This window comes from Camellia sinensis, chromosome 2 (genome assembly GCF_055761805.1).
Source record: "Camellia sinensis isolate YWXY chromosome 2, ASM5576180v1, whole genome shotgun sequence".
Classification (NCBI taxonomy): Eukaryota; Viridiplantae; Streptophyta; class Magnoliopsida; order Ericales; family Theaceae; genus Camellia; species Camellia sinensis.
The window spans coordinates 175861565-176005743 of NC_138962.1; the positions used below are offsets into that span (position 1 = coordinate 175861565).

The 144179-nt window shown below is 39.2% G+C and overlaps 2 protein-coding genes across 24 annotated transcripts; both read right to left on the minus strand.

Moving 5' to 3' along the window:
• Positions 1 to 34895: 34895 nt before the first annotated feature.
• Positions 34896 to 36429, minus strand: LOC114264267 (uncharacterized). Its single transcript, XM_082913217.1, has 2 exons — positions 36275 to 36429; positions 34896 to 35559 (listed from the first exon to the last, which is right to left on the minus strand). Exons 1-2 carry the CDS (start codon positions 36427 to 36429, stop codon positions 34896 to 34898), a joined length of 819 nt encoding a protein of 272 aa, XP_082769343.1.
• A 5457-nt stretch (positions 36430 to 41886) lies between these two features.
• Positions 41887 to 91245, minus strand: LOC114264259 (uncharacterized). Of its 23 annotated transcripts, XR_014362087.1 has the most exons (6): positions 90585 to 91245; positions 88147 to 88260; positions 87979 to 88020; positions 86966 to 86999; positions 45125 to 45277; positions 41905 to 44602 (listed from the first exon to the last, which is right to left on the minus strand). XR_014362087.1 is itself a non-coding variant. In XM_028204852.2 (5 exons), exons 1-5 carry the CDS (start codon positions 90706 to 90708, stop codon positions 45232 to 45234), a joined length of 360 nt encoding a protein of 119 aa, XP_028060653.2. In that variant the 5' UTR covers positions 90709 to 91245; the 3' UTR covers positions 41903 to 45231. The 23 variants fall into 23 exon arrangements, 11 of the variants coding, with proteins under 11 accessions (XP_028060653.2, XP_082772350.1, XP_082772345.1 ...); XR_014362088.1 differs by having other exon boundaries at positions 41903 to 45277; positions 86966 to 87024; positions 90585 to 91242; XM_028204852.2 differs by having other exon boundaries at positions 41903 to 45277.
• Between the last annotated feature and the right edge of the window lie 52934 nt (positions 91246 to 144179).

Here is a 144179-nt window from a genome sequence, read left to right on the forward strand (position 1 = left end):
TCTGATGCATGGCACAACACCTGATATACTGATCTCGCAGCATCTGATACACTGCATACACTGCATTCTGCACTGATAAACTGCTCACGGTATTCTCACACTGTACTCATACACTGCATTCTGCACTGATAAACTGCTCACGACATACACACACTGTACTCATACACTGCATTCTGCACTGATAAACTGTCTACAGTATACTGATGCATTTCCCTTTTATGCACTTTTTCAGCCTCCTTTCCAGATTCCTATGGCAGGAGGTGCTCCAGCTGGACCTTCTGTCCCTGCCCGAGGGAGAGATGAGGAGGGCAGAGCATTTCCCCGCACGAAGGCGGGGCGCACTCATATCGGGAGCAGCTCGCGAGCTCCAGTCCCGGATGATGATGATGACGAGGAGTCAGAGGCGGAGGCAGAGGCAGAGTCAGAGTCATCAGAGAAGGAGACCGGAGGCGGCACTAGCTCGAGCTCTGACGACGATGCTGATGATGCTCCTGGACCTTCGTCCAGGAAGAGGACTAGGACAGACTGACGGCCCTTGGAGTGCTCGACACAGATGCGGATTTTTGTTATTTTTCTTCTTTCTTGTACTTTTCCTTTTTGTTGGTAGTTAGATGCTTTGTACTGCCGCAGGCAGGTTTTTGTTTCCAAAACTTGTACATTTGAAAAGATTATGAAATGAACAAACTTTTTGCTTAAAATGCGTTACATTTACATATCTCATGTATTACATCATGTTTCATCATGTTACATCTCAATGTAAATGGAATTGACTAGTTGCCTGAAAATTGAACACTTGCACTGTAATAATCAGATAACTAAACAGCCAACAACAAAATAACCCAAGCAACCCACTACCTGATTCTGGATACACAGCCTTTACTCTGCCGGGGATTAATCTGCACGCAGCCCATAACACAGCATTCGGTTCATTCTGCACATAGCACATCCCGAACAAACAGCCCAATCTAACAAGACGGGCTACGGAGGTGAAACCAGCTGGAGTTGAAACACAATCGAATATAGAGAATGGCGCAACATTTTGAGCATAAATGATTAACTTTCGGAAAAGGGGCTTTCTTAACCGGGGCATTGAGCCTACAACCGGACACAGCGGGGAGGACTCAACCAAAGAGGTACGCGACCTAAACACAACGAGACACGCTCGGGAGAGACCTAAAACAAAGGTTGAGGTAAATAAAACAAGAGACACGTCATACAGACGCGTTAACAAACACGGGAACCTCAGATCACGAGGAGCCAGTTTCTCTGGGTATTGTTTCCCACCCTTTCTGATTTTGTGATTCTCACATCACTCGGCCCTCAGGCTCGGTTTTTCTCTCAAAACCCTTTTTCTTACTTTTTCCTCTCAACTTACACCTCTCTATTCTTTATTCTCTCATTTTTCGTCCCTTCCCAGGGTGATTAATGGATGAATAGGAAGTTGCGGGTTCACGCCCAATGCCGTTAGCTCACAGCTATTTCTTCTGGTGGGTAGAGTGCCCTCCTGGCGAGTATGTTGACGACGGGGGAAAGACAGAACACCTGACTCAACTGTGCCCCTAGCTCATCATTTTGACCATTTTTTGTTTTTGCTTTCTACTAAAACAGTTTTGATCAAGATGAGAGTCGGATTAACGTACTTGTTCGATTTTTGATTTGAAAGCCATGCAAGCCAGGCTGCAAGCACTGAAAATTTTCCTTTTCGGGCCCAAGAAAATGGTCCAGTTTTGGAAAATGGAATAGTTTTCGAGAAAATAGTCAACTTTAGTAAAAATTTTCAAAAACTATTTTTGCAAACGGCTGATGCTCAACAAGCATGGAACTTACTCTTTGAGATGCGCAACCTCGGATCGGAGGCAATGGAAAATTGCCCCTAGTTTGAAGAACACCGCACGGCAACGGAAAGTTGCCCCTGGTTTGAATGGCGGCTCGCGACGACTGGTGGCAACGGAAAGTTGCCCCTTGTTTAGGTGGTGCCGCAGCAGTCCGCAGACAGTCTTCATTGGTGGTGGCCAAACTCTTGGACACAGAGATGACGAAGACGGTCATAACAGATATATGGACACAATCACCTTGGAAGGCATTGGCGACTAGACTTTGGGATGAAGTCGAAACCATTGCATGGGCTGAGACGCTATGAAAGCGTTAGGGGCTAGACTTCAGGATGAAGTTGCCTACGTATCCCAAACATGGGAATCAAGCCTTATGTAGTTCCGGTTAAGGTACACTCGGGTATTTTAACCTTCACTTTTCAGGCTCTAGCTTTTGCCAAGGTGCCCGATGCGGGTTTTCGACCTTGCGAGCTTCTTTTTTTTTATCATCATCATTCATCATTTTTTTTGTTCATTTCTTTTCTTCTCTTTTTCGCATTTTTTTTCCTTTTTTTTTTATTTTTTTCTTCTTTTTTTTTTGTATTTTTCTCTTGCTCTAACTTTTGCCTGGGTCGCCCTTCCGGGTTTTCGGCCCAGCGAGCCTCTCAAAGGGTAAAAGTGTAGCAAGTCCATGCCAAATGGTTTATGAAGTTGAAGCCTCTCTGTATCTAAGAGAACGGCTGTTGCACTGATTTGCAGAAGAATCCATCCCGATCGCTCCACGAGCTTCTTCCGGCGAGATCTACTCTTTCTGATTCGGCTTTGGTGCCTCTTGCTCGAGGGCTGCTTCAAAACTGGCCATATAGACCTTGCATGGCGTTTGACCGTTGAACTTTCTGAATGGGTTCAAGGTTTGAAACGGATGGGTTGAATCTTGAGGCTGAGAGCGATCCTAGGCTGCACAATCTCAAGAGCGGTTCCACACAGGTCTTCACAGGGTCGTGTAAAACATTTGTTTTTGAAAGTTTTTAAGAAAGCGACGAATCGCTCGCGCCGAAGATAGTGTGGAACCAATCTGGATCAAGCCAGGGTTCTTCCCAGTACTCACGTTGACAAGCATAATTCCATTCATTAAGGGCTTAGCATGCTTCTCTTTCTCTCAAAATGATCAAAATTTTGCAAAACCCGAGGAATTCCTTCCTCTTCGTTTTTATCACTGCAGTGTTAAAAAGGGGTTTTTGAAAAACTTAGGCTAATGCAATGAGTTTGGCGCGCAGGAGAGCAGGCGAGATGTACTGTCAGTCCATTCAAGTCCTCTGGCACAATTAACTTACACTGGAAGCAAGCATGAAAATGAGATAGCCACGGCTGTTTTATTCAGATTTGTTGGTATAACTGGCCCCTCGGCAGAAACAGACTCAAAAAAACAAAACAGGTAATTACAAGACAAAACGGTGTTCGGGACAACAACCCCAGAATCACCTGGTATTCTATACAAAGGGGACTGACTCGATACAACAAGACAGACCCTTAAACAAAAAGACTGACTCAAAACAAAGAGACAGACTCAAAACAAAAGACTGACTCGATACCCAAGCCAGAATTTACAAAACTCGGTTTCACCGATGCTCAAAAACGCGTGCCAGACGCTACATCCAAAATATACCGAATGTCGCCCGCTGGCGGTTCACTTTACATGCTTGCAGCATCTGAGCCCTCAAAATCCAATAATCGGGTGGTAATGGACTCGGATGAGGTGGGCGGAAGGATAACCTCATTATCAATCAAATCTTGCACCTCATGGCGGAGGTGGGAACAATTGTCGGTTGGATGGCCTGTCTGCTGGTGGTACGCGCAGTACTGAGCAGCATCATGCGTGGCGGGGAGATTCTTCGGGAGTGGCCGAGGCTCCAAGGGTTTAAGGTGTCCCCTCTCGGCAAGGATCTGAAGTGCCTTGGATAAAGGCATGTAGAGAGCATGAAAGGCCCTGCGCCCTCGGGGCAGGTACTTTGGGGTCTGAGCGCTCTTACTAGCCGCAGAAGCGAAAGGATCGGCAGGTGCCACCTTAGCTTTTTGATCTTTCCCAGGTGCAGGGCTGGGAATAGGAGGAATTGTTCTGGCATGACGGGGCTTGTCCCGATTTTCTGACTGTCTTGAACTCCCCTCAGGTGGAGTGGGGAAAGCATCCTCCACAGTTTTTGCCACAACTGCGGATATCTGTTGCTTATTCATCCCCCCGGCTTTCAAAGCCTCGACTGCCCACAGCAGTTGTTCAATAGGATCGGCATCTGCCTTCATTTTGCCTTTTCCTCTGGCCTCAGCCTGATCGAGGGTTTGGGTTGATGTCGGCATGTCATTGCCATAGCTGGAGGCCATCTCCGGTTGACTGAGTTCGATCACAATTCGCCCCAACAGCGGGGGCTCCTGGGGTACAAAACTCCCGGCATATGGTGCGGCTGGAGGTGAAGCTGACATTCCGTAGGCGAGATCCGCCACAGACCTCTGGAGATCACTTATCATTCCCATTAGTTCAAAGGTGGTGGGCTCACGAGCCTGATACAACTGGGGGGCCCAGACCGGGTGCACAACAGGCGACCTGGGGGGATGTGGCATATCCATGTTGGTCTCACTTTGCAGAGTGATCCCTTGATCTAATGCAGTCGTCATAACCACAAACTCTTCTGAATTCTGCGTTGCCATAAGTCCTGCCTCGGCAAGGGGGAACATTGGCTTATTCTGTATCAACTCTCTGACCCTCTGAACTGAAAGGAAAAACAAACAGCATTTCAGCCCTAAACGGATCAAACACAGGTGTAGCCGAACAATTGTACTCCACTACTGATCACTGTTCCCCAGAAATCACTGTCCCCAAAACTGAACTGATACCCGTAGATAACTGATTCCCAACAACACTGATACTGGTGCCCTCGGGCTCGATACTCAAACTTGTAAACTGACATGTGCGTTCCTGTAGAGATACACTCTAAAAACACATAGCAAGTAAAGAGAGCCAAAACACCCCTATGTTGGGGTAGGGTTTCCCTGTCCTATTTTGTCAGGAGCTAGGGTTTCACTATGCACGCAGCAGTTTCAAAAAACCTAATATCGGGTAAGTAACATGTCCTAGCTTAGAATGGTCACTATGGATCCGAACATGTACTAGGTCGAATGGTCAAAAAGGGTGCCCCGGTAAAACCGAGGTTTGTGTTCCCATACTGTCAGAGCCCATAGCCGGTCAGCCTTATGGTCATGCCTTGACAAGACAAGCCTCCGGCAAACCGTTCAGGAATGGCAGATGGCAAACACTGTGTTCCTAGGCACACCAATGCACATGCAATGCAAAGAGACACATAAATGGAATCAAAATAGGATATCACGAGTTCGAGTCAAGCTCTCTAATTCCCCAGCAAAGTCGCTAGAAACTGTAGACGTCCCCGAACGCCCCGGGAGGGTGAGTCCCGTTCGGTTCATTTTTTTTGGGGTCACTACAGCTCGGACTCTCAAATCGTCACGGTTCTTAATCTTGAACCAAATAGTCCAAATCCGGCAAATCGTTTTGAGAAACAGATTTTTTGAAAAGAAATGCCAAACATGGACTGCTTTGCCAGATACAGAGTCGCCACCTAAATATTTTAAAATGGGAGAATTTAGGAAACCCTGACTCGGTGCCGAAGGCCACATGTCCGTCATCACCGGAGTTGTCTCGGCTGGGGAGCTTGGGTACGATCGGGGAAGGTCAGCTATGAGCACCCCCTCTCGCCCGATCCGAAGATCGGCCTCTACTAACCGTGATATCCGTTTTTGAAAACGTTATGTGTTCTTATTCCAGTTATTAGCCTAGAATTACTATGTTGTGCACACAGCATACAAGTATAGACTAGATCGCCTAATTTGGAAATAAGCATTGCATATCCGTTTGTCTTGAAAAACATTTTGGAATTTGCTACTCGCAAGTAGGCTAAAATACGAATTTCAACGAGTTTTTCCAACTCAGACAATCCAACCTTCACCCACAGGCATTCAAACAGTTTATCACATAAGCATCTAGCCACATGGTAATCATACTGTCATGATAGCTTTCACACGCATGCGATATGCTAAAGCAGGAAAATACTCACATAGTACTCCGCGCCAAAACAAAGAACCCGTTAGCAATCAATGCATGATCCAAGTCCATGTTTAAATGTCTAATGCAACACATGCAGGATGTAATCGAAGTAGGCTCAGCTAAGCCTAAACATGGCATGTGAAATGCGATTAATTGATGCACGTATTCAATTTGGAATTGAAGTACAAATGCAGTTAGCATGATGTACCGAGCCCGGTGCATGTGAGACAAATGAATGAATGCACACATGCATAGCATAAGGTATGCTAAATTAAACGTGCCCTATTACTAACCATCAAAGCAGGTAAGTAAAAGGGAAGGAAGAAGTGGGGATTGGAAGACATACACAAGACTCACACACACTTATTACAGATTTGCCCTCGCTCGGAGGGACCAAATAAATAATACAAATTAATTAACTACGCAAGCTAATTAAATATTACAAACTTCCTAATCAGCTAAGTAAATTAACTTAAGCTAAGAAAACAGATAAACCGCCCCGGGAGAAGAGCCCGATGCAATGCACGCTCGGTCTTGCTCGGAAATGCACCGCCATGCATAGGCTGCCTCTGTTTTCCTTCCTTTACTCCTCTGGAGGCTGTCAAAACCTCAGTACTGCTTCATTGGGCATTGGGGGACACCACCGGCTGAATGGGATTATCACCGGCAGTGTGGTGTAGTCACCGACACAAAATGAAGCTGTCGGCAGAGAAAGGATGGCCGGTCGGCACTTGACACTGCCGGTCGGCAGAGTGTTCCTGCAGAATCTGCAATTGACAGCAACAGAGGGCAAGGCAAAGCATGGCAGTACAATTCAAGGCATATATGCACCATTCATGTCCTTTATCATGTTTGTGACTCAAAAGGACATGTGCCTCGATTCTCGGACCACCAATCACGCATTTCCATGCATGATGGCCCAAAGAGTCAAGTATGCAATTTTCATGTCAAATGAAATGCAAACCAAACAAACAAGCCAAGGCCCAATTCCTATCACCAATTCAAGGAACAAGGCATGCGTGCAAGATGTAATGCAACCTAGGCATGCAAGCTAAAGATGCAACATGGCATGGCAAGGCACTTATGCAAGCATACAAGCACACATGAGGCAATGCAAATGGATGAAAAAGATAGACTTAAACATGATTTGGGCAGCTCTAAATAGGCCCAAAACAGTGGCCAAAGTGACCAAAATAAAGGACCAAAACACATACACACATGCACATGTTAAAGGGCCAATGCTAAGGCACAAACGAGGCAACTCTCAAACACAATTGAAAGAGGCATAATGTGGACTAATGGCATGCAAAGTAAGCATTGAAAATCATGTTAAGATGGTGTCAAACTAAGCAACAAGATAGGCTAAACATTAGCATGCAAATGGTCCAAGTACTTGAAGCAAGTCAAAGGGACTTGAACCATGGCTAAGCCAACCAAGCCTCACAAGGCTAAGAGGGCTTAAGATAGGTTCAAGACAGACCTAGACTATGCAAAGGGGGCCCCCTAGATGGCATCTAAGTGGCTCAATTCAAAGGCATGCACAAATGCCAAAACATGGAGCATGCTACACAAGCTTCCAAAGCATTAAAGATGCGTCCGAGGCAAACATATAGACATGCAAATGGGACTGAAATGACATGGTGGATGGTTCCAAATCACCAAATCAATGCAAAAATGTCATGCTATACATTCACATACTTGAAGCATACAAGCTTGAATACAAAGGGGCTATACTAATCATGCCAAATCCAACCCAAACAACTATGGACAGACCTAAAACATGGCAAAATATGCACAAAACCTTCACAAGACTAAGCCTAAAACATGCTTGAACAAAGGCTAACAACCTAAGGCATATTAAGGCAATAACAAGGCATTACATGGTAGGTATGCTAAGCATGCATGGTGTACCAAAACCAACAATAAACAGAGGTATATTATGACATACTAAGCATGGAAAACAGCCAAGACATGATCAATACACACTCTAACATGGTGCTCCCTCAAGAGGCCAAAAATGGTCCATTTTAAGGACAACAAGGAGAGGGGATGGCCCTCCCCTTTTGGAGACTTCAAGGCACCATCTTCACCACTGAAATCCCTCAAGATTTCAGTGGTGAAGAGGCCCAAACACCAAAGTCTCGAAACTTGCACAAAATAGCACAAAATGGGGCCTTTCAAGGCCTAAGAGGGGTCAAACACCTCCAAACCACAAAACACTCTTAATAAACAATCAAGAGGGTCTAAAAATAGAACTTTTTTGTATTATATACTAAGCTCAAAAACGATTTCAAGATAGGTAGAAATACAATGCAAAAATGGGGAATATATGGACTAGTTTCTTACCCTTGAAGACCCCTTCAACAATGATGCTCCAACAGCTCCTTCTAGGTTGAAAACAGCTCCAAAACTTCAAAACCAACCTCTTAGAACCTCAGTAGCTAAGTGAAGGTGAAACACTATGTGTTTGTGTACAATAGTAAGACACAAACACACTAAAACACACACAAGAGGGAGATATAGAGATAGAAAGTGTATGGTTTCTAACCCTAGAACTCAAGAACCCTAAAAATGGCTGTCTAAGCTCCCTAAAATATCTCAAGTGTCTAACCTCTCCAACCCTTGCAACAAGAGAGAAGACTCTCTCTTATAGAGCCTTTTGTCTTGTAAAGCTTACAAGACAAGCTTCCAAAGAGAGAGATCCCTCCATACACGTGTATGGAGGGGAGCCAAAAGCAAGACAGCTGTCTTAAAATATCTGTAAAAACAGATGCACAGTAGTCGGCCGGCCAAAGATGCCATTTTGGCAAAAAAGAGTGCCGACCGGCACTAAATAGTGCTGACCGGCAACAAATAGTGTCGGCCGGCAATATACATTGCCGGTGGCCGCAAAAACCAGTCGGTGGCCTTTGGCCATAGCCGGTGGTGTGTGGGGATGCCTTACAAGGCATTCCCTGCCCTTCCAAGGCAAAATGCAAGTGTTTGGTGCAAAACCAGACACTAAACGGTCGAGTTCGGAGATCCTGAGGCAAGGCGCGTAGCCGAGACCTCCGGGAACTCCAAACGAACACAAACAAGAATGATCACCGGGTGTTCAAACGGTGACGTCCAAGTCTTGAGGACGGTTGAAAATGGGGTGTCTACAGTTGCCCCTCTTTGACAAAACTCGAAAGTCATAACAATGACGGGAGTGAATGTCAAAGCCCAGAGACGACCCATTTTTGACAAGGCCGAAGACTTAGACAAACATGCAAGACAAACAAGGTATGCGCCCGAAGGCAGGGGCAAAATGCAAGACAATGCACGAAGCCGAGCATAACTTATGATCATGCAAAGAAAGCTGTAATGAAGCATACATGCGACAATTTTAAGCTAGCATACACCAAACTACACTACAATGCAGAAAGGATGTAAGAGAATTATGCAATTCTCAATACTTCTCACTCGAAGGATACAATACCTGTGCGGCTCGTCTGGTTGCACCAGCCTCAAATGAACCGTACATACAATATCGTGCCTGCAAAGAAAACAAACTTAACAGGTACAATATTGTTAGCAACATGCATAACGATGCAAAAATGGATGCAAAATGATATGCAATATATACAAAACAATGTATAAACAATGCAAATGAAGATGCAATGTAATTGAAACAATGCAAGCTATATGCAAGGCAATTGAATCATGATCCAATCACGAGTGGTTCAGAACCACACCTATGTCAAATAGATTGATGGAGGTAACAAGTCTGTCTACCATAGAACGGTCAACTGAACTATGAGCATCGTAGACAGACATAAGAACAAGTATTGGGTGGAATTGACACAAGTGGGGAAACGACCCGCTGGGGAAAAGACAACGATCCTAATGCCGGATGCAAAAATTACACTACAATGTAATATATATGGATATGCTAGGAAGATGGCAATGGATATGGCACGCGGGCCAAACCAAATCTTGCCTAGGAAAGGCATGTACGCATACAGGCCATGTTTAACATAGAACGGTCTACTGAACTATGCTTCGACATGAGAAGTATGGGCACATACCAAACCAAGCTCAACATGGAAAGGCGCAAGCCATAGATGGAAGATGATGCAATGAATGCATGCGATCTAAAATGCAATGGATATGGCACGCGGGCCAAACCGAATCTTGCCTAGGAAAGGCATGTACGCATACGAGCCATGTGTAACACAGAAAAGGTGCCGCAACCCTCAAACCAACATACCAGCGTGGAATAGGCGCGTACACATGCAGAACTGTGTTTTAACGTGAAAAGTAAGGGTACATACCAGACCAAGCTCAACCTGGAAAGGCGCAAGCCATAGGTGGAAGGTGATCCAATGAATGCATGCAAACTACAATGCAATATTTACAAATATGCAATGGAATGGATATTTACAAAAATGCATGACAATGCAGTATGATGCGATCTACTGGGGAAAATGCAATGAATGCATGACAGCTACAATGAAAATGCAACGACTATGATTGTAGCTTTCCCTATCTTACCAACAGGGCGATATACTAGGTTGGTTCAGTATCCAGAACTGAGGCGCAGACATGCCGCCTCAATCTATGGGGCTTCCATACAGATTTCAAGCCGAGGAGACACCTCTAGGTATTTAAACCAGACTTTAGTCTCGGAACTCCCGAACCTTTGCGTTCTAGGCATAAGCCATTCGAACTCTAGTTTTCACCGTCCCAGTTGGTCTTCTAGGAACTCACCGCAAGCATAGGCAGGTGGCTTTACCAGACTACCGAAAGTCGTTCGGGCATGACAAACACCGAAGGACTTGCACCTTCAGAGGATTTAAGGTCTCCTAGACCGGGATGCAAAATGTATGCATGACAATGCATGTTTTTTTGTTTTGAAATGAAAATGATGCATGAAATGCATGTTGCATGGAATGCGCGACAACACGCGGCTTAAAATGACGCAACTTATCAACAGTCGTTCGGGCACGACAAACACCGAAGGACTTGCACCTTCAGAGGATTTAGGGTCTCCTAGACCGTACGTGTTTAAGGTCTCGCCAGACCATGCGTGTTTAAGGTCTCGCCAGACCGTGCGTGTTTAAGGTCTCGCCAGACCGTGCAGTGCACAAGACAGTGCGATGCAGAGTGAATGCACAAAACAGTGCTCAAACGGATGCACAAAATAGTGCGATGCGCTAGACAACGCGAGTGCACAAGACAGTGCGATGGAATGCATGCGAAATGCAATGAGATGCGCAAAATAGCGCGATTGAAATGCACAAAACAGTGCGATGCGCAAAAGAGCGCGATTGAAATGCACAAAATAGTGCGATGCGCAAAACAGCGCGATTGAAATGCACAAAACAGTGCGATACGCAAAATAGCGCGATTGAAATGCACAAAACAGTGCGATGCGCAAAATAGCGCGATTGAAATGCACAAAACAGTGCGATACGCAAAATAGCGCGATTGATTTGAAATGCACAAAACAGTGCGATGCGCAAGAGACCGCGAGTGATTTGAAATGCACAAGATAGTGCGATGCGCAAAATAGCGCGAATGATAAACTGCACAAAACAGTGCGATGCGTAAAACAGCGCGATTGAAATGCACAAAACAGTGCGATTGATTTGAAATGCACAAAATAGTGCGATTGATTTGAAATGCACAAGACAGTGCGATTGAATGCATGTTCTATGCAAATGAGGTGCGCATGTTAATGCAAATGGGGCACGCATGCCGATGAAAATGTGACACGCATGTCGATGAAGAAGATGAGGCACACCTGCCAATGGAAATGAGACACGCATGCCGATGAAAGTGGGGCACGCATGCCGATGAGAATGAGGCACGCATGCTGGTGACAAATGAGGCACTCATACCGATGCAAATGAGGCACGCATGCCGATGGAAATGATACAAATGATACAAATGAGACACGCGTGCCTCATAAGATGCAAAATGAGACAAATGAGACACGTATGCCTCATAAGATGCAAAATGAAACAAATGAGACACGTATGCCTCATAAGATGCAAAATGAAACAAATGAGACACGCGTGCCTCATAAGATGCAAAATGAAACAAATGAGACACGTATGCCTCATAAGATGCAAAATGAAACAAATGAGACACGCGTGCCTCATAAGATGCAAAATGAAACAAATGAGACACGTATGCCTCATAAGATGCAAAATGAAACAAATGAGACGCGCGTGCCTCATAGGATGCAAAATGAAGCAAATGAGATACGCATGCCTCATAAGATGTAAGATGATACCCAGTGTGACACGTATGCCACACGGAATGTAAAACGATGCCAAGTGTGACACGCATGCCACACGGATTTAAATGCGTAACAACGCACGTGTTTCGGAATGCATGGCAATGCATGGTAAGGGAATGCACGACAACGCGAACGATGCGCGAGGCGACGTACGTGTTGAAATGCATGACAATGCTTGTAATAAAAATGCAATGACAATGCATGAGAGATGTGCATGACAATGCAAGGGGGTGCGTGTTACAACGCATGTAGTATGTGCATAACAATGCAACTGTGAGGCGCATGATGGCGCGATATAATGCACCGAAATAGTGCGATGAACGCGTGCAACGCACACGGGGCAACTTTTTGGATCTCGTAAGAGGCAAAAAGGATATCAAAGGATACAATCATTGCATGAGTTGGAGTGCTACGCACAGAAGACGTGGTCCGAGGTCAAAACGGAGGCCGGTTGAGCGTCGGAGATACACTTTCTTGCACTTTCTTGAGCTATGAAGACCAAAAACTATTCATATGGCCTGAACAAGGTTGTGGGAACACCACCGGCCGGGAGGGGAGGCCACCGGCTGTCCACCGGCTGCAAAATAACTCCATCGGCACAATATACTGCCGGCCGGCACAAAACTTGCCGACCGGCAAAAAGTTGCTGAGTTGGGGCAAATTCGACATTTCACCTCGGGTGTTTTAAAATAGGGTTTCCAAACCCTATTTCTCACTTTCCCTTCCGCCGAAAACTCACACTTTCTCTCTCTAGAGCGTTTTCCTCTCCTCTTTTGCTCGTTTCTTCGCGTTCTACGCCCGTTTCATCGTCGGATTCGCGATTTTCTTCGCGTTTCGGACATTTTCAACCGAACAAAACTTTGTTTCAGTGCCTCGTTTGGCGTTCCCGCCTTTTTGGGGTTTGCTCCCCTTGCTTTTCTCTTGATTTCCGTGCGTTTTCACATTCCGGCCTTCCCGGCCATTTTCGACCTTCTCTAGAGTTGACTTTTCGGTTGACTCTTCGTATTCTAGCTCGGTTGTCCTTCCTCCGGCTATTTTCTCATCATTCCTGACATGGTGGACGACATTCCACACGGCGGGACTCCCCCGGACCACGAGATGGATCCCGGGGTCGAGCTCCTACCTTTGAGCGAGCGCCCGTTCGACCCGGCGACCTACCGACCGGCGATCCATGTTCTGCCCCCTGACGGACTCCGCCAGTTTCAGAGCTTCGAGAGGCACGTGCCACCCGAGCTATTACTGCGCGAGCCTACCTCCCACCTGTCCTTCGGCGTTTTCGAGGTAACTCTCTTTTTTTTCTGCTTTACTTTCTGCAATGTAGGGCATAAAAACTGTCGTAGCTTATTTATGCTCTTTAACTACTTTAGCTGATATGCCGTATACCGTAGTTGACTGTAAACATACGTACAACTGATATCTGCTTGAAACTGACACATGCACACACACTGCACTAGCCCTGAATCACCCAAACACACTGTATTTCACTGCATACACACTGGTACCCAGCATTTGCTTGAATCTGTTAAACTTGCACGCATGCTACACTGTACTGAACCACCTGAACACGTTGACGCATCACACGTATTTCACTGTAAGCACACCGGCACCCGATATTTGTTCAAATCTGTCAAACTTGCACGCATGCCATATCTGCCCTGAACCACCCGAACATGCTAACGCATCACACGCTGTAGTTCACTATAAGCACACCGGCACTCGGTATTTATCTGAATTTGTTAAACTTGCACGCATGCTATATCTGTTCTGAACCACCCAAACACGCTGACACATCACACGTTGTAGTTCACTGTAAGCACACCGGTACCCGGTATTTATCTGAATCTGTTAAACTTGCACGCATGCTACATCTGTATGCTTCTTAGAACTGCATTTTGAATATTGTCTTGCAATTTTTATCTTCTGTCTACAGGGAGATTCCCATACCATCCGCGGGTATGGGAACACTGGCGCTCGGGAGTGGTACGACGAGCTTCCTGACGCGGTCCGTTGCATAGTGGACCAGGCGGGCTTCGGCGCCTTCTGCCGAGGACTCTCCAGGCTTGCCACATGCAGACCTCTCCTCGCCGCTCTGGCGGAGAGGTGGTGGGACACCACCGATTCATTTCATTTCTTCACAGCAGGGGACATGACGATGACCCCTTACGATTTCTCGATGCTCACAGGCATCGGGGTAGGGGGTGATCCGATCCCCTTTGATATCGACATGGATGAGTGGACTGCCGCTCAGGTCCATTTGCTGGGTGAGGCGCCACCTCTTGCTCGTCCGGGCTTTGTCCGGTATTCCTGGTTTGAGGTGCAGTTTAGGGTCCAGCCCACTCTCGTTGATGCAGCTCCGATGACTCCAGAGGCCGCGGAGAGGTACGCACGCGGCTTCCTCATGTTCTTATTCGGGACGACCATCTTCGCCGATCGGGCGAACACCGTGCCTCTCTGCCTTCTCAGCGCACTGGTGGACGTCCGAGACATCCTGCATTATGATTGGGGTGGCGCCGCTCTGGCCACTCTCTACGGGTACATGAGCTCGGCTTCCCGCGGCAGCGGCCAGTTGCTCGGAGGCTATTGGCGGGCTTGGGAGGTACATTTCTTCTCCGCTTTTCATTTCTGCCCTATATTTTCTGTACTCTGTACACTGCACACACTGTAGTCTGCTTTATACTTGCTGTATACTTGTACACACGGCACACACATACATTCTGCTTTACACTGACTATACACTGCTCACACTGTACACTGTACACTGTACACTGCACAACACACGGCTCTGCCATTTCTGCTTTATTTTGTATTCTGCTTTATCTGATAAATGCACTGGTATTTACCTTGCAGTTGTGGGTTTACGCCTATTTTCCTAGGCTTGCTCATGTACCAGTCACAGAGACTCCTCTGGTCGTCCCCTTTTCGCGACGCTTTGACGAGGGATGCACCCGGCGACTACGAGAGACATTCGGCTTTTTCCGCCGATACTTTGACACCATTACCCCTGCCGAGGTATGTTTTACTTGCAGTTTATTTAAGCTTCGCCTTTTCACTGCATATTTCAAAAATAGTAGATAACAAATTGTATGTCACTTTCAGATCACGTGGCAGCCTTGGGCTCCATTGCCGGCGACGATACGGGACCGGTTTGCCGGTGCTGAGGAGACCTCGCATTTCCGGATCTTGCTAGAGGGCCCGGTCTGTCGGGCTTGGTAACTGGGTGAGCGTTTCCTACGCCAGACCCTAGGGTTACCTGAGCAGATAGTCCCGGTTCACCCTCCTGCAGATATGAGGGAGACCGAGAGGCTCACCACTGAGCAGATGGCCGATTTCACTATCGGCTGGGAGGAGGCCCGCTTCAGAGGCATCGGCGACTACAGAGAGTACGTGCAGACGTACCTTATGCGACCTCTGAGCGGCGGCCGTCGAGCGGAAGGAGCTAGGCCCGTGGTGCCAGCGGCTAGGGCAGGAGCGGAAACTGGAGCAGGGGCTTCGAGGAGGGCCCGAGTTCGTGGCAGGGGCGGAGTTCAGGGAGGACGGGGGCCTGGCTGGCCCGCCCTGCCTACTGTACTGACTTTCCGAGGGCAGGGTGGGGCGACCTATCAGATCCCCTTCGCCCCTCCGCCGGCTGATCATGAGTTCGTCGGTGTCCCCGACTTGCCTCCGGTATGTATTACTGCATTTTTGTATAGTCATTTCATTTCAGTTTATTTGATATTCCACAGAATATTGATACATCTGATACTTTTGCAGGCTTCTTCTGGGTATACCCGGCAGTCATTGGAGATGAACGCCTCCATGATGGGGATGCTTCAGCGGACTTTTGATCTCCTGGCCCTCTACAGCATTCCGGTATGTTCTTCTGACACTGGCCTCAAACCATTCACAAGCTGATTCACGTAATCTGATGCATGGCACAACACCTGATATACTGATCTCGCAGCATCTGATACACTGCATACACTGCATTCTGCACTGTATTCTTACACTGCATTCTGCACTGATAAACTGCTCACGGCATTCTCACACTGTACTCATACACTGCATTCTGCACTGATAAACTGCTCACGACATACACACACTGTACTCATACACTGCATTCTGCACTGATAAACTGTCTACAGTATACTGATGCATTTCCCTTTTATGCACTTTTTCAGCCTCCTTTCCAGATTCCTATGGCAGGAGGTGCTCCAGCTGGACCTTCTGTCCCTGCCCGAGGGAGAGATGAGGAGGGCAGAGCATTTCCCCGCACGAAGGCGGGGCGCACTCATATCGGGAGCAGCTCGCGAGCTCCAGTCCCGGATGATGATGATGACGAGGAGTCAGAGGCGGAGGCAGAGGCAGAGTCAGAGTCATCAGAGAAGGAGACCGGAGGCGGCACTAGCTCGAGCTCTGACGACGATGCTGATGATGCTCCTGGACCTTCGTCCAGGAAGAGGACTAGGACAGACTGACGGCCCTTGGAGTGCTCGACACAGATGCGGATTTTTGTTATTTTTCTTCTTTCTTGTACTTTTCCTTTTTGTTGGTAGTTAGATGCTTTGTACTGCCGCAGGCAGGTTTTTGTTTCCAAAACTTGTACATTTGAAAAGATTATGAAATGAACAAACTTTTTGCTTAAAATGCGTTACATTTACATATCTCATGTATTACATCATGTTTCATCATGTTACATCTCAATGTAAATGGAATTGACTAGTTGCCTGAAAATTGAACACTTGCACTGTAATAATCAGATAACTAAACAGCCAACAACAAAATAACCCAAGCAACCCACTACCTGATTCTGGATACACAGCCTTTACTCTGCCGGGGATTAATCTGCACGCAGCCCATAACACAGCATTCGGTTCATTCTGCACATAGCACATCCCGAACAAACAGCCCAATCTAACAAGACGGGCTACGGAGGTGAAACCAGCTGGAGTTGAAACACAATCGAATATAGAGAATGGCGCAACATTTTGAGCATAAATGATTAACTTTCGGAAAAGGGGCTTTCTTAACCGGGGCATTGAGCCTACAACCGGACACAGCGGGGAGGACTCAACCAAAGAGGTACGCGACCTAAACACAACGAGACACGCTCGGGAGAGACCTAAAACAAAGGTTGAGGTAAATAAAACAAGAGACACGTCATACAGACGCGTTAACAAACACGGGAACCTCAGATCACGAGGAGCCAGTTTCTCTGGGTATTGTTTCCCACCCTTTCTGATTTTGTGATTCTCACATCACTCGGCCCTCAGGCTCGGTTTTTCTCTCAAAACCCTTTTTCTTACTTTTTCCTCTCAACTTACACCTCTCTATTCTTTATTCTCTCATTTTTCGTCCCTTCCCAGGGTGATTAATGGATGAATAGGAAGTTGCGGGTTCACGCCCAATGCCGTTAGCTCACAGCTATTTCTTCTGGTGGGTAGAGTGCCCTCCTGGCGAGTATGTTGACGACGGGGGAAAGACAGAACACCTGACTCAACTGTGCCCCTAGCTCATCATTTTGACCATTTTTTGTTTTTGCTTTCTACTAAAACAGTTTTGATCAAGATGAGAGTCGGATTAACGTACTTGTTCGATTTTTGATTTGAAAGCCATGCAAGCCAGGCTGCAAGCACTGAAAATTTTCCTTTTCGGGCCCAAGAAAATGGTCCAGTTTTGGAAAATGGAATAGTTTTCGAGAAAATAGTCAACTTTAGTAAAAATTTTCAAAAACTATTTTTGCAAACGGCTGATGCTCAACAAGCATGGAACTTACTCTTTGAGATGCGCAACCTCGGATCGGAGGCAATGGAAAATTGCCCCTAGTTTGAAGAACACCGCACGGCAACGGAAAGTTGCCCCTGGTTTGAATGGCGGCTCGCGACGACTGGTGGCAACGGAAAGTTGCCCCTTGTTTAGGTGGTGCCGCAGCAGTCCGCAGACAGTCTTCATTGGTGGTGGCCAAACTCTTGGACACAGAGATGACGAAGACGGTCATAACAGATATATGGACACAATCACCTTGGAAGGCATTGGCGACTAGACTTTGGGATGAAGTCGAAACCATTGCATGGACTGAGACGCTATGAAAGCGTTAGGGGCTAGACTTCAGGATGAAGTTGCCTACGTATCCCAAACATGGGAATCAAGCCTTATGTAGTTCCGGTTAAGGTACACTCGGGTATTTTAACCTTCACTTTTCAGGCTCTAGCTTTTGCCAAGGTGCCCGATGCGGGTTTTCGACCTTGCGAGCTTCTTTTTTTTTATCATCATCATTCATCATTTTTTTTGTTCATTTCTTTTCTTCTCTTTTTCGCATTTTTTTTCCTTTTTTTTTTATTTTTTTCTTCTTTTTTTTTTGTATTTTTCTCTTGCTCTAACTTTTGCCTGGGTCGCCCTTCCGGGTTTTCGGCCCAGCGAGCCTCTCAAAGGGTAAAAGTGTAGCAAGTCCATGCCAAATGGTTTATGAAGTTGAAGCCTCTCTGTATCTAAGAGAACGGCTGTTGCACTGATTTGCAGAAGAATCCATCCCGATCGCTCCACGAGCTTCTTCCGGCGAGATCTACTCTTTCTGATTCGGCTTTGGTGCCTCTTGCTCGAGGGCTGCTTCAAAACTGGCCATATAGACCTTGCATGGCGTTTGACCGTTGAACTTTCTGAATGGGTTCAAGGTTTGAAACGGATGGGTTGAATCTTGAGGCTGAGAGCGATCCTAGGCTGCACAATCTCAAGAGCGGTTCCACACAGGTCTTCACAGGGTCGTGTAAAACATTTGTTTTTGAAAGTTTTTAAGAAAGCGACGAATCGCTCGCGCCGAAGATAGTGTGGAACCAATCTGGATCAAGCCAGGGTTCTTCCCAGTACTCACGTTGACAAGCATAATTCCATTCATTAAGGGCTTAGCATGCTTCTCTTTCTCTCAAAATGATCAAAATTTTGCAAAACCCGAGGAATTCCTTCCTCTTCGTTTTTATCACTGCAGTGTTAAAAAGGGGTTTTTGAAAAACTTAGGCTAATGCAATGAGTTTGGCGCGCAGGAGAGCAGGCGAGATGTACTGTCAGTCCATTCAAGTCCTCTGGCACAATTAACTTACACTGGAAGCAAGCATGAAAATGAGATAGCCACGGCTGTTTTATTCAGATTTGTTGGTATAACTGGCCCCTCGGCAGAAACAGACTCAAAAAAACAAAACAGGTAATTACAAGACAAAACGGTGTTCGGGACAACAACCCCAGAATCACCTGGTATTCTATACAAAGGGGACTGACTCGATACAACAAGACAGACCCTTAAACAAAAAGACTGACTCAAAACAAAGAGACAGACTCAAAACAAAAGACTGACTCGATACCCAAGCCAGAATTTACAAAACTCGGTTTCACCGATGCTCAAAAACGCGTGCCAGACGCTACATCCAAAATATACCGAATGTCGCCCGCTGGCGGTTCACTTTACATGCTTGCAGCATCTGAGCCCTCAAAATCCAATAATCGGGTGGTAATGGACTCGGATGAGGTGGGCGGAAGGATAACCTCATTATCAATCAAATCTTGCACCTCATGGCGGAGGTGGGAACAATTGTCGGTTGGATGGCCTGTCTGCTGGTGGTACGCGCAGTACTGAGCAGCATCATGCGTGGCGGGGAGATTCTTCGGGAGTGGCCGAGGCTCCAAGGGTTTAAGGTGTCCCCTCTCGGCAAGGATCTGAAGTGCCTTGGATAAAGGCATGTAGAGAGCATGAAAGGCCCTGCGCCCTCGGGGCAGGTACTTTGGGGTCTGAGCGCTCTTACTAGCCGCAGAAGCGAAAGGATCGGCAGGTGCCACCTTAGCTTTTTGATCTTTCCCAGGTGCAGGGCTGGGAATAGGAGGAATTGTTCTGGCATGACGGGGCTTGTCCCGATTTTCTGACTGTCTTGAACTCCCCTCAGGTGGAGTGGGGAAAGCATCCTCCACAGTTTTTGCCACAACTGCGGATATCTGTTGCTTATTCATCCCCCCGGCTTTCAAAGCCTCGACTGCCCACAGCAGTTGTTCAATAGGATCGGCATCTGCCTTCATTTTGCCTTTTCCTCTGGCCTCAGCCTGATCGAGGGTTTGGGTTGATGTCGGCATGTCATTGCCATAGCTGGAGGCCATCTCCGGTTGACTGAGTTCGATCACAATTCGCCCCAACAGCGGGGGCTCCTGGGGTACAAAACTCCCGGCATATGGTGCGGCTGGAGGTGAAGCTGACATTCCGTAGGCGAGATCCGCCACAGACCTCTGGAGATCACTTATCATTCCCATTAGTTCAAAGGTGGTGGGCTCACGAGCCTGATACAACTGGGGGGCCCAGACCGGGTGCACAACAGGCGACCTGGGGGGATGTGGCATATCCATGTTGGTCTCACTTTGCAGAGTGATCCCTTGATCTAATGCAGTCGTCATAACCACAAACTCTTCTGAATTCTGCGTTGCCATAAGTCCTGCCTCGGCAAGGGGGAACATTGGCTTATTCTGTATCAACTCTCTGACCCTCTGAACTGAAAGGAAAAACAAACAGCATTTCAGCCCTAAACGGATCAAACACAGGTGTAGCCGAACAATTGTACTCCACTACTGATCACTGTTCCCCAGAAATCACTGTCCCCAAAACTGAACTGATACCCGTAGATAACTGATTCCCAACAACACTGATACTGGTGCCCTCGGGCTCGATACTCAAACTTGTAAACTGACATGTGCGTTCCTGTAGAGATACACTCTAAAAACACATAGCAAGTAAAGAGAGCCAAAACACCCCTATGTTGGGGTAGGGTTTCCCTGTCCTATTTTGTCAGGAGCTAGGGTTTCACTATGCACGCAGCAGTTTCAAAAAACCTAATATCGGGTAAGTAACATGTCCTAGCTTAGAATGGTCACTATGGATCCGAACATGTACTAGGTCGAATGGTCAAAAAGGGTGCCCCGGTAAAACCGAGGTTTGTGTTCCCATACTGTCAGAGCCCATAGCCGGTCAGCCTTATGGTCATGCCTTGACAAGACAAGCCTCCGGCAAACCGTTCAGGAATGGCAGATGGCAAACACTGTGTTCCTAGGCACACCAATGCACATGCAATGCAAAGAGACACATAAATGGAATCAAAATAGGATATCACGAGTTCGAGTCAAGCTCTCTAATTCCCCAGCAAAGTCGCTAGAAACTGTAGACGTCCCCGAACGCCCCGGGAGGGTGAGTCCCGTTCGGTTCATTTTTTTTGGGGTCACTACAGCTCGGACTCTCAAATCGTCACGGTTCTTAATCTTGAACCAAATAGTCCAAATCCGGCAAATCGTTTTGAGAAACAGATTTTTTGAAAAGAAATGCCAAACATGGACTGCTTTGCCAGATACAGAGTCGCCACCTAAATATTTTAAAATGGGAGAATTTAGGAAACCCTGACTCGGTGCCGAAGGCCACATGTCCGTCATCACCGGAGTTGTCTCGGCTGGGGAGCTTGGGTACGATCGGGGAAGGTCAGCTATGAGCACCCCCTCTCGCCCGATCCGAAGATCGGCCTCTACTAACCGTGATATCCGTTTTTGAAAACGTTATGTGTTCTTATTCCAGTTATTAGCCTAGAATTACTATGTTGTGCACACAGCATACAAGTATAGACTAGATCGCCTAATTTGGAAATAAGCATTGCATATCCGTTTGTCTTGAAAAACATTTTGGAATTTGCTACTCGCAAGTAGGCTAAAATACGAATTTCAACGAGTTTTTCCAACTCAGACAATCCAACCTTCACCCACAGGCATTCAAACAGTTTATCACATAAGCATCTAGCCACATGGTAATCATACTGTCATGATAGCTTTCACACGCATGCGATATGCTAAAGCAGGAAAATACTCACATAGTACTCCGCGCCAAAACAAAGAACCCGTTAGCAATCAATGCATGATCCAAGTCCATGTTTAAATGTCTAATGCAACACATGCAGGATGTAATCGAAGTAGGCTCAGCTAAGCCTAAACATGGCATGTGAAATGCGATTAATTGATGCACGTATTCAATTTGGAATTGAAGTACAAATGCAGTTAGCATGATGTACCGAGCCCGGTGCATGTGAGACAAATGAATGAATGCACACATGCATAGCATAAGGTATGCTAAATTAAACGTGCCCTATTACTAACCATCAAAGCAGGTAAGTAAAAGGGAAGGAAGAAGTGGGGATTGGAAGACATACACAAGACTCACACACACTTATTACAGATTTGCCCTCGCTCGGAGGGACCAAATAAATAATACAAATTAATTAACTACGCAAGCTAATTAAATATTACAAACTTCCTAATCAGCTAAGTAAATTAACTTAAGCTAAGAAAACAGATAAACCGCCCCGGGAGAAGAGCCCGATGCAATGCACGCTCGGTCTTGCTCGGAAATGCACCGCCATGCATAGGCTGCCTCTGTTTTCCTTCCTTTACTCCTCTGGAGGCTGTCAAAACCTCAGTACTGCTTCATTGGGCATTGGGGGACACCACCGGCTGAATGGGATTATCACCGGCAGTGTGGTGTAGTCACCGACACAAAATGAAGCTGTCGGCAGAGAAAGGATGGCCGGTCGGCACTTGACACTGCCGGTCGGCAGAGTGTTCCTGCAGAATCTGCAATTGACAGCAACAGAGGGCAAGGCAAAGCATGGCAGTACAATTCAAGGCATATATGCACCATTCATGTCCTTTATCATGTTTGTGACTCAAAAGGACATGTGCCTCGATTCTCGGACCACCAATCACGCATTTCCATGCATGATGGCCCAAAGAGTCAAGTATGCAATTTTCATGTCAAATGAAATGCAAACCAAACAAACAAGCCAAGGCCCAATTCCTATCACCAATTCAAGGAACAAGGCATGCGTGCAAGATGTAATGCAACCTAGGCATGCAAGCTAAAGATGCAACATGGCATGGCAAGGCACTTATGCAAGCATACAAGCACACATGAGGCAATGCAAATGGATGAAAAAGATAGACTTAAACATGATTTGGGCAGCTCTAAATAGGCCCAAAACAGTGGCCAAAGTGACCAAAATAAAGGACCAAAACACATACACACATGCACATGTTAAAGGGCCAATGCTAAGGCACAAACGAGGCAACTCTCAAACACAATTGAAAGAGGCATAATGTGGACTAATGGCATGCAAAGTAAGCATTGAAAATCATGTTAAGATGGTGTCAAACTAAGCAACAAGATAGGCTAAACATTAGCATGCAAATGGTCCAAGTACTTGAAGCAAGTCAAAGGGACTTGAACCATGGCTAAGCCAACCAAGCCTCACAAGGCTAAGAGGGCTTAAGATAGGTTCAAGACAGACCTAGACTATGCAAAGGGGGCCCCCTAGATGGCATCTAAGTGGCTCAATTCAAAGGCATGCACAAATGCCAAAACATGGAGCATGCTACACAAGCTTCCAAAGCATTAAAGATGCGTCCGAGGCAAACATATAGACATGCAAAGGGGACTGAAATGACATGGTGGATGGTTCCAAATCACCAAATCAATGCAAAAATGTCATGCTATACATTCACATACTTGAAGCATACAAGCTTGAATACAAAGGGGCTATACTAATCATGCCAAATCCAACCCAAACAACTATGGACAGACCTAAAACATGGCAAAATATGCACAAAACCTTCACAAGACTAAGCCTAAAACATGCTTGAACAAAGGCTAACAACCTAAGGCATATTAAGGCAATAACAAGGCATTACATGGTAGGTATGCTAAGCATGCATGGTGTACCAAAACCAACAATAAACAGAGGTATATTATGACATACTAAGCATGGAAAAAAGCCAAGACATGATCAATACACACTCTAACATGGTGCTCCCTCAAGAGGCCAAAAATGGTCCATTTTAAGGACAACAAGGAGAGGGGATGGCCCTTCCCTTTTGGAGACTTCAAGGCACCATATTCACCATTGAAATCCCTCAAGATTTCAGTGGTGACGAGGCCCAAACACCAAAGTCTCGAAACCTGCACAAAATAGCACAAAATGGGGCCTTTCAAGGCCTAAGAGGGGTCAAACACCTCCAAACCACAAAACACTCTTAATAAACAATCAAGAGGGTCTAAAAATAGAACTTTTTTGTATTATACACTAAGCTCAAAAACGATTTCAAGATAGGTAGAAATACAATGTAAAAATGGGGAATATATGGACTAGTTTCTTACCCTTGAAGACCCCTTCAACAATAATGCTCCAACAGCTCCTTCTAGGTTGAAAACAGCTCCAAAAATTCAAAACCAACCTCTTAGAACCTCATTAGCTAAGTGAAGGTGAAACACTATGTGTTTGTGTACAATAGTAAGACACAAACACACTAAAACACACACAATAGGGAGATATAGAGATAGAAAGTGTATGGTTTCTAACCCTAGAACTCAAGAACCCTAAAAATGGCTGTCTAAGCTCCCTAAAATATCTCAAGTGCCTAACCTCTCCAACCCTTGCAACAAGAGAGAAGACTCTCTCTTATAGAGCCTTTTGTCTTGTAAAGCTTACAAGACAAGCTTCCAAAGAGAGAGATCCCTCCATACACGTGTATGGAGGGGAGCCAAAAGCAAGACAACTATCTTAAAATATCTGCAAAAACAGATGCACAGTAGTCGGCCGGCCAAAGATGCCATTTTGGCAAAAAAGAGTGCCGACCGGCACTAAATAGTGCTGACCGGCAACAAATAGTGCCGGCCGGCAATATACATTGCCGATGGCAGCAAAAACCAGTCGGTGGCCTTTGGCCATAGCCAGTGGTGTGTGGGGATGCCTCACAAGGCATTCCCTGCCCTTCCAAGGCAAAATGCAAGTGTTTGGTGCAAAACCAGACACTAAACGGTCGAGTTCGGAGATCCTGAGGCAAGGCGCGTAGCCGAGACCTTCGGGAACTCCAAACGAACACAAACAAGAATGATCACCGGGTGTTCAAACGGTGACGTCCAAGTCTTGAGGACGGTCAAAAATGGGGTGTCTACACCTTGTCACCAATTATTGACCCTCGTAGTAGGAGCAAGCTTAGTGGCCTTCTTGCAACTCTCTTGGATAGTGATAGTGAGGAGGCTCGTGTTGAGTTACCAAGGGTAGTTTGTAAATACTCGGATGTCTTTCCAGAAGATCTTACTAATTTACCATCTCACTGAGAAATCGAGTTCTCCATTGAATTAGTGCCTGGCACGACACCGATTTCCATGTCACCGTATAGATTTGCACCCGCCGAATTGCATGAGTTGAAGATTCAACTCCAAGAACTTTTAGACAAGGGCTTCATTCGCCCTAGTACATCGCCTTGGGGAGCGCCGGCTCTCTTTGCGAAGACAAAGGATGGGTCATTGCGGTTGTGCATTGATTACCGCAAGTTGAATAGAGTTACAGTTAAGAACAAGTATCCTCTACCCAGAATAGATGATTTGTTTGACCAACTTAGAGGGTCTCGTTGGTTCTCAAAAATAGATTTGCGGTTGGGGTACCATTAGTTGAGAGTCCAGGAGGAAGACATCCAGAAAACGACCTTTCGTACACGTTATGGCCACTATGAATTCCTTGTAATGCCTTTTGGGTTAACCAATGCACCTGCTTCCTTTATGGATTTAATGAATAGAATTTTTCGAGAATACTTGGACCATTTTGTGGTCGTCTTTGTGGACGACATCTTGATTTATTTGACCTCCGAAGAGGAACACGAGGCTCACTTACGGATAGTGCTGGGTTTACTTAGTGAGCACTAATTATATGCCAAATTTGAGAAATGCGAGTTTTGGTTAACCGAGGTGAAGTTTTTGGGGCATGTAGTGTCTAGAGAGGGAGTAATTGTACACTCTTCAAAGATAGATGCCGTACAGGATTGGGAATAACCCAAGAATGTTTTTGAGATCCGAAGTTTCTTGGGATTAGCGGGGTATTATCAACGATTTGTAAGAGACTTCTCTAGGCTAGCCGCACTTTGACTAGATTGACTAGAAAGGGTATCAAATTTGTGTGGAGTGAGGCTTGTGAAAAGTCATTCCAAGAACTTAAGACTAGGTTGACTGCCGCACCGGTTTTGATAATTCCGGAAAGGGGTTTGAATTACACTGTCTATTGTGATGCGTCCGGGGATGGACTTGGTTGTGTCTTGATGCAAGAGGGAAAAGTTGTGGCCTATGGATCACGACAGTTGAAAACTCATGAGAAAAATTACCCCACCCATGATCTAGAATTAGCAGCGGTGATTTTTGTTTTGAAAATTTGGAGGCATTACTTGTATGGTGAGAAGTTTGAGGTTTTCTCCAATCATAAGAGTCTAAAGTATTTGTTTTTTCACAAAGATTTGAATTTGCGTCAACAGAGATGGATGGAATTTATGGAGGATTATGACTTTGAGTTACACTATCATCCGGGGAAAGCCAATGTGGTGGCCGATGCTTTGAGTAGAAAATCTGTGAGTAGTTTGGCAAGTGTGGCCATTCGGGAATGGGATATGCTAGATGTTATTGGCAAGTTTGATTTACACTTGGGTGAGTCCGGAGAGAGTGCTACCTTGTTTACTTTGAATGCTCAACCTACCTTGGTTAGTAAGGTCATAGAGGTACAACGAGGAGACCGTGATGCGGAATCAATCCATGTTAAGATTTTCAATGGAAAGGAAGAGAAAGGTTTGAATGTCCACCCGGATCTGAGTGTACGTTACCTAGACCGTTTGTTTGTACTAGAATCTTGTAGAGAGCAAGTACTTCAGGAGTTCCATCACTCACGCCTTGCGGCACACCCAGGAGACACTAAAATGTATCATGATCTTAGTCGTCAATTTTGGTGGAGGGGTATGAAACGGGATGTCGCTTTATTTGTATCAAAGTGCCTTACTTGTTAACAAGTGAAGGCCGAACACCAAAGACCAGCGGGTTTGTTACAACCCTTACCAATAGCCGAGTGGAAATGGGAGCGTGTTACCATGGATTTTGTAGTTGGGCTTCCTAGAACACAACGAGGTGTAGACACCCCATTTTTGACTGTCCTTAAGACTTGGACGTCATCGTTTGAACACTCGATGATCATCCATGCTCGTGTTTGTTTTGAGTTCCCGAAGGTCTCGGCTGCGTGCCTTGCCTTAGGATCTCTCAACTTGACTGTTTTGTGCATGGTTGTGGACCAAGGACTTGTAGTTTTTGCACCTAAGGGTAGGAAGTGGCTTTTTGGCCATCCCCTTAACCCACCGGCCATGGCCTGAAGCCACCGGCCTTGTTTTCTTGTTATCGGCTAAAAGTGTTGGCCGATCGGCACTGTATTTGGTCGGCCGGCCTTTGTTTTGGTCGAACAACCACATTTTCTGGCCGAGGCCTTTCCTTTGCCTTTTTCAGGCATTGTGCATGCCAGCTGTGCTAGCTGGTGAGCACAGACTCTGCCCTTTATACACGAGTATGGAGGGATTTGATCCAACACTTAACTTCTCTTAGAAGCTTTGAATTGGACTTCCTATAAAAGGAGAGCTCCCCTTCCCTTTCCAGAGGTTCAGCCAACTGATATAGAATATATATATCACTCTCTCTCTATATCTCCTCTCTCTCTCTCTCTCTATAGTTGTGTGTGTAATAATGTTCTAAAGGGTGTTCTTGTTCATATTTTTGCACTAAAGCACCTAGTGGTACACTATCCCTTAGTTACTGAGGTGCTAAGGAGTTGATTTTAGAGTTTTTGAGTTGGTTTTGATCAGAAGGAGGTGCTGGAGTTGGTATTCTTGAAGTGTTCTTCAAGGGTGAGAAACTACTCTTTTATTTCCCATTTTTGCTTTAGCTTTTAGCAATACTTGCATACTGTTTTAAACTTAGTCTCCAACTGAAAAAAAGTTTTATTTTCGTATGCTAAATATGTTTGTTTAAGGTTACTTTTGGGTTGGGGGTTGTCTACCCCCTCTTAGGCCTTGTTTGGCCTTATTTTGTGACTTTCCTTTTGAGGTTTGAAACCTTTTTGTTTTGACCTTCTCACCACTGAAATCCAAAGGATTTTCAGTGGTGGAGATGTGTTTTTGAAGTCTTGAATAGGGGAGGGACACCCCCCTCCCTTTGTGTCTCATTTGCTTGCATTGTTGGCTCACCATAGTAGCATGTTTGCTTAGCATGTTTTGGCCTCATTTCAGCAAGTATTTGGTGTTATCTTGGCATGATATACCTCTATTTTAAGCTGGTTTGTTGGTCTCTTGCATGCACCATGTACTTGCCTTGTAATCCCTTTTATTGCCTTAACATGTATCTTGCATTTGGACCATCATGTTTGTATATTTCGGGGCAACTCCAAGGAACTTTTAGTCATGTTTCACCATGTTTAAGCTCTGTTTGGTGTTGATTTGATCATATATGCATTGCTTCGTATAGCCTTAGTTCATCCTAGCTTGTTAAGCTTTGTGTACCGATGTGCTAGCATGCATTGTTTTGACTATTCTCATGATTTGGCATCATTTGAAATCATATTTCAGTCCATGTAGTGTAGCCACACACTTATGTTTGCCATCTTTCCAATGCTTTGAAGTGTTAATGTTTTGTGCCTTAAGATTGGGTCATCGTGTATGTCTCCATGATTAGGTCTTTGGGATGCCATCTCATTGGGTTTTGGGGCTTATTTGGACATATTATAACTCTGTTTTTCATTGCATAATTCATGCCATGTTTGGTTATGATAGGCGTAGTGTAATACTCCCTTTGTAGTCTTGCATGCCCCTTGTTTGTGCCCATCTTTTTAGTATGTTTTGGCCTCATTCCATGCATGTTCTAGCCTTGTTTTGGCCTGCCCTAGGACTGTCTTAGGTCACTTTGGCCCTTTGGGGCTTGGTTGATGTGGCCATGGTGAGAGCCCCTTGACTAGCTTTGGGCATTGAGCCCATTAGCATGCTATGCTTCACTTGTGTATATGATTTGGCATCATTCTTCACATGATTTCAGAGTTCATTGTATTGTCATGTTCTCATGTTTATCCCATTTTACTCTTGGTTGAGGATTGTGCATCGTTGCCTAGCTTGCGGATCCATGTATGTGCATGCATGTCTCCCTTTTTGGTACCTTGATTTGGGTGTTTTGGCTACTGTTTTTGGTATGGCTGAGGTCTATCCATCTTTAGTGTAAGTCCATGGATCATGCATTTGTGTATTGTTGTATGCTTATCGCATTACATGTTGTTGCATCCTTATGGTTGGTGTCATTGATGCATGCCTATCACTTTGTGTATTTCCATATCTAGGTTGCATTGTAATATTGCATACTTGTTGTATTGACATGCTGTTTGCATGTTAGGTTGCATCACATTGCACTTGGCATGCTCATATTACATTGCCTTACATTCCCATGTTGCATTATGCTTGGTTGCATGCATTGCATTGTGTTTGGTTTGGAGTGTCAAACCAAACATAAGGGCCGAGGGACGTTTCGTACTTGAAGTGAGGAAACGTGCCTCAACCCTCGGTTGCCGATGCTCTTGATCAAGCATGATAGAGTTCTAGGCATTCATATGTTTTGTTGCATTCATTCCACATTGATTTGCACACTTGGCACCATTGGCCATCATGCATTGAAATGCGTGATTGGTGGCCCGAGGGTCGAGAGCCATACTCCCTTGAGTTTATAGCATGATAGGGAGGGTGGTTGTGCACACATTATCTTGTAAATGCCTTGCCATGCACTGTCTGTCCTCTGCTGCAGCAAAGCATAATTCTGCAGGAATATATGGCCGGTTGGCCATCTTAAGTGTCGGCCGGCTACAAAAATCTGGTCGAGAGCCTTACAAATGGTCGATAACCATTTCCAATGGCCGGTGGTCCTATATCTTGGTCGGTGACATCCCACGATGCTTAGAGAGTGGTTCAGAAGCATCTTTGGGACTTGTGCAGTTTTTAGAGGAGCAAAACAGTGCAAACAGAGGCAACATGTGGCATGGCAACCGGTTTCCAAGGGAGGCAATCGAGCATGCATCATTCAATCATTCCGAGGTGGAGCTGCGGCGGCCTCCTTCTGTAATTAATTTGTTAATTAATTAAGGGTTTGTAATAATTAATTAGCTAGGATAGTTGATTAATCATTTGGTTTGTATTATTTATTCGGACCCTCCGTCGAGAGGGCGAATTTTGTAATAAGTGTGCGTGTGTGTGATGCATGTCTTCCAACCCCCATTTCTTTCTTCCTTTTATTTACCAGCTTACGATGGTTAGTTTTAGGGCATGTTTCAATTAGCATCCTTATGCTCGCATCTTTGCACCCATTCATCTGTCTTGCATGCACCGGGCTCGGCGTATCATACTAACTACATTGTATTTCAATTCTTGTTTGAATACATGTATCAAATTACATTTCACATGACATTTTATAATAGCCGAGCCTATCTTAGTTGCATTTTGTATGTGTTGCATTAGACATTCTTGACATAGCTAGGATCATGCATTGATTTCTAACATAGCTTTTGTTTTGGCTCGGAGTACTCGGTGAGTGTTTATGCTTTAGCATCCTTACATGTGTGTGAGTGACTGCCATGATAGCATGCTTACCATGAGGCTAACTGCTTATGTGATATAACTGCCTGAATGCCTGTGGGTAAAGGTTAGATTACTTGAGTTGGAACAATTCATCAAAATGTGTGTTTTAAGCCCACTTGATTGTGGCAAAATCATGTTTTCTTAAGCCCACTTGAGGGTGGCAAATCCACGTCTTAACCTACTTGCGAGTAGCACCTTCAAACCATTTTCAAACAAACGGATATGCAATGCTTTGTTCCAATTAGGTGATCTAGTCTATACTTGTGTGTTGTGCGCATCACATAGTAATTCTAGCTAATTAATCGGAATAAGAATGCATGTGTTTTCAAAAACAAGATATCATGTTTAGTACAGGCCGATCTTTGATCGGGCGAGCGGGGGTGCTCATAGATGACCTTCTCCAATCGTACCCAAGTTCCCAAGCCGAGGCAACTTTGGTGATGACAGACACGTGGCCTTAGGCAACGAGTCAGGGTTTCCTAAATTCTCCCCAAAATAAAATATTTAGGTGGCGACTCTGTATCTGGCAAAGCAGTCCATGTTTGGCATTTCTTTCTTAAAAATCAATTTTCCAAAACAATTTGCTGGATTTGGACTCTTTGGTGATTTATCAGTCTTGCATTGCACTTTACGAGATCAGATTAAGACCCGTGACATTTGAGTTCGAACTATAGTAAGCCCAAATAAACAAAACGGGATTTTTCCCGGGACGTTCGAGGACGTCTACACGAGACAATGACGCCGTTTGGGTGATTGTTGATAGGTTGACTAAGTCTACCCATTTCATTCCGATGTACACCAGCGACTCAGTTGAACGCTTGGCAGAATTGTACATTAGAGAGATAGTTCGACTTTATGGAGTCGCAGTGACTATTGTATCGGATAGGGATCCTCGTTTTACTGCCTGGTTATGGCAAAGTCTTCAGGAGGCGTTGGGAACTAAGGACTCTTAGCACCGCTTATCATCCTCAAACCGATGGATAGTCGGCATGTACCATTCAGATTTTGGAGGACATCCTTAGAGCTTGTGTCCTTGATTTTAAGGAACCTTGGGAAAGGCATTTACCATTGATTGAGTTTGCTTACAACAATAGTTACCCAGCCAGTATTGCGATGGCACCATTTGAGGCCTTGTATGGCCGACCTTGTAGATCACCGGTTTGTTGGGCGGAAGTGGGTGATGCACCGTTACTGGGTCCGAAAATTGTTAGAGAGACAACCGAGAAAGTTATTCTCATCCGGAAGAGGTTAGCTACGGCCCAAAGCCGATAAAAGAGTTATGCCGATAAGAGGAGACGACTTTTATCTTTTGAAGTTGGTGACCATGTGTTTCTAAAAATCTCACCAAGGCGGGGTTTGATGAGATTTGGTAAGAGTGGTAAATTATCTCCAAGGTTCATTGGGCTTTTTGAGATCTTAGAGGGAATTGGGGAAGTGGCATACCGGTTAGCTTTACCGCCACAACTTTCGAGAGTTCACAACGTATTTCATGTATCCATGCTTAGGAAGTATGAACTCGACCCTTCTCATGTTCTTGATTGGGTTGGCTTGGAGATAGATGAGGATGCCTCTTACGAAGAACGACCGGTTCAAATATTAGATACCCGATAGCAAGTGCTATGTGGAAAAACTATACCGTTGGTAAAGGTGTTATGGAGACACCATGTGGTTGAAGAAGCGACGTGGGAACGGGAGGCGGAAGTCTGCTCCAAATATCTGGATTTGTTTGAAAATGCTTAAGTTTCTTTTCTTTGTAATATTCCCTAGTGTGAGGGAAACGTATTTAAAGGTGATAACCACACATTGATATGTGCGTTGTTGTTTTAAGCATAAGGTTGTTGAGAGTTGCCATTACTTTTAATTTCATGTTTATGCGTATTTGGGAGGTTGATTGTTAATGAGATAACTATGGTGGACATGGTGGAATTTAGTTAAGAGTTGGTATTGTGATTTGAAAATGGAATAGCATGGTTTTGATCGCTAGGAACCCCTTTGTTTGGGTAGTTTGATTTGAAATTTCGGGGATGAAATTCTTTAAGGGGGGAAGGTTGTAGTGATCCCGGTTTCGACCCTTCTTTCATGTTTTGCCACTTCAACTGGGTAGGTCGGGGATCGATTTTGACCTAGTCAGCTCGCTGAAAGCAAAAATGCAAAATGCATTCGAAACTGCTTACGGGAAAGTGTATTTGATGCTCGAGCAGGGCTTTCCATGCGCGAGCAGACCTTGTTATATCAGTCCATAAAATTAGGGTTTCATATCATTTCTTGCAGCCCCCTCTCTCGCTAAAACTCTCAAAAATCCTGATCTAGAGCTTCTCTCTCTAGAAGTCACCTTCTCTCTTTGACTTCTCCAAATCCATTGGGACTTAAGCCTAAGTTCTTCCGCAAAGTTGGTCATCACCTCGAGGGCTTCATTCTGTGCGGTGAAGATTGAGTTTCAACACCGTTGATTTTGGGGGTTTTATCTCATTTCTTCTTCAAAACTTGAGGTAGGGAGTTTCTTTGAGTTATATATATATATTTTTCCAAGATTTAGGTGGTTTTTGAAATCATCCTTTGATAGCTTCTGAAAATTTATTTTGATTTAAGAAGTTGAGCGATTTTGAAAGTGGGTTTGTTTCTTGTTCTTTTAGAATAATCTTATGGGTTTTGATCTTTGTTGATTGAAGAAAGATGATTTTCGAGAGTTTTCTTTCAAAAGATTTGAGCCGTGTAGTTTGGTGAGAAAACCTAGAAATTGGGGATTTTAAAAAGAGATTGAAAATCCATGGGTAATATTGTTATATTTATTTTTGTGTGCCAAAATAAATGATGTTTAGAAAATTTCTTACTTATATTTGTATAAATGATTAATTTTGTGGATTATGAGAATTGCTGTTCATTTCAGAAATGATTATTCAGAATGTTGATATAGTCTTGAAATGACTAAATTGTTAAGAATACTAGAGAAAAAGAAATTGTGTTTATTCCTTGGATGATGATTTGGAATAAAAGCATTTTGTGTTCATCATGTGAAATTAGCATATCATTTCATTTTATTACATTAGACTTTGAAGGTTGATTTGAAAACTTGCGTTGGGAAAAGAATGTTGAGAAATAAGTTTTCATGAAATGATTTTGGGGTAAATATGTTGGTAAGTCTTGATAGGTGGTGTAGATGATATTGAATAAGTTGGCTTGCGGGTCCGGGGTGAAAAACTGAAAAATCCGTGCGGATAGGTGTCGAGCCTTCCGGTTAATACCGGTAAAAAGGACAATTTGGTAGTATTCGTATAGTCTACTTGCAGACATCAGCCTAGGGATTACCAAAGACGTATTTACTGCCCTTAAAATAAATTGTTAAGTTTTGAACAATTAAAATTGCATGACATCATTGAGCGTGATGGTTTTCAAAAGATGAAAATGTAATTTATCTTCAAAAAGGGCATAGCATGGCATGTGCATTTCATCTCTTGAGACTTGTATAAAATGTATATATTTTGTTAAGAATTTTCTACTAGGTTTTATGCTCACCCTATGGGATTTTTGTGCAAGAAAAGATGTGGTGATTCTACCCAACTAGGGGCGTGGAAGTATGTGTGTTGGAAGTACAATGCTCTCATTTTGCGTGACTCTGTTTTGTAAGCCCAGGGCTGTATTTGTATTGAGTTGAAACTTTATTTTGTGTAACCAAGAATGTTCTTGGATAAATTTGTAAGCCTGTAGGGCACTTATTATTTGTTTGGCTTGCATTTCATACTTGTTATAAAATGCATGTTTGGGATTAGAACTGGGGCATTGAGATGTGAACAATATGTATTTGGCATTTGGAATTTAATGGAAATGTGCGTATGGATTAGTTAGCTATATATATGTGTTTGTCTATCAGGTGGGTTTTGTTGCATAAATAGGTATATCATGCCCAATTTTCGGCGCGTTACAAAATATGTGAAGCTTAATCTTGTAAAAATATGAGAAAAAAATATAATTTCCATTCAAAAAAATTTTCAATCATCCAATGCAACTACCGAAATGATATATCTTTCAAAAAAGACTCAATCATTCAATGCAACTAACACCTTTCAACTATCAACAAAGTAATTGAATTAAAATCAATACAACTAAACCAAAGCTTGTTTACATGTCTTTCGATTATGAGTTCCCATCTTTCCACACCTACTGCGCCTAATTCTCTTGATTTCGCCCTTAGAAGATATTCTCTCTGCTCTTAGACGTCCAACTGATCTCTTACAAAAGGAGGTAAAACAACGTCATCATCAACAACTACATTTGGTTTCCACATATTAGGAACTGGATAGATAGAATGCAAATACGAATCACAATAACTACGAACATGGTAGTAATCATCTAAAAAACAATTCAGATCCTTCACACTCCTCTTTATAGCACAAAAACTATGTTTGTAAGGAAAATAATCAATTTCCGACAATCGACAAGAACAAGAACGTTTTCTAATATCAACCATAACTGAATGACCCAATTGGATTTCATAAATGTCATCGCTATATTTCTTAACTATCCATGCCTTTGAATCATTAAAAGCTTCTTCTAACTTTTTCTCTGCAAAAGAACAAACAATACGATTCCACTTATTCCCAACTTCTCTTTGATTTGAAAATTGCTCTATTAGTTTCACACGTGCAACATCAACAAGATTAGGTGAAAACAAATGGAGCTTATCCCTAATCCATGAATTAAAAGATTCCGTAACATTTGTGCACATTTCACCATACATCTTGCCTTGAAAATAAGCGTTACACCGACGCTCATTAGGCAAATCCTCAAGAAATTTCTGAACACTATGACCACAACGGCCCTTAAAGTCTTTAAATAGCTCATTAAACAGCTCAATAGTAGGAACCTGTGCATATCTACTAAAAAGAGTAAGCAAAAGTAAATACTCTTTAGATTCACGACTCTTCACTAACAAATAAGTCTTCAAATTTGTCTTCAAATGCATTAGACAAAACTAATGAGAAGAAAACGGAAGCATGTCAGCTAAAGCTTTCTGTAAACCTCCATGTTGATCAGTCACAAATGCAATATCCTTTCTCGCAATCAAAATAACCAATAACTTTGACAAGAACCAATATCAATTGTGATAACTTTCACTATCAACAATAGCAAAACATAATAGATATAAACCTACAAAATATATATATACACTTTATCAGTAACAAATTAAAAAAGTTAGAAAACAAAAGCAAAATGCAAAGTATATAGCATATAGCACAAATCATAGATACATTTATCATTGTATAACTATAAAAATTCAACAGCAGCATACAACATATATAATCAATCAATAATAAATTTATTAGTGTATAAATATAAAAATTTAACAAAAGTATACATCATACTCAACAACCAATGATTAATTTTTCACTAATAGATTCCAATAACAAAAAATGAAAAAATTATCACTGTTTTAAAAATAATAACAAATAGACACAAAATATACCTTGATTACCGTCTTTTGTCGTAGTAGCCAATAAACAACCTTTGTGTCTTCATTTCAAGAAAGTTCTGTCAAGCATCAACACAGGCTGACAATACTTGAAACCGTGCCTTAAAAGCGAAAACAACCTTTGGAAATGTCTTCCTTTACTATCAATAACAAATTCCATATCAAAAACACTTCCCGGATTAACATCATTAGCGGCATCAACATACCAACGAAGATCGTCAAATGACGATGAATAGTCACCAAAAACAGCACTCCTTGCTTTTTCAACACCCATCCAAGCTTGTCGATAAGAAACTTTTGTTCCATATTAATCCTTGAAATCATAAACCACCACACTAACTGATGTCAAAGGCTTATTACGAACCTCACTTGAAATTATCTCACCAATCACACTTGAAGTCATCCTAGTATGTTTAACTATACGAAAAGAAGATCCACACGTATGAACATCATTAAATTTTTTAATAACAAAAGCTTTACTAGAATTTTCCAATATAGCATGTACGCTCCATAAACATCCCAAATCAACCCTTCTCTTACAATGAACAGTGACACGATCCTTATCATTCTTAACAAAATCAAAATCAAAACCAGAATGAATAGAATACTTTGACAACGCATCCCGAAATTCAACAACTCTTTGAGCAAACCTTTGTCCCACTCCTTTCATACAATTAACCCAACCATCAAAGAGCAAAGGTTTCCATTGATTTGAATAAAATGAAGACAAAAAATCAGTTTCACAAACAACACTACTACTACTAGTTTTACCATTACAAATCATATAACCTTCACCCAAAGAACAACACTTAACAAAAACATCAATACGATGAATATCACAAGAAAGTGCAAGTCCAACCATAACCTGCCCAAATCCTCTTTACTTTCTAGACCACAACAAGAATGTCTAGGTATTGAATATGAAAGATTCAAAGAACTGCCAACTAACTCACTCCATTTTGCACACAATTTATATACTAAATCCTTGAAATTAAATCTATCATTATACTTGATAACCAATGTCACACCTCTAAACTTGTACATAAGAAACAAAGAATTATCCATCATTATAAATCCTGTCACAAACAAAAATTATATTTCAATAAACAACTCAAACAAACTAAAACAAATTCTAATACCATGATAAAATTATCAACCAACTCAAACACATCCAAAAACCAACAGTGACAAATTTTATCACTATAGAAAATAACAAAAATTACCTACACAATTAAACCACTATGCAACTTTTTCATCTCCTATTCCCATACTCATTGATAAATTTTAGCACAATAGAAAATAACAAACCAGCAACTGTGTTCAACCAAAATAATTTTGCAACAAAAAAAATTTAATATTCATCACATATACATATCTCAAACCTTTCAATGTCATCATCAAAATAAAAATTCAATATCAGAAACAATAACATCATAACAATAATATCAAAAACCAAATCAAAATCACAAACTCAAACAAAAAGTATATAACTCTGCATACATAACCAAACAATTTCCAATATTGACAAATCAACAAAATCAAAGAATCGTAGAATCATATAATTGCATATATATATATATATATACATATATATGTATATCAATCACACGAACCAAAAGCCTAACAAAATCACGAACCTGATCGCAAAAATCAACTACAGTCGCAGTAGAACTCCATGATTATCAACAGCAATCAACTCTGAATCAATTATAACTCAACTCCAAACTGCAAACAGATTTCACTCACCGATAATCTCCAAGTAAATCAGTTCCATTCACTCAGGAATCAGTTCCATATTCAAATTCCTGCTCCTAAAAGCTCACAAAAATCAAATAGAACCAAAAAATTCAAACCAAACGCTTGAAGTATAACAATAGGGGCAAAATTGGGATAAAAAAATATAATAGGATTTGCTAGTGCATGAATAGAAACTTAAGACCTAATAGGTAATAGATTCAAATATTGGGATTGGCTAGTAAAAAAGCCAAACAAATATATAAGAGTGACCTTTGCTAGTTACTTTCATGGGCCAGTCCATGTGACACCAAAAGTCTTGGCCTTAGATGGCATTAAAAGTGACCCATCCAATGGCCCAAAAATTCTTTGCCATTTTTGGCACTTTCGAATGGCCCATCCAGTGGTCTTAAAATAAAGTGCCTTTCATATCCTAAATGAGGGATTAAATTATTTAAATGAGGGTTGCTATTTAAATTTACTTTATTTCTTTAGATTACCACTGTTTAATTTTTTTTTAATTTTAATTTTGTTCAAAAATTCCATTTATGCTCTCATCCCTAACCCTCTAATCCTAATTTTCAAAACCCTAACCCTAATTCTATCACCTCCGGCACGCTGGTTGTCCACCACGTCGGCTATCCACCTTCCTGTCACCCCCGACCACTGCCATTATCCCAACACTCTTCTCTTCCTTCCCCTTCTTCTTTTCACCACTGCACCACTGCTATCACTACTTACCACCCACTGTTGTTGCCACTATCGTTTTACTCATCTTCTTTCTCTTTTTCTTCTTATTCTGTCTCTTCTCTTGAAACCCTAACCTGGCCCTCTTCTTTTTCTCTCTCATTTGTCATTCCCTTCTCTTCAAATCTGATTCGAAATGGTTGGGTCACAACTGCGAAAGGCAAGCAGGGGTGACGACATGGTGGGGTCGCGATGTCGAGAGGCAACAACGATGACGAGAGGTAATGGGCCAATAGGGACAATGACGTGGTTGGGTCGTGAAGGAACATGGGGTGACACATGAGAGAGAGTGGCGAGCGCGATTGGAGGAGGTCACCATTGGAGGAAAGGGGTCATCGACGATGGTAGGAGTGAGAGGAGAAGTAGAAGATAGAGAAGAAGAAAAGGGAAGAAGGGGGCGGAAAGGGTCTGCGGATTGGCCACTGGAGATAACGACGATGGTTGTCGGAGTTGGTGGGGATGGGATTAGGGTTGGCCACTGGAGATAACGACGATGGTTGTCGGAGTTGGTGGGGATGGGATTAGGGTTTGGGTTTGGGGTTAGAGATTAGGGTTTAGGTTTGGGCTTAGGGGTATAGTTGGTATTACGGTGGGGCTCAAAGAAAATGGAGGGGACTAGTTTTGTTGGGTGAGGGTTCAAGGAAGTGGGTGGGGGTATAAAGTAAAAAAGTAATGGTAAATAACAACCATCTATTTAAATATATAATTTATTTTCAATACACTTTATATTTATCCACAAATTACCCTTGATTAATATAATATTTTAATTTTATAGTACAATCAAATATTAACCTTAATATAAAATCAATAAGCTCTCCCTCTTCTCTTCTCAACCATTCTCAGGCACATCTCAACTACGTAATCTTCTTCTTAGGCTTTTCATTGCCAATTACTGAAGAAGAAGCACATTGGGTCCAAGTTGAAGAAGAAGAAAGATGAAACAAATGTCGGTGATTTGGTTTAGAATGGGTGCACTGGATCATCCTTAAATAGGTAAAATCCTCATGTTCGGCCGTCCAGTGCCGAACAAGATTGTTTTGTTCGGACTTTAAATCTAAACAGTACTGACGTAAAACAAGTTGAATATTCATTTTCATGTATATAAAAAAAAAACATAAAAAAAAAAAAACACATAAATTAATAATTGTATTTTGATATTTATATGAATACTTATCTCCTCTTTGGTGGGTTGCTTCAAAAAAATTTATTCAAATTTTTTTCTATTTACAAGTAATAACAAAATAAGAAAACAATGATATTGATAATAATAATGAGTTTTGGTGGAGTGGATTGGAGTTTTAAATTGAGGAGGAAGAAGAAGAGAGAATAATTGAAACTTGAGAAGAAAATGAAAATACTTGAATATGAAGAATACATATAAGTGATTATGGTGTATTAAAAGAAAAAAAATATATATATATATATATATTATAGGATTTAATGTGTTATCCTTATTAATAAATTTACATTATAATATAATAGGAATTAAAATTTTAAAATTTTAATCAGGCATAGTGAGTTATTTTTTGGGTGACTCAAAATTGCATGTCTAAAATTCAAGTGTTTCAAGCGCAAGTTAAAGCCTTTCAAGGCCATAAAAAATAAATAATCAACTAAGGCCCAAAAAATTAATTACCAAGTTAATCTTGGCATTATAAATTTAGCCCTTTTAAGGTTAGCAAGTTTAATTGCCACCATAGTGGTCTTAAAAGAAATTCAATGTGGATTAAATTGATTAAAAATCAACTTTGACAATTTAGGATTTGGGATCTTGTTGTGTTCAAAGGCATAGCAGGCTGTTGTGTTCTCTTGTAGAGCGTCGTTTCGAGCCTCTTTTGATAATCCAAACCGTATATATTGTAGGGTTCGTCGAGTAGGTCATTCATAAAAAAATCAAGTTGATTGGACATCTGTAGCCTTATAACAAAAACACATTTGTTTTATAAAAATTAACGGTTAACATAATTTCATAAATTTTTAAAAACAATTACGACCTAATCATAAGATTACGAATATCCGATTAACTTGATTTTTTATATGAATAATATTTTTGACAAATCTTACAACATGAACGGTTCAAATCATTGAAAAACACTCAGGATGACCTCCCACAAAGGGGCATAGCACCCCAAGTCTGACAATTTATGCTTTGTCAAAATTAAATTAAATTTTGAATCATTCATTGTTAAAATTTAAACCCGGGCTCTTTTAGAATTACGGCAGATTTGATTTCGATTCAAACTTGTTTCCTGATTCGGAATCCATTCTATTAGGTGGAGTCACAAAATCAAATTTCCAAAATCCAAACTAAATTCCAAGTTCCGATGAAACTGTATTGACTTGATTTTGAATGAAACTTGTTCCTTGGATAAACAACCTATTCCATTGGGTGCAGTCACAAAACTCTATGAACTCAAACGTTCACTAAAATTCCAAACTCTCAAAAATCAAAGTTTAAATTCATTTATGAACTCCGACCGACTTGATTCTGTTTCAAATTTGTTCTTTAATTTGGATATGTAGGCAACCTATTCCATTGGGTGCAGTCATAATCATTGTGAACTCGAATTGAGAACTTTAAGATGAAGTATTGAAGATGATTATTCAAATTAATAACTGCTACTTAGATTTTAATTTTTTATTTATTAACAAATTACAAAAATAAAATTATATTTTATTTATATATATAATACACAAATATTTATATAACTTACGCATTTGCGTGGGTAGAAAACACTAGTTATTATTATTATAATATTGATAGTTGGCCAAATTATAAGTAAGTCTGATTCTGTTTAAGAAAGTCTCCGAACAATACTGATTTTGTTTGGTTTCATTTTCGAAATTAATTCTTTGAATTTATTTTTAAAAAAATAAAAATTAGCGTGACAAAAATTTTAAATATTAAAGATATATAGATATATATATATATTTTTTACAAAAATATTTGTGCCTCCAAAAAAGGTCAAACCATATAAAAATAATGAAATTTTTTGATTTATAATTTTTTCACTAAATTTGTTTTAGTTAAATTTTTTTTTTTTAATTTGAAAAACAAATTCTCAATACCAAATCAAATAGAGCCTATATACTTTAATGATATGTAATATTTATACATAGATATTGTATTTAAATAATACTTTCAAAAAATCAAATATGACAAGGTCCAAAATTTATGGTATGTTATTGGGAAATGCTGATAGGTGTACTCTTACATGGTTTATGTGGTATTTTTTTCTCATAACAACACTACAAAATTTTATAACATAATTTTTTTTATTACAAAAAATATTACTTTCATTTTTGAGAGTACATCATAAATTTGTCACTCATAACTTTGACCACAAATTGCATAGCACATCACAAATATTCGATACGCTCGTTTTTGGGTTATTTTATTTATTTTTATTTTTTGATTAAAAACAATAAGCCTGAAGACAAGAATTACATAGAAGTTGCCTCAGCAGAAACAATTTAAGCAGGGGAGGTTGGTAGTAGGTACCTCTCCATCCAAACCATTTGTTCTTGAAATTGGGATGCCATTCTAGCAAGTCTGTGAGCTACCATTTTTTGGGTGAGTATCTGTGAGCTACCATATTCCCCAGAACACCGAAATCTCTCTCTTTTTCTTGTTCTTTTTATTTTATTTTCCTGTTGATAACTCAGGACATGATCCCTTTCAAGTCAGAAGAAAACCGAAAACTCTGAAGTGCCACAAGTGTTGCATCCACATAACCAATGACTCAGAGGATGTCTTCTTCAACTTAAAGTATTTTTATCACCAAGAAGGAGTCTCCTTCCAAATGAATGTCCCAAAGCCTCGGCTCTCTAGCCAAAATCACAACTTTCCATCCACTAATTGCTTCCATAAAATCAGCACCAAATTTTTTTTAAAAATTTATTTTTAATCAGAAAAGCAAAGAGACAATTTATTAATGAACAGCAGTGCAGAAAGCATCAACGCAAAATCCCTCCATCACAACTAGTTTGGCATGAAAAAGGCTCCCTCAATCATATGCTAGCACAATCCCCAAACAATGCAAATTGGAGAGATTCCAACTAGCAACAAAAGAGAAAAGGAAGGCAAATGAGCAACATAACATAAATAAAATATAGCAGCCAGCCCCAATAAGTGTCCTCAAACCCTCCCATCATCAGTCTCTATGGAATTCACACCGCAATACCACAGCCATTGGTACCTTGGTGTGCTTTTGATCTCAACCAGACTTAAAACAAGTGACTATGAACAGCTTAAGGAGAGGATGATTAGCCGCATTCAGAGTTGGTCTAATAAGTTTTTGTCATATGGAGGGAGGCTGCAATTATAACACAGTCTGTGTTGTTTGGAATCCAGGTGTACTAGGCCAAAGTGTTCATTTGCCTGAGAAAATTTTGAAAGATATTGGAAGTCCTATGCAGAATTTTCTATGGTCAGGCATTGAATTAAGTCAGAATACAGCTAAAGTTAGTTGGAAACAGATTTGCTGTCCTGAAGTAGAAGGTGGTTTGGGCTGAAGTTCAATGGAATAAAGCTGCAATCATGAAACACCGAGACAAATGTTGCCTACAGTAGCAAATGTGACATTGTTAATGCTGCTAGCCCACTTGATAGTCTCTCACAATAACCCTCACACCTGCTAGCACAATTGCTAAAATGGCACCATCGAAATTGCCTCCATTTACACAACTTTGGTTGCCCTTTCGAATTATACCAAAAATGAGGCCTTTACAGTCGGATCTTCATATCATGTTGTTTTGGGGTTGGAAAGCTCAAGAAGATTAGCATCGGAACCAGCTCAATTGCAGCATTTTTGGAATTCAGAGTATCTGTGAAGTACCAAATAAAATTAATCTTTGTGTGAAAGTCCTGTTCAAACATACTCCCTGTCAAGATTCTTCTATGCAAAAGGAAAATTGTAGCAGAGGTTGCGTGCCCCTTGTGTGGACTCCTCATAGAAACGGACATCCATTGTCTAATTAAGAGATCGTGAATTTGCAGCTGAGGTGTGGAATGCCTGTGGTTTTAGTGTTTTGTAGCAGCAGGAAAATGGCTGGTTTTGCTGGAAAGTAGTACTCGAATTCAATCTGTCATAGAGGAATGCTTTTTAATCTTTTCTGCTTCTTAAGGCCAGAAGAGCTCATCAACAACATTTGATTTCCATTGACCCGTTGAATTGTTGATAACAAATTTGTCTGTTAACTCTCCCTTCATTTCAACTAGGGGGCTTCGAGTGTCAGAAAAATTCACAAACTTCATCTAAAGTTCACTTGATTCTTATCCTTCTGTTTTCTTTTTATCTTGAGTTTCTTGGAAAGTCACATTAAAAGTAATTTTAAAAAAAAAATTATGTAAAAATTAAAATGTAAATTTTTTATATTTAAATGTCAAAAAGTCTCATTTTAAAATTTTGCCTTTAGGCTCCTGATGGTCTTTGGCAGCCACTGCCCTTTTTTTAAGATCAGCAAGATAAAATCAAATTTTATAAGAATATGAAAAAGTACACCAAAAACTTGGGGAGAGATTGCATCATTGTCAAGAGATTACATCCTAACTATGTTAGCACCCTAAGCAAACTAATCATGCGCATCTCTAAAGCCAAACCAAAGCAAGAGTTAGAGAGATTCCAACTCACACAGCAAAAGAAAGACAACCAAAAACACATCAAAAGGGCAGCTCCAGTTCACCAACCTCCACCTACACAGACTCTAATCTGCCTAAGATTATACAGAAAGTCATTGATCTTAATGAGTTCGCACAGCTTGACCAAGTCAGATTGAACACCCTTGAAGACGAAATCATTCCTATGTTTCCAAATAGATCATAGAACTGTTAAAAGGAATGGCTCTCCAAATCTTCATTTCCATTTTCTTAAATCGAAATCCAGCCCACTATTGGAGCAAGCCATCAAAACTGAGCCTCGCATCTTGCACTGAGTTCCCCACCAAAACATCACAGCAGACCATACCTTCCAGATCAATGGACAAAACAACACATGGTTTGCCATTTCAAAATCAGATTAACAGACAATACAAAGAGTAGAAGCATTTCCATTTAGTACACCAATTATTTGCAAAAACACAGCAGTTTTGACTTTTTGTTTCCATGTCATATGATGCATGGACACGGACACGCGACATGACACCACGCAGACACACAATTTTTCAAAAAATGGGAGACACGACTCGCTGGGGATATGTTTGATATATATAATTTTATTTATTTATTATATGTCTAAAATAAAAAGAAAATCATTAATTCTTATACAATTACAATGATAATAAATTTAATAAACACATTTTAAAAAAAAATTAATAAAAAATGAATTTTTTTAAATAAAAATAATTTATTCTATGAATTTTAGGTTTAACAAAAAATAAGGATAAAAAAAAAAGAAAAAAAAAAGAGGGGAGAAATCAGGAAAATAAAGGAGGAGAAACATGAAAAAAAAGGGGGAGAGAGAAACGGGTGAATCAAGAAAAAGAGAAACCTCAGCTTCTTCGATTGATTTGAACAGGTTAGGCTTCTTTCTCTCCCTCAATCTCTTTCTCTCTTTCTCTATCTCCTCTCCAACAGTTAGGCCTTCTTCGATCCACCTCACGCTTGTCCGGAAAGTGTCTTGGCATGTCCATGGCATGTTTGACTAGAAAATTTCAAAACAAAAGGAGACATGTTAGAGAGAGTGTCGGACACGTGTCTACTATGTGTCCAACTCGTGTCCGTAGGGCCTGGGGACATAGATGCCGACCAACCAAAAAAATGAACTTTAGGAGGAGAAGCATTGTTCCACACCATCTCAAAAGTACTAAGGTAAGGGCCACAAACAGACTCACAGCACATGTAAACAGAGGAAATATTAAACTGACCTGAAGAAGATGCTTTCCACTTTGGGCATGAAGATTAATAAGTCTTACAACCTCCTCACTCTCCCACGCAAATAAAGCTCTTCTCAAGTCAAATTCCATTCATCCGAGTCCCCATTTTTTTTTTTTTTTTTTATCATAAAACATCAAAGCCTAAATAATGTAGGGAATTCATCTTTGAGACATAAGTTCCCAAACCATTTATCAACCTAGACCATTACTCTACTGCCATCACCACCCACAATCTGATAATTAGCGAAAAAGAAAGAACATAGATTAGTTCTTTGATCAGCAACAGGAATGATATCATTCCATATCCTTGAATTTACACCAAGCAGAGGGGACCATCTACCACCCTCAAACTCGTACTTGCTGCACAACACCCTTTTCCACAATGAATCGTCTTCATAGCCAAATCTCCACCACACCACTAGATTAACAAGCAAGCATATCTCCAACATCTCCTTATTTATATCTATTTCCTTTAGGGAAGAAGCCTTATAACCTATTGGATAAGCAATAATTCAGTCAGGTACTCCAATCTCAACACATTTATAGAGTGTTTTCTCAATTGCAACCAAACATATAAACAAATTAGATAATCACTTTATAGGGTACATATGTCCTCAGTTTTGCAGTGACAGTGAAGTCCAACAATGAAGTCAACAATCTCCATATCCCACAACCCTCATAAGAATATACATATATTTATTTAATTTTTATTAAAGAAGAAAATTTGACATCTAGGAGGCAAGAAGAGATCTGGAGTTGAAGCTGATTTAAGTATAGAAACGAACCTGTTGGTTTAGGGATTGAATATCTATGCAATATGACTTTATCTTCATTGATTCTGAACTTTGTGACATAACTTATGTGTGAGAAAATATAAATTATTCTATGATTTTTTTATTTTTTTGCACGTTTTAGAATTAATTAATTTTCTTTAAGGAGCTCAAACATTTTTCTTCATACCTTTTTTAAAATTTATTTATTTTATTTATTTATTTTTTTTTTTAAATACATTCAGGCAATGCTAGTATGGAGATGTATCAAGCAAAAGGATGGATGTTAGAGGCCCAAGGCGTCGGATATATCCAATTGAATGTGAAGGGGGACGAGGACCTGAGTATTCCTCTTATCTGGAACTTACCTACGGTTTCAATAATTTATGTGCATTCTGTTGATTTTTTGTTATATATCAGTAGCTTGGAGAATGCAAGTAGCTTGGAGAATGCAACAAGAAGCCTCATTTTTGAACGCAAAACAGTAGTTGGAGAGCGTAGGGCCCCAATGATTTTAGGATTTTCTTTGAGGGAGTGCCCAACACAATTGTCTCCAAAATTCTAAAGCCAGACCTTTTAGTCCCCCAGGGAAACTATCATGGCTTCGTGGACAAATGTCGTTCCCCCTACTATGATCGAGAATGATATCCGACATGTTGAATACAATTTCGTCTCAGGCACCTCAACACTATCATCGCGACTGATCACCAAGTCTTGCTCATATAAGAATGTCATCTTGCTATTTCACTGATATTTATCATTGTCAATTCAACTTAGAAGATTATGCCCTATGCCCTCATATTTAAAAATTTGGTTGGGACTGTTATTGAATTTTTATTTTGACAAAAAGTGTGTAAATTCAATGCGAGGTTGCAAAATTGATGACAAAGTTTAGTCAAAATTTTCATTTGGAACTAAAATTCTCATTTACAAAAGTTTATTCCTTGGTTATGTTTTATTCTTTCCTGAAAAAATAATCAATAAGTCCTATTTTGCTTTTAATAATACTATTAAGTCCTATAAAGTTTCAATAATACCATTGAAAAATATATGAATTCACCACTATATTATTTTCTGTGACTGTTGATGCAATTTTAATAAATTTTTGCCCTTTTGGATTGTTTACCATAAAATAAAATAAAAAATCATAGTTTTGAATAACATAAAATGATATTTTGATCCAATTGTTAGCTATATTTTGTTTAATATAATTTTCATAATTAAAATTGTTTATGAAATTATTATTCATATTAAATGAGAAGGGTCAAATTATAATCAAATTTATAAACTTGAATTTTGTGAGAGTTGTCCATAATAAAACTTGATAGGAATAGTAATATTAAACGCAAAATAGGACTTAACGGAAATTTTTCCGTGTTTGTTTCTATAGTTTTAATGTAACTCAATGCGTTAAAATTTCATTTTTAAATTGTTTCTATATATATGGCTTTTGAATTTTGTTTTGGCTTTCTAAATGCATTGTATGTTTACAAATCTATGTCATTTGATGCAGTACCTAACTGTAGTATTCGTTGTTTTTTCTTGTACCAGAACAATTGACTACCACTAAATTCAAATGTGGACATGTTTTTTAAATGTATATATATATATATATATATATATGCATATGTGCCTACATATGCATCTATACCAACGGTCAATTATAAAGTTGTTCATATGTCATGTATTAGAGAAAAAAAATGGTGAATGCAAATCACAAACATATATTTGGCATATCATTTAATTATGAACTTACCTCATGAAACTGTTTTGATTTGTCAACTAGATATCATACTTCGTATAACCAACCAGGATTTATTTGATTTGTCAATGGAAATATAAAGCATACAATTATTAAACAATTGTTGCTTAGAATCTATTTTTATGTCAAGCATTGTTTTTTTATTTTTTTAAAGGTCAACATTGAATCATTCATCTTAAAAGCTTTCGCCGATGCCTCAAAACTTCAAGATTACCTTGGTGAGATAATCCGATCGATTCATTTTAGAAAGTATAGAGATTTCTATGTATCAATTTTTAAAAAAAGTTTTTTTAATGTTCGTTTTTTTGTGTTTTCGGTTTTAAGTTAGTTTCTTTTATCAATTCGGTCCATCATTTTATTCTACCTTCATATTAGTTATTAATGTAGAAGGTATGTCATGTTAATGATTTTATCCATAACACTTGCGTGGTTAGAAATTTGAAGCTTATACATTAGAATTAATATTTCTACTTCAAGTGCGCTACTTGAATTTTTGGTAATTATATGTGATGTACTTTTTCTAATTTCATCTTTGGGGTTTGTGTGGTTCCTGCAAGAGTTGTTCATGCTTGTTATGGAGGAATACGATAATGATCTTTGTTTTGTTTTTGCATCTATGTAGCCTACATAAAAAGAAAAAAAAAAAACCACAAATTATCAATACTTAGCAAATTTTCCTTCAGCATACATTGATAACTAATAGGTTCAAATCAAGCAATTAAAGATTGCTTGAACCATGGGCATGAGCTATCGTGCGAAGCACGACACCTCGCAACTAGTCTAATATATATATGTGTGTAAGATTTTTGAAGATTTTGTATTAAGGCTTATAAATACCTCAGCTACCTAAGTGTTTTAAGTAAGTGAAATTAAATATTGAGAGTGAAGAATTTCTCTTCCTTCTTTCAATCTCTATAGCATTTGTGTGATCTTTAATATCTGCAACAATAGCATGGCTTTAATTATGATGTTTTTATTCTTTCAATTATTACATGGTTTGTCTTGTGTGACAACCAGGCCATACATTGTCCTTATAGATGGCGGATTCATGCCAAGTGCAACCAATAGAAGTGCGTGGCATGTGTCCATGCTAGATGTAGTATGTCAGCGGCTAAACATTTTGTATGAGTACTCCCACATTGTACATGGATTTGCAGCTTTCATCTCACGTGAGGCTGGTTATGGCAGTTGAGGAACACAAACTCGATACTCAACTACACATAACGCGAATGCCTAGTTTTGTTGGCCACGCGATATCCTACGAACTATGGCCCAATGCTGGATATGGTGATGGTATCCTAATTGGGTTTATCGACACGGGAATTTGGCCGAAGAATGCAGGCTTCTGTGACAAAGGACAGTTGCCCCTTAACAACAACAAATGGTGAGGAATATGCCAAGAAGGCAGCGATTTCTTTGCCGATGACCGCAACAACAAACTCATTGGTGCCCGCTTCTTTGCCTCTGGAATTGAAGCTCTAATAGGTCGGCGAGTCGATGGTGATGGGAAGTATAGGTTCCCACGAGATGCTACAGGCCATGGATCAGCTGTTGCTTCAGTTGCTGCTGGAGTTGAGATTTCCAGTGTCGGCGTGCTGGGTTTTGCATACGGGCATGCACAAGGAATAACCCCCAAGGCCCATATTGCGGTCTACAAAGCTTGCTGGTGACAGATCTGTACTTTGACTGATACTCTTGTTGCAATTAATGCTGCCATCTTTGATGGTGTAGATATCTTGTCAATCTCCAAGGGAAACAACTCCCCCAAGCCATTTTACAATGATGTTTACATGATTAATACGTTGAAAGCTACTCAAAATGATATTTTTGTGACATTCGGCGCCGGGAACATGGGCTTGACACCATCAAAACAGTAGTCAACTTGGCTCCCTAGGTGACCACTATTGGCTCCAACACTATTGATAGAACCTATCCTACAAAGGTCCGACTCCGAAATGGAGAACAAGTCCCCGACAACTCTCTCTATTGTGGTAAATCAATCATTGATGATGTTTTTCCCCTCCAATTCTATAGCACTCGCACCTATGACAACATACCTTCAGATTCTATCAAGGGTAAAATCTTAATCTGCAATGCGAGCGACATTGCTGCTAATGCCATTGCCTTCACTGTCACAGAGGCCCAAGGCGTCGGATATATCCAATTGAATGTGAAGGGGGACGAGGACCTGAGTATTCCACTTATCTGGAACTTACCTATGGTTTCAATAAGATACGTGCATTCTGTTGATTTTTTGTTATATATTAGTAGCTCGGAGAATGCAACAGTAAGTCTCATTTTTTAACGCAAAACATTAGTTGGGAAGCGTAAGGCCCTAATGATTTCAGGATTTTCTTCGAGGGGCCCCAACACAATTGTTCTCAAAATTCTGAAGCCAGACCTTTTAGCCCCCCCGGGGAAGCTATCATGGCTTCGAGAACAAATGTTGTGCCCCCTACTATGATCGAGAATGATATCAGACACGTTGAATACAATTTAGTCTTATACACCTTAGTGTCGTGTGCTGTTGTTGCTGGCTTCGCAGTGCTTATACGCAAGATTCGTACAGATTGGTCCCTCGTAGCAATTAGATTTGCAATAACGACAACGTCAACATCACTCGACCACAATGACCGTCCGATATCCAGCAGCAATTTTCAACAGCTAGGAACTCAACTGGACTTCGGTGCTGGTCATATTTCCCCATAATTGGCAGCAGATCCTAGGCAATTCCTTGATATTGATGGTATGGAGTACATAAGACTTCATGCGTACTTTGAATTACTTTGCCTCGCAACTCTACAAAATTGTGGGAGAGCAAGTAATCTAAGAACCAGCTTTTCACCTAGTGTCTCGGTTCAATTATCCATCATTTTGATCGTTTTTAACAAGTTGATGAGAGTTGCCAGACTGCGGAGGACTGTAACACACGTGGCAGAGTTAAAGAAAACATAAACATTAACAGTGGTTAATTCAAATATGGATGTTATGATCTCTGTTGTTCCAAAGCAATTGCAATTTACCAAGACGGGTGAGAAAAAGAGTTATTCGATTGAAATCTAGGAGAGTTGTTATCATTCTGTTCGTGTCCCTTTTCCAGCGTTGTGGTCATTTGAGTAATTCTTGCAATAAAATGAAATTTTCTACAAATTTCTGCTAACTAAATTTTGAGATTTGATCTTTCAACAGATAGAATAATTCAATTAGCAGAATTCGTAAAAAATTTCATTTTATTGCAAGAACTACTCAAATGACCACAACACTATAAAAGGGACTCGAACAGAATGACAACAACTCTCCTAGATTACAAATGCAACAGCAAGAACCTCCATAGGAACATGAACATGAAATATGTTAGGTCCATCAGAGTAAAAAAAAGCTCATTTCAATCGAATAACGCTTTTTCTCACCCGCCCTGGTAAATTACAATTACTTCATAACAACAGAAATCATAATATCCGGATTTGAATTAACCATTGTCAATGTGTATGTTTCCCTTAACTTTGCCATGTGTGTCACGGTTTTCCACAGTCTGGTAACTTTCTCCAACATGTTAAAAACGGTCGAAAATGATGGATAATTGAGCCGAGACACTAGGTGAAAAACTGGTTCTTCACAGATTACTAAAATTTTATAGATTTGCAAAGCAGAGTAATTCAAAGTACACAAGAAGTCTATGTACTCCATACCATCAATATCAAAGATTAGCCCATGATATGTAGCCAATTGTGGGGATATATGGCCAGCACCAAAGTCCTGCTAAGTTCCTAGCTATTGAAAATTACTGCTAGATATCGGACGGTTATTGTGGTCGAGTGACGTTGAACACAATTTCGTCTCAGGCACCTTCGTGTCGTGCACTGATGTTACTAGCTTCGCAGCGCTTATGCGCAACATTCATACATATTGATCACCAGCAGCAATTAGAATTGCAATGACGACAACGTCAACGTCACTCGACCACAATGACTGTCCGATATCAAGCAGCAATTTTCAACAGTTAGGAACCCAGGGTGCTGGTCATATTTCCCTACAATTGACTAGAGATCTTGGCTAATCTTTGATATTGAAGGTATGGAGTACATAAGACTTCTTGTGTACTTTGAATTACTCTGTTTCAGAACTCTACAAAATTGTGAGAGAGCAAGTAATCTGAGAAGAACCAGCTTTTCACCTAGTCTCTCAGGTCAATTATCCATCATTTTCGATCGTTTTTAACAAGCTAAGGAGAGCTGCCAGGCTGTGGAGGACTGTGACACGTGGCAGAGTTAAGGGAAACATACACATTGACAGTGGTTAATTCGAAAATGGATATCATGATTTATGTTGCTTCGAAGCAATTGCAATTTACCAGGGCGGGTGAGAAAAATAGTTATTCGATTGAATGAGCTTCTTTTATGCTAATGGACCTAATAGATTAGATGTTCATGTTCCCATTGAGGTTCTCCCTATTGGATATGTAATCCGGCAGAGTAGTTGTAATTCTGTTCGGCACCCATTTACAATGTTGTGGTCATTTGAGAAACTCTTGCAATAAAATGAAGTTTTCTACGAATTTTTGCTAATATTGAATTTTCAGATTTGATCTTTCATTAGATAGAATAATTTAATTAGCAGAAATTCGTAAAAAATTGCATTTTATTGCAAAAACTACTCAAATGACTACAACACTGTAAAAAGGACCCGAACAGAATGACAACAACTCACATAGATTACAAATCCAAAAGCAAGAACCTCCATAGGAACATGAACATCAAATATGTTAGGTCCATCAGAGTAAAAAAAAGCTCATTTCAATCGATTAACTCTTTTTCCAACCCACCCTGGTAAATTGCAATTGCTTCAGAACAACATAAATCATAATATGAATATTTGAATTAACCACTGTCAATGTGTATGCTTCCCTTAACTCTGCCATGTGTGTCACAGTTCAACACAGTCTGGCAGCTCTCCTCATCATGTTAAAAACGGTTGAAAATGATGGAAAATTGAGCTGAGACACTAGGTGAAAAGCTGGTTCTTAACAGATTACTTGCCCTCCCACAATTTTATAGAGTTGCAAAGCATAGTAATTCAAAGTACACAACAAGTCTATGTACTCCATACCATCAATATCAAAGATTAGCCTAGGATTTGTAGCCAATTGTGGGGAAATAAAACTAGCACCGAAGTCCAGCTAAGTTCCTAGCTGTTGAAAATTGTTGCTGGATATCGGATAGTTATTGGGGTCGAGTAACGTTGAATACAATTTTGTCTCAGGCACCTCAGTGTCATGCGTAGATGTTGCTGGTTTCGCAGCGCTTATGCTCAACATTCATACAGATTGGTCACAGGCAGCAATTAGATTTGCAATGACGACAACATCAACGTCACTCGACCACAATGACCGTCCGATATACAGCAACAGTTTTCAACAGATAGGAACTCAACTAGCCTTCGGTACTGGTCATATTTCCCTACAATTGGCTACAGATCCTGGGCTAATCTTTGATATAGAGGGTATGAAGACTTCTTGTGTACTTTGAATTACACTGCTTCGTAACTTTACAAAATAGTGGAAGAGCAAGTAATCTAAGAAGAACCAGTTTTCACCTAGTGGTTTGGCTTAATTATCCATCATTTTCGACCGTTTTTTACAAGCTGAGGAGAGCTGCCAGACTGTGAAGGACCGTGACACACGTGGCAGTGTTAAGGGAAACATACACATTTACAGTGGTTAATTCAAATATGGATATTATGATTTCAGTTGTTCCAAAGCAATTGCAATTTACCAGGGCAGGTGAGAAAAAGAGTTATTCGATTGAAATGAGCTTTTTTTTCTCTAATGGACCTAACAGATTAGTTGTTCATGTTCCTATGGAGGTTCTTGCTTTTGGATATGTAATCCGGGAGAGTTGTTATCATTCTGTTCGGATACCTTCTACAGTGTTGTGGTTATTTGACTAATTCTCGCAATAAAATAAAATTTTCTAAAAATTTCGGCTAATTGAATTATGAGATTTGATCTTTCAACAAATAAAATAATTCAATTAGCAGAAATTCGTAAAAAGTTTCATTTTATTGCAAGAACTACTCAAATGACCACAACACCGTAAAAGGGACTCGAACAAAATGACAACAACTCTCCTAGATTAAAAATCCAACAGCAAGAACCTCCATAGGAACATGAACTTCAAATATGTAAGGTCTATCAAAGTAAAAAAAAGCACATTTCAATCGAATAACTATCTTTCTCACCCGCCTAGGAAAATTGCAATTGCAATTGCAATTGCAACTGCTTCAGAACAACAGAAATCATAATATCCAGATTTGAATTAACCACTGTCAATGTCTGTGTATCCCTTAACTCTGCCATGTGTGTCACAGTTCTCCACGGTCTGGCAACTCTCCTCAGCATGTTAAAAATGGTAGAAAATGAAGGATAATTGAGCCGAAAAACTAGGTGAAAAGCAGGTTCTTCACAGACCACTTGCCCTTCCACAATTTTATAGAGTTGCGAAACAGAGCAATTTAAACTACACAAGAAGTCTACGTACTCGATACCATCAATATCAAATATTAGACCAAGATCTGTAGCCAATTGTGGGGAAATATGGCCAGCAACAAAATTCAGCAAAGTTCCTAGCTGTTGAAAATTATTGCTGGATATCGGACGGTTATTGTGGTCGAGTGACGTTGAATTCAATTTCGCCTCAGGCACCATAGTGTCGTGCACTGATGTTGTTGGTTTCGCAGGGCTTATGCGCAACATTCATACAGATTGGTCACCGACAGCAATTAGATTTGCAATGATGACAACATCAACGTCACTCGACCACACTGACCGTCTGATATACAGTGGCAATTTTCAACAGCTACGAACTTAGCTGGACTTCGGTGTTGGTCATATTTCTACACAATTGGCTACAGATCCTGGGCTAATCTTTGATATAACGGTATGAAGTACATAAGACTTCTTGTGTACTTTGAATTACTTTGCTTCATAACTGTACAAAATTGTGGGAGAGCAAGTAATCTGAGAAAAACCAGCTTTTCACCTAGTGTCTCGGCTCAATTATCCATCATTTTCGACCGTTTTTAACAAGATGAGGAGAACTGCTAGACTGTGGAGGACCGTGACAAACATGGCGGAGTTAAGGGAACCATACATATTGATAGTGGTTAATTCAAATATGGATATTATGATTTTTGTTGTTCCGAAGCAACTGAAATTTACCAGGACGGTTGAGAAAAAGAGTTATTCGATTGAAATGAGCTTTTTTTACTCTAATGGACCTAACAGATTAGATGTTCATGTTCCTAAAGAGGTTCTTGCGGTTGGATATGTAATCCAGGAGACTTGTTATCATTCTGTCCGGGTCCGTTTTACAGTGTTGTGGTCATTTGAGTAATTCTTGAAATAAAATAAATTTTCTACTAATTTCAGCTAATTGAATTTTGAGATTTGATCTTCCAACAGATCGAATAATTCAATTAGCAGAAATTTGTAACAAATTTCATTTTATTGCAAGAACAACTCAAATGACCACAATACTGTAAAAGGGACCCGAACAGAATGACAACAACTCTCCTAGATTACGAATCCAACAGCAAGAACCTTCGTAGGAACATGAACATCAAATATATTAGGTCCATTAGAGTGAAAAAAAAGTTCATTTCAATCAAATAACTCTTTCTCACCTATCCTGTAAATTTCAATTGCTTCAAAACAACATAAATCATAATATCTGGATTTGAATTAACCACTGTCAATGTGTATGTTTCCCTTATCTCTGCCATGTGTGTCACGGTTCCCCACAGTCAGGCAGTTCTCCTCAGCATGTTAAAAATGGTCGAAAATGATTGATAATTGAGACGACACACTAGGTGAAAAGCTAGTTCTTCACAAATTGCTTGCCCTCCTATAATTTTATAGAGCTACGAAGCAGAATAATTCAAAGTACACAAGAAATCTATGCACTCCATACCATCAATCTCAAAGATTAGCTCAACATCTGTAGCAAATTGTGGAGAAATATGACCAGCACCAAAGTCCAGGTACGTTCCTACCAGTTGAAAATTGTTACTGGTTATCAGATGGTTATTGTGGTTGAGTGACGTTGAACAAATTTCGTCTCAGGCACCTCAGTGTCGTGCAGTGATGTTGCTGGCTTCACAGCGCTTATGCGCAACATTCATATAGATTGGTCACCGACAGCAATTAGATTTGCAATGACGACAACGTCAACGTCCCCCGACAACAATGACCGTCCGATAAACAACACCAATTTTCAACAGTTAGGAACTCAGCTGGACTTCGGTGCTGGTTAAACTTCCCCACAATTGGCTACAGATCCGGGGCTAATCTTTGATATTGATGGTATGGAGTACAAAAAACTTTTTGTGTACTTTGAATTACTCTGTGTCGCTACTCTACAAAATTGTGGGAGAGCAAGTAATCTGAGAAGAACCAACTTTACACTTGGTGTCTCGGCTCAATTGTCCATTATTTTCGATCGTTTTTTAAACAAGATGAGGAGAGCTGCCTGATTGGGGAGGACCGTGACACCCGTGGCACAGTTAAGGGAAACATAAACATTCACAGTAGTTAATTCAAATATGGATATTATGATTTATGTTGTTCCGAAGAAATTGCAATTTAGCAGGGCAACTGAGAAAAAAAGTTATTCGATTGAAATGAGCTTTTTTTACTCTAATGGACCTACTGGATTAGATGTTCACGTTCTTATGGAGGTTCTGTTTGAGTAATTCTTGCAATAAAATTAAATTTTCTACTAAATTTTGCTAATTGAATTCTGAGATTTGATATTTCAACAGATAGAATAATTCAATTAGCAGAAATTCGTAAAAAATTTAATTTTCGAGCAAGAACTAAAAAATTGACCATAACACTGTAAAAGGGACCCGAACAGAATGACAACAACTCTCCTAGAATACAAATCTAACAATAAGAACCTTCTTAGGAACATGAACATCAAATATGTTAGGTCTATTAGAGTAAAAAAAAGCTCATTTCAATCGAATCACACTTTTCCTTACCTGCCCTGGTAAATTGCAATTGCTTCGGAGCAACAGAAATCATAATATCCGGATTTGAATTAACCATTGTCAATGTGTATATTTCCCTTAACTCTGCCATGTGTGTCACGGTTCTCTGCAGTCTGGCATCTCTCCTCAGTATGTTAAAAACGGTCGAAATTGAGCCAAGACACAAGGTGAAAAGCTAGTTCTTCACAGATTACTTACCCTCCCACGATTTTATAGAGTTGCGAAGTAACGTAATTCAAAGTACAGAAGAAGTCCATGTACTCCATACCATCAATATCAAAGATTAGCCCAAGATCAGTAGCCAATCGTGGGGAAATATGAGAAACACCAAAGTCCAGCTAAGTTCCTAGCTGTTGAAAATTGCTGCTATATATCGGATAGTTATTGTGGACCAGTGACGTTGAATACAATTTCGTCTCAGGAAACTCAATGTCATGCGCTGATGTTGCTGGCTTCACAACACTTATGCGCAACATTCATAAAGATTTGTCACCGGCAACAATTAGATTTGCAATGACGCCAACGTCAACGTCGTTGGACCACAATGGCCGTCCGATATACAACAACAATTTTCAATAGCTAGGAACTCAGCTGGACTTCGGTGCTGGTCAAACTTCCCCACAATTGGCTATAGATCGTGGGCTAATCTTTGATATTGATGGTATGGAGTATATAAACTTCTTGTGTACTTTGAATTACTCTATGTCGAAACTCTACAAAATTGTGGGAGAGTAAGTAATCTGAGAAGAACCAACTTTACACTTGGTGTCTTGGCTCAATTATCCATCATTTTCGATAGTTTTTAACAAGTTGAGGAGAGCTGCCTGACTATAGAGGACCGTAACAACCATGACAGAGTTGAGGGAAACATACACATTGACAGCAGTTAATTCAAATACGGATATTCTGATTTCTGTTGTTCCGAAGCAATTGCAATTTACCAAGGCGGGTGAGAAAAAAAGTTATTCGATTGAAATGAGTTTTTTTTCACTCTAATGGACCTAACAGATTAGATGTTCATGTTCCTATGGAGGTTCTTGATGTTGGATATGTAATTCGGAAGAGTTGTTATCATTCTGTTCAGGTCCCTTTTACAGTGTTGTGGTCATTTGAGTAATTCTTGCAAGAACTACTCAAATGACCATAACACTGTAAAAGGGACTCGAACAGAATGACAACAACTCTCTTAGATTACAAATCCAACATCAAAAACCTCCATAGGAACATGAACATCAAATATGTTAGATCCAACAGATTAAAAAAAGCCCATTTCAATCGAATAACTATTTTTCTCACCCGCCCTGGTAAATTGCAATTACTTCAGAACAACAAAAAACATAATATCCGGATTTGAATTAACCACTGTCAATGTGTATATTTCCCTTAACCCTGTCATGTGTGTCACGGTTCTCCACAGTCTGGCAGCCCTCCTCAGCATGTTAACAATGGTCGAAAATGATGGATAATTGAGTAGAGACACTAGGTGAAAAGCTAGTTCTTCACAGATTACTTGCCCTACCTTAATTTTATAAAGTTGTGAAGCAGAGTAATTCAAAGTACACAAGAAGAATATGTACTCCATACCATGAATATCAAAGATTAGCCCAGGATCTGTAGCCAATCGTGGGGAAATATAACCAACACCAAAGTCCAGCTAAGTTCCAAGCTGTCGAAATTTGCTGCTATATATCGACTGGTTATTGTGGTCGAGTGACGTTGAATACAATTTCGTCTCAGGCACCTCAGTGTCGTGCGCTGATGTTGCTGGCTTCGCAGTGCTTGTGCGCAACATTCATAGAGATTGGTCACCGGTAGCAATTAGATTTGGAATGACGACAGCGTCAACGTCACTCGATCACAACGATCGTTCGACATACAACAACAATTTTCAACAGCTAAGAACTCAGCTAGACTTCGGTGCTGGGTCCTCCGCTAGTCTTTGATATTGATGGTACGGAGTACATAAGACTTCTTGTGTACTTTGAGTTACTCTGTGTCGCAACTCTACAAAATTGTGGGAGAGCAAATAATCTGCGAAGAACCAGCTTTTCACCTAGTGTCTCGGCTCAATTATCCATCATTTTCGACGATTTTTAACAAGCTAAGGAGAGCTGCCTGACCGTAGAGGGGCATGACACACGTGGCAAAGTTAACAAAAACATACCCATTGACAGTGGCTAATTCAAAGACGGATATCATGATTTCTGTTGTTCCGAAGCCATTGCAATTTATCAGGGCAGTTGAGAAAAAGAGTTATTCGATTAAAATGAGTTTTTTTACTCTAATGAAGTAACAGATTAGATGTTTATATTCCTATGGAGGTTCTTGCTGTTAGATATGTAATCTCGGAGAGTTGTTATCATTCTGTTCGGGTCCCTTTTACAGTGTTGTAGTCATTTGAGTAATTCTTACAAAAAAAATAAAATTTTCTACGAATTTGTGCTAATTGAATTCTGAGATTTGATCTTTCAACAGATAGAATAATTCAATTAGCAAAAATTCGTAAACAAATTCATTTTATTGCAAGAACTACTCAAATGATCACAACACAATAAAAGGGACCCGAATAGAATGACAACAACTCTCCTAGATTACAAATCCAACAGTGAGAACCTCCATAGGAAAATGAACAACAAATATGTTAGGTCCATCAGAGTAAAAAAAAGCTCATTTCAATTGAATAACTCTTTTTCTCACCCGCCCTGGTAAATTGCAATTGTTCAGAACAACAGAAATCATAATATCCGGATTTGAATTAACCACTGTCAATGTGTATCTTTCCCATAACTCTGCCATGTGTGTCACGCTACTCAACAGTCTGGCAGCTCTCTTCGGCACGTTAAAAATGGTTGAAAATGATGAAGATGATGAATTGATCATAGATCATTACTATGATCATCCTGAAGAATGGAATTTATTTATTGTATGTTGACCTCGAATATGGAACCTGTCCATATCCTGATCAACTTGAGTCTGTCGTTTAGCAATTCATATACTGTGGAGTTCAATGGCATTAATTCACAGTCCAAAGCAAACAAGAAGCTCAAAGGAGGAAAAATGTATATTGGGGATAATTGGTTCCGTATTCCCTATACATACAGTTTTCCTTTTCATCTTGGAGGACGTATCCAAATGATCATAGGCTGCAATTTCATACGATCTATGTATGGTGGTGTTAGAATTGAAGGCGACAACGTTACATTCTATAAGAATGTCATTACCATACAAACTCGGCAGTCTGTTAACCTTCATTCTTAATTATGTGCGATCCTATTTTGGTATCAGAGCTAGTTTTAATGGCTATTGTAGCGTAAACACTTATCAGGGTAGGAAAGGCCTCTGTTGTTAAAGATTATTATTCCTTATTTAATATCTGTTTTTCTTAATTTGTTATAATACTTTACCAGGGCAAAGGTAGTCAAATGTTAGCCAAGGCAAAGGTTATATTTATTCCTGGCAGACTGTACTGATCCTTGTGAGTGTTATCATTAAGGCGCTTGTAAGTTTGAGCTGCTGGATTTTAACGAGTTGTTGCATGGCGGTCCTTGCTTGATTTTAACGAGTTGTAGCCACCGTTTTGGTAACTACATCAATGCACCACCAGCACCACCTGCACCACCTGTCCAGTATGATTCAAATGACAAATTTTGAAAAAGCTTTGGCAACAGCTTGAAATTCCTCTGGTATCTCACCACCTTCCGTTAAAACAGGAAAGATAGTGTCCTTGACTGTTTGTGCGGCAAAAGGATTAACCCAATCAGGTTGTGGATAATCAGTTGAAGCTTCAGGATCAGGTTCGTAGTCCATTCTCTAATATTTTGTTCCCATATATTTGTCATAGCATCTTTACTGGTCTGAGTAGGAAAATATTAACTAGTCTGAGTTATCTTGGTCTTAAAATTACCAAAGGGGAACGCTATAGACTATATTTAAAAATCAAGGTCCAAGCAGTTCTTACCAGTTAAATTCTCATTCACCATAGGATTTCACTGGACTTACTCCTCTCTGCCAGATATAGGGCCTATGTCTTTTATTTGAATATTAACTTCAAGAATTATACTGCCTTAGATAATTAAATATAGAAACATGTTACACCCTTTTATAATTTTTAAAACTTTAATAACCTTTGCCTTGGCTAACATTTGACTACCTTTGCCCTGGTAAAGTATTATAACAAATTAAGAAAAACAGATATTAAATAAGGAATAATAATCTTTAACAACAGAGGCCTTTCCTACCCTGATAAGTGTTTACGCTACAATAGCCATTAAAACTAGCTCTGATACTGCTGTAATCTATGATAGAGTCTGTCTTCTGAGTAAAGTTTCCCTTAAAGAATCTCGTAATCTGGTTACTGAAAACCAAGCTTTAAAGTTTTCACTAGAAAAGGTACAATCTAAGGTCACAAAGCTAGAAAAGGAAGTTGTAAATTTAACTTCTTTTCTTTTAGCCCAAAAGCCTTTAACAAAGCAGGAGGTACGAAACCTTGTTGAAGAAATTACTCACCAATCCAAGAAGGCCGAAGACCAAGCTGTTGAATTATTGCGAAAGGTGCAGGAAAAGATTGATTCTGTTGAAGCTGTACTCCAGCAACTCAAACAAGTTGTGCTTGGATGACCAGTAGCAAGGAGAATCTTTTCTATCTCACTGCATTAAAGGCAACAGAAGAAATCAAGGAACCCGCGATCGGATTATCACAATCCACGGGCAAAGCAGCAGGGATTTCAGAAAGCAATCGAGTCTTAATTCGGCAGAACAACACTATAATTGAACTTTGTGTTCGGTTATCCAATCAAGTGTCTCAGCTTGAAGCTCGAATTCGCACTCTTGAAGCCAACAAACAAGCTGAGAAATTAATTTCTCCTGAATTGATTTCAAAACTTGAAAATCTTACTATTGGCCCAAAAGAGAGACCGAAGGAGCCAAAGGGAGTTCTCAAGGTTCACCGAAACCCTTATAAACTCCTGCAAGACGAAATTGAAAAGGCGAAGCTTAAATGATGTCCAGAAGTGCATCATCTAGAACGGTTACTCTTCCAAGAGTAACAGATCGTCCTCAACAAACATCAGCAGCTCCAGGAGCACCCCTCATTGAAGACCAAATATGAGAATATCGACAAGGTCAAAGAGCAAGATTTGTGCGTGAAAGAAAGGCCAAGAAACTACTCCAAAGGTTCCGAGGAAAGCAGCCAACTTCAAATACCTTGGAACAACAAATCGCACCAGAAACACAGCTCCAATTATCCATGGCAGAACGAGCGAACATTGCCCCTGCAGAGGTCCTCTATAGATCTAGACGTGATGATTCTCATCATCGTGTCTACACCCACAGATCTGAAGAAACAATACTCTGCGTAGGAGAAACGCAGATTGAACGTTCATTCATCCAAGAAGAAAGTTTTGAACAACTGCAGCGTAGTCGAATGCAATATATCCATCTTGGCGTTGTCCAAATAAGGTTACAAGTCCTCCATCGAATAGAACAAGGAACCATGGCACTGGTTGTTCTACGAGACACACGATGGTGAGGAGATCAATCCACTTTTGGCTCTATGGAAGTTGATTTAACCAGAGGAATCCAGATGGTCTACATCGTCCCAAATACCATGATGACAATTGCTGATTTCTACAATCATGTTCAATTAGTAATCCAAACCAGAGGCTATGATGAATGGCAAAATGGGGAGGCAAATCTTCTGATCACACGAGGTCTTGTAGGAAGGTTATCTAATACCCCTAATGTAGGCTTTGCCTATGAAGTACAGGGGGTAACAGATTTTCTTACTTCAAAAGGTGTGAAAGCAATTGCCGGTGAGCGAATTTCAACTGAAGGCTTACGAAATTTAAATTGGATCGTTAAGCCACCAGTCAGAAGGGTTATTACTCAACAACCTACCACGGTGCAAACAAGGAATCTACCGGGCGGCAATGTAAGTTACCGTTTTGGTAACTACATCAATGCACCACCAGCACCACCTGTCCAGTATGATTCAAATGACAATGAACTAATGCAAGACTCTGATGAGGAAAGCTCTGTTCAGAATGAACTATCTCATCGACAGGAAACTCTTGCTGTTGGATGGGACGATGATTCCCTTTCTCTACATCCCTGCACTGTCCGGTTTGATAACTATCCTCCATCTGATACTGCTCAGGAGGCCAACACAGATCAGGTCCTTTACCCTTACGGGTATGACCCTAACTACGAACCTGATCCTGAAGCTTCAACTGATTATCCACAACCTGATTGGGTTAATCCTTTTGCCGCACAAACAGTCAAGGACACTATCTTTCCTGTTTTAACGGAAGGTGGTGAGATACCAGAGGAATTTCAAGCTGTTGCCAAAGCTTTTTCAAAATTTGAAAAAGCTACCAAAATCCGTCAAGACACCATGGAAGCCATTGAATTTGCTGCAGCTTACGAAATGATGACGGAGGATTTTGGCAATAATGAAATTCAAGATGATTCTTCTCCTGAATCCTCTCAAGACGTTCAACAGCGAAAGAGGAAACAAAAGAAGAAGAAGCGAGCAATTTGCAAAAATTGCTACCCAGATGAAGAATATAAGGAATTCACCGTGATGTTGTAGAGCATATTTTTCTTCTTTTCCTTCACTTCCCCTTGAGCAATAGTGAAGGTATGTATGTGCCGAAACACTAGGTGAAAAGCTAGTTCTTCATAGATTACTTGCTCTCCCACAATTTTGTAGACTTGCAAAGAAGAGTAATTCAAAATACCCAAGAAGTCTTATGTACTCCATACAATCAATATCAAAGATTAGCTCAGCATCGATAGCCAATTGTGGGAAACTATGACCACCATTGAAGTTTTGTTGAAACATACACCTAGTGTAATAACCCACATTCATGTCTTAGTCATGTTCATGTACATTTGCATGATTTTGTTTTGTTAAGCTTGCATTTGCAGACTTTGACTGGTTTTGCCTAAGTGAGATCCATGCCTTGTTTTGATGCCTTTATGATTTGTCTAAGCGTTGTGTGCTTGCTTTGCTCCTTCCTTGATGTGAAGCCTAGGTCACGCCAAACCTAAGTTATGTTAGCCGATGTTATGCCAAGCCTAGGTTATGCTAAGCCTAGATCATTCCAAGCCGAGGTCATCCTCAGTCTAGAAGTATCTTGGAACCCCTTCGTTTGACCTCCACCTTTGCTTTGACATATGGGCCGAGATGTCATTATCTAGGCTGAGGTGCGAATCACCAAGGCCGAGATGTGTATTATCTGGGCCGAGATGTTACCTTTTGCACCTGAATGATCTTGTCCTGGAGTGGTATGACCTAGACCGAGGTGTGGCACAACTTAGTCAAGAGTTGTCCTTCCTAGCCGAGGTCATTGTCACCATTAGTTGCCGAAGCCTTGTCCTTAGCCATTGTCACCACTTGCCGGAGTGCCATTCTTAGTAGCTTGTTAGATACGTTTTGTCATTGCCTTGTCTTGTCAATCTATCACCTTTTTGAAGAGAACCAACCGGCCATTGCCACGTGTCCGAGCTGAGAGTTAAGTCAGCCGATAGAGAGAGAGAACCCATCATTTTGTTGTATACTTGTTTTGAAGAGGAGAGAGAAGCTCTAGGAGAGGAAGAAGAGTTCTTGAGAGTGAGTGGATTTCTAAGCTTGATTCCTAGAGATCGAACCGTTAGATCCGTGTTCTAAGGTTAGATTCTTAATCTGCTCTTGTCGTTCTTTATGTTTATGTTATTGCATTGCATGATGGAAAATGATTTGTAAGCCATGCATTGCTTTGAAGTTCGGTTTTAGAAAGAGAAAATAGCATTCATGTGTTCTTCAAGAAAAGTCATGTTTTGATCCGAAAGCTCATGCCAAGATCCATGTTTTTGTGTTTGTTTTCACATGATTTTCAAGTATGGGTACCCAGGTCCATGTTTTCGAACTCATGGCATGAAATCTCAGATTTTTGTAACAAGTTACGATCTTGCATTCATCTTTCTCATGATCATGTTCATCATGTTCTTCATGTTCTTCAAAGGGAAACCCAGGTTTTCCCGACTTTGCTTTTGAATGAGGCCATCTGGACCACACCTCGGCAAGGAGGTGTAGGACCTCGGCAAAGACCTGGTTGGTACCCAGCATGTCTTCCTGACATGTAAAACAGTGTTTTGACTTCTAGCATGTTTTCCCGAGATTATTTACATGCATGTGAGACTTGTTTTGAGAACCATGTGTTTGTAGGACTTGGACCTTTGCCTTGATCCCGACGTCCCAAGAACTAGTGTGAGTGGTATTTTTAATAAAGTTATGTTCTTATGGTTTTGATAAAGCTTTGCCTTGTTTTGATAAAAGTATTTGTTAAGCATGAATAATATTCCTATTTTATGTATCAAGTATAAGCTTTGTTTTGAATGGCAAGTTATCAAGTAAGCTTTGTTTTGATGACCTTCTCGGATAGTCCCTTGTACTGGAGGATTCTAAACTTTCACAGTACCAAGTACAAAGTCCCTCGTGCTGGAGGACTCTAAACTTTCGCAGCACTAAGTATAAAAGGATACGGTCCTTTCTTGGAAAGACCATAGTGTTAAAGCGGGCTACGGGCCTAAGTAACACGAGCTCCATAGTGTTAAAGCGGGCTACGGGCCTAAGTAACACGAGCTCCATAGTGTTAAAGCGGGCTACGGGCCTAAGTAACACGTCTTGTAAGTAAGTAAGTTTTGAAGGACCAAGGTTATGCCGAGGTTATGTTATAAGATTTGACACATGTTAAGTATGTAAGTTTTACAAGATCAAGTTTGATGAACAAGATTTATCTCATGATTTGTGCAAGCTATGATAAGTATGGTTTTGACAAAGATATATTATGTATTGTTTTGAAAGACCTCGGAAATCATTCATTTAACCCCTTTATTACTTGTATCATTCATTGAGTATCCAAGCTCACCCTCCCTATGTATATATGTAGGTAACAAGCAAGAAGTCGGCTTTGAGGATGTCGACAATCTGAAGATTATGTATTCTTGATTTGTATTTCATGTGTTATATTTATGTCGGCTTGAGAAGCCTTTTGCCAAGATGTAATATGTACTTTTGTATTCAAGTTGTAAAGCTATGTAAAGATGTATGTCATTTCATTGGACTTATGCACTGCTCTTATGGACCACTTGTATTTTGATTTATCGCTTCCGCATTTGTGAGCCCCGTATATTATATTCTGATTGAGTAAGTTTTTGAAAGTTGGCCTTCGGTAATTACGGATTACTGGCCATCACGGCACCAAACTACTAGGGGCGGTTTGGGGTCGTGACACCTAGTGTCTCGGCTAAATTATCTATCATTTTCGACCGTTTTTAACAAGCTGAGAAGAGCTGCCAGACTGCGGAGGACCGTGACACACGTGGTAGACTTAAGGGAAACATACACATTGATAGTGGTTAATTCAAATATGGATATTTTGATTTCTGTTGTTCTGAAGCATTTGCAATTCACCAGAGCGGGTGAGAAAAAGAGTTATTCGATTGAAATGAGCCTTTTTTACTCTAATGGACCTAACAGATTAGATGTTAATGTTCCTGTAGAGATTCTTGTTGTTGGATATGTAATCCGAGAGAGTTGTTATCATTCTGTTCGGGTCCCTTTTACAGTGTTGTGGTCATTTGAGTAATTCTTGCAATAAAATGAAATTTTCTACGAATTTCTGCTAATTGAATTCTGAGATTTGATCTTTTAACAGATAGAATAATTCAATTAGCAGAAATTCGTAAAAAATTTCATTTTATTCAAGAACTACTCAAATGACGACAACACTGTAAAAGGGACCCGAACAAAATGACAACAACTCTCCTAGATTACAAATCCAACTGCAAGAACCTCCATCGGAACATGAACATCAAATATGTTAGGTACATCAGAGTAAAAAAAAACTCACTTCAATCGAATAACTCTTTTTCTCACCCGCTCTGTTAAATTGCAATTGCTTCGAAACAAAAGAAATCATAATATCCAGATTTGAATTAACCATTGTCAATGTGTATGTTTTCCTTAACTCTGCCATGTGAGTCACGATTATCCACAGTCTGGCAGCTCACCTTAGCAGGTTAAAAATAGTCGAAAATGATGGATAATTGAGCCGAGACACTAGGTGAAAAGCTGGTTCTTTATAGATTACTTGCCCTCCCACAATTTTATAGAGTTGCGAAACAAAGTAATTCAAAGTACACAAGAAGTTTATGTACTTCATACCATCAATATCAAAGATTAGCCCAGGATCTGTAGCCAATTGTGGAGATATATGACCAACACCAAAGTCCAGATAAGTTCCTAGTAGTTTAAAATTGCTGCTGGATATCGGATGATTATTGTGGTTGAGGGACGTTGGATACAATTTAGTCTCAGGCACCTCATTGTTGTGCGCTGATGTTGCTAGCTTCGCAGCGCTTATGCGCAATATTCATACAGATTGGTCACCTACAGCAATTAGATTTGCAATGACGACAACGTCAATGTCACTAGACCACAATAACCGTCCGATGCACAGCAGTAATTTTCAACAGCTAGGAACTCAGCTGGAATTCAGTACAGGTCATATTTCCCCACAATTGGCTACAGATCATGGGTTAATCTTTGATATTGATGGTATGGAGTACATAGACTTCTTGCGTACTTTGAATTACTCTGCTTCGCAACTCTACAAAATTGTGGGAGAGCAAGTAATCTGAAAAGAACCAGCTTTTCACCTAGCGTCTCTGCTAAATTATCCATCATTTTCGACCGTTTTTAACAAGCTGAGTAGAGCTACCAGACTGTGGAGAACCGTGACACACGTGGCAGAGTTAAGGGAAACATACACATTGACAGGGGTTAATTCATATATGGATATTATGATTTATGTTGTTCCGAAGCAATTGCAATTTACCAGGGCGGGTGAGATAAAGAGTTATTCGTTTGAAATCAGGTTTTTTTACTCTAATGGACCTAACAGATTAGATGCTCATGTTTTTATAGAGGTTCTTACTGTTGGATATATAATCTGGGAGAGTTGTCATCATTTTGTTTGAGTAATTCTTGCAATAAAATGAAATTTTCAACGAATTTTAGCAAATTGAATCTGAGATTTCATCTTTCAACAGATAGAATAATTCAATTAGCAGAAATTTGTAAAAAAAATTCATTTTCTTGGAAAAACTACAAAATTGACCACAACACTGTAAAAGAGACCCGAACAGAATGACAACAACTCTCATAGATTACAAATCTAATAGTAAGAACCACCTTAGGAACATGAACATCAAATATGTTAGGTCCATCAGAGTAAAAAAAGGTTCATTTCAATCGTATAACACTTCTCCTTACCCGCCCTGGTAAATTGCAATTGCTTCGGAGCAACAGAAATCATAATATCCAGATTTGAATTAACCACTGTCAATGTTTATGTTTCCCTTAACTCTGCCATGTGTGTCACAGTTCTCCACAGTCTGGCAGCTCTTCTCAGTATGTTAAAAACAGTCGAAACTGCTGGATAATTGAGTCGAGACACAAGTTGAAGAAGTGGTTCTTCACAGATCAGAGATTACTTTCTCTCCCACAATTTTATAGAGTTGCGAAGTACAGTAATTCGAAATACACAAGAAGTCCATGAACTCCATATCATTAATATCAAAGATTTGCCCTGGATCTGTAGCCAACTGTGGAGAAATACCAAAGTCCAACTAAGTTCTTAGCTGTTGAAAATTGCTGCTAGATATCAGACGGTTATTATGGTCGAGTGACGTTGAACAAAATTTCGTCTCAGGCACCTCAGTGTCATGCGCTGATGTTGCTGGCTTCGCAACACTTATGCGCAACATTCATACAGATTTGTCACCGGCATCAATTAGATTTGCAATGACGCCAACGTCAACGTCATTGGACCACAATGACCGTCCGATATACAACAACAATTTTCAATAGCTAGGAACTCAGCTAGACTTCGGTGCTGGTCAAACTTCCCCACAATTGGCTATAGATTGTGGGCTAATCTTTGATATTGATGGTGTGGAGTATATAAAACTTCTTGTGTACTTTGATGAATTACTCTACGTTAAAACTCTACAAAATTGTGAAAGAGTAAGTAATCTGAGAAAAACCAACTTTACACTTAGTGTCTTGGCTCAATTATCCATCATTTTCGACCGTTTTTAACAAGCTGAGGAGAGCTGCTTGACTGTAGAGCTGCTTGACTGTAGAGGACCGTGACAACCGTGGCAGAGTTGAGGGAAACATACACATTGATAACGGTTAATTCAAATACGGATTTTATGATTTTTGTTGTCCGAAGCAATTGCAATTTACCAGGACGGGTGACAAAAAAATTTATTCGATTGAAATGAGCTTTTTTTACTCTAATGGACCTACCAGATTAGATGTTCATGTTCCTATGGAGGTTCTTGCTGTTGGATTTGTAATCTAGGAGAGTTGTTGTCATTCTGTTCGGGTCCCTTTTACATTGTTGTGGTCATTTGAGTAGTTCTTGCATGAACATGAACATCATAGTAAAATAAAGCTCATTTCAATCGAATAACTCTTTTTCTCACCGGTCTTGGTAAATTGCAATTACTTCAGAACAACAGAAATCATAATATCCTGATTTAAATTAACCACTGTCAATGTGTATGTTTCCCTTAACCCTGCCATGTGTGTCACGGTTCTCCACAGTCTGGCAGCCTTCCTCAGCATGTTAAAAACGATCGAAAATGATGGATAATTGAGCAGAGACACTAGGTGAAAAGCTAGTTATTCACAGATTACTTGCCCTCCCTCAATTTTATAGAGTTGCGAAGCAGAGTAATTCAAACTACACAAGAAGTCTATATATTCCAAAGCATCAATATCAAAGATTAGCCCAGGATCTGTAGCCAATTGTGGGGAAATAAGACCAGCACCAAAGTCTCGCTAAGTTCCTAGCACTTGAAAATTGCTGCTGGATATCGGACGGTTATTGTGGTCGAGTGACGTTGAATATAATTTTGTCTCAGGTACCTCAGTGCTGTGCGCTGATGTTGCAGGCTTCGCAGCGCTTATGCGCAACATTCATACATATTAGTCACCGGCAGCAATTAGATTTGCAATGATGACAACGTCAACGCCAACATCAACGTCACTCGACCACAATGACCGTCTGATATATAACAGCAATTTTCAACAGCTAAGAACTTAGTTGGACTTCGGTGTTGGTTATATTTCCCCACAATTGACTACAGATCCTGGGTTAATCTTTGATATTGATGTTATGGAGTACATAAGACTTCTTATGTACTTTGAATTGCTCTGCTTCGCAACTCTACAAAATTGTGGTAGAGCAAGTAATCAACAAAGAACCGGCTTTTCACCTAGTGTCTCGACTCAATTATCCATCATTTTCGACCGTTTTTAACAAGTTGAGAAGAGCTGCCAGACTGTGGAGGACCGTGACACACGTGGCAGAGTTAAAGGAAACATACACATTGATAGTGGTTAATCCAAATATGAATATTATGATTTCTGTTGTTTTGAAGCATTTGTAGTTCACCAGAGCGGGTGAGAAAAAGAGTTATTCGATTAAAATGAGTTTTATTTACTCTAATGGACCTAACAGATTCCTATGGAGGTTCTAGTTGTTGGATATGTAATTCGAGAGAGTTGTTATCATTCTGTTCGGGTCCCTGTTACAGTGTTGTGGTCATTTGAGTAATTCTTGCAATAAAATGAAATTTTCTACGAATTTTTGCTAATTGAATTTTGAGATTTGATCTTTTAACAGATAGAATAATTCAATTCGCAGAAATTCGTAAAAAATTTCATTTTATTGTAAGAACTACTCAAACGACCACAACACTGTAAAAGGGACCTGTACGGAATGACAACAACTCTCCTAGATTACAAATCCAACAGCAAGAACCTCTTGCGGAAAATGAACATCAAATATGTTAGATCTATCAGAGTAAAAAAATACTCATTTCAATCGAATAACTCTTTTTCTCACCCGCTCTGGTAAATTGCAATTGCTTCGGAACAACAGAAATCATAATATCCATATTTGAATTAACCACTATGAATGTGTATGTTTCCCTTAACTTTGCCAGGTGTGTCACGGTTATCCACAGTCTGGCAGCTCACCTCAACATGTTAAAAACAGTAAAAAATAATGGATAATTGAGCCGAGAAACTAGGTGAAAGGCTGGTTCTTCACAGATTACTTGCTCTCCCACAATTTATAGAGTTGCGAAGTAGAGTAATTCAAAGCACACAAGAAGTCTATGCACTTCATACCATCATTATCAAAGATTAGCCCAGGATCTATAGCCAATTTTGGGGATATATGACCAGCACCAAAGTCCAGATAAGTTCCTAGTTGTTGAAAATTGCTGCTGGATATCAAACGATTATTGTGGTCGAGGGACGTTGGATACAATTTCATATCAGGCACCTCAGTGTTGTGCGCTGATGTTGCTGGCTTCGCAGTGCTGATGCGCAATATTCATACAAATTGGTCACCTGTAGCAATTAGATTTGCAATGACGACAACGTCACTTGACCACAATAACCATCCGATATACAGCAGTAATTTTCAACAGCTAGGAACTCAGCTGGACTTCGGTGCAGGTCATATTTCCCCACAATTGGCTACAGATCATGGGCTAATCTTTGATATTGATGGTATGGAGTACATAGACTTCTTGTGTACTTTGAATTACTCTGCTTCGCAGCTCGACAAAATTGTGGGAGGGCAAGTAATCTGAAAATAACCAACTTTTCATACAGTGTCTCAGCTCAATTATCTATCATTTTCGACCGTTTTTAACAAGCTGAGGAGAACTGCTAGACCGTGGAGAACCGTGACACACATGGCAGAGTTAAGGGAAACATACACATTGACAGTGGTTAATTCAAATATGGATATCATGATTTCTGTTGTTCTGAACCAATTTCAATTTACCAAGGCGGGTGAGAAAAAGAGTTATTCGAATGAAATGAGTTTTTTTCACTCTAATGGACCTAATATATTAGATGTTCTTGTTCTTATGGAGGTTCTTGATGTTGAATATGTAATCTGGGAGAGTTGTTATCATTCTGTTCGGGTCCTTTTTACAGTGTTGTGGTCATTTGAGTAATTCTTACGATAAAATGAAATTTTCTACGAATTTTTGCTAATTGAATTCTGAGATTTGATCTTTAAACAGATAGGAATTCGTAAAAAATTACATTTTATTGAGGGAACTTCGTAAAAGAGAACAATGACCGTTTGATATACAGCAACAATTTTCAACAGCTGGGAACTCAGCTGGACTTCGGTGCTGGGCTAATCTTTGATATTGACGGTATGGAGTACAGAAGATTTCTTGTGCACTTTGAATTACACTGCTTCGCAACTCTACAAAATTGTGGGAGAGTGTAATCTGTGAAGAACCAGCTTTTCACCTAGTGTCTCGGCTCAATTATCCATAATTTTCGACAGTTTTTAACAAGCTGAGGATAGCTGCCAGACCGTGGAGGACCATGACCCACGTGACAGAGTTAAGGGAAACATACACATTGACAGTGGTTACTTCAAAACTGAGCCTCGCATCTTGCACTGAGTTCCCCACCAAAACATCACAGCAGACCATACCTTCCAGATCAATGGACAAAACAACACATGGTTTGCTATTTCAAAATCAGATTGACAGACAATACAAAGAGTAGAAGCATTTCCATTTAGTACACCAATTATTTGCAAAAACACAGCAGTTTTGACCTTTTGTTTCCATGCCGACCAACCAAAAAATTGAACTTTAGGAGGAGAAGCATTGCTCCACACCACATGTAAACAGACTCACAGCAGGTGTAAACAGAGGAAATATTAAACTGACCTGAATAAGATGCTTTCCACCTTGGGCATGAAGATTAATAATAAGTCTTACAACCTCCTCACCCTCCCACGCAAATAAAGCTCTTCTAAAGTCAAATTCCCTTCATCCGAGTTCCCTTGTTTTTGTCATAAAACATCAAAGCTATCTTTGGGACATAAGTTCCCAAACCATTTATCAACCTAGACCATTACTCTATTGCCATCACCACCCACAATCTGATAAGTATCGAAAAAGAAAGAACATAGATTAGTTCTTTGATCAGCAACAGAAATGATGTCATTTCATATCCTTGAATTTACACCAAGTAGAGGGGACCATCTACCACCCTCAAACTCATACTTGCTGCACAACACCCTTTTCCACAATGAATTGTCTTCATAGCCAAATCTCCACCACACCACTAGATTAACAAGCAAGCACATCTCCTTATTTATATCTATTTCCTTAGGGGAAGAAACCTTATAAACCTATTGGAAAAGCAATAATTCAGTCAAGTACTCCAATCTCAACACATTTATAGAGTGTTTTCTCAATTGCAGCCAAACATATAAACAAATTAGATAATCACTTTATAGGGTACATATGTCCTCAGTTTTGCTCGGAGAATGCAACAGCAAGTCTCATTTTTTAACACAAAACAGTAGTTGGGGAGCGTAGGGCCCAGATGATTTTCTTCAAGGGGGCCCAATACAATTGTCCCCAAAATTCTAAAGCTAGACCTTTTAGCCCCTGGGGAAGCTATCATGGCTTCGTGGCTGAGGGGACCATCTACCACCCTCAAACTCGTACTTGCTGCACAACACCCTTTTCCACAATGAATTGTCTTCATAGCCAAATCTCCACCACACCACTAGATTAACAAGCAAGCATATCTCTAACATCTCCTTATTTATATCTATTTCCTTTGGGGAAGAAGCCTTATAACCTATTGGATAGATCTGGAGTTGAAGTCAACAAGCCTTATAAGCCTTATGTCCAGCAATGAAGTCAACAATCTCCATTTTATTTTTATTTTTATTTTTATTTTTTTAAAAATTGACATGCAAGAAGAGATCTGGAGTTGAAGCTGATTTAAGTATAGAAACGAATCTGTTGGTTCAGGGATTGAATATCTGTGCATTATGACTTTATCTTCATTGATTTTGAACTTTGTGACATAACTTATGTGTGAGAAAATATAAATTATTCTATGATTTTTTTTTTTTTTTTTTGCACGTTTTAGAATTAATTCATCTTTTTTAAGGAGCTCAAACATTTTTCTTTATACCTTTTTTTTTTTAATTTTTTAATTTTAAATATGGAGATGCACCAAGCAAAAGGATTGATGTTTGTTGTTTGCCCTTTTTTTCTCATTTCTTTTTTCTTATGACGACATACCTTCAGATTCTATCAAGGGTAAAATCTTAATCTGCAATGCGAACGACATTGTTGCTAATGCCATTGCCTGCCCAAGGCGTCGGATATATCCAATTGAATGTGAAGGGAGACGAGTGAGTATTCCTCTTATCTACCAACGGTTTCAATAAGTTATGTGCATTCTGTTGATTTTTTGTTATATATCAGTAGCTCGGAGAATGTAACAGCAAGCCTCATTTTTTAACCCAAAATAGTAGTTGGAGCATAGGGCCCTGATGATTTCCGGATTTTCTTTAAGGGGACCCAACACAATTGTCCCCGAAATTCTAAAGCCAGACCTTTTAGCCTCGAGGATCATGGCTTCGTGGGCAAATGGCGTGCCCCCCTACTATGATCGAAAATGATATCAGACACGTTGAATACAATTTTGTCTCAGGCACCTCAACATTGCCATCGCATAATTGGTTAAAAGATTATGCCCCCTGCCCTTAATTTTAAAATTTTGGTTGGACTGTTATTGAATTTTTATTTTGACAAAAAGTGTGTAAATTCAAGGTCGCAAAATTGATGACAAAGATTAGTCAAAATTTTCATTTGGAACTAAAATTCTCATTTACAAAAGTTTATTATTCCTTGGTTATAATAATCAATAAGTCCTATTTTGCTTTGAATAATACCATTAAATCCTACAAAGTTTCAATAATACCATTGAAAAATATATGAATTCACCATTGTATTATTTTTTGTGACTATTGATGGAATTTTAATAAATTTTTGCCCTTTTGGATTGTTTACCATAAAATAAAATAAAAAATCATAGTTTTGAATAATAGAAAATGATCTTTTGATCCAATTGTTAGTTATATTTTGTTTAATATAATTTTCATAATTAAAATTGTTTATAAAATTATTATTCATATTAAATGAGAAGGGTAAAATTATAATCAAATTTATGAACTTGAATTTTGTGAGAGTTGTCCATAATAAAACTTGATAGGAATAGTAATATTAAACGCAAAATAGGACTTAACGGTAACTTTTCCCTATTTGGTTCTATAGTTTTAATGTAACTCAATGAGTTAAACTTTCATTTTTAGATTTTTTCTATATATATGGCTTTTGAATTTTGTTTTGACCTTCCAAATACATTGTATGTAGCACCTAGCTGTTATATTCGTTGTTTTTTCTTCTTGTACCAGAACAATCGACTACCACTAAATTCAAATGTGGGCATGTTTTTTTAAATGTATATATATATCTATGCATATCATTGCAAGCATGTGCATATGTGCCTATGTATGCAAATCACAAACATATATTTGGCATACCATTCAATTATGAATTTACCTCATGAAACTGTTTTGATTTGTCAATTAGATATCAGACTTCATATAACCAATCAGGATTTATTTGATTTGTCAAAGCATACTATTATTAAACAATTTTTGCTTAGAATCTATTTTTATGTCAAGCAATGTTTTTTTATTTTTTTAAAGGTCAACATTGAATCATTCATCTTAAAAGCTAAAACTTGGAGATTACCATGGTGAGATAATCAGATCGATTCATTTTAGAAAGTATAGAGATTGCTATGTATCAATTTTTTTAAAAAGTTTTTTTAATGTTCGTATTTTGTGTTTTCGGTTCTAAGTTAGTTTCTTTTATCAATTGGTTCCATCATTTTATTCTACCTTCATATTAGTTATTAACGTAGAAGGTATGTTATGTTATTTCATCCATAACCACTCTTTTTAATTTATGTTAATGATTTTATCCATAACACTTGCGCGGTTAGAAATTTGAAGCTTATACATTAGAATTAATGCTTCTACTTCAAGTGCGCTGCTTGAATTTTTCGTAATTATATGTGACGTACTTTTTCTAATTTCATCTTTGGGGTATGTGTGCTTCCTGCAAGAGTTGTTCATGCTTGTTATGGAGGAATACGACAATGATATTCATTTTGGTTTTGCATCTACGTTAAAAATAATAATAATAAAAATAAAAAACCCACAAATTATCAATACTCATTTTTTTGTACATTGATAACTAATAGGTTCAAATAAAGCAATTTAAGATTGCTTGAACCATGGGCATGGGCTATCATGCAAAGCACGACACCTCGCAACTAGTCTAATATATATATATATATATGCGCGTAAGATTTTTGAAGATTTTGTACAAATACCTCAGCTACCTAAGTGTTTTAAGTAAGTGAAATCAAATATTGAGAGTGAAGAATTTCTCTTCCTGCTTTCAATCATTGTAGCATTTGTGTGATCTCTAATCTCTGCAACAATAACATAGCTTTAATTATGATGTTTTTCTTCTTTCAATTATGGCTTGGCTGTGCGACAACCAGGCCATACATTGTCCTTACAGATGGCAGATTGATGGCGAATTCATGCGAAGTGCAACCAATAGAAGTGCGTGGCATACGTCCATGCTAAATGCAATATGTCAATGGCTAAACATTTTATACGAGTACTCCCACATTGTACATGGATTTGCAGCTTCCATGACACGTGAGACCGATAAAATCTCTTTGTTTTCGGGGGATATGGCAGTTGAGGAAGACACACTAGATACTCAACTGCACATGATGCGAATGCTTAGTTTTCTTGGCCTCTCCACATCCTACAGACTATGGCCCAATGCTGGATATGGTGATGGTATCATAATTGGGTTTGTTGACACAGAAATTTGGCCAGAGAATGCAGGCTTCCGTGATGAAAGTAGCGATTTCTCCGCCGAAGACTGCAACAACAAAGGTGCCCGCTTCTTTGGTTGGCAAGTCAATGTACATGTCCCCACGAGATGCTACAAGCCATGGATCAACTGTTGCTTCAATTGCTGCTAGAGCTGAGATTTCCAGTGTCGCCGTGCTGGGTTTTGCATACGAAGATGCACAAGGAATAGCCCCCCCCAAGGCCTGTATTGCGGTCTACAAAGCTTGCTGATGGAAAGATCTGTACTTTAACCGATACTCTTGCTACAATTGATGTTGCCATCTTTGATGGTGTAGATATCTTGTCAGTCTCCATTGGAAACAACTCCCCCAAGCCATTTTACCATGATGTTTACATGATCAGTACATTGAAAACAGCTCAAAATGACATTTTTGTGACATTCGGCGCAAAGAACATGGGCCCATCACCATCAACAATAGTCAACTCGGCCCCTGGGCGACCACTGTTAGCTCCAGTCACTGATGATACTTTTCCTCTCCAATTCTATAGCACTTGCACCTATGACAACATACTTTCAGATTTTACAAGGGTAAAATCTTAATCTGCAATGCTAACGACATTGCTATTGATGCCATTGCCTTCACTGTCACAAAGGACCAAGACGTCGGATATATCCAATTGAATGTGAAAGGGGACGAGGACCTGAGTATTCCTTTTATTTGGAACTTATCTACGGTTTCAATAAGTTATGTGCATTTTTTGTTATATATCAATAGCTAGGAGAATGCAACAGCAAGCCTCATTTTTTAACGCAAAATAGTAGTTGGGGAGTGTAGTGTCATGGACTGGGCGCTTGTCATCCTCCCAAGAAGCCGACTCCACGAGTGGTACTACATACCCCGTGAATTATGCCTAAGGACCAGCCTAGGAGATGCGATAGAGATCTACCCTGCCTGCCTTGGTGCTCACAAACTAATGCGCTTGCAAGGTGCTTGGTGTAGAACTCGCATCCCTAATGAGACGGTACATGACATGCTACCACTGCCAGTCATTGACACCCTCGTCAAGGGGACATTACCATGCCTGCCTCCATGCTTGTCCATTCCCCTACCCATGGGAACCCGCCCCGTACGGGCACCACCCTTGGTGCGGACCCCACAATGAAGGTGCTTGGTGTAAGTCCCATGTACCGTCCCCATCACAATGCCCCTAGGCTGCCTCTAATACAACTTGTCACGGACTGGGCGCTTGTCATCCTCTCGAGAAGCCGACTCCAAGAGCGGTACTGCATACCCCGTGCATTACGCCCAAGGACTAACCCAGGAGATGCGATAGGAATCTACCCTGCCTGCCTTGCCGCTCACAAACTAATGCGCTTGCAAGGTGCTTGGTGTAGAACCCCTAATGAGTTGGTACATGATAGTAGGGCCCTGATGATTTTAAGATTTTCTTCGAGAGGACCCAACACAATTGTCCATGAAATTCTAAAGCCCGGGAAAGCTATCATGGCTTCGGGGACAAATGCTACTATGATCGAGAATGATATCAGACACGTTGAATACAATTTCGTCTCAGGCACCTCAATGTCAGGCACTATTATGGCTTGCTTCGCAACATTCACCCAGATTAGTCCCCGGCAACAATTAGATCTGCAATGATGACAACGTCAACGTCACTCGACCACAATAACTGTCCAATATCCAACAGCAATTTTCAAAAGCTAGGAACTCAGCTAGACTTTAGTGCTGGGCATATTTCCCCACAATTGGCTATAGATCATAGGCTAATCTTTGATATTAATGGTATGGAGTACATAGACTTCTTGTGTACCTTGAATTACTCTGCTTCGCAACTTCAAAAAATTGTGGGAGAGCAAGTAATCTGTGAAGAACTAGCTTTTCACCTAGTGTCTCGGCTCAATTATCCATCATTTTTTACCGTTTTTAACATGCTGAGAGCTACCAGACTGTGGAGGACCGTGACACACGTGGCAAAGTTAACGGAAACATACACATTGACAGTGGTTAATTCAAATTTGGATATTATGATTTCTATTGTTCTAAAGTAATTGCAATTTCTCACCCGCCCTGGTAAATTGCAATTGCTTTGGAACAACAGAAATCATAATATCTGGATTTAATTAACCATTGTCAATGTGTATGTTTCTGTTAACTCCACAGTCTAGCAACTCTGCTCAGCTTGTTAAAAATGGTCAAAAATGATGGATAATTGAGTCGAGACACTAGGTGAAAAGCTGGTTCTTCACAGATTACTTGCTCTCCCACAATTTTGTAAAGTTACAAAGCAGAGTAATTCAAAGTACACAAGAAGTCTATGTACTTTATACCATCAATATCAAAGATTAGCCCAAGATCTTTAGCCAATTGTGGAGGAATATACCCAACACTAAAGTCCAGCTGAGTTCCTAGCTATTGAAAATTGTTGCTGGATATCGAACGATTAATGTGGTCGAGTGACGTTGATGTTGTCATCATTGCAGATCTAATTGCTGTCGGGGACCAATCTGGATGAATGTTGCGCATAAGTGTTGTGAAGCCAGCAAGAATAGTGCACGACACTGAGGTGCCTGAGATGAAATTGTATTCAACGTGTCTGATATCATTCTCGATCATAGTAGGGGGAACGACATTTGTCCACGAAGCTATGATAGCTTCCCCGGGGGCTAAAAGGTTTGGCTTCAGAATTTCGAGGACAATTGTGTTGGGCCCCCTCGTAGAAAATCCTGAAATCATCAGGGCCCTTACGCTCCCGGACTACTATTTTGCGTTAAAAAATGAGGCTTGCTGTTGCATTCTTTGAGTTACTGATATATAACAAAAATCAACAAAATGCACATAACTTATTGAAACCGTAGGTAAGTTCCAAATAAGAGGAATACTCAGGTTCTCATCCCCTTTCACATTCAATTGCATATATCCAACGCCTTGGGCCTCTGTGACAGTGAAGGCAATGACATCAACAGCAATGTTGCTCGCATTGGAAATTAAGATTTTACCCTTGATAGAATCTGAAGGTATGTGTTATAGGTGCAAGTGCTATAGAATTAGAGGGGAAAAGCATCATCAGTGACTGATTTACCACAGTAGAGAGAGTTGTCGGGGACTTGTTCTCCATTTCCGAGTCAGACCTTTGCAGGATATGTTCTATTAATAGTGCTGGAGCCAACAGTGGTCACCCAGGGAGCCGAGTTGACTATTGTTGATGGTGTCGGGCCATGTTCCTTGCATCGAATGTCACAAAAATGTTGTTTTGAGCATCTTTCAACATACTAATCATGTAAACATCATGGAAAAACGGCTTAGAGGAGTTGTTTCCCATGGAGACTGACAAGATATCTACACCATCAAAGATGGCAACATCAATTGCAGCAGGAGTATCAATTAAAGTACAGATCTTTCCACCAGCAAGCTTTGTAGACCGCAATACGGGCCTTGAGGGCTATTCCTTATGCATCTCCGTATGCAAAACCCAGCACGCTGACACTGGAAATCTCAGCTCCAACAGCAACTGAAGCAACAACTAATCCATAGCCTATACTATCTCGTGGGGACCTGTTCTCCTCATCGACTCGCCGACCGATTAGAGCTTCGATTCCAGAGGCAAAGAAGCGGGCACCAATGATGTTGTTGTTGCAATCATCGAGGGAGAAATCGTTGCCTTCTTAGCAGATTCCTCACCATTTGCTGCTGTCAACAGTCCTTTGTCACGGAAGCCTGCATTCTCCAGCCAAATTCCCGTGTCGACACAAACCCAATTATGATGCCATCACTATATCCAGCATTGGGCCATAGTCTGTAGGATGTGGTGAGGCCAAGAAAAAACTAGGCATTCGCGTCATGTGCAGTTGAGTATCGAGTGTGTCTTCCTCAACTGCCATAACCCCCGAAAACCAAGAGATTTTATCAGCCTCATGTGTCATAGAAGCTGCAAATCCATGTACAATGTGGTAGTACTCGTACAAAATGTTTAGCCATTGACATATTACATATCTAGCATGGACACATGCCATGCACTTCTATTGGTTGCACTTGAAATGAATCCGTCATCTATAAGGACAATGTATGGCTTGGTTGTCGCACAAGACAAACCATGTAATAATTGAAAGGAGAAAAACATCATAATTAAAGCCATGTTATTGTTGCAGATATTAGAGATCACACAAATGCTACAGAGATTGAAAGAAGGAAGAGAAATTCTTCACTCTCAATATTTGATTTCACTTACTAAAAACGCTTAGGTAGCTGAGGTATTTATACAAAACCTTCAGAAATCTTCCGTGCATATATATATATATATATATTAGACTAGTTGCGAGGTGTCGTGCTCCCCACAATAGCCCATGCCCATAGTTCAAGCAATCTTAAATTGCTTGATTTGAACCTATTAGTTATCAATGTACAAAAACATAAGTATAACAAAATGCAATACTTAACTTATACTATGCTGAAGGAAAATTTGCTAAGTATCGATAATTTGTGGTTTATTATTATTATTATTATTATTATTATTATTATTATTATTATTATTATTTATGTAGGCTACATAGATGCAAAAACAAAACGAAGATCATTGGCGTATTCCTCCATAACAAGCATGAACAACTCTTGTAGGAAGCACGCAAACCCCAAAGATGAATTAGAAAAAGTATGTCACATATAATTACCAAAAATTCAAGCAGCGCACTTGAAGCAGAAGCATTAATTCTAATGTATAAGCTTCAAATTTCTAACCACGCAAGTGTTATGGATAAAATCATTAACAGAAATTGAAAATAGTCGTTATGGATGAAATAGCATGACATACCTTCTACGTTAATAACTAATATGAAGGTAGAATAAAATGATGGAACGAATTGATAAAATAAAACAGAAAACACAAAATACGAACATTAAAAAAACTTTTTAAAAAAATTGATACATAGCAATCTCTATACTTTCTAAAATGAATCAATCTGATTATCTCACGAAGGTAATCTCAAACTTTTGAGGCATTGGCGAAAGCTTTTAAGATGAATGATTCAATGTTGACCTTTAAAAAAATAAAAAACATTGCTTGACATAAAAATAGTTCTAAGCAACAATTGTTCAATAATTGTATGCTTTGACAAATCAAATAAATCCTGATTGGTTACACGAAGTATGATATCTAATTGACAAATCAAAACAGTTTCATGAGGTAAATTCATAATTGAATGGTATGCCAAATATATGTTTGCGATTTGCATTCACTAACTTTTTTCTCCAATACATGACATATGAACAACTTTATAATTGACCATAGGTATAGATGCATACGTAGGCACATATACACATGCTTGCAATGATATGCATAGATATATATACATTTAAAAAAAACATGCCCACATTTGAATTTAGTGGTGGTCGATTGTTCTGGTACAAGAAAAAACAACGAATACTACAGATAGGTGCTGCATCAAATGACATAGATTTGTAAACCTACAATGCATTGGAAGGCCAAAACAAAATTCAAAAGCCATATATATAGAAACAATCTAAAAATGAAAGTTTAACTCATTGAGTTACATTAAAACTACATAACCAAACAGGGAAAAATTACCATTAAATCCTATTTTGCGTTAATATGACTATTCCTATCAAGTTTTATTACGGACAACTCTCACAAAATTCAAGTTTATAAATTTGATTATAATTTTACCCTTCTCATTTAATATTAATAATTTCATAAACAATTTGAATTATGAAAATTATATTTAACAAAATATAACTAACAATTGGATCAAAAGATCACTTTTTGTTATTCGAAACTATGATTTCTATTTTATTTTATGGTAAACAATCCAAAAGGGCAAAAATTTATTAAAATTCCATCAATAGTCACAGAAAATAATACAGTGGTCAATTCATATATTTTTCAATGGTATTATTAAAAAACAAAATAGGACTTATTGATTATTTTTCCAAGAAAGAATAAAACCTATGAAGCACGGACACCTCTCCGAGGGCTCCGTACCAGTGTCCGATACGTGTCAGACACGAACACGCATCGGACACGCGGTGGACACGTAGCAGAGAGTGTCCCATTTTTTTTTTAATTTTTTTACATCCGAACACGTTCAGCACATGTTATAGACACGTTTGGGACACGTTCGGGGGGCTATTTCAAAATTTACTAAATTTTCTTGGGGTCGATTTGTAAATAAACAAAAATAGATCAAAATATGCCCTAATCTACTTCAAATCTACTTTGAATAGAAGAGAAACGACAGAGAAAGGGTGATAAAGAGAGGACCTGACTTCGTCAATCATCGTTCGTCTTCTGTCCTCGTCGATCGTCGCTCCTCGTCGATCGTCTCTCGCCCTTCGTTGTTAAGGTACGCCTCTTCTTCTTCATCTCTCTTCGATCTGCGATCGTCGCTCTTCAATTTCCCTCAGTCGCTTTCTCTCTCTCTCTCTCTCTCTCTCTCTCTCTCTCTCTCAGCCTCTTCATGCCTCAGTCGATCTTCCTTCTGATTTTTTTTTTCTTTTATTTTATTTTTCCCTCTGATCTTCCTTCTGATTTCCCTCAGTCGCTCTCTCTCTCTCTCTCTCTCTCTTTCTTTTATTTTAATTGGGTGTATTTTATTTTTTTTTCTTTTATTCTGATTTTAATTTTGTTTTTTTCTTTTATTCTGATTTCAATTTAATTTTCTTTTTTTTTTAATATTCTGATTTTATTTTTTATTTTCTATTATTTGAGTGTATAATTTTAATAATGTATGTTTATTAATTTTATAACCATTGTGGAAGTATATAACTAAATTAGCAAAACCGGAGGAAGGAGGAAATTGCCAATTACAATGTAAATTTTGTAATAATACTTTCAAAGGTTCATATACAAGAGTAAGGGCACACTTGTTAAAACTCCCAGAAAAGGGAATTGGTGCTTGTAAGAAAGTGACAAGTCAAAAACTTTCACAACAGCAAAATGAGAATGATGCTGCAGAACTGCAAATTAAAAATGCTCTTCCCAAAAATGTACCATTGCGTCCTTCCATTGTATCAGTGGGTAGTAGTTATGCTTATGAATCAAAGAAGAGGAGAACATGTGCAAGTGGGAGTGAGAGTGGGAGTGCGCCTGGGAGTGGGAGTGCTATTGAGAAAGCATTCAACTTGAAGGATAGAGAACAATTTCATTTTGAAATTGCTAGGATGTTCTACTCAGGCGGGGGGTTACCGTTTAATCTTGCAAGAAATCCTTACTATGTTAGCTCTTATACATTTGCTACAAATCATAATATTCCTGGATATTTGCCTCCCGGTTATAATTTGTTACGAACCACATTACTTCAAAAAGAGAGGGCAAATATTAATAAATTGTTGCAACCAATTAGGGGCACATGGAAGGAAAAAGGGGTGAGCATTGTTAGTGATGGTTGGAGTGATTCTCAAAGGAGGCCTTTGATTAATTTTATGGCAGTGAGTGAAAGGTGGGCTTATGTTCATTAAAGCAGTTGATTGTTCTAGAGAAACTAAAGACAAATATTTCATTGCAAATTTGATGAAAGAAGTGATTAATGAGGTTGGGCCAAGTGATGTGGTTCAAGTCATCACGGATAATGCTCCTAATTGTAAGGCAGCAGGACAACTCATTGAAGCTCAATTCCCTCATATTCTATGGACTCCTTGTGTGGTGCACACATTAAATCTAGCTTTGAAAAATATTTGTGCCGCAAAGAATATTGAGAGGAATGAAGTCACATATGAAGAGTGTAGTTGGATTAGTGATATTGCCGGAGTTGGTTTGATGATTAAGAATTTTATCTCTAATCACTCGATGCAATTGGCTATGTACAATGAATTTGTGTCATTGAAGTTGCTTTCGGTTGCCGAAACACGATTTGCCTCCACAATTGTTATGCTCAAGAGGTTAAAGCTTATAAAACATGGTCTTCAAGCAATGGTAATTAGCGACAAGTGGAATTGCTATAGGGAGGATGATGTTGGGAAGGCAAAATTTGTAAAAGAAAAGATTTTGGATGATGTGTGGTGGGACTACATTGATTATATTCTTTCCTTCACGGGTCCTATATATGACATGCTTAGGGCTTGTGATACGGACAAACCTTGCCTTCACTTAATATATGATATGTGGGACTCAATGATAGAGGAAGTGAAGGTGACAATATATAGGCATGAAGGGAAAAGAATAGACGAGGAATCTACATTTTACAATGTGGTGCATCAAATTCTCGTGGATCGTTGGAATAAAAACAATACTCCTTTCCATTGTATGGCACATTCATTAAATCTAAAGTAAGTACCACATTTAAATTTGTTTAAGATATTTCATTTTAATGGACTTATCTAGTCTTTATTGAAATAATTATTTTTCTTATTTTGGATTGTAGGTATTATAGTGATGAGTGGCTCCATGAGGATCAAAATAGAGTTCCTCCACATAGGGATGAAGAGGTGACACGTGAGAGGAACAAGTATTTTAAGAGGTATTTTGCAGATATCACGAAGCGAACCAAGGTGATAACTGAGTTTGGAAAATTTTCGAGTTATGTTGAAGGATTCTCAGAGTATGATTCCATTCATAATAGGTGGCACATGGATCCTTATACTTGGTGGTGTGCATAGGGTGCATATGCACCATCTCTTCAAAAACTAGCTTTGAGATTGCTTGTGCAACCTGCCTCTTCATCTTGTTGTGAGAGAAATTGGAGTACTTACTCCTTTATTCACTCAGTGAGAAGGAACAAGATGGTCCCTCAACGTGTGGAGGATTTGGTGTTCATTCATAGCAATCTTTGTCTTTTATCAAGGAGGAGCTCCCAATACTTGCAAGGAGAGACAAAAATGTGGGACATTGCCGGAGAAAACTTTGACTCACTTGATGATATTGGAATGCTTGGAATAGCTAACCTCTCACTTGATGAACTGGCTATGGAGGCGGTCCTATTTACAGATGACGGAGAAGATGGAGGCGGTGGTGAAGATGTTGTAATAGTTTCCTCTACTTAGGTTTACATTTTTTGATATTTATGGATTTTGTAATAGTTGTTGGTACATTGGATAATTTTATATTTTGTGGTTTGATTTTCATGCATTTTGTAACAAATGATGGTTGGTAGCTTCGAATGACATGTTATGTCTTGATGGAATGCAATTTTATGTTAATTGTGAATGATATATATGATGTTAAATCAATTAAATGTTTATTTTTTATAATTTTAAGTGTTATTTTGTATATTTTATTACCTTTATTTGATTTTTTTAAATAATTTTATGATATATAATAAATAAAATTAATTATATATATTGAACGTGTCCCCAGTGTGTCGTGTCCCCTATTTTTTGAAAATTTGCATTTTTGCGTGTCCATGTCGTGTCGCGTGTCCATGTCCGTGCTTCATTGAATAAAACATAACCAAGGAATAAACTTTTGTAAATGAGAATTTTAGTTCCAAATGAAAATTTTGACTAATCTTTGTCATCAATTTTGCGACCTCACATTAAATTTACACACTTCTTGTCAAAATAAAAATTCAATAACAGTCCAACCAAATTTTTAAATATGAGGACATAAGGCATAATCTTTTAAGTTAAATTGACAATGATAAATATCAGTGAAATAGCAAGATGACATTCTTATATGAGCAAGACTTGGTGATTAGTCTAACCAATTATGCGATGACAGTGTTGAGAAGAGAATTATCAGGTACATACAATGGTTAACAAATACATAAAAGCACATTAAAATGGTTAATACTAATCACTTTGAAGCCACATTACCGTCCAATGTCATCTTAAATGTTTCCCAATTGCAAAATAGAGCTCCAGAAAAATAAGTCATAGGGACAATCACTACTAAAAGGATAGGTCAAGTACCTAAATATATGTAGCATTGGGCCTACAAACAGGGTACTTTGCTCAGAACATGTACTCAATACTCTAGAACATTTCTAACATGCATATTTAAAGAGCAAATAATGAATGATAATGGCAAACATACCTTTCTAAATATCTATCCAGCTTGCAAAGAGTGACTACAAGAGAGACCAAACAACTAATCTAGTCACAGAAATTAAAGCATGTTATAATCGGCCAAGACATAAAAATTAGAAATTCAATACATAAAGCAGACACAAAACTATATAGAGAAAAATATTTTACACCCCAAACAATAAAGTGGCATAGATCTGTGCAAGATTTTTTTTTTTTAATAATCTGGTAGCAAGTTTATCTGTGAAGAAACAAAAATCGAATACGCAAAAGTAAATGAAATGCGAATTTTATTCCCTTTCCATTTTCCTCCACAAATCTCTTTTCAAATCCATCTTGCGAACATAGGCTCGAAACAAAGAAATACAAATCCATGAAAGTGGAAGATACCAAAATAGTCAAACAGAAAAATAGAGAACAGGGTGAAGGTCATCAAACACATAAATTAGGTGAAAAAAGACAAAATCCAAAACTCAGAATTTTATGAATTATGAAACTAACCACAACACCTTGTGTTAAGAGCTATGGCATGCTAAATAATATAAAAGAAAACCTTAGAACTTAACATATACATGACAACAAGCATAACAATGAGGGTTTAGGATTTATGATTAGTTGAGGACTATAATGGTCTTCTCTATATTTTTCGGAAAATATACTAAAATAGATTCAGGAGCCTCAAATAGAAATCCCAAACATATAGTCAGTACCAACATATTATACATTTGATTACATATCAAAAAAGGAAAGAGTTACAAACACATTGAAGTCAGTTTTGTAATTCTACACATTTGAAAATATCCTAAAGATCCTAGACAAATTTCACAATTCACCTCACAATAACAAAACCCCAAGCAAATCAACTGGACAAGAACTATATTCGTACTAAATGGTTGCAATCTGCAAATAGCGCACAACATTGAGAGGAACAAAACACAGTTTCTCTTTCACATCATGCATAATGAAGGTTTGTCAGAAATGAAGAAATAGAAGATAGAATAAGTGAAGAAGATGAAACAATACCTTGGACTTTGGCAAGAACTATACAGTTGAACTTTGCTCCATCTACAAATTAACCAAAAAACCAAAAGCTTATGCAATAACTACAAAAGAAGCAGATTCAATCATCTTTTGCAAGGAAAATAACTCTAAGGAAGGAAGCATGAGCATTTAAGACTATATGACCACTACCTCTTGTAGTTGTGTGATCATGGTACAAGGCATGGGGCCATCTTATTCGAAATGGAAAATATATCAACCAATAAAGCAATGAATCAAATGAAAACATCAATAAATAATGGAGACCTGCAGGTTTAAGCAATAAATTAAGACTCATATGTTGCTATAACAACAAACAATCAATAGTTGCATGAATACGAACACAAATATAAGCAAGAATGAATAGTGGACAAAACAGTACATGTAGGTAAGAAATATAATAGAATGAATAGTGGTCTCGAATTCGCCACGTAACACTTGGAGTCGAACTCTGATCGTCTTCTCAATTCCACGATATGAATTGCGAAGAATACTCCATGCCTCTTTAGAGGTTGCTGCTGCTGAAATCTTCTCAAAGCTTGACTCATCAATGCCTTGGTAAAGTAGAAACAAGGCCTTTTTATCTTTCTTCCTTGAATCTTTTAATGCCGTCTTCTGAGCTTCATTTAAATTTCCTTCATCTTCGAGAGTAGCTGGCTCGTCATATCCTCGATCTGCTAACTCCCACAAATCTTGTGAGGCTAGTAGGACTTGCATTTGAATACTCCAATTTTCATAGTTCTCCTTGTTAAGTTTTGGAAACTGGGGCTGAAAGAAGTTGTTTGTGCTGGCAATTAGTTGTCTTTAAAAATTTGAAAATTTTTCGGATGTAATTTGCAAATTCTGACCATACAGATGTGTCCGGAATACTCTAAATAGTTGGAAAGCACTATTAGATCACCAAAAACGAATAGAGAAGATTCTACGATCACTCAGTCCCAAGTTCGAGCACGTGGTTGTAGCAATAGAAGAGTCCAAGGATGACCACCGATGAGTTGATGGACACACTTGAGATTCATGAACAAAGAATCAATAAGAAGACTCTCTCAAGTTCCCTAGAGCAAGCTCTTCAATCAAAGCTGTCTTTCAGAGATAACAGAAACGAGCAAGGGGGGACATCACAAAGAAGCCGAAGAAGAGGTCGTGGTTACAATAACCAAAGTTCAAGTTTGACAAAAGCAATGTTCCAAGAGGAAAAGAAAGAGGAAAAGGAGATGGTTACAACAACTGAACAGGAGTTGACAAAAGCAATGTTCAGTCAAATTTTGCCGAGCAGGAAACAAACAAAGTTGGAACTACAGTCCTGTTTGTCCACCATAGAGACACTGAAAACCAAAACAATGTTTGGTATCTAGATTCGGGAGCCAGTAATCACATGTGTGGTAAAAGAGAGCTATTCGTTGAGCTTGACGAGACTGTACAAGCACAAGTTTCATTTGGTGATTCTTCAAAAACTCCAGTGAAAGGAAGAGGCAATATTCTGATCAAGCTCAATAATGGAGATCATGATTATATCTCCAATGTTTATTATGTTTCTGTCATGAAGAACAACATTTTGAGTATGGAACAACTCCCAAAGAAAGGATACGACATCAGCATGAAAGATTGTCATCTTACCATCAAAGACAATCATGGTAATTTGATCGCTCCGGTGAGAATGTCTAAGAATCGGATGTTTGCATTGAACATCCAACATGATGCTGCGAGGTGTTCAAGTGCCATCATCAAAGACAAAGATTGGCTATGGCATTTGAGGTTTGAACATCTCAACTTTGGGAGCTTGAAGCTATTGTCAAGCAAGAATATGGTGAAAGGGCTCCCTCATATTGCTCATACTAATGAAGTCTGTGAAAGCTGCATTCTTGGCAAGCATCACACAGAACTAGCTTTGCCAAAGAAGTGAAGTGGAGAAGATGACTCTCAACTTTTGAAAATGTTCTCTCATTTTTGTAACACACTTTGTGTTATATCATGGTGTTAGTATATAAAGAATTTTAATCTTTGCTGCTTCATAGATGGTTATTGTTAGTGGACCCTTTTTTATTATTTCAACAGTTACAACCTGCTTGTTAGAAATTTAGAGAGAGAGAGATTGAGATAATTTAGAGTGGCCTGCTTGTTAGAAATTGAGAGAGAGAGATTGATTGATTGATTGATTGATTAGGATATGTTAGCATCTCCAATGGATTGCTAAAACACCTGTTATTGCCAAAATATAGCAGCTTGGGCCAAAATGGGTTCTCCAATGGCCTTCTATTATACTTGCCAAAGATGGCAGATGCCATTTCTGTTCTCAAATTTGGCAGGTTGAATGACAGCTGCCAAACATGCCACATCAGCAAATATCAACAGATTTTTGGCTTCAAATTCAGTTGAAAAAACATAATTGAAACATTATAAAACCTCCCAAATTTAAGAATCAAACCCAATTTTCAAAGGAGTTGCCAAATTCACAAATTTCACAATCAATTTCACAATTTCAGAATAAATTTCACAAATTTCAGAATAAATTTGAGAATTTTAGAATCACACAAATTTCAAAATCAATTTCACAAATTTATATAAATTTCATAGACGAAGATGATAAATACCTGGATCGACCTCTAGGGCTTCTTCTTCAGCCGACTGGTTTGAGGACAGTGAGAGAAAGAAGAGTGGTTTTGGAGATCGGTGATCGGTTTGACGCAATGGGCTGGAGTATGGCTGGGCCACCATGGCGCAAGCGAGAGCGAGAAGTTCTTAACAAAGCCAGTCATCATTCTGGGTGTCTTCCTCATGGTGGTCTCTCTGGCTGGACTCATCGGCGTGTGCTGTCGCGTCTCATGGCTTCTCTGGGTCTACCTCTTGGCTATCTTCCTCCTCATCGTCATTCTCTTCTGCTTCACCATCTAAGTATTCGTGGTCACAAACAAGGGGCTTGAGAGGTGATCTCTGGGAAGGGGTATAAGGAGTATAGGCTCGGAGATTACTCGAATTGGTTGCAGAAGAGAGAGAGAGAGAGAGAGAGAGAGAGAGAGGGGTTTCGATGATGGAGGAGGAAAAAGGAGAGTCAGAGTCAGACTGAGAGGGAGAGGGAGGAAGACAGACTAATGAAGGTCTGCGAATGGGTTGAGATGATTCCACCGTTGGAGACTTGCTGGGTGGACGGTGGTGATCTGCATTCGAAATGAAAAGAGCTGTGCTCTGTTTGCCAAATAAAAACAAAAAAACAAAAATTGAAAAATAAGTATGAAATCTGGTTTAAATTTTTTTTTTTTTTTTTTTTTTTTTTTTTTTGGGGTAGTGTTATGAAATTTGGTGGGGGTGAATTATATATATATATATATATTTTTTTTTTTTTTTTTTTTCATTTTTTTTCTTTGTCTAGTTAGGAATAATGTAAATAAATTATTTTTTTTAAACAATTAAAAAAAGGTCACAAAAATAAAAAATAAACATTAAAAAAATCACTAGAAAACCTATATCAAAACAATACCAACAAATTTGGAGGAAAAATTGGTTAAGATTTGCCAAAATAGCAAATGACCATTGAAGCACTATTGATATAATTTGACAAAATAATACTATTCATTACCAGATTATATAATAATAGTAATGCTATTTTAACAAATACCATTGGAGATGTTATTAAAAGTGTGCTTCTTATTGGTAATCATGGATGGATGGACAATAGAGTTGTTGTCATAGAGACTGGAGTGTATCTTAAGAAGTAATATATTGTACAAATAAATTTTCTTTACAAACTGATGTGTCACTTAAAATATTAATAAGTTAACCTCATTTCACGTTTCAAAGTTGTATCACTCTATATCACATTAGTTTGTAAGAAAAGTTTGTAATTTTTTGTTTTTATAGCATTTTCTTATCTTGAGTATAGTAAAACAATAACCTGACGTTCTTCAACGCATCAGAGTAATCTTTACTCAAATTGTCAAATTTGAATTCATAAATGTGTTCAAGAAAATATTTTTTAAAAAAATTCAAAGTAAATGTAATAAAATATTAAGTTTGGCACAGTGGAATGGAGTGTTTCTTTTCAAATTTGTCAAGTTTTTATATGTCAACTAACAAATTTGGCATACAAAATTTTCAAGGTTTAAGTAGAGTTGCTCTTGTACAATTACATTGTGTGACCTATTGAAAACATAATTTAGATTATGAATTTAATTAGTGATTTGAAAAGAGAAAAGAAAATGATGAGTGAAATTAATTATATTTTATTTATCCTTTCGCTTTGTTTTTTTAAATTTTTATTTAATTCCCGAGTAGATCAATGCTTGTAAGATTACACAACTTTTATGGTGGGTATTAAATTTTTTAGATGTATCTATTAAATGCATTTAAGAAGTTTAAACAAATGTTAAAGACAAAAAAATACAAATACATAAATGTATTTTTGTTTTTATTTTTATTTTTATTTTTTTGTTTTTATCTTCAAAAGGTGATCAGTGGGTCCCACCATGAATGATTAGTGCTCCCACTAATTAGTGCTCCCACTAATGATGTGGCAGTAGGTCCCACCATGAATGATTTGATATTTTGGTCTTGGTGTTGTATTTTTTTTCTTTTTTATTGAGTGTCATATCATTAGTGGTCTTTTTAGAGCTCCAAAATTAGTGGTCTCTATCATTATTGTTTGTCTTTTTACCTAAGAACAATTCAATAGTGCACTTAGGCCTCATTTGGAAACCCTTCTTTTTAGTCAAAAAGTTAAAAAGTTACTAAATTAGTCAAAAAGCCAACAACTCATACTAAAAAGTCAAAGGTTCTCTTTTCTCTCTACTTTTTGCACATCTTTTCGTAAAAAGTCAAAAAGTCATCCCAAACATACTAGTTTTTTTTAGCTCATATTTTAGCCAAATAGCCAGAAAGTTACTAAATTAGCATGTTCCCAAACAAGGCCTTAATATGTAAAAACATAGATACTTACCTCCGCTATGAGTGGAATGAAAATGGAATGTAGTGCGGAACAGTAATTGGGTAAATATTAATTTTTTTTAAGATTTAAAAAAATATAATAAATTATATAATTTTAAAATAATCATATTGAGATCTCTGCAAAATTTTAATTCTCATAATACTTAATTAATTTTTATCAATAATTTGTTAGTTGTATCTATAAAAAAAAAATAGCGTTATTATATTTTCTATATTAAAGTATATATTTTATCCTCTTTATGTTTGTGTCTGTACGAGTACGAAATAATCCTCATTTGTATAATATTGTTGATCAAATTTGTACTCCTCCAAACGTCATCGTAATACCTGAAATCACAAACGTGAGCTATCCAGCGATTGTGTGCTGGAAACTCCTCAAATGCTTAAGTCAGCAAGTAGACTAAGTAAGTAAAAGCTCTATGAATTTGGAAGTAAGAATTGCAATACCAGAGATTAAAATTTGGTTTGAGTTTTTGTCGATTTTGCATGGCACAATCCTAGTAGAACTATTACTTTCTTTTGTAGAGTCCTCATAAGAATCACACTTCTAAAAGATAATATACATCTTTTGATATCCTCTTCACTACAAGCCAAGTGAAATGACAACTCTTTGCACGGCTTCCACCCAAGTAACCGAACTACTTAACTCTGTTTGCCATAGGCTCAACTATGCTACACACAGCGCCATATATAGCTTGCACGGTGAGCCACCGTGCTGACATTACGCGGCTCTTCTCCTAGCTCGATCAATATCTCCATTCTCAGTCTATTTGACCGTCTTCCCTTATAGCTCAGTCGAGGTGTTAACCGCCCTTAGAAAGTAGCTAAGTTCAAGAATATGGGCATTTTGGTTGTTCGGTCAAACTTCTTTGACCGGTTCCATCTACTGTTCGGTCCAAGTTAAGCTCTTCCCAAGGCATAGCTCGGCCCAACTTGCGGCCCAAGCCTCAAAGTCACTTCCATCTAACTTAGCCCAATTTAGCTACACAAATTACCCTCTTAGTGTCTTTATACCATCTACACTAATTCTGATTTTTTTAGTCTTTTTTTTTTTTTTTGTTACAGGAAAATCCTCTCACTCTTCCGCAGGTCCAAGGCAGCGCCCCTTGAGGAGATCACCAGGGTGTCCTGTTGTCCGTTCCGAGTAAGAGACTATAACCTAGAAGCTTGTCCCGACCTCCCAAGGCAAGCACCAAGTAGGCAAGCACCAAGTAGCTGATAAGGCATCCTTGAAGTCAACCTCAGAATTAAACCCACACCAAGTAGCTGATAAGGCATCCTTGAAGTCAATCTCCTAACCAACTGTGCTACGCCCAGGAGATTGACCTAGAGGGGAGTTGAACCCAGGACCTAGGGGCTTAAACCCCAGGTCCTTACCAGGTTGCCACTCACCCCTGGGTTGATTTTTTTAGTCTTACTAAAATAGAAACCAATATAATCATATCAAAACTATAAAACTTATTATATTTTTACCAATCCTTAGGGAGTCAATGTAATTTACCTTATATAATTTCATCTAAAATATAGAATCAATAAGTCACTAAAATAGAGAAAATGCTAATATAAGGTGCCGTTTGGTAACACTTACGTTTTCAGTTTTCTGTTTATATTTACAAAAATTTAAAAAACTCAAATAAAAACTTGTTTGGTAAAATTTTTGATTTATAAATCAGTGGTCTCAGTTTATAAATTTGGTCAAAAAATGAAAACACAAAAAATGTGTTTCCATTTTGAGTTTTCAGTTTTTTTTTTTTTACCACCCAACACTAGCCACCACCCGCCACCATTTTCCACCACCGTCTTCCGCCACCACCACCCACCACCCACCACCCACCTGCCATCCACCCGCCACTCGCCACTACCATCCACCGCCCGCCACCACCACATACTTGCCACCACCACTCACCACCCACCTGCCACTACCACCACCACCACCACCATCCACCACCTGCCACCACCAACCACCCACCACCACCAGCCACCTGCCACTTACCCGCCATCACCACCCACCACCACCACCACCATCACCCACCACCCGCCCGCCACCCACTCGTTACCACCTACCATTTGCCACCGTCACCCACCCACCCACCACCACCACCATCTGCCACCTACCCGCCACCACCCACCACCCACCTGCCACCACCACCCACCACCCGCCGCCACCACCACCACCCGCCACCGTCACCCACCCACCCGCCATCACCACCCACCACTGCCTGCCATCCGCCACCCACCTGCTACCACCATCCACCACTCGCCACCATCACCACCACCACCCACTCGTTACCACCCACCACCCGCCACCGTCACCCACCCACCCACCACCACCTACCACCACCCGCCATTCGCCGCCCACCTGCCACCACCACTCACTCGCTACCACCGACCACCCGCCACCGTCACCCATCCACTCACCACCACCACCCGCCACCTACCCGCCACCACCACCCACACCCACCACCCGCCACCACCACCACCCACCACCCGCCACCACCACCACCCACCACCATCACCACCCACTCGCTACCACCCGCCACCATCACCCACCCACCCACCCACCCACCACCACCAGCTACCCACCACCCACCGTCACCACTTTTCACCACCGTCTTCCGCCGCCACTTGCCACCACTCGCCATTTCTCACTCTTTTTTATATTTTAAATTTTTTTTAAACATTTTGTCAATTACCAAACACGTTTGTACTTTATGTTTTTCTAAAAATAAACAAAAACCAGTTTATAAATTTTTTTTAAATGTAAACTGAAAACGTAAACGTTACCAAACACACCCTAATATATACAAAATCATCTCAATTGGGCTCCTCATCACCACTGTCACTGCCCTCTTCTTCCTCCCCAACGTCGGCGACACTGCCGCTCTCCTCTGCTTCAAATCCCAGGCCCAACAGCTGAACAATATCCACTTTCCCAAATCAATTGGAAGTATAACTAATAACTAACTAGTATTAAGATACAACCTAACAAATCATGTTAAACAGTGTTAATAAAGTCACTTGCCCAAAAAAAGAAAGAAAAGAAAGTATACTTGCCAAAAAAATACTAACACTGTCATTGATTCAACAAATTAAAAAATACTAAGGGGTTATTTGGAGTTTGCATGTTTGGTAGCTATTTTATTTTTTTTTTCTGTCTTTAGTGAATTATTTTTTAAAAAAATTCAAAAGTTTTTACAGTTTTAGATTCTACTCAACTATAGACGGATCAAAAATTCTAAAAAAAAAAAAAAAAAAAAAAAAACTTAGTTAGTTAGCTTTGTTGGCCTTTTTTTTCTGAGTCTTTTTTTGGTCTTTAGTGAACGTTTTAAAAAATCTCTATTTTTTTTTATTACTTTTTAAATTGCCTACACAAAACGGACTAAAAAAAGTTAAAAAAACAAAAATTTGACATAATTTTCAAGACAAAAGAGTTCCAAAAAAAATGGGACTTTTTTTTTTTTATGCTAAACTAAATAATCAAAAAATTTATGCAAAATTTATTTCAAATATAATGTGGCAATGGCATATTTGTTAGTTACGATTAGAATGATGAACATTATATTTTAAGATAAATAGACCATAATAAATCACATTATTATATATAATAGTTCTGTAGAATATTTTGTACATATCACCGCCCATTCAACTATAAATATAGAAAAGTTGCAACTCTCTTGTGTAGCAAACAAGAGGAAGTGTGTTGAAATAACTAAAAAAGACAGAAATATAAAAAAATTAATATTAATTACTATTCTTCTTCTTTAGTTTAAGAATGTGATTCTTGTCGAAATTAGTAATCAAAATTCATCTTTGTATTGCAACCTTTTCAAACAAACCTGAAATTATTCTCATTTTCTTTCAAAATTACTATCATCCAAACTTAACCTCAAATAATACAAGATTAATTACACTAATACCTCCTTAATTATTAGTAAATATTAATTTACAACATTATTTACGAACATGCACATTTTGACCATTTAATTATAAAAATACATCACTTTCATCGTTCCAAAAAAGAGCATTTGTACAATTTTTATAGTTAAGGAATCAAAATGTACATGCTCATATATGGAGGAGGTAAACTAATATTTATTAATAGTTGAGGAAATATTGGTATAATTAACTCAATAGTAAACTTATAAGTAGTTTTAAATGGTAACTTATAAAATTATGTTTGAATACCATTTGGAACTACTTAAAAAGTTTACTATTGTGTAAACATAATTTTATAAGTTACCATTTGGAATTAGTTAGAAGTTTACTATTGGGTTATGTAATTTAATTAATGATTTGGAAAGAGAAAACAAATTATGAGTGAGAGTATATTTTATTCACATTTCATTTATTCTTTCTCTTTTTTTAATCCAAATACAATGTTCTTTTTTATTTTATTTAAATTTATAATCTAAACACAATGTTATTTTTTTCTTTTTCCAAAGTAGATCAATGTTGATAAAATTACACAACTTTTAAATTTTTTAGATGTACCTATTAAATGCATTTTAGAAGTTTATATAAATGCTAAAGACCAAAAAATAAATAAATAAATAAAAATAAAAATACATAAATGTACTTTCTTTTTTTTTTAACTTCAAGAGGCAATCATTCATCCTTGTACCTAAGAACAATTCACGTAAAAACATAGATGCTTACCTGAATCGAATGAAAATGGAGCATTGCACAAAATACAGTAATTGGGTTTAGAAAAAAAATACAATAATATTTGTAATTTTAACCAAATTATATTGAGATTTCTTAAGATTTTAAGTTTGTTTAAGATTTTAATTTTGGAAACACTTAACCCATTTTTCACCAGTAATTTGTTAGTCATATTCATCAGAAAAATAGTGTTATTATATTTTTTTTATACTAAAATATATATTTTATTTTATTTTCTTATATTTGTGTCTTTACACCATCTACATTTGTTATAGTTGTTTCAATATTACTAAAAATGAGATCCATATATAATTATGTCAAAACTGTAAAATTTATTATATTTTTACCAAAGTTCAATATAGCGATTCCGCTTAGACCCGACTTGTTTATTGTTTTAGATCCGAGTTTTCTTGTTTGGTATAATTGTTCATATCCATATTTTTCTTATTCTTCATTGAGTTTGGTTATTGGAATGTCTTTATTGTGTTCAGAACAGGTTAGGAGTCATTTTTCTAAAATTGTTGCTACCAGGTTTTAGTCTGTTCACTCGAGCGACCCTTTTTGCGCTCGAGCGAACTTTGAGAACTCTCAGTACTTTTGCAAGTCTGCAAATATATTGCGAGGGTAGTGTTTTTAGCTCGAGTGATGCGTATTGCGCTCAAACGGTCCTTCTTGCTCTCGAGCGGTCTGCTTCAGGTCTGCAAAACTTCTGAGAGTGTAGTGTTCTTCGCTCAAGCGGTCTCACTTTTTGTGTCTGGTCGTTCGAGCGATCTGCGCATATATCAGTTCGTAAAAAACACTTTTTGAGTCACTTTTTCATCTCTCTCTCTCTCTCTCTCTAAACATTTCTAAAACCTAAATCTAGACTTTCTCTCTCTAGAAACCTTATCTAAACCTTAAATACACCTTGATCTACCGATTTCTACACCATAGTCTCTTTGTTAAAAAGATAGAGCACGAAGAGGGCTTTGTTCTAATCGGAGTAAAATTTGTTTTCGGCTCCGCTCAACTTCAACTCTTGTTCTCTCTTGTTGTGGTCTTTGAGATAGGGATTCCTCCTCACTTTAGTATGATTTTTTAACTTAGTTATTTGTCTTTTAAAGAAATCATGGGATTTAGGGGTTTTGAACAAAATCTAGGGTTTTAGTTTTGAAATCAAAAGAGAGGTTTTCAAAAGGGTTTTTATATATGGTTGTGGATTTGTAAATATGGTAGAGTTGTGATGAACGGTGTATTTGTATCATTGGAATTGATTTTGTAAAGAAAATGGGATTTCGCCCTAAAATCTCAAATGTTGATTTGTAAGGAAAGAAATGGAAATGATGTTGGATATGTGAAATTGGATTGATGTTGATGACGAAAGTGGAGTTGGATATATATTATCACTCTTATCTTGAGGTTTTGAAAAGTTTATCTTTCTTGGAAATTAGTTATATGTTTAGAGATATCTGTTTTGGGCTATCGGTGGAGGATAGCTATAATTGTTGTAGAAATTGCATGAGAATTAGGTGAATTGAAACTGATTTTCCATCCATTTGCATCGAGCATTGTTGCATATTTAACACATTGAAAATGTTATCATTTTGAGAAAAATTGGTGAATACCTTGGTGAATGTGGATAAGGGGTGTGTTTATGGTATTATGTTAGCCTGTGTGTCCTTAGTGAAAGTCCAGAAACCCACGCAATTAGGCGTCCAGCCTTCCAGTTAATATCGATAAAAATGACAATTTGGTAGAGCTTGTATAGCCTACTTACAGACACTTACCTAGGGATTTCCAGAGTTGTGATTCACTATCCCCTTTCTGTTATAAAAGGAATGGTTTCATGATTGTGATACGACCTGGCATCGCATGGTTTTGGAAAGAAATATAAAATGTTTTGACACGAGCATTGCATATGCATTCACTTTATGACTTTATTAATACTCATACACCGTGATAGAGTATCTCTATTACACTTTGGCTCACCCTATGTAGAAAACCAATTTTCAGGTGCTGATGATATGCCTCCACCAAGGACTTAGCTTGGGAGGATCTTTGAGTTGAAGGTTCATTTTTGTTATTATTGTAATTATTTTTGTACAAACCTAGGGCTTAACTTGTATTGAGTTTAAACTCACTTTTGTTGTAACCAAGCATTGCCGTGGAAAATTGTAGCCTTTAAGGCATTTAATTATCTATTTAACTTTCAATTCTTATTTTTTGCTTTTGGAACATGTTGTAGATTCAAGGTTAGGGCTTATGAATGTGTAGTTGCACGTGCTATCTTTTGTACAATGAAATCATACGAAACGGAAGGATATTACATTCAGAACTATATTTTCATTTATTCAATGTTGTGTATGGTTTATTGTTATCTATTTCAGGCTGTTACATTCAAGGAGTTAGTGCGATTCACCGTATATAATTTCATCTCAATACATAAACAATAAGTCGCTTGCCAAAAAAGAGAAAATGCTAATGAAGTATAACCAATAATGGTTAAGATACAACTTAACAATTTTTGTTAAATAGTGTTAATATAGTCATTTTCCAAAAATAAAAAAAGGTCACTTGTCAAAAAAGAGAAACTATTAGTGTGTACTGAATCTCACACTAGATGAAAAGTGGATCGGAGCTCTGCAGCTGAAATGGACTATCCAGGAACTGGGGATCTGCAAAACAGAGCATCGTCAGAGTTGTCAAGCCGGGGTTGGCCGGAAAACCCCACTGGCGTGGAAATGAGTGATCGGAGAAGATAAAAGATTCTCTCTAGGTGTAGAGAGAGAGAGAGAGAGAGAGAGAGAGTGTGTGTGTGTGTGTGTGTGTGTGTTTTAGTTTAGGTGAATTGAGTTAGTTCAAGTTACCTTCAATGTGAAGAGATTGAGGCTTATATAGAATACTTTACTTGTTGCCCAAGATGGTTTCATGGAGCTTTGGTGCGTCAAGGCTTCTCTTAACATTGCCCAAGGTAGAGGACCACAAGGTAGTTGACCATGGGTACATGTGCTCATTGTAACCATGCATCTAATAGATCACATTCCTTTTGCTAACTGTTTATGTGATTCTAGGAGGGGGGACCAACTGTGGTCGCAGTCTGTACATGCATGTGTTCACAGCTTCTATGTTTCTCTGAGAGGTTCCTTCAGTTCAGTACCATTATGCCTCAACTCAGCCTTTCGTAAGATTGCTTGTAGAGATGGGTTGGCCATTTGGATATTTTTGTGTGGGCTCAGCTCACTTCGGTTTTAATGATGGGTTTGGCCTATCAGTTCGGTCTTATGAATTAGATCCAGCAGCTTGACCTAGCCCAACATTGCGATTGGGCTGGCCTTTCCACTATATGTTGGGCCCAAGTGCTTAAGGACTTTGGAAGATCATTCTTCATGGAGATGGGCTCAATGGACTGAACCATGTAGTTGTCTGGCCCACTTAGGTTTGGGCTTAGTGGATTGGATTGGCCTAAGGCTTAGATCTAACCCGTTTATAATTTGCCCCTTCATTTCCCCCTAACTTGTGCTAAGGTTCCCCTTGGGGAGAGCAACTATTCAGTATCCCAACTATCACGTTGGTTCAGTTTTTCCTCGGTTCGGCATTAGTGGCGGTTCAATTCTTGACACATGCGCTATGCGTGTGTTCTTTCACAGTGACATATGGTAGTATGATGTTGGTGCGTAAAGGTAGTGCGCCATTTTCTTGCAGACAGACATGATTTGTACCATCGCGTCGGTCAAGGGTCATAAATACCCTAGGGCTACCCTTTCGTTTCTTCACTAGTTCCCAAGTTTTTGAAATCCCAAAAACCTTTTCATTTTTTTCCTTTGGTTCCGATGGTGCTTCACTCCGACACTTGCCACCATTGTTATTGGTTCCAGACGTTGCCATCTCCCTTCAATTCTAGTTTCCAAGACCTCTGTTCGTTGTCGTTCTTTCATCAAATCACTGTAAGTTCTTCTGAATTTCTCTTTTCTTTCGTTTTACAATTTTTATTGCCATTATTACCCTTAACACCACTGTTTCTGGCAACTCGTGTTATTTTTATGCCCTTTTTCTTAGTGTTACTATGTCTTTCCTTTTCTTGGTCTAAGTTAAGGGTAAGTTTCGTGCTTTAGTTGATATCCCGGAGGCAATGGCTCTGTTTCGTTATGACTATGGTATTCCGAACGACGTTATTCTTACATTGGCCAGGGTTGATGCCTATAGGTATAAGAAATATTACTGCATTTTCGGTTGTTGTTAGGACTAAGATCCAGTTCGAGCGAATGCCCCAGAAGGACAACTATCCAGGTCTGAATCTTTTGTCTTGGTTTTTCTATTTTCAACTTATGTTATATTTGAATGCCATACTAATGTTGTCTTTTGTTCTGTAGAATCCTTTTGTTACCAAAGGTGACTGAATAGCGAAAATACTGAAGCAATTAAGGCAGCACTGCGGTATAAGAAGAGATCTGTTCCTGAACTGTTAGATTACCAACCCACCTACCAAACCACCATTCCAAAGAAAGTGAAACTTGTTGCATCTTTACTCGACTCTAATATTGAAACTGATACACCCCTTACTCCATTGATTACTAATCACCACCGTGCCCGCAGTCGTTTTGTTAAAAAGACCAATTCTCTTGCCCCCAGTTTCATAGGAGGCAAATTGATGTCGAAGAGAAGGGGACTTATAGACTTGGAGGAAAAGGCTTTTGGCTCATCTTTAGCTTTGGAGACTCTTGGAGTCAAGGCCGAGCTGAAGAGTCTGATGGAAGTTAAGTTGGGGATGGAAGTTGCTAGCCCTTTTATTGTTGTTCCAGGATCTGAGGCCCTAGCTGCTGAACGGGCAAGGATGAGAATAAGAGAAACCGGTAAGGACAAAGTTAGTGAGGCTTTTTAAGAGCCTATTGTTGGTGATTCCTTTGAATAATAGGAACCGCCCATGCTGCACCAGGGCAAGCCCATTTCGACTTCTAACTCTATTGTTGCGTTTGGAAAACTCGCTTTTGATTTGACCAAGACTTTGCTGCTGTTAATGGACATGGAAGACCACAACAGGCCTCGTGACATTCTCATTCTGAAGGGAACCTTGCAAATGATGACTGCTGTAAGTGCCTTAGTAATCTTTTCTATTCTTTTTTATCTGGCTGTAATATCTCCTTATTATCTTTTGTTATGGCAGTGTATTCAGAGGATGCATCTATCTATCACCCGTACTGAGGCATTGGAGAAGGCCATATTAGAGGGCGCAATAAGTTCTGAAAGGCTGATGGTGAATTTGAAGGTCGAGAAGAAGGGCCATAGAGCTACGAAAAGGAAAATTTTTTGTTTGAACACGGTTATTACTTCAACTGAGAAATCCATAGAGGTTGTTGTCGATACCCACGCTAAACTTGAGGGGAAGGTTACTGAGCTGGAGGCTGTTATCAACGTAATAGCTGCCGAGCATTTAACTTTGGAAGATAAGTACTGGCAACAAGGTTGGGATGAGGCTAGTGCAACATACAAAGAGGAGGTGTTGGTTCTACGTGACAAGCTCTTCCTCAAAGGATGGATAAGTACCCTAATTGCCGCTAAGGTTCCTGAGGAGTCTCCTCTGTTCCAAGACATCCATGTTCCTTCAAAATCCTCAAGTTTAAAAGCTGCTACAACTCCTGCAACTCCCCAATCAAAAATCTCTCCAAGTGCTAGTTCTACCAACAGGACCCCAAAGAGTGATGCTGCTAACAAGCCGATAAATGTTGAAGAAGGTAGGACCCCTGAGATAAATGTTGCAAAGGATGATGCTAAGGAAGTTCCTGTCCCCCAAGACATTGGTGTTGTCTTTACTTCTTCCCTCAAAGGTGATTTGGACAAAGCTGTTGACCTCGCCTCTGAGATTCTTCCTTCAGAAAAGAGTTAAAGTGATCCCTGAGACAATTTCAATTTTTATATTTTTTCTTCTTTTGCTTTTGCTACACTGGAGCTTGGTCTCCTTGACAAGTTGCCCTTATGATTTCTAAGACAATTTTTCCATCTTTTTTTTTTTTTTTTTTTTTGATGTTTGTAAGGCCATTTGTGCCTTTGTTGGATAATGATGTTTTCTTTTGACTTTGCAATCTGATGCTTTTTTGCTTCCATATCTGATTATTATCTGTACTATTTGCCTCCGGCCGAGCATTGTTGGGACCTTTGGGCCGAATAGCTGCTTGGTCTGGTTATTCAATGTGCTTCATGACTGTGCTAGTATAAAATTGAAGGATGTCTTACTTAGGTCCAAGTTGGTTTGTAAAAAACAATTGTTTGCCCCTACCTGGAGCTAAATAAGATTTGCACTGAAGGTCTTCCTCTTTGAGAAAATTGCTTAAGTCTGTTCCAACTTTGATAGCATAAGTGTAAAAATGGTATTAAGGAGTGTCTTACTCAGGTCCAAGTTGGTTCCGGAAAAACAATTGTTTGCCCCTACCTCAAGCTGAGAAAAACTAGTGTTGAAAGTTTTCTCCTAAAAGAATTATTCGAGTCTATTCCAACTCTGTTCGCATGAAGCAGTATTGAAGTGTTGAATTTCGATGCATTTGTACTTAAGAAAGAGCCGTTCATGACTTTGAAAATCCTGGGAATTTAAGAAAAGAAATAATCATGTTGAAAAATTCGTTACTGTGATTTCTACCAAGCAATTCCATTTGGTTGTCAAACATAATTCCACTAAGCAATTCCACTTGGCATGTTTGAGTGCAAACCAAACTAAGATTTCAAAAGTTAAATTGCTTTGACTTTGCTAAATTCATTTGGTCGTTCCGAAGCTAATTTCGTTCGGTTGTTTTGAAGCTAATTCCTTTTGGTTAAAACCGAAGTTAATTTCGTTCCCGAATCTAATTTTGTTTAGTTAATACTGAAGCTAATTTCGAAAGTCATTCCTTGACTTTGCTAAAATCCGTTCATTCCCAATGAAGCTATTTCGAGAGTTATTGCTAACTCTGCCTTAGTCCAAACCATCTTTAGTTTGAACTATGCCCCCAGAACTTGGATCTTAAGGGGCTATATTAATTATCAATCGATTCTGGCCTTAAGGCTGTATAGGTGCTGGAAACAAAAGTTCATGGAGCAGAGAGATTTTTCATTAATCAAAAGAGAAGGGCCTTTACACTTTGATAGATATTTAGGAATATAGACTAATGATAATACTTCTTGAGATTTGCTACATTCTAGGGCCAACATATGGCTTTGCTGTTGAGATCTTCCAGATAATATGCTCTATTTTCATCAACGACTATAACCTTGTAAGGCTCCTCCCAGTTGAGACCTAACTTTCCTTCACCAAGCACCCTTTTGTGGTCCATAACTTTTCTCAAAACCAATTCGCCAGATGTAAACTATCTTGGGAGGACCTTCTTGTTCAAACTCTTGATAAGTTGTTGCTAATAGGTTGCAAGTCTGATCAGTGCTGCTTCTCTTCGACCTTCTACCATGTCCAGTGCTTGAGTGATGATTTATTCGTTACTTGCATCTTTAAACAATTCTAACCGGATGGTTGGGAGACCGACTTTCAGTGGAATAACGGCCTCAATTCCATAAGTCACGGAATAGGGAGTTTCCCTGGTTGAGCGTCATGTCGTCGTCTGGTAGGCCCACAACACATGGGGTAACTCTTCAACCCATTGCCCCTTTGTACTTTGAAGCCATTTCTTCACACCATTAATGATGGTCTTATTTAACGACTATGCCTGCCTATTGCTTTGTGGGTAGCCTGAAGAGAAGTTTCGATATTCGATCCTGAGATTGGCATAGAACTTCCTAAAATTTTTTCTATCAAACTGCATTCCATTGTCTACAATCAGTACCCTTGGGATGCTAAAATGGACTATGACATTCCTTATAAAGAATAGCTTTGTGTCTGCTTCCTTGATACTTGCCAATGCTTCTACTTCCACCCATTTGGTGAAATAATAGATTGCAGCGATGAAGAATCTTCTGTTCCCAGTCCCCCAGAGGTCCGATGATGTTCAAGCCCCACTGAGTGAAGGGCCAAGGACTTGTGAGCGAAATGAGAGTTTTGGGTGGCTGATGGACTAGAGGAGTGAACCTCTGATATTTGTCACATTTCTGAACGTACTGCTACGCGTCTCTCTATATCTATGGCCACTAGTACCCATGAGTTAGGGCATGGTATGCCAGCGACCTTCCACCAACGTGGCTTCCACAAATCCCGTCGTAAATTTTGTATAGAACATTCTCAACTAGATTTGGATGCACACATAGTAGATAAGGGCCAAGGTAGGAGCGTCGGTACAGTTTCCCAGATGGTGAGATCCAGAACCGAGCTAATTGATATCGAACTTTGTTAGACTCTTTCTTGTCTTCGGGGAGAGTGCCAGATCTCAAAAAAGCAAGTATTGGGTCCATCGAGCTCAGTCCTAAGTTCGTATAGAGGATCGGGTTTAAAGACACAATGCTTGGTTCTAGCACAAACTCAACCCAAATCTTTCTAGAATCTTTGGTGTCTACTAATAAATAGAGGCATGATAGGGCATCAACATGACTATTTTTGTCTCTATTGATTCGTACCACTCGTATGGACTGAAATTTCTTGATTATATCTCTGGCCTTGTCTGCACACATGGACAATCTTTCGTCTCTTTCTTCGTAGATCTCAGTGACATGGTTAACAACTAGCTGAGAATCATTGAAAACCAGGAGTTTGTCTGTGTTGAAGTGCTCGACACTACGCAGACCAGCCAGCAATGCTTCGTATTCTGCCTCGTCTTTGGAGGCTTTCCATCCAAGCTTTAGAGCTTGTTCCTAGATGAATTCCTTTAGAGAGATCAATACCACCCCTGTCCCGAGCCTCACTTATTAGATGATCCGTCAACGTAGAGTTCCCAGATGTCTCCAACGAAGAGTTTTCATGTTTTTAAAACACTTTGTTTTCCCAGCTCGATGGTGCGTGGCACTAGTACCGAGCTGGTATTCGGATGTATGATGCTTGGGGTGGGGGCGAATCCGGTGACAAAATTTGCCAAGACTTGGGCCTTGATTGTTGTTCTGGGCTAATACCTAATGTTAAACTCACCAAGCTCAACCGTTCATTTCGCTATTTGGCCTGAGAAATTAGCTCGGCTAAAGACAAATCTGAGAGGGAACTCAGTAAAGACATTGATGGTATGGCCCTAGAAGTACTGTTGAAGTTTTCTCGATGTGACGAATAGAGCATAAGCCAACTTTTTAAGTGGTAGATATGACATCTAGGCACCCAAAATAGTTTTGCTGACGTAGTACACCAAACTCTATTCCTTTTCCACTTTGCAAATCAGTACTGCACTTACTACATGGCTTGAAACTGCCAAATATAGGTATAGTTCTTCCCCTAGTTTTGGAGTAAAAAAGAGAGGTAGTGAACTGAGATACTTCTTGAGGTCCTGCAGTGCCTCGGTGCACTTGGGTCACCATTCAAACGCAGTCTTTTTCCTCAAAAGTTAGAATAAAGGCTTCATTCAATATGAGGACCTGCTGATGAACTGGTTCAGCGTTGTAGCCATTCCACCTAATTTCTGAAGTTCCTTGGCCTTCTTCGGTATTTTTATGTCTTGTATTGTTTTAATCTGATCTGGATTCACTTCGATTCCTCTTCAAGTAACCATGTAACCGAAGAGCTTCCCTCTTCCTACCCCGAAAGTACATTTCGAGGCATTAAGGCAAAGTTGATGGGTTTTCAAGATGCTAAAAACTTTCTTTAGATTGGTAAGGTGGTTGATTGCAGGTCGACTCTTAACCACCATATCATCTATATATGCTTCTATAGTTTGTCCAGCTGATCTTTGAACATTCGAATCACCATCCGCTGGTAAGTCGCTCTAGTGTTTTTAAGGCCGAATGGCATTACCTTATAATAGTAGGTGCCCCTAAAGTGATAAATGTTGTTTTCTCTTGGTCTAGGCCGAACGGGGGTATCTGATGGTAGCCACTATAGGCGTCGAAGAAACTCATCCGGTCATGTCCGACCATTGACTTGACGACCTAATCTATACGTGGCAAAGGAAAGCTGTCTTTCGGACAGGCTTTGTTGAGGCAGGTAAAATCAACACAGACTCTCTACTTGTCATTCTTACTACAACTGTATTAGACAACCACTACGGGTCTTGTACCTCCCGAATTGCCCCCGCAGCTATGAGCTTATCTACCACCACAATTACTGCTTCAATATGCTCAACTGATGATCTTCTGCTCTTTTGTACAATAGGCCAAGCTAAAGGATTAACATTAAGTTTGTGGCAGGAAAATTTAGGATCCAAGTCAGAAGTGTCGTAGGTTGACCATGCAAATACTTCTATATTTTCCCTCGGAAAATCCAGCAACTGAAGTTTCTCATCAGTACCAAGTAAGGTACAGATAAGAAAGTATTTCTCAGGATCACCTTTTTCCACTAAAACTTTTTCCAGGTCTTCCATCATCTTTTTAGCTAGAGTTCCTCCGACATCTTCTAGTACAGGCTGATTTGCTACCTGGACTGCCTGAACCTAATTACAGAGCCATTTAGTCTTTATGGCAACCATGAAATAGTATTTTGCTGCAACTTGGTCCCCCTTAATCTACTCTACTACATGCTCCGTCGGGAAGGGGATGAGCTAATAATAGATTGAGGGGACTGCTTCCATTTTATGGATCCAAGGTCGGCCAAGGATGGTGTTGTAAGGAGATGGAGTGTTCACAACTAAGAATTCAATCTGAAGAGTCCTTGTCCTAGTTACGACAGGTAAAGTTACCATACCGAGTGGCCATTCAGGCAAGCTGACCAGTGGTGTCATTGCTGGGGTGAGATTCTGCTCGGTAAGACCGAGCTTCTTGAACATATCATAATACAGAATATCTCCCTGATCCATTAGGACTCGTTTCACATCGAATTATTTTCCAATCCCGATAGTAATAATCAATGCATCAATGTATAGATGTTGAATTCCTTCTAAATCTTTCTCAGCAAATGAAGCATTATAGAAAGGAGATTTAGGTTATGTTCTAACCTTTTTCGGTGCTGGACTGACTGACATCATTTGTTGAAGTTGGGTAGCCTTCGTAATTTCTCCTCAAAGCACTTCTTCTCTCTCAAGTTTGGCCATACCATGAATTACATAGATGACCAATCGAGAAGGATGTTCAGTATTCTGTTATGGTAAGGGGTTCCCTTGTTCGGCCACAGTCTTGTCTGGATTGACGTACTCTTAGATGTGTCCAACAACTACCAATTCCTTCAAATGTTGCTTCAACGCTCTACAGTTTTGAGTCATGTGCCCCCTATCCTGGTGATAGGTGCACCTTAGCTTCTGGTTACGCCGAGCTAGATCTCCTAACATCTTTGGTGGCCAAACAAGGTATGGTTCCCTCCTGATTTTCTCCATAAGGTGGTAGATGGGTTCTTTGAACACCATAATGATTGTTTCGTGGGACTTGAATTTGTCTATCTCGTTTACTATAAGTTTGCGGGGTTCTCTTCAATCTGTTCTTCGTTTGTCCCCTTAGTTCGGTTGTTCGACCAACACAACTTCGATGGGAATATGATCATCTTTAAGACGAGTGTACTGCTCAATTCTAGCTCGCAAATCCTTCAGGGTGGCGCTTAGGCACTTGGTAAGTGACTGCCTCAATGTGCTCTCTAGACGCCAACCATGCTTGAAAGAAATCACTGTCATTTGCTTGCTGTAGACGTTCTTCTCTAACTCGTTTTGTTCTTCCCAGTACCTCCTCGAGTAATTAGGTAAGGTTTCCTTCTTTTCCTTCCGAAGGTTAAACAAAGTGTTACCCAAAAGACAACCTAAGAGGGGGGCGAATTAGGTTTTCACAAATAAAAATAATAATACCCTAATAAAAATTATGACTAGCACAATAGATAAATATAGTTAATGAAATAAAAATAATTAAAACAAGTGTTCTAACAACTATGTCAGTTAATGATTTTAACACAGTGAAAATGTGAAATATAGCTATGGCAATTTAAATAAAATAAAGAGATAAGGGAGAGAAAGGCAAACAAATTTATAGTGGTTCGGCTTCAACTCGGCCTACGTCCACTCCTCAAGCTTCACTTGAGATTTTCCACTATACTCTAGCTTCATAGGTGCTAGCAACCTTTTCACAGATTGAGCAATCCTCCACAGATTTTACACAGACTTTCTAAGTCAAGAACACTGAGTGTACTACACTCTTACAAAGTTGAAAAGAAGGTGTTTTTGCTTTCACAGAAAGCTACAAGAATTATCTCTCAGAGATAGATATAAAAATGAAGCTCTAGTTTTTCTGTAAACCTCACACAGAAAAAATAGACTTATAGCTATACATCTCAGTGCATAATTTTTGAAACAGGATGTAAGCAAAAATTAAAGAACACTTCTCAGAGAATTTTTCAAAGAATAGATGTGAGTGATTATAGATCAAAGAATATTTTCTGCTTTTTTTGTAACTTGTTTACATTAGAGGTTTTGGTATATATAATGAAACTTATAGCCGTTTATAGCCGTTGTATTCATTTGAATTTATAGCCGTTTATAGTCGTTGTATTCATTTGAATTTATAGCCATTGTATTCATTTGAATATCTTCCCCTCCATCATTACTAATTTGAATATCTTCCACTTCATCATTACTAATTTGAATATCTTCTATTTGAACCTTTTGGCCTGCTGCTGTGCTGGGCTGTTTGAACCTTTCGGTCTGCTATTGGACTGAGCTGTTTGAACCTTTGTTTTGGACTGTTTGAAGCTTTTGGCCTGCTGCTGTGCTGGGCAGTTTGAACCTTTGTTTCGGGCTGTTTGAACCTCTGGTTTGGGCATTATTTTTGGGTTGAAATAAACTCCTGATTTAAGCAAATATTAAATATATTCAGACAATATTTAGGAAAAAAGTTTAGGTGAGAAATAATGGGACAAAATAAATTTTGATTTTATTTTTCTCTTTCAAATAAATTAAAACATAATTAAATAAATCATCAAAATAAATTTTGGATTTAAAACATAATTAAATAAATCATCAAAATAAATTTTGGATTTAAAACATAATTAAATAAATTATCAAAATAAATTTTCGATTCTATTTTTCTTTTTCAAATAAATTAAAATATAATTAAATAAATCCTTAAAATAAATTTTGGATTCTATTTTTCTCTTTCAAATAAATTAAAATATAATTAAATAAATCATCAAAATAAATTAGTCTAACACAAAGTATCTAGCTCATTCAAGATTTTGGTATTGGAAACGAATCTGGCTAGAAATTTCTCCAAAAACTGTTTCTAGTCATAGATCGATCCAGTAGGGAGGCGATCGAACCAATAGGGTCTGGATTCTCCCAAGCTAGACGGAAAGACCTTGCAAATGAGTGCATCGTTTCGGTTTCACAGAGACATCATCTGTCGGTAACGGCGGATGTGTATGAATGGATCCAACTTCCTATCATATGGTGTGAACTTCTTTGGGGGTTCCAAGTCTTCAATGTCTAGAGAGAAGGGAGAAGATACGAGTCGATCCAGCGCTCGGTACTCCCACTAATGAACATTGCGATCGAGATACTATGCCTCTTGTTTTTACTGTCACTCGTTTTCTCTGTTCCCGATCAACCAGGTCCGGAGATCTTAGGGATGAAGTGGGTACTCTGTATGTTGGCTGACCATTTTTATATTTTACCCTTTCTTCCGGCATGAACCATGGGTATGGCTGCTCGCTGATTCACTGTGTACTGGAATTGGCTGACTTCGCTGCCCAGAACCATTTTTAGGGACTTCCTTTGCTGGTGACTCCATAAATGGACTTCTCCGATACAAACGAAAAGGTTATGTGTTGGACCTCTTCTCCATCGGATTGCCTATCATTTTCTTGAGTTGTGCTTTCAGTTCTTGTATCTCTATCCCCATGAAATTGATAATACGATCTCTATAGTCCTTCTCCAACATAAAATAGTGAAAAGTGCCACTAGAAAAGAGTTGACGGGGCTCGACATATTCTGGAGTCTAGTTATTGTTTCTAGTCTATTTCTTCAAAACCGTTGGCAGCGCCAAACCCTTATCCTTGTCTTCTCCGCTGGCGGAGTCGATGTAGAGAAAGGAATTCCTCAATTCTCATTGCCGGAATCAGATGTATAACTCAGAAATGAAGGATCCATGCTCACCGCACCAATTGTGCGTACCAAATCCCACACAAGATAAAAGTGGATCGGAGCTCCATAGCTAAAATGAACTATCTAGGAACTGGGGATCTGCAAAACGGAACACCGTCAGAGTCAGCCGGGGTTGGCTGGAAAACCCCTCCAGCGTGGGAATAAGTGATCGGAGAAGATGAAGGATCCTCTCTAGGTGTAGAGAGAGGGAAAGAAATAGTGTTTTAATTCAGGTGGATTGAGTTAGTTCAAGTTACCTTCAATGTGAAGAGGTTGAGGCTTATACAGAATACTTTACTTGTTGCCCAAGATGGTTTCATGGAGCTTTGGCGCCTCAAGGCTTCTCTTAACATTATTCAAGGTAGAGGACCATAAGGTAGTTGACCATGGATATATGTGCTCATTGTAACCATGCATATAATAGATCACAATCCCTTTGCTAACTGTTTTCGTGATTCTAGGATGGGGGACTAGCTAAGGTGGCTGTAATGCCCCACATTTCTAGCCCAAATGATAATACAACAATCATGGCTCTTTCAAGGAAAACCGAATATAAATCTCCAAATTTACATTACATAATACAATAGTTCTTCATGCAACAATACATTAATCCAACAACAAGTAAATAAACAAATAAATACCCTCAAGGGTTTACAAGTTTCCAAGGCTAGAGCCTAGTTACACAAAACGATTATTGAAACCCACACAAACACAGCCATTGGATTACATACAGAGTCACTGCAAAATAAGATCATTGTACTCCCAACACACATACTTCCACACCCCTAGTTGGGCGGGATAACCACATCTTTTCTTGCACAAAAATCCCATAGGGTGAGCATAAAGGCTAGTAGGAAATTCTTAACAAAGTATATACATTTTATACAAGTCTCAAGAGATGAAATGCACATGCTATGTTATGCCCTTTTTGAAGATAAATCACAATTTCATCTTTTGAAAACCATCATGCTCAATGATATCATACAATTTCAATTGTTCAAAACTTAACAATTTATTTCAAGGGTGGTAAATACGACTCTGGTAATCCCTAGGTCGGTGTCTGCAAGTAGACTATACGAGTACTACCAAATTGTTATTTTTTTCGGTATTAACCGGAAGGCTCGACACCTATTCGCGCGGGTTTTTAGTCTTTCACCCCGGACTCTCAGGCCAACTTATTCAATATCATCTACACCACCTATCAAGACTTACCAACGTATTTACCCCAAAACCATTCTATGAAAACTTGTTTCTTAACATTCTTTTCTCAATGCAAGTTTTCAAATCAATTTTCAAAGTTTAATCTAATCAAATGAATTGATATGCCAATTTCACAAGATGAATACGAATACTTTTATTCCAATTCATCATCCAAAGAATAACACAATTTTCTCTTCTCAAGTATCCTCAATGATTAGTTATTTTAAGACTATTTCAATGTTTCAATAATAATTTCCAAAATGAACAACAATCCTCATATTCCTTGAAATTCATCATTTATATAAATATAAATAAGAAATTTTCCAAACATCCATTTATTTTGACACACAAAATAAATATAACAATATCATTCATGGATTTTCAGTCTCTTTTAAAAAAATCCTCAAATTCTAGGTTTTCTCACCAAAACTATATGACTCAAATCTTTTGAAAGAAAACTTTCCAAAATCATCTTTTCTTCAATCAACGAAGATCAAAACCCATAAAATCATTTTAAAAGAACAAGAGACAAACCCACTTTCAAAATCGCTCAACTTCTCGAATCAACAATCAATTTTGAAAGCTATCGAAAGCTGATTTCAAAAATCATATAGATCTTGCAAAAATATATATATAACTCTAAGAAAATCCCTACCTCAAGTTTTGAAGAAGAAATAAGATGAAACCCGCAAAATCAACAGTGTCGAAACTCGTTTTTCACTGCACATAACGAAGCCCTCGAGAAGTTAACCAATTTTGATGAAGAAGTTATGGCAGAACTCTAATGGATCTTGAAAAATCAAGGTTTTGATCTAATTTGGTGTAGGGACATGTAGAGAGAATGGAGAGGAAAGGGTTTTTAGAGAGAGAGAGATATACAAAAGTGATCTGAAATATTAGACTCATGAACTGATATAACATGATCCACTCGAGCATGGAAAGCCCCGCTCGAGCATCAAATATACTTTCCCAGTACTTTTGTAGACAGGTCAAACTTCTTAAACCAAACATTCTCTGCTCGAGCACAAAAACGGCTGCTCGAGCGGACAAGCAATTTTGAATACATTTTGCATTTTTGCTTCGGAGGCGCTGCCCCTCAACCCCGCCAGGGCGCTGCCCTAGGACCCGCTAGGGGTGCTGCCCCTTGGACCCCTGCGAGTTGACCGGGCAGCTCGATCCCCGCCAGGGCGCTACCCTTGGACCCCCGTGAGCTAACCAAGCAGCTCGACCCCCAACATACTCAGTGAAGTGGCAAAACTGGGATTGCTACAGTGGCAGTCTACACATGCATATGTTCACAATTTCCACGTTTCTCTGAGAGGTTTCCTTAGCTCGGTACCGATGTGCCTCAGCTCGACCTTTCGTAAGATTGCTTTTAGAGATAGGCTGGCCCATTCAGATATCTTTGGGTGAGCTTGGCCCATTTCAATTTTGATGATGGATTTGGCCCATTAGTTATGTCTTATGAATTAGATCTAGCAGCTTGGCCCAGCCTAACATCGCGACTGGGCTAGCTTTTTTACTGCGTGTTGGGCCCAAGTGCTTGTGTGGCCTAGTTGGGTTTGGGCTTAGTAGATTGGACCGGTCCAAGGCTTGAATCTGACCTGTTTATATTTTGCCCTCTCACTACTAATAAAGTGTGACCAATACAGTTCAGATATAGCTAACAATGTTATTAATTCCATAAATTAACAAACCATGTAAATATAGTGGTTATCTATATTCGATCAATGTGATTTTTTATAAGAATAAAGTATTTGATGAGTTCTAAACATTAAACAGTTCAGATTATCGATGTGGACTCCGTTGTGATCTCACAAAACCCAACAACACGCTGCAGGCCAAACGCCTGGTCAAAGAAGAAAAGCATAATTAGCCATGTTACAGTTTTCTTGTTAGAAATTTAAAAAGACTGAGAGAGATTGGGATATGTTAGAGTGACTTGCATCTTGCAAAGGCAAATAGTGTCAATAGAGAGTTATTATTTCGTGACATAGAGTGAAGTGTATATGTGAATGGTAGACCTTTTTTTCATGCATTAAAATTACATTGTATGCTCTATTAAAAATATAATTTACATCATGGATTTAATTAAGAATTTAGAGAAAAGAGGTGGCCAAAATGTAGTTATAAACTAAACTAACACTATCTTAATTTTTTTTCTTTCCTCTCTTCCAAGTAGATCAATGCTTGCAAAATTACACAACTTTTATGGTGGATATCTTTTTGTTTTTAGTAAATGTTTTATACTAAATTTGTTTTAGATGTATATGTTAAATGCATTTTAAAAGTTTAGAAAAAAATGCTAAAGACCGAAAAAATACATAAATGTACTATTTCTTGTGTTTATTATTATTATTAATATTATTATCTTCAAAAAGTAGTTATTCCTTTTCTTTTTTTTTACCAAAGAACAATTCAATAGGCTTGACATCTAAAATGCAGCGACTGTAAGGCGATTCCTGGAGAGAGCCTGACATCTTAACATAGAATTTTGGTACTGGATTTATGCTTTAAAAGGCAATACCGAGCTAGGAAGGATAGTGGACGTCGTAGGACCTAAAAGGGGATAAATTAAAAATATTTAAGAATACAATAGATAAAGAAAGTACTTGGAACTTGGGATATGATACTAATACTATGTGAAACTTGACAGCCAATTGTATGAAGAGAATTTCAAGAAAAATCCTTGGAGAGTCAAAAGGAAAGTGATCTAACTCTAAGGAAACTTGCTGGTGGAAAGATGAGGTTCAAGTGGTAGTAAGGAGAAAAAAGAGTGCTTTAAAAAATGATAGAACTGAAAAAAACCTTATGAACTATAGATTAGCTAATAAGGAGGTCAAAAATGTAATGAGAGATGTTAAGTTAAAAGCCTATGATGACCTATACACTAGACTTAGATAGTAAGGAGGGAGAAAAAAGAATATACAAACTTGCTAAGATAAAGGAAAACAAAAGATTTTAATCAGGTTGAATGCATCAAGAGTGAGGACTCTAAAGTAATGGTGAAGGATGACGAGATTAAGAAGAGGTGGAAAAACTATTTTGAGAAGTTGTTAAATAAGGAACATGGAGTAAGGTCAAAAAGGGTGGAAGTAGCCAATAATAATTAAAACCAATACTACATGTTCTATCGTAGGATTATGAACTTTGAAGTGGAGATTGCACTTAAGAGGATGAAATCGAATAAGGCTTTAAGACCTGATGACATCCCTATTGAAGCTTGAAAATGTTTGAGTAAGAAGGGGGTTACTTGGTTAACTAGGTTATTTAGCAAGATTCTATTGACTACAAAAATACCAAAGAAGTAGAGGAAGAATATTTTATTGCCAATTTATAAAAATAAAGGAGATGTCCAAAATTGCAACAACTATAGAGGAATCAAGCTAGTGTGACATATAATGAAAGTGTGGAAGAGAGTGGATAGAACGTCGATTGCGAAATATGACAAAGGTGTCAGAAAATCAATTTGGATTTATGCCCGATATGTCAACAATGGAAGCGATCTATATTTTGAGGAGAGTAATAGAAAAGTATAGAGAGAAGAAAAGAGACATTCATATGTTTTTTATCGATCTTGAGAAAACATATGATAGAGTGTCTCGAGATATAATCTAGTAGGTTTAGAGAATAAATGGGTGACAAAAGGCTACATTGATGTGATTAGGGACATGTATAAAGGTGTGGTGATCATTATTAGATCGCCGACTGGAGAGACAAGTGAGTTTTCAATTACTGTGGAGTTACACCAACGATCAACCTTAAGTCCTTATCTTTTTGCTTTAGTTATGGATGAGTTAACAAGAAATCTTCAAAATGATGTGCTATGGTGTATTTTTTTTTTTTTTGCAATTAATATCGTGTTAGTGAATAAGATTAGAAAAGGAGTTAATATTAAATTGGAGACTCTGAGAGAAGCACTTGAATCTAAAGGATTTAGGATAAGCAAAACTAAGATAGAGTATATGGAGTGTAATTTTAGTAACAATAACAACGGAAGCAAATGAAAAGTGAAGATAGAGAACCAAACTACCTAAAAGTGAACATTTTCGTTATTTAGGATCAATTATCACAACGGTTTGGGAGATTGGAACGGGTGTGGTCCATAGAATTAAGGTGGAGTGACTTAAATGGAGGAATGCAACTGGGGTACTTTGCGATAAACAAGTACCCATTAAACTAAAAGGAAAGTTCTATAGAACGGTTATTAGACCAGTGATGTTGTATGGGACAAAATGTTGGGCAAGTATGAAACAATATATAGATAAGATGAGTGTTGCTAAGATGATAATGATAGGGTAGATGTATGACAAAATTAGAAAAGACAGAGTTAGGAATGAGTATATTCGTGAATGGATAGAAGTAGTACCTGAGAGGGTAATTTATATGTAAATTGGGCCGAGCTAGGCAATGAGTTGTTCTTTGGGCCGTAATGAAGAGGCTTGAGAGATGGGCCACGGTCAAGTGTTAGCTCGGTCCAAAGTAAGGCTTTTGCCGCCAGACTAAGTTAGTTCGGTCACGCCATTCAGAGCTGAGATACGGCGACTTCGCACGGTAAGCCTAGCTTTGGTTAGCCCGGTCCAAGCTTGCTACGGTTAGCTCGGTCTCAATAGGTGAAACCGGGGTACAAGCTGTGAAGAGAGAGCCGAGCTAACTAGAGTTCGGTCATTTTGGCCCGTTTAGCATGGCTATGTTATCCCGGTCGTTTTGCCATACTACTGGTTTGAAACCATCTCACTTGGTTTAAGCAGTGAGGAGGGTGTTGAAGGATAAGCATTATCTTTCAGGAGTATGACTCCTAGGAGGACTCTACATGGACGAGTAAGAGTCCTACTAGGATTGTGCCACGCGGAACCTATAAAAGCTCACAACATCACCTATGGAGAGGTAACACAACTTTGATTCCTGAACATACAGAGCTTTTTGTCTATTTGTCTATTTTGCTGACTTAGGCATCAGAGAGGTATCCGGCACACACCCGCCGGCTAGCTCACGTTTGTATTTTCAGGGAGCAAAGCGACGTTGTACGGAGGAGTGCAGACTTGATCAACAGGATTATACGAGAAGGTTTATTTCTTTCCCGTACAATTGGCGCCGTCTGTGGAAAAATCAGACTAGAACAAAACTTCTTGATCAAGCTTTTCCTCTTTAGAAGCAATGGCGCACAACGAAGATTTGCCGCAGTTCGCCATCGACGGACAAACACCAGAGGGGGGTGCAAGGCGCGAAGGCCTACCTTCTATCCCTCCCATGGCGGACTTGGAGCCACAACGACAAAATCCTAGGAGGGATGCAAGGGAGAGGAGGCGGACTAACAGCCCCCGTCACTCTCGTTCACGAAGTCCTGACAGACAAAGGCGGAGGATTGATCCTCAAGTTCTGGAGGACCGCGTGAAGGAACAAGATGAATTAATAAGGAAGATGGTGGCGAACATGGAGGTCACGAAGTGCCAGATCAAGGGAAAAGGGGTGGCGACAGGAGAGGGGCGCAAAAGCAATGCGCCTCCTCGCCACTCAGAAGATCGTAGTAGGCATACCACGACATCGCAAGCAGAAAGTAGAAGCCTCGGGATGAGCGACACTCAATCAAGGACTTCCAGAACTCGTTACTCCAGGTCTGAGAGAACGAGATCATTAAGGTCTTACACAGAGGGAAGTACCTATCGGCCCTCACACACACACCATACATCATCCAGGCAAACGGAGTTGCCTAGATCGTCCGACTTATGGACTGTGCTTGAAGAAAGGGCGCGACAGAAAGAGGATGCTATGGCACACGACCCGCGCAGAGTTTCAGCCCTTTGACAGTTGGCTCTTCGGACGCATGAAAGCGTCGAGGTTGGAATGCCAGTACCACACCTTGCCTACAAACCAATAGATAAAGCGTTTGCAAGACTACATAGCTCGCCGTTCGTTCCGGCGATTGAGAACGCATCATTACCCTCAAGCTTCATCCAGCCTAAATTTACCACGTACGAAGGGAAGACAGACCCTTACATGCACCTAAGCCACTTCCGCCAGGTTATGCCGGTATATCGACGAAACGAGGCTTTGATGTGCATCCTCTTCCCATCAAGCCTTGGTGACCTCGGCTTGACTTGGTTCGAAAAACTTCCAGAAGGCAGCATAGCCTCCTGGGCACAATTGGCGGAGGCGTTCGTAACAAGGTTCAAAACGAACACCAAAACCCCGGTGGAAATTGATCAACTGCTCTCCATCGACATGGGCGAAAAAGAGTCATTAAAATCCTACAATAGCCGCTACTGGGAGACCTTCAACCAGATTGAGGACTGCTGCACCAATCTCGCCATCGCACAATACAAAAGAGGCCTTCCAATCGGGAACAGACTAAGGGACTCAATCACTATGACACCGCCTTTCACAATGGAGGCCTTAATGGAGAGAGTACACCAGCACATTCGGGTTGAAGAAGATGGCGCCCGTGCTAAAGCAAAGTCTAGTGCAACGGCAGTACCAGATAAAAAGAGCGCGGCAAAGGTCAACGCGGTAGAACGTCCAAACAAAAACAGATGAGGCAGGCGGGACAACGGAGAAGACCAGGATAAAAGATGGTTAAGAGTCCGCACTGCCATTACCACGGTATTCAAAAAGCCAATCTACCGGATTCTAAGCGAGATACGCAATAAACCTTTCGTCAAATGGCTTACCAAGCTAGGAGAGGCTCAGAAGGACTACGACGAAAGATCACGGTGCACCTTCCATAAAGAAAAGGGCCACCGCACTGAAAATTATACACCATTAAGATAACATCTAGAGGAATTGGTAGCGGCCGGTCACCTAGAAAAATACATTAAAGGAGGGGCGCAGCCAGCCCCCCAAAATGACAACCACCCAAACGAAATGCCAATCGACGCCCCACCTCAAGGCGTGATAAACGTAGTACATGGGATATGCGAACCTGACCACATATGTGAGCTCAGGGGCATGATCAAATAGGCTGAGCACTTAAGGGAGGTTCTAAGTGCACAGCCCACAATCAAGAAAGGAAAAACAGAAACCACGAACGTCATATCTTTTTCAGATAGAGACTTGGCAAGGATATACTGCCCTTACAATGATGCACTGGTCGTCACTCTCCGAGTCATGGATTTCGACGTCAAGCGGATTTTGATTGACCAAGGGAGCTCATGTGAAATAATGTACTACGACACCTTCAAACAACTGAAATTGGAGGACAAAGACTTGGCACCAGCTGTGTCCCCCCTAATCGGATTCAACTTAATGCCAGAGTGGCTAGTCGGCAAGATCATCCTTCCAGTCAGGGCAGGAAGCGTGACAAAACAAGTGAAGTTTTGGGTGTTAAAGGTCCCTTCCACTTACAACATAATCTTGGGAAGAACATGGCTGCATGCCATGCGATCTGTAGCGTCATCCTACCATCAAGTAATGTGGTTCCCCAACGAAGTCGGGGTAATTGAAGAGGTCTTTGGAGACCAGATTATGTCCAAGCAATGCTTTGTCATGGTTAATGGCAGCCGCGCTACCAAGGGATATGTTCATTCGGTGGAAGAACCTGAGAGCAATGAACTATTCGCAGATGTCAGCAAAGCAGCTGATCAAAAAGCGGTGGAAGACTTGGTAGAGGTAAGAATAGATGAAAAGAACCCGGATAAGTTCTTTTTGCTCGGTTCGTCGTTGTCCAGCACTGAGAGATTAGAGGTCTTGGAATTCTTGACCTCTAACATCGAAGTGTTCGCCTAGACACCCTACGACATGCCAGGCATTGATCCAGACTTCATCTGTCACTAACTCAATGTCCACCCATCCGCTAGACCAATCATTCAGCGCACTCGCAGATCGGCCCTCCACTACACCGAGATAGTGGCGGAAAAAATGGGAAATCTGCTAGAGGTAGGAGCTATCAGAGAGGTGCATTACCCCCGATGGATTTCCAACACAGTCGTGGTACCAAAAAAGAATGGCAAATGGCGTGTCTACATCGACTATAAGACAGTCAACAAAGCATGCCCAAAGGACAGCTTTCCCCTACCACGGATAGATCAATTGGTAGACCTAACGGCGGGGCACAACTGACTTAGCTTTCTGGATGCATACAGAGGCTACCATCAGATCGCCATGTACGAACCAGACCAGGAGGTCAGGTCCTTTACCACTCCAAGAGGACTGTATTGCTACAAGGTCATGCCTTTTGGCCTAAAGAACGTAGGGGCAACATTCCAGAGAATGGTCACCAAGATGTTTGAGCTGTTGTTAGGCAGAACAATGGAAGCTTACATTGACGATATGGTGATCAAAAGCAAGGATGAGAACGACCATCTAAGGGACCTAGGTGAGATGTTCTAGATTCTGAAGAGGCACAAGTTACGCCTTAATGCATCTAAGTGTGCGTTCGGTGTAGGATCTGGTAAATTCCTGGGCTTCCTGGTAACCAACCGGGGTATAGAGGCAGACCTCTCCCAGATCAAAGCTATTCAAGATCTGGAGAGGCCTAACTCAGTAAAGGAAGTATAGCATCTCACCGGCATAGCAGCTGCACTCAACCGATTCATTAGCCGGTCATCAGACAGACTACGACCATTTTTTCAAGCATAAAAAGCCAAGTTCGAGTGGGACGAAGAATGTGACCGCGCTCTGGAAAACTTGAAAGAATATATGTCTTCTCCACCACTACTTGTCACCCCAATACCTGGAGAAGAACTCTTCATGTACCTGGCGGTCTCTCAGCACGCAATTAGCGCAGTATTGGTCCGTGCAGAAGGAATCCAACATCTGCCCATTTATTATGTCAGCAAAACATTAATGCTGGGCGCCGAAACGAGGTATTTGCCACTGGAAAAACTGGCCTTGGCCTTAATGATGGCCTGAAGAAAATTGTCGCACTACTTCCACGCCCACACCATAGTCGTCCTCACAGCTTTCCCATTAAAAGCTTTGTTTGAGAGGGCAAACTTTTCTGGGCGAATCTTGAAGTGGGCAGTAGAGTTGGGACAATTCGACATCAAGTTCCAACCCAGAACCGCGATAAAGGCCCAAGCTTTGGCAGACTTTGTCGCAGAATTCACCCCAGGAAGTCATCATATCTGCCCAGTCGACCTGACTAATACAACCGAACCAGGGATAGAAGTTGACGTCAGAATAGCGCAACCCCTGGTGCAGGATATTCAGTCAGACCCCAAGGCAGACCAAAGTAAAGAGAGCAAGGCAGAAGCGAACCATGCTACACCAAGCCAAGACTCACCAACAAATAAAGACTTGGTTCAATCAGATAGCGAGGGGCAGACAGCAAGTATGGACCTTAAAGAAAACACCAGCAACATTCTTGACCCCACGGCATCATCTGATCCCTCAACTTGCTGGAAATTGTTCATTGGAGAGATGTGGAAGCTCTTTATGGATGGAGCATCCAACCGGCATGGTGCAGGACTTGGCATAGTCCTCATCTCACCAGACGGCCTGGTTGTGGAACAAGCAGTCAACCTTGGATTCCCAGCATCAAACAACGAAGCGGAGTATGAAGCGCTTCTTGCAGGTCTCAAATTAGCATCCTACATGAAGGCCACCGAGCTAATGGTTTACAGCGACTCACAGCTGGTGGTAAACCAAATCTCAAGCGACTACGAGGCAAAGGATGACAGGATGACTAAATACCAAGAATTGGTCAGAACAGAGATCAAGAAATTCGAAGTAGTGAGGATAGAACAGATTGGCAGGGAGGAAAACAGCAGAGTAGACGAACTAGCAGGCTTTGCGTCAATGGCAGATACGTCCATCCCTCATCCACTACTAATTGACTACCTACCAAGACTAAGCATTGAGGACCCCGAAGTAGAAGAGGTGTGTTGCGCCGAACTAGGCCCCTCATGGATGGATCCCATCATACTGTTCTTAAAAGACGGCGTCTTACCAGAAGAAAAGAAAAAAGCCAACAAAATTAGAGCAAAGTCGCAGCGACTTTGGCTCTCCCTATCTATGGCATTGTACAAAAAGTCATTCTCAGGACCTTATCTAAAGTGTGTCCACCCCAGCAAAGTAGAAGCATTCTTGTTCGAAATACATGAAGACGTATGCGGAAGCCACCAAGGAGGAAGATCGTTAGCTTACAGAGCCATTTCGCAAGGATACTGGTGGCCATACATGCAAGCAGACTCGGAGAAGTATGTGAAGAAGTGCGAAAATGTCAAAAGTTCACACACCAAATACATCAACCAGCTAGAGAGCTCCTACCGCTAACCAGCCCATGGCCCTTCGCAATGTGGGGCTTGGACATAGTGGGACCACTTCCAACAGCACCCGGAAACAGGAAGTTCTTTCTCGCAGCAACAGACTACTTCACAAAATGGGTGGAAGCAGAGGCATTGGCATCAATCAAGGAAAAAGATGTGAAGAAGTTCGTCTGTCAGAACATCATCACTCGGTTCGGCATACCTAAAGCCCTAATATCAGACAACGGCACTCAGTTTGATGGCAGAATCTTTAGAGGCTTTTGTGAAGAATACAAGATAGAGTTCTACAATTCTACACCGGCGTATCCCCAAGCAAATGGCCAAGCAGAAGCATCAAACAAGGTTGTCTTGGATGGATTGAAGAAGAGGTTAGAAAAAGAAAAAGGCAAGTGGGCTGAGGAACTGCCTCATGTTCTGTGGGCTTACCGTACCACACCTCGGCGATCAATTGGAGAGACACCATTCTCTTTAGCCTATGGCATGGAAGCGGTAATCCCACTGGAAGTTGGTCTCCCCACAATTAGAAGCGAAAATTTTGATCCAGACTTGAATGGAGAGGCCATAACATTGGAACTCGGCCTCACCGAAGAAAGAAGAGAAAGAGCACTGGTTCACATTGCCTCATACCAACAAGAGTTATCCAGGAAATACAACAAAACAGTGCATCCAAGGCAATTCAAGATCGGAGATTGGGTGCTGCGCAAAGTAATAGGAAACACCGTGGTTCCGGGAGATGGCAAGTTGGGGCCCAATTGGGTAGGACCTTACAAAGTGGTCGGATTACCTGGCAAGGGGGCATACCACTTAGAAGATGAGGACGGCAAAGCAATTCCCAGACCATGGAATACTGCAAATCTCAAGTTATTTTATTTTTAGCTTTTTTTTTTAAGTATGTGTAATTTTTTCCTTTCTCAATAAAACAAGTAGTTTCTTTTCAGTATAGTTGTTTCCTTCTGTAAAAGATTGTTTTAGTGAGTTAGGGGCATTAAAAACATAGTTGGCTGAAAAAACCAACACCCCTCCTAAGCCCAGGATAAGGATCCAGGCTACAGGACGTTTGGTCGGAATAACCAAACACTTTACTCTAGGTTGACTGGAAAAACCAATCTAGAGGTTGGCTGGAAAAACCAACACCCCTCCTAAGCCCAAGATAAGGATCCAGGCTGCAGGACGTTTGGTCGGAATAACCAAACACTTTACTCTAGGTTGGCTGGACAAACCAATCTAGAGGTTGGCTGGAAAAATCAACACCCCTCCTAAGCCCAGGATAAGGATCCAGGCTGCAGGACGTTTGGTCGGAATAACCAAACACTTTACTCTAGGTTGGCTGGAAAAACCAACTTAGAGGTTGGATGCAAAACCAACACCCCTCCTAAGCCCAGGATAAGGATCTAGGCTGCAGGGCGTTTGGTCGGAATAACCGAACACTTTACTCTAGGTTGGCTGGATTAGACCAACTCTTAGTGCTTTTCAGCTGAGGTAAGGATCTCGGCTAAAGAATGGTTGGCTGGATTAAACCAACTCTTAGAACTCTTCAGCCATGATAAGGATCTCGGCTAAAGAATGGTTGGCTGGATTAAACCAACTCTTAGTACTCTTCAACCGGGGTAAGGATCTTGGCTAAAGAGTGGTTGACTAGATTAAAACAACTTGTTAGTACTCTTCTGCTGAGGTAAGAATCTCGGCTAAAGAGTGGTTGGCAGGTATACCCAGTTAGTTTGCAAAGTTAAAACCGGGATAAATAAATCTCGGCCAGAGAATGGTCTACTTCATTCAAATTGCAGTAAGAAAGCAAGTACAAAAAGGGAATTAAACCAAAATAACAGTTAGAACAAAAGAAGATTTTCATTGGCAAGTTCAAAGCAAATACAAAGGAGGGGCCCCAGCCCGGTTACAATTTGTGTCCAACAAAGAAAAGAAGAAAATACTAAAATCAAGCAACAAAATGAGAAACAGTCAGGCAAACAGATCATCAAGATCAGCATCAAGTTCAACCCGGAGCCCGGTTTCATTCGGGAGCACGGTCTCGGTTGGGAGCGCGGTTTTAGTAGGCAGCTCATCAGTTAGATCTTCCACCACTGGCTCCAATCGAGCTGACTGATTAACAGTCTCATTGACGACCGGGGTATCATTAGGCACGGTCTCTTCTTCGTCAGCAGAATCTTCAAGAAATTGTTGCTGTAGGGCAGCAGCATATTCCGTCATGGAGCTCGGTATAAAGAATGCAGGAGCGTTGAAGACCTCGGTCTCTGGACCGTGACCGAGCTGCACTACAGCCGCCCTCTACCCACATTTGAAGAAGAGATCCTTGGCAGCTTCACATTGTTTAATGTAAGTTACCTCCCCCTCCTTGTAACCCCGGAGCTCGGCGTCATCCACACTCTTCTTTAGCTTCTCGATCTCGACGTTCTTTTTGCCTTCAAGCTTCGCCAGCTCCCGCAGATATTTGTCCTTCATCTCGGCTGCAGCCTTTTGTTTGTCTGCTTCAGCCGAGTTAACAAGATCGGTCAGACAACCGTTCTTAGTTTTTAGCTCGGTTATCTACTTCCTGGCTTCTTCTAGCTCGGTTGTTTTCTCGGTTACTTTGGCCATGGCTTGCCTTGCTGTCTTACGAAGCTCCAATACGCGCTTATGAGCAATGTGGCTCTTTTGCAAGGCCTGAAAAAGAATGGGAAGACTTGTAGTAAAACCGAACATAAAGTCGTGCAAATTAGAAAAAACAGCAAAGGAAGCTACTTACAAGCACCATGGATTTTGAGGCCGAACGGATGGCCTTTAGCTCGGTCAAATTTTTATGATGCTCCATGTCTGCTGGTAGGCAAACACTCTTGGCAAGATTAAATGCCATTAAGTGATCTTTTTCAGCTACCACTGAGTCAGTGTCCTGAATAGCTCGGTTCTGAAAAGCGATTTTGGGTACCCACTTGGAGGAGCTAGCCCGGTCGGAATGCTCCGGTTGCGGGCTCGGTGATGGGCTTGTTGGAAGAATGGTTTCGTCTTCATCAACTAGGTGTTGCTCGGTTTGGGTAATCCAGGCACGCTTGCTTGGGCGAGATGAGGAAGGATGTTGAGATGGAAGGGCCACCACGGTCTCCTGAGCCTGGTTGGATGGTGGTACTTCGACTCGGTTGGTTTCGGTTAGGAGGGCCCTTACTCTATTCCTCTTTGCCATCTTTTCTTCGGCAGTAGTTCGGACCAAGTTGATCTCAGGCAAGGATGGATCTGGTTCTGGAGAGGCTTCTAGCAAGAAATCGGTTACTCTGGCATTTTGTCGGCTGCTATATCTATACGTCGGCTCAAAATTCAGTAGTTTGGCCCAACTTCTTTCAGGGTATTGTAATGCGGCGCGAAGTGTGTCTAGGTTGGGGTAACTGTATAATGACTTAAGGTGAGCTGAATCTGCATAAAAAAAGGCAACTATTAGTTCGGTTCAGAAATAGGAAACCGAAATAAAGAGAAGCATGCAAAAGAGCCGAGGTAATTATACCGGGGGTTCCTTTTTTCCAGTTTATTCGATCACCAGGGATCTGGGCTTGGTGGTCTTCAAAATTCCCAGATACCCAGAAAAAATCATCATCATTCAAGTCTTTGTCCAGTGTATCCTTTATTATTTTCTCTCGGCGGCGGCGTATTCTTAGATAATAGACCCAGCCATCTTCTTTTGATCCTATGGAGTATTGGTGGAACAATTCGGCTAAGCCGAGGTTAATGCCAGCCCGGCGGTTTAGCTCGGCTATACCATTAATTATATGGTATGAGTTGGTGGAAAGCTGGGTAGGGCATATCCTAGTTTGCCTAAGGAATTCACAAAGTAAAGGTTGTACAGGGAATCTTAGTCCGACTTCTATTATGGACAAAAGGGTAAAGGGTACAAAGCCACGGTTTCCCTTGGTGTGAAATCTTGTTTGTCTAAGGTGAGATGGACATCGTCAGGGATATTATACTCTCTTCGGAATTCGGCCAAGCCACCAGGTGTGTCTACTAAAAACCTATATTTACCCATTTTCTCTTAAGTTATCAATAAATTATGCTTGTGTTAGCTCGGTCGCAGAAGTGGGCTGAGTAGCTTGGTTGAGCGCTCATAGGAGTGCCTGGGCAACCTATAGTCTGCAAAGTGAAAAAACAAAGGTGTTAAGCACAGACTGTTGGACCGTGCTAAAAATAAATAAAGGCAAGATATATCAAGTCTTAGCTCGGCTATGTGAAATGCTACGTGTCTTAGCCCGGCTTGAGCAAGGGTTTCGTTATCTCGGTTTGCACTAGGGATTTGTTATCACGGAATGAGCAAGGGATTTGGTATCTCGGTTTGTGCAAGGGATTTGTAATCTCTGTTTCGTGCAAAGGTTTTCTTAGCTCGGTTGAGCCTCTAGGGGCAGCGTTTTTAGTTCGGTCTAAACTAGGAAGGCTGGTTTAGCCCCAGTATGCAGCTCGGTCGGGATTAACGCCTTCAAGTGTACTATTACACAGCCCTAGTCCGGTTCATTAGCTCGGTTAGGGAGAGTAGGATACTTTGGCTTATTGAGACTAATGGGGTAGCATGAAGTATTAGTTCGGTTGGATAGTCTGCCTAATTCGACATCAACTACAAACAACTTTCTAGTCCGGTTGCACCGTGATTCTGGATCGAAACTAGTGTTTTTCATGTTATTTCTTGAATCCAAGTGGTTTTATTACTAAGTTTTTGCAAGAAAACACAAAGCTAAGCAGAAAATGGAAGCAGGCATAGTGTGTTTTGAAAAACATGTAACGTATTGCACAAAAGGTGCGACATCAACCAAAAGGAGTTAGAAAGATGAGTTACTTACCAGATTACAGCAAAAAATCGAAAATGGAAGCAACGGCAGTGAAGAACACGAACTCAGCAAACTCAGGGGTTGAAGATATAGAGACACAGAAAGAGAGAAGAGGAATTGAATAGTAAAGTGAATGATTCTAAACCTTGAGGATTTTTTTGTGAAAAGAAAAGGAATGTCGAAAAGGCGGGAACTGTTCAAAAAACGCGAGGTACGAGGGCGGCGTGACAGTTGCCTTCAGCCAATAAGAGCATGCCACGTGTCCATGAAATGAGAAGCATTTCAGTTGCTGTGATTGAAGAGACGTTTTGACCGGACAGGTACAGCCCGATGTGAATTTAGCTCGGCTGGAAAGGCTAAAAGGGTTTTTAGCCCTACTAGAAAGGCTAAAAGGGTTTTTAACCCGGCTGGAAAGGCTAAAGGGTTTTAGCTCGGTTGGAAGGCTGAAACTTTTTAGCTCGGCTGGTGACAGGTAATCCCTATCATACAGTGTAGATGGAATGAGAGGGCAAGGGGTTGTTCTTTGGGCCGTAATGAAGAGGCTTGAGAGATGGGCCACGGTCAAGTGTTAGCTCGGTCCAAAGTAAGGCTCTTGCCGCCAAACTAAGTTAGTTCGGTCACGCCATTCGGAGCTGAGATACGACGACTTTGCACGGTAAGCCTAGCTTTGGTTAGCCCGGTCCAAGCTTGCTACGGTTAGCTCGGTCTCAATAGGTGAAACCGGGGTACAAGCTATGAAGAGAGAGCCGAGCTAACTAGAGTTCGGTCGTTTTGGCCCGTTTAGCATGGCTATGTTATCCCGGTCATTTTTTCATACTACCAGTTTGAAACCATCTCACTTGGTTTAAACAGTGAGGAGGGTGTTGAAGGATAAGCATTATCTTTCAAGAGTATGACTCCTAGGAGGACTCTACATGGAGGAGTAAGAGTCCTACTAGGATTGTGCCACGCGGAACCTATAAAAGCTCACAACATCACCTATGGAGAGGTAACACAACTTTGATTCCTGAATATACAGAGCTTTTTGTCTATTTGTCTATTTTGCTGACTTAGGCATCGGAGAGGTATCCGGCACACACCCGCCGGCTAGCTCACGTTTGTATTTTCAGGGAGTAAAGCGACGTCGTACGGAGGAGTGCAGACTTGATCAACAGTATTATACGAGAAGGTTTATTTCTTTCCCATACAGTACCGATAAAAGACAAGTTGAGAGAAAATATATTGAGATGATTTTGTCATAAACAACAAAGACCGACAGAGGTAATAGTGATACAGCGACAAAAAATAGAATTTGTAGGGAAATGGGCAGACCTAGATTGACATGGGCTAGTGTAGTAAATAAAGATATAAAACTCCTTAATTTGACTAACTAAATGACCGTTGATAGAGTCAAGTGGAGAAAATGATTTATGTAACCGACCCCATTTGATGAGACTTATGGCTTGATTTGGTTTACAATTCAATAGGTCATTTAATATGTAAAAACATAGATACTTACCTCCACTATAAGTCAAATGAAAATGGAACACAAATCGAAATACAGTAAGTCTTGTAATTTTTGTATAATTATATTGAAGTCCATTAAGATTTTAATTAAGATAACACTTAGATTCGTTTTTTGTTAATAATTTGTTAGTCATGTCAATGAAAAAATAGTGTTGTCATGTTTTTTACATTAAAATGTATATTTTACTTTATTTATTTTTGCGTTTTTACACCATCTACATTAATTTTGATCCCTTTGATCATACTAAAAGCGAGAGCGATGTAATTATGTCAAAACTATAAAATTTATGATATTTTTACCAAATTTTAAGAAGTTGTTATAATTTACCCTTTATAATTTCATCTAATTACAGAACCAGTAAGTCACTTACCAAAAACAAAAAAATGCTATAAAGTGTAACCAATAACTATGGCCTGGTTTTGGAATAGCCAATTGCAAGTTGTCTACACTTGGCCTGGTTTGAAATAGCAGTAGGAATAAATACCAAATACAAAATAGAGGCTTGGAGAAAAAAGTAGATGAAGACAAAATGCTTTTACTAGACAAGGTACATGAATCCTGTTTTTAGTGAACAAGTTTTTAATTGAACCTAGGGGTGTAAATCTGGCCGAGCCCAGCCTAGCCTGGCCCATGTTAGGCCTCACGAGCTCCTGCCAAAATTTAGGTTGGGCCAGGCGAAGCCAGTCCATGGGCCAAAAAATTAGGCCTAAGCCCAAGCCCAACCCAAGTATATTCGAGCCTTGGGCGGGTCGGTAGGCCTGGGCTTGGCCTTGGGTTTGGGCGGGCCTGACCATTTTTTTTTTTTTTTAAATTTTTTCTACCAAAATTTTATTATTTTCCACTAAAAAAGACACTAGGCCGATGGGCGAGCTGGGCTAGGCGGGCAGGACCCATGAGCCGGACCGGGCCTCAAAATGGTGGCCCATGCCCTAGCCCAAGGATCAGACTGGTTTCGAGCCCAAACGGGCCTAAATGGCCCGGGCCACGGGTCATTTTTACACTCCTAATTGAACCTTACTTTTACATTGTTTTTAATTGCAACTTACCCTTACTACGTTTTTAGTGAACAAGGTATATGAAGCAAAAAATTTAGAAGGGCAAACTTCACTTTACCCCCTGTGGTTTGGGCTGGGTGTGGATTATCCCATTGACATTCGAAAATCACCACTTAACCCCCATGTGGTTATTGGATTGAAATGCACACTAACTTCTGTTAACAGAAGTCGTAAATTGACAATTATACCCTCATCTTCATCTTCTCCGTCTCTCTTTCTTTCTCTCCATCTCTCTCTCTCCATTTCATCTTCTTCACAATTCATCACCCAAACTTTACATATACATATACATATATACTTTATATGTGTACATATATATATATACAATCTCATATGGTGTTCAATGATTAGCAATCATATATATATATATATATATATACATGCAATAGATGCAAAAACAAAATCATTTTTTTTTAAACATAACACACATATATATATACATATATATGGATATAACATGAGCATACAAAGTTTTTTTCAATCTTCATTTGATGAGACTTATGGCTTGATTTGATTTGGTTAACAATTCGATAGGTCATTTAATATGTAAAAACATACATACTTATCTCCACTTTGCGTCAAATGAAAATGGAACACAAAGCGAAATGCAGTAAGTTTTGTAATTTTTGTATAACTATATTGAAGTTCATTAAGATTTTAATTAAGATAACACTTAGATTCGTTTTTTGTCAATAATTTGTTAGTCATGTTGATGAAAAATAGTTTTGTCATATTTATTACATTAAAATGTATATTTTACTTTATTTATTTTTGCATTTTTACACCATCTACATTAATTTTGATCCCTTTGATCTTACTAAAAGAGAGATCGATGTAATTATGTCAAAATTATAAAATTTATGATATTTATACCAAATTTTAAGGAGTTGTTGTAATTTATCATTTATAATTTCATCTAATTACAAAACCAGTAAGTCACTTGCCAAAAACGAGAAAATGCTATAAAGTGCAACCAATAACTATGGCCTAGTTTGGAATAGCTAATTGCAACTTATCTACACTTGGCTTGGTTTGAAATAGCAATAGGAAAAAATACAAAATACAAAATACAAAATAGAGGCTTGAAGAAGAAGGTACATGAAGACAAAAAACTTTTACTAAACAAGGTACACGAACCCTGTTTTTAGTGAACAAGTTTTTAATTGCAACTTACTCTTACTATGTTTTTAGAGAACAAGGTAAATGACGCAAAAAATTTAGAAAGGCAAACTTTACTTTTCCCCCATGTGGTTAAGGCCGAGTGCGGATTACCCCCTGACATTCAGAAATCACCACAAAACCCCCATGTGGTTACTAGATTGAAATGCACATTAACTTCTATTAACAGAAGTTGTAAATTGACAATTATACCCTCATCTTCATCTTCTCTCTCTCTATCTCCATATTTCATCTTCTTCATCTTCTTCATAGTTCACTGCCCAAACTTTACATATATATACATATACATATATACTTTATATGTGTACATATATATACATATACAATCTCATATGGGGTTCAATGATTAGCAATCATATATATATATACATATAGTAGATGCAAAAACAAAATCAATTTTTTTTTTAAACATAACATATATATATATGGATAAAACATGAGCATACAAAGTTTTTTTTAAATATTCTTTGTGCATCTATAAATATGTCTGTGTATGTATGTGATTCCAAATGATTTGATGATGATGTTTGATGAATTCAAAATTCAAAATCGTGTTATTTAAATTCAGTTTTTTCACTATGTATATAAATACATATATATATGTACATATATTTGATTTGATGATTATAAACAAAATAAAAAATAAAAAGAGCAAGAGAAGACGTTGATTCTAGAAATATATAACACACATATATATCAATGCATCTATATATATAACTGTGTGTCAATCTTTACCAAATGATTTGATGATATGTTTGATGAATTGAAAATTCAAAATCGTGCTATTTGATTTCATTTTTTTCACCATGTATATACATAAATACATACATACATATATATGGGTGTATATATATATATCTTTGATTGGGAAACATTACCAAAAAAATAATAATAATAATAAGAGGGAGAAAGAGAGAGAGAGAGAAGACGTTGATTCAAGAAAAACATATATCTAAAGATATATATGTATATGAATGTAAATGATTCCAGAAAAATAAATATCTAATGATGTATATATATATATGAATGTATATATGTTTGTATAACCAGCTGCTAATGGTTGAAAAATAGAAATAGGAAAAGAATGGCATGCTTTGTAAATTTGAAAAGGTATAAAGGGTATTTTCACCATAAAAACTGACTCACTCTCTATAGAGGCACGTGACTTTCACATCCTGCTATCTTAAACAGAAAAGCTAACAATGCGTTTTAGTCCGCAAATCACATGGGGCTTATGAGGTGAATTCCAAATGTCAGGAGGTAATCCGCACCTAACCCAAACCATAGGGGGTAAAGTGAAGTTTACCCAATTTAGAAAAGAGATTATTCTGCACGAGTCTTTAAAATTAAGGCAAACTTCACTTTACACCCTGTGGTTTGGGCCGGGTGCGGATTACGAATTGCAAATTACCCCCTTGACATTCGGGAATCACCACATAACCCCCACGTGGTTACAGAGCAATTCGAAAGCTAGTAGATTTCCCTAAGTCTTCTAGACAATCTACCTCTGAACCTGTTGAGTCAGTTCTTCAAGGAATGCCTTCTAGACCTCCTAGTAATCCTGACCAAATAGATCCAGTAGTACAGGGATTACAATTTTTAGAAAATCAGATACCACATGGTGTCTATGAATCCAGAAGGCCTTACAGCCCTATAGCCAGTGACATGAATTTTGAAATCTAATGGATTTTACACCAGGAAGTGAAACTCGAAAAATCCTAAATCAAAATTTTCAACAGGAACAATACAGAGAATTTAGAACATGGTATTTTAATAACCATACCACAGAAGAAATACAAAATTATAAATTTTAGTATTATGCTTATTTAGAACAACATCAGAAACTTCAATCTTTTCCTTTATGGTTTAAGGAAAACTTTCTTCACCAAGAATTTCAGATTAATGTTCTAGAAAATATTCAGAAAACCTGGGTGACTACTGATTGCAACAGTATCACCTCCATACATCCACCACCTAAATCACTAGAACTTCGACCTAGTGATTCTATATCCAGTAAACCCTTCAATGTGACAGCATTCGTTGAACCTCCACAAAGAAGTTCATCCAAAGAACCTTTAACCGATAAAGAAATCGTACTGTTAATCAAACAGAATAATTATACGAATCTTTACTGTCAAACAGTAGGCAAACAGTTAACCAGAATTGAAGAAACTGTAACACATCTTAAAGAAAGTTGCCAGCTTCAACCAAAACCAATACAATTCATCCAGTTACTATAAAACCATCTCCAACAGTGACTAATTTTAATCTCAAGTCACGAAAACCTAATACAGAATTTATGGATACTCTTATCAATAAGATCAAAGATCTTCATATAGGAGAATCCTCCCAAGTCAATATGTTATCCAGTAATCATTTGGGATCCCAAGAAGAATCCTACAATAACCTAACGCCTTCACAAATATTAGAAATCCAGGCAAATTTTCAGAATGAACCTTCAGCCATAAATAAAGTTCATTATGGCCAAAATACTAATTGAATGGCTCTTTTAGGACCCAGTAGGTACTATTATCCCTGACTTACTCCTATGGATATTCTCTATGAAGAAGATTTCCTTCAAAACCAGCGATCGTACCACAGTAAAACCATTTATGAATGGAATATTGATGGTTTTTCAGAATATCAAATCTATGAAATTCTACAGCATATGCTCATGTTTGCAATAGTCTGCAAACAAAATGAAAATACAGATCATCAAGTTGGCCGCTTCATTGTTAGTGGCTTTACAAGCACCTTAAAAGGATGGTGGGATAATATCCTTACCGAGGAACAAACTGATAAAATTTTAACTTCTATTAGAAGTATTACAGATGCAGATACAGGTCTTGTTAGACAGAAAAAGATGTTGTTTACAGCCTTGTAAATATAATTGTCCTACACTTTGTTGGTACTGTTAGTGGTATCGAGGATCGTAGTAAGGAATTATTATAGAAACTAAGATGTCCATCATTGTCCCATTTTCGATGGTATAAAGATGTTTTCATGATGAAAGTAACCAGAAGGCCCGATGCTAATTCTGAGCATTAGAAAGCCAAATTCATTGATGGTCTTCCTACTCTATTTGTTGAAAGAGTTAGGAAGAAATTAAGGGATCGTCATAATCAGTTGGCTATTCCATACAATCGTTATACCTATGGTCAACTTATAGGTATTATTACAGATGAAGGACTTGCCTTGTGCAATGATCTTAAATTACAGCAACAAATTAAGCAACAACATCTTACAGGAAGAAAAGAATTAGGTGAGTTTTGTGAACAATTCGCCTATGACACTAAATTACAGTATCCGTCCAAACATAAAAAACATAAATATGGCAAATCTTCCAAACATTATTCTAGAAAATTTAGGAAATCTAAATCCTCTAAACAATTTATCCAGCAACAACCACCCTTTAAATATAAAGGTAAATAAATCTTCTTACAGAAAGAAACATAAATCTACAGTTAAGTGTTATAAATGTGGCCAAACAAGTCATTATGCAAATTTTTGTAGAGCAAAACTTCAACAAAATTTAAATGAGTTAGCTCTAGATGATGAAATCCAGCAAGAAATTTTGCAAATGTTATCTGAAGATTCCAGTTCTGTATCTAGTTCTGATAATGAACTAGCTGCTTTATATTAATCAGAAACTGAATCACAATCTGATGGCAATCCAGAACTTTGTCCTTGCAAAACAAATATAAATCCAATTTCTGACGAAATAAACTATTGGAAAGCAATAGTTGAAATGAATGGACTTGATATTAGTGGTCCTAGCATTGCTGATCAAATTACTAATCCAGAAATGAAACTAAAATTTTTAGAATTATGTTATCAACAACAACAGCAGCAAAAGGTCGAAGCAATGCTTCCCCCTCAACATTACAGTATGAAAGAAGTTTTTCAAAGAATTCAGAATGTTACCATAGAAAAACCTATTTCAATCCAGGATCTAAAAATGGAAGTTAATGTTTTAAAAGTAGAAATTAAGCATTTACAAACTTTCAATATTGCTATTAATTCAAAAATTAAAAAAATTAATAGTAAATTTAATTCCCAGTCTAAAGACAAAGGAATTACAATTACAGAATCTGAATCCAGTACTAAAAAGGATGAGCCTGATTATCTCATGCTCATGAATACAGTAACTTTCCAGAAATGGTATATCAGAATTACTTTTATGATAAAACCTGATTTTATTATCAAAGACGCTATTGCTCTTGTCGATAGTGGCGCTGATATGAATTGTATCCAAGAAGGATTAATTCCAACAAAATATTTTCAGAAAACTACCCAGTCTCGTACCAGTGCAAGTGTAATTCTTTGTATATTAGGTACAAACTTCTAGAAGTTTTAATCTATAATCAAGGATTATGTCTCCCAACATCATTTGTTCTTATCAAGAATATGTCCCAATCTATTATTTTGGGAACTCCTTTCCTGTGTTTGTTTATGCCAATCACCAAAATTGATACCATTGGCATTCATACAACCTTAAATAATCAACCGATTATTTTTTAGTTTATTACAGAACCTTATACAAAAGAATTAGATCAAATCAGAGATCTAGTTAATTTCGAAGAAAAACAAATTAATTTCTTACAGAAAGAGATCTCTTTTCTAACAACAGAACAAAGATTACAACAATCATCTTTACAGACTAAAATTAAATCTCTTCAAAAAGAATTTCAAACTGAAGTTTGTAGTGATGTTCAAAATGCTTTTTGGGAACACAACACATAGTTTCTCTTCCCTATGAACCAGGTTATGATGAGTGCACAATACCCACCAGAGCTCGTCCCTGTCAAATGAAAAAAGAGTATTTAGAACTCTACAAAACAGAAATCAATACTCTTCTCTAGAAAAAACTTATACGACCAAGCAAATCCCCTTGGAGCTGTACAACATTCTATGTCAATAAAAATGCAGAAATTGAAAGAGGTGTGCCAAGATTGGTAATAAATTATAAACCTCTTAATGAAGCCTTACAATGGATAAGGTATCCTGTTCCAAACAAGAAGGATCTTTTAGATCGATTACAGGATGCCATCATATTTTCAAAATTTGATATGAAATCAGGATATTGGCAGGTTCAAATTGCCGAAAAAGACAAGCATAAAACTGTTTTTACAGTACCTTTTGGACATTATGAATGAAACGTTATGCCATTTGGTTTGAAAAATACTCCATCTGAATTCCAGCATATTATGAATGATATTTTCAATCCCTATACAGAATTTGCAATTTGTTATATTGATGATGTTCTTATTTTTTCATCTTCAATTGACCAGCATATTAAACATCTTAATATATTTAAGCATGTTATTATCATAAATGGTTTGGTGATTTCTGCACCAAAAATGAAACTTTTTCAAACTACAGTTAGATTTTTGGGCCATAATATTCATAATGGCACAATAATTCCAATTGACAGAAGTATAGAGTTTGCATCTAAATTTCCTGATGAAATTAAAGATAAAACTCAATTATAGAGATTTCTTGGTAGTTTAAATTATATCCATGATTACTACCCCAATTTAGCTACAGATGTTGCAGTCTTATATCAAAGACTTCACAAAAATCCTCCACCATGGGGTCCAGAACATACAGAAGTTGTTCAAAAAATTAAAACAAGAGTTAAAACACTCCCTTGTTTGTCTCTTCCACATCCAGAATGGAAAAAAATTATTGAAACTGATGCATCTAACATTGGTTATGGTGGCATATTAAAACAATTTAAACATAACAGTAAAAAAGACGAACTTCTTCGTTTTACTTCAGGAACATGGAATAAAGCAGCACTTAATTATCCTACAATTAAAAAAGAATGTTTAGCAATTATTAAATGTGTCTTAAAATTTCAGGATGATCTATTAAATCAACATTTTTTAATCCGTGTTGATTGTTCTGCAACCAAACAAATTTTCAAAAAAGATGTCCAGAATTTAGCTCAAAAACAAATTTTTGCAGCATGGCAAGCCCAACTTTCAGTATTTGATTTTGATATTGCATATATCAAAGGTGAACAGAATTCTCTTCCAGATTTTCTAACTCGTGAGTACTTGCAGGACTCTCATGTACAGTAGAGGTTGTGGCTCCGGCAGAAGGGGCCGAAGAAGGGGAAATCCCTATCATACAGAATTTCTAGGGCTTAACGCTCTTTCCAGTAAAAGGGGAATCTAGCCAATCGGCTAAAGATGTCCTCCTTACACCTCCAGAACCATATTTACAGAATTATATTATTGAGGAAATAGTCCTCTGTATCAATACAGACGATATTCAGTGGATGAATGATCCATGGGAAATCAAAAGGAGGTATCTCACAACACAACAATCTCCTCCTCATTTTGATTAATACAGATATATCTATGAGCAGATCCTTACAGAAATTGCTTCGATTGAGTTTAAGCATACATTGGATGATCCCAATCATACTGCTAGCCTAATTAATTACAGTAAAGCAACTATCCAGAAAATTCTGCCTATACAGGCTTGGGGTATGCACCCTCATGTTACCAGATCTCTTAAGATTCGTAACAAGGAATCTTGTTACAGTTATTGGGATTACATTGATGCTTTTTCCCAAGAATTCTATTACCAAAATCCCCCGCGAAGTCACTCTTGGTTTCTTTGTGTCCTTCCAGATGTTCTTAAAAACGATCTCCCAAACTGGTTTCTCGTTTGGCAGGATAAGTTTGGCATTCAAATTGATGCCTTTCCAGAACCGATTCGCCAAGCTTTTAATGAATGGCAGATTGCTTACAATCATCTACTAGTCTACAAGGATATTTCTATGTCCAAATCTACAGTCCATTTTGTTATTCACTTTGGAATTCCATGGATTTGGAAATGGGATTTCTAATGTGATTTCCAGAATAAAATTCCCTGTTTAAAAAGAATTTTCTTTACTAAATGGTAGACTAAGGGGCTGGATACCCCTAAACAACAACTGGAAATCTTACAGAAGATAAAAGCCCATACACAGGCTTGCTAGGATGCCACTCCCAAATTACTCCCGACAACTCCAGTACAAAATCCTTTTGTTCAAATTCAAAATGAATTACGGCAAAAGTATCCAGGATTATGTGAACAGGAATTAATTATTAAAAGTATGGATTTTATGAAGGAGCAATTCCTGCAGTCTATTTCCAGAGATGATACCAGTATGAAATTTGGTTCCAGCAGTCATGGTCCCGAAGAAGAACATTTTGATCCACTCTTGAATGAAAATGAATTTACAGTATTAGAAGGAGAATCCCAAGACCCAACAAACAATGAGCCAAATATGGGAGATTTTTGGGATTCATTAACTGGCTTAATTGTAGAAAAGATGAGCCAGGACAAAGACAGAAAAGGAAAAGGAAAAGAAGAATAATACTTTGTCCTCCACTACAGCAGCGTCGGCAGAAGACGACAAATCCAGTACATCTGCTTTCGGCCAAAAGAAGATGCTTTATCAAAACAGTTGTCCAGCCAGCTGTGCTTTACCGACAATTGAAGATAAGGCAATCCGAAGAGGATGAGAACGATTGACTCCAAACTATCCAGGACACGCCACCTGTCCTCCTCATCCTTATCTTATTTTCTTTTCTTTAACTATATAAGGGATGCCTCACCCTTGTTGAAGGCACGAGTTGTTTAAGTTTTTAGTTTATCTATAAGTGTGTACTCTCTCTCTACTCGATCTCTCCCTCGGTGTGTACTTCATTCTACTTCCAGCAATAATATAAGAAATTTGCAGTACTGATTATAAGTATTTCTAATGCATGTCCTCTGTTGATATACTTGCTATTTTAAATAATGTTTTAGAATTTTATATTGAAAGAAAAAATAATTATTTACAGTTCTTGACTATCTTCCCTGATGATCATTGGGCTTTACAGCAATTAGATTTTTGTAATCAACAGATTGATAGAATTCAATCTCAAATACAGGAGCAAATAATTGCATGGGCATCTGTCCAAAGACCTCCACCCCCTCTACAGTAAATTTATGAGATATGGCATAATTTAGGTATAATATATTAATAATATGAATAATAATATTCTTGGGTTTGTGCTTAATGATGGGTAGAACAGTGTTAGGTTGAGTGGGACGTCACCCAAGTCGCATAGAGGTCAGACCAGTAGCAATGATTGCAGTTAGGTCATTTGTTCTCGTAAACCATTGACAGACGTGCGTAGCTAGAACCTTGTGTCAAGCACCATTATTGGTATCAGAGCCAAGTTCATTGTCAGTCATATTATGTTTATATTATGTCACATTTTTGAAATCTAATGGATTTCACTTCCTGGTGTAAAATCCATTAGATTTCAAAATTCATGTCACTGGCTGTAGGGCTGTAAGGCCTTCTGGATTCATAGGCACCATGTGGTATCTGATTTTCTAAAAATTGTAATCCCTGTACTACTGGATCTATTTGGTCAGGATTACTAGGAGGTCTAGAAGACATTCCTTGAAGAACTTACTCAACAGGATCAGAGGTAAATTGTCTAGAAGACTTAGGGAAATCTACTCTGTAAGAAGGAGCAGTTCGAAAACTAGTAGTAGACATACTTCTGGATAAAGGCCTTTGAGGTCTTTTGAAAGTAAGGTAAACATTTCCTCCTTGGATCTGAATAACATCATCCAAAGATTGTTGGACAATTGGTCTGGATGGAACAACATTATTTATTTGCCATCTTTCTGGAAAAGTTATATTTTGCCATGGAATCATTTTTGGCACAGCAACTTGACTACTGAATAGATTTGTGTCAATTAAGACTGTATGTCCTAATTCACTCTGCTTCCTAACATAAGGATTTAAAGTTGTTAAAACCTTTAAATAAGTTCTGGAAATTACCGCAAAGGGTGGTGATCCTGGAAGATACTCATAATCATGAGAAAAAACCCTAAGTTCTAAGACTTTGGATAAATTTGCATTTGTAAGAGCTATACTCAAATTTGGATATATATTAAAATATACTAGACCATGGGAAAGACTGGTTTCTACCGCTCCCATAAGAGATGCTCTCCAATTGAGACATCTCCCATCTCTGATAGTGCATTGGATACTGGTATTTTGACCAAGAAGGGTCAAAGGTTTAAAAGCTATCTGAACAAGTCCGACATGGACATACTTGTATTTCTGTAAGAAAGGGTGTAAGTCCTGTATATGTAAAAGATACATTATCTCATCATCACTCTGTATTGAAGCTGCATGCTCAAATGTTTTGATTATTTTTCTGCTGGAAAAGTCAAAGGTTCCTATCTTATAGATAGTATCTGGTTTGACTTTAGGGATAGTCCATCTATCTAAGGCTTCCTTAACATCCTGGTAGGCTACTAATTCTCGGGCTTCTGATGTAGAAGCTACGGTATTAGCTACTGTATTTGTTACTGTAGGTGCTACTTCTTCCGAAGGTATCGTACTCATGTGATTGTATAGTGACCATATATGTATAATTTAAACATAATATGACTGACAATAAACTTGGCTCTGATACCAATAATGGTGCTTGACACGGGGTTCTAGCTAAGCACGTCTATCAACGGTTTACGAGAATAAATGACCTAACTGCAATCACTGCTACTGGTCTGACCTCTACGCGACTTGGGTGACGTCCCACTTAACCTAACACTGTTCTACCCATCATTAAGCACAAACCCAAGAATATTATTATTCATATTATTAATATATTATACCTAAATTATGCCATATATGGTCTCATAAATTTACTGTAGAGGGGGTGGAGGTCTTTGGACAGACGCCCACGCAATTATTTTCTCCTGTATTTGAGATTGAATTCTATCAATCTGTTGATTACAAAAATCTAATTGTTGTAAAGCCCTAGAAGTTAAAATTTAATCAGTTTGTTCCTCGGTAAGAATATTATCCCACCATCCTTTTAAGGTGCCTGTAAAGCCACTAACAATGAAGCGGGCAACTTGATGATCTGTATTTTCATTCTGTTTGCAGACTGTCGCAAACATGAGCATATGCTGTAGAATTTCATAGATTTGAATTTGCTTTAATTTTCATCATATTTCTCCTTCTTTTCTCTAACTTTCTCTTCTACCACTCAAGTAGAAAGTTTCCCTCTAACTCTCTCCGTCCTTCTCCACCGTTCTCTCTTTAATTGGGTTAGGCAACTAATAGCTTTATTTGCTTAAGTGGCCAAGTTTAACCCAAACTAATCTTGCTTAGCCTCCAAGAAGGAGAATTTACTAAGTAGTTGTAACTTAACGATCTTAGTTTGACTTAAACACGTCATTTAAGGTTTTCAAAATCACCTAAGTGTTCAGTTCTCAAGTCCAAAAGAATAAATTTGAATTCATTTTAATTTTAATCCTATTTCCTTTTCTTTTCTCTAACTTTCTCTTCTAGCTTTCAAGAAGAAAGTTTCTCTCTAACTCTCTTTAATTTGTTTTAGGAACAAATTAGGTTAGGCAGTTAATAGCTTCAATAGCTTAAGTGGCCAAGTTTAACTCAAACTAATCTTGCTTAGCCTCCAAGAAAGATAATTTACTGAGTAGCTTAACGATATTAGGATAACGTAAGCAACTGGTTTAATGTTTTGTAAATCACATAAGTGTTCAATTCACAAGTTCAAAAGGATGAATTTGAATTCATTTTAATTGTCATCCTATTTCCCTTACTTTTATCTAACTTTCTCTTCTACCGCTCAAGATGAAAGTTTCTTTCTAACTCTCTTTGTCCTTCTCCATCCTTCTCTCTTTTTGTTCTTGGAACTAATTTGTTTAGGCGACTAATAGTTTCATGTGATTAAGTGGCCAAGTTCAACCCAAAATAATCTTGCTTAGCCTCCAAGAAAGAGAATTTTCTGAGTAATTGTATGTTGACGATATTAGTTTAACTTAAGAACCTTATTTAATGTTTTCTAAATCACCGATGTGTTCAATTGTCAAGTCCAAAAGGATGAATTTCAATTCGCTTTAATTTTTATCCTATTTCCCTTTCTTTTCCCTTTCTTTAATTTTTATCCCCGTCACCAATCCCTGATGGTGGAAATTTCCTCATCCTCGGCCCCGATCCTCGACGAGGAACCCACCCCCGCCCCCACCCCCTAATGGGGATTGAGTTTCCTTGACCCTAAAAATTCCCCAACCAAAAAAAAAAAAAAAAAAAGCTCCAGAAAATAAGTGAATTCATCAACATCAACATCAACAACAACAACAACAACATCACCAAATCATATATGTTCATCATCATCATCATCATCATCATCGTCAACAACACACCCATACACCAGAATTCACATATATATTCAACATATCATCATTTTCTTCATCTTCATCAACAACAGCTCTAAGCTCAAATCAAGAAACATCTTCATCATTTTCATCAACAACAGATCTTCTTCAACAACAATATCTTCATATTCATCTTCATCATTTTCCAGATCTGAAGAACAAAAGCAAAAAATAAGAAACGAAGATCGGTGAAGATGATAAAGGGGTTAATAGTGACAAATACAGATTTTGTTAAACTATAAACAGATCTGAGAGTAATTAGTGAGTTTGAGCAGTGAAAGAGAGTGAGTACCTGCAGCACCAGTGACGAGGACGCGAACTAGTTCTTTCGCCATTATAGAAAGAGATCTGATCGAAGGGACGATGCAAAATGAGAGAGTGTGTTGAAAATCTGGGGAGGAAGAGTGGGTTTGTGAGGTGTATTTATTTATCAGTAAGAAAGTGATTAAGCCAAGGAAAAATTTTGAATTTGCAAGGGTCTTTTATTAATGTCTTTCGAAAGAGGAGAAGGTGTCGCCGTGACGCCGTGAGGGAGAAGTGATGCTGGTGAGAAAGAGAGGAAGAGTTGTCGCCGACGCCGTGAGCACTTGTAGTAAAGAAAGAGGGGGAGAGAATAGAAGTGAGTGTAAATGAGAGAGAGAGAGAGAGGCTGAAAATGAGAAGCAGAATAACCATAAACATATATATATGGAGAATATTCGGGGATTATTTAGGGCGGGCCAGGGCTAGGTGAACCTATCCCCATCCCCAGCCCGAATACCATCGGGGATTCAATTTTTAATACCATCCCCAGCTTTGTAGGGGTAATTTTCGGTGAAAACCCATTCTAATAGAGATCATGATCGGGGGGTCGGGTCCTCATCAGACCAAGTTCAAATTGACATCCCTACTCTCCATTTCATCTTCTTTATCTTCTTCACAGTTCACTGCCCAAACTTAACATATATATACATATACAATATATATATACATACAGCAAATGTAAAAACAAAATGAATTTTTTTTTAAACATAACACAGATATGTGTGTGTGTGGGGGGGGGGGATAAAACATGAGCATACGAAAAAAAAAATTCAATCTTTGTTGTGCATCTATATGTGTGTGTGTGTGTGTATGATTCCAGATGATTTGATGATGATGTTTGATGGATTCAAAATTCAATATCGTGTTATTTGATTTCTGTTTTTTCACTATGTATACATGTACATACATATATATATACATATCTTTGATTTGATGATTATAAAAAAAGAAAAAAGAAAAAAAAGAGAGAGAGATAAGATATTGATTCCAGAAATATATAAAACATATATATATATATA

Excerpts from the sequence above, each read along its gene's own strand:
- LOC114264259 (XM_082916219.1), bottom strand. The coding sequence starts at position 90,708 with ATGGTGGCCCAGCCATACTCCAGCCCATTGCGTCAAACCGATCACCGA. Across the intron at positions 88,021-88,146 it reads TGATCACACAACTACAAGAG|ATGGAGCAAAGTTCAACTGT; the intron begins GTAGTGGTCATA and ends GTTAATTTGTAG. Across the intron at positions 45,278-87,978 it reads AGTTCTTGCCAAAGTCCAAG|TCAAACATGCCATGGACATG; the intron begins GTATTGTTTCAT and ends GAAATTTTCTAG.
- LOC114264267 (XM_082913217.1), bottom strand. The coding sequence starts at position 36,429 with ATGGGTGTTGAAAAAGCAAGGAGTGCTGTTTTTGGTGACTATTCATCG. Across the intron at positions 35,560-36,274 it reads AAAGGAAGACATTTCCAAAG|ATATGCACAGGTTCCTACTA; the intron begins GTTGTTTTCGCT and ends TCTTTTTAGTAG.